The following is a 120,208-nucleotide window of genomic DNA, read 5'->3' as shown; positions in this document are numbered from 1 at the left end:
ACATTTTGCCATGCTTGCTTTATTTACATACAAGTTTTTCCTGAACCACACAAAGTTGAAAACATCATTGAACTTTACCACTAAGTACATCAGCATGCATTGCGTAAAAATACTCTTCCTGTAAAACTATTATATTGTTATCTAATATAATTTTGCATCCTGTCCATTTTCAAGTTTCTCCAATTATTTTGTGTTTAATTTTAAAGAATAGACATTCTTGGATATCAAAGATTCCCTGAAAGAGATGATAAATAATCCATAATTAGGAAGTTTGGATCTTTCCCTGTTCTTGAAAGCAAAGTGAGAACTAAGGGATTTACCTTCTATCAAAGTCGACCGAACAATTTTGTGCAAATCTTTCTGTCTTCCTCCTAAGAAAATGCAGGGCAGTAATCATCCCTAATAAGTTTTTCAAATAAAAGATTTCATGTTTAGATTTTTTTGGCTGGGCCATGAGCCTTGAGGGATCTCAGTTCCCTGATCAGAGATTGCACCCGGATCACGACAGTGAAAGCCAGAATCCTAACCACTAGGCCACCAGGGAATTCCCCGTGTGTAGATTCTTGATATCTACTTCTCTCTTCCAACAAGTGATTAACTGATTTTATATCTTGATGATAAGTTCTGGTTTTTCATGGCTAAATGATTTGGGGTACCTATTCTGCCATATATGGTTTCATTTAATTTTCACAGCAACACTTCAGAATTGATAATTGTACTTACATCTTATAGATGAATGAAGAAGCTCAAAGATTAAATGGCTTAGAAATAAATTACAGGGCTAGAATTTGAAGCACATTTTGCCAGACTACATGTCATAACCTTTCCACTATATTAGGCTTTGGGATTTTCCAAAGTGTCCAGATGCAATAGGTGGAGATTCTGACAAAATAAATGAAACTCAGCACTACTCTTAACAATTACCTTGCCAATCAATTTGTCCTTACTCTTTTATGTATTTGCTTGAGGGGCAGTTCTCTTGCAGTTGGGCAAAAGGTTCTGTCATTCCCCAACTTTAGTAATTCCAGACCTTTAATAACCCCTTCCCACATCCAAACCCTCTCACCAAATTGTATAATTTGTTACTGCTGACTTTGTAATGTCCTTTCCCTCCATAGTCTGGTCTAAGAAGTTGATTTGCTGAGCCACATGTTAGCCCTTCTATTTGTAAATCAATGGTTTCCAAATGATTATTGTTAAATTTCTCTTGCTCTGCAATGTACTTTCTGCAGGGTGCATTCATATGGTTAAAACTCATGTCCTGTACTAAAAGTATAGCAAACAAAAACACAGATTCATATAGTTTAGGTTCAAATCCCAGAGTGTAACCTTGGACAGATTTCTTCTATCTAGATAAATTAGTTTTCCATCTATGAATTGGGGATGATAATATAATCTTCATAGAATTGTTTGTAAGAATTAAATGTGTTAATATACCCAAAGTGCTTGTGCCCGCCTAGGACAAGCTGTTCCCCATCACCTCCCCAGGTTTCACTTCTGTTTACAAGCCTTTAAAGAAAGAACTCCTTTTAGAATCTACACTTAAGTCTTTTTCTCCCAATTTACTAGAATATAGGAAAAGAACCTGGATTTGTATTAAATAATTGTTTTAACTGCCTGTTAATATAAGCTTTATTTCTTCTAATTTTGATCTGGTTCTCTGAGAAGATAGTAGTTGTATGTGAGAATGTATGCACAGGTTCTTCAGATTTCTGGTTCTGACCTGACAGTTTTGTGTTTGTGCATTCGTGTCATACCTTGGCTGACAGTACACATTGGAGATTTGGCTCTAGCCCCTAAGTTACACAGCACTTCTTTTCTCCATTGTGTTGAGGGGTCATTCAAGGGTTGGCGTTATGTTGATGGAAGCACATGTCCTCTGTCTAGCTGAGAATCATCAGAATAATAGCGTAAGCATTTATTCAGTGCTGATCTAGGAGAACCATTCATTTAGTCAAAACAAGCATTCATATTCATTACCCTGAACAAAACCCAGACAAAATGGGAATATTTCTAGCTGCTCAGACACTTTGCTAATTGTTATGTCTGCTATATAAGATGAAATGACATAGTGACTATTTAAAGATAATTTGTAGTGTGAGTATTTGAAGCTCAGTGATTTCACAAAGGGAGTTTTTAACCTTTGCTCTCCATCCTTTTGGTGATTATTTACAGATCCAGACCTATGCCAAGTCTAATAATAGATGAGTAAGACAGGGTCCATACTCTTGAAGAGTTAACAGTAAAGACAGAAACATTAATATAATAAATTCTGTATGAGACCTCATTAAGTTCCACAACAATTTGGTGATTTGTAAAATGAGGCAGTAGAAGGTATTCTACTATTTCCATTTTACAGATAAGAAAATAGAGGCTAAGAAGCATGTGGCTTTCCAAGACCAAATGGCTTGTTAGTGAAAAGAGTAGGTCTTCTGATTCTAATTCTGTATTTTGCAAGTCCTTCTTAATTCCGTATGATGACAGGTGATTACAGTGAGAAACTTCACTTATTTACCAAATGCTGTCCATATAACAAAAGGCCCCAAGTATCTTTTATGTGCCAGACATTGTTCTAAGCAATGTAGATGCATCTCTGAGTGAGTGAGGCAAAGATTGTCTTCACGGAACTTACAATTTCATGGGAGGCAAAGAATAAGCAAATACACGACCGTGGCAACTGTCACAAAGAAAAATTAAGCAAGCTAAGAAAAGTAAAGAGTGACGGCAGTAAGGAGAAGTAGGGGTGCTATTTTAGATAAAGTGGTTGCAGATGGCATCTTGAGGTGGCATTTGAGCAGAGACCTGAAGGAAGCGAAGATCCAGCACTCATGAAGCTCTCTGAGGAGGAGTGTACCTTGCTGCGTGGAGGCCACTGAGATAGGAAAGAGCTTGGCAGGTTTAAAGAACACCAGGAAGGACAGTATAATGGATGGGAGTGTGCGAGGGTGAACCAGAATTGAATGCACAGTATCCAGCAGAACATGAATGCTAGTTGAGAAATACAATTAACATTAGTATTTTTATTGGCCTGTAATAGAATAACTTGTAGCTCTGTTTTTCCTGACTTTTGATCACATGTTAATTTGTAAGGAAGATAAAATATATATAAAAAAACTAAGCAGTATTACAAAGTACTTTCACATGTTATTTTGACACATGAGTATTTTCTTGAATCTATTGTCACAGATGAGAACCCTAAGGCTCAGAATATATGCCCAAGGTCAGAGTTAGTACATAAGATAGAACCAGAACCCACATCTTCCAGAGCTGAAGTTACCGCTCCTCTCTCTGTGCTACTCTTATCATTTAGATGTGGACTCTAGAAGGTAGAAGTTTGGGGAAAAGTTGTCCAATAGAGCATTCACTCATTTAGTAAATTTTTCCTGAATTTATTTTGTTCCATGCTTTGGTCTTGTTCCATGCACTCAGCTAGGCTGGGGGTGTGAGGATGGTTATGACAACGTTCCCCATTTCAGGGAGCTCACAGTGTCTCACAGAGGATGCAGATGGAAAGGTGATTATAATTCAGTGTGACAATGGCAAGAGCAAACACATATAAAGTAATTGGGAGCGCTTCACTAATCCATCCATTGGACAAAGCCAGCACAGAACATGGTGTATATTAGTGTTAAGTTAGTTAAACAAGGAGATCATTTAACTAAGGTTAACTAAAACCTTAGCAGTCTGCATGAGCAAGCTAAAATCTAAGCCTGTAAAGGTTAAGAAGGCCTTAACCTCTCAAACCGAAACCTAAGGAAAGCTAGTTACGGACAGCTAAGTGGGTTTTTCCCAAATAATGCAACACCTTGGAGCTATAGCCAGTCACATAACTTCCTTGCTCTGCTTCTGCTTCTTTCCTGTAAAAGTCTCTCGCCTAGTTCCTGTAGGTAGATTGCTCTTAACCACTTCCAGTTTGATCTGCCCAATTTAAATCAATTTTTGCTCATATAAGCTTAAAAAAATTAATTGTACTGGTTTATCTTTTAGCACTAGGTACTGAGATGTTTGTTACTTACCTGTTTTCCTCCAATACTGAGTACATATTGGGGGCTGTCTTTGAAACTCCCTTGCTTAAATCACCCAGTGATTAAGTATACTTTAGCTTCTCCTTAGCTTAGCTCACAAGACCTTTTATGATGTGGCCCTGGCCTATGACTCCAGCTTCCTCTTGGCCTCAACCCACCCTGCAGTCATACCAAACCACACCATCTCTTCACGCCTCTTCATCTGCCATTTCTTTGGCCAAAACGTTCTTCTCATCCCCTTGTCTCTCTCATCAGCTCCTGTTCAGTTTAACAACGACCTTCATGAAATGTTCTCTGATTCAGTGCCCCTATTATATAGCACAGATAGCATTGTGCAGTAACTTCCCACTTGTGTGTCTGAGCCACCTAGACTGAGTTCCCCAGGGACAGTGATTATTTCTTAGTTACTGATGTTATTTTCCTTGGGTGTTCCCAGGACCAAGAAAAGCCAAACAGGAGTAACACATGTCGTCGAGCTGTTGTGTGTGCCACATAATCTCCTGGGTTTGTTGAATTGAGTTGTACATGAATCTGTCAAGTGGGAACCAGGGATAGTGAGCTTCTTTGCCCAGTGTCAATGGTGGCAGCTGAGAAAAGAAAGGAAGCAGTTTCTGGGTGCCTGTCATTTCTAAATGCCATCTATCCACTTAATTTTCTAAGCTAGAATCTTATAATCACCTCCTATTCCTTCTTCTTCGCTTGCTGCCTGCCTTCCCATCTAATCAGTCACTGAATCCTGTCAGCTCTACCTTTTAATGTCCCTGGAGCCTGCTGGCATCTCGCCATTGTCACTGCCGATTCTACAGTTCAGGTCCTCATTATCTCTCATCTGGAATCGATGGCTCCTGACTGGTCCTCGCGGATCCCATCTCTCCCGCCCTCCATTGCGCCTCTCATTTATCCTCCCGACTGCTGCCAGAGCACGCTTTCCAAAGCAGACTGATCCTGTCACCATCCTGATAAAAGCATCCTAGAGGACTCCGTGCGTGACCGGCAAGAGAAAGTCTAAATTGTGTAGCATCCTCCATCTTGGGCCAATTTCTTCTGCTCAGCCTCTCTCTACCTGCTGAATGATGCAGGATTTTCTGAAATCACCACACTGTTAAGCCTTTGCCCTTGCTCTTTCTCTTCCTTTAACACATGTGCTTCTCCTGTTCTTCAGATGAACTGTCACGCATTTTTTAAGATCCAACTCACAGGCCCCTTTGTCTACCGGGAGGCATGCAAGGTGAGTTTATACAGAGACATTAATTGGTAAGAAAAGAAAGAAGAATAGGACCAGAGTTGTAAGATTTGGTAAACATTATTATTGCACTTGGTCTAGTATAGTATTATACTATTATAATATATGTCCATATGCCCTTTCATGTACATGTAGAAACCTGCAGTATTATCTCCTTTCAGAGTCGGTTACCTCCTGGAGGACAGGAATTGTTCTGTGCTTGTATCCTTAGCATACAGCATACGTTCTCAATAAATATTTGTTAAATAAATGAAGCTGAAACGGGGAGGGAAACAAATGCTTACTAAACACCTGTTGGGAGCTCAATAATAATGATAATATATGCTTTTCACACATTTCATTTCATTCTCAAAGCAGCTTTTTGAGATAAGCATTTGCTGACCTGAAAACTGGCTCAGGGACTTCCCTGGTGGACCAATGGCTAAGGCTCTGTGCTCCCAGTGCAGGGGGCCCTAGTTCAATCCCTAGTCAGGGAACGAGACCCCACATATCACCTCTAAAGACCCCGCATGCTGCAACTAAGACCCAGTGCAGACAAATAAGTAAGTAAAATTTTTTAAAAAGAAAGAAAATAGGCTCAAGTAAATATTATTTTGTTTGTTTGTTTTTTAAGGATGTAAAGGATGGAGCTAGAATTGGAACCTAAATCTGAGTCTGCAACTTTCCTCTGTTGAGTGATTCTCAGCCAGGGGTGATTTTGCTCCCCACTCTGGGGACATTCTTAGTGCCCACACTAGGACTTGTTACTGGCATCTAGAGGGTACAGATCAGGAAAGCAGCTAAACCTCCCACAATGCACAGGACAGCCCTGACAACAAAGACTTTCTGGCCCCAGATGTCAGCAGAGCAGAGGTTGAGAAACCCCACTCCAACGAGTAATCATACAAAGTAAACGCATCTACCAGGAGGCTAACTGGGTGAAGAGACCCCTTAGGGGCTTGAGGCCAATCAGGAGCCACTGGCTTTTATAAGAGAAAAAAAAAGACTCATCTGATCAGCCTCTGATTTTTCCGTTCTTTCTCTAATGCATTCATCCAGTCTTTCCTCTTTCCATCCTCTCCTCTCCACTTTTTCCTGTCCTTAAAGTGAAAGTGAAGTTGCTCAGTCGTGTCTGACTCTCTGCGACGCTGTGGACTCCCCGTGCCCGCCAGACTCCTCCGTCCATGGGATTCTCCAGGCAAGAATACTGGAGTGGGTTGCCATTTCCTTCTCCAGGGGATCTTCTGGACCCAGGGATCGAACCCAGGTCTCCTGCATTGTGGGAAGATGTTTTAACCTCTGAGCCACCAGGGCAGACCCCTAGCAGACTCTAATTTAGTTTGTAGAAGGCAACCCAGAAAACACCAATGTTTTCTAAGCTCTAATTAGAAGGCAGAGTCAGTATATAGGAGGCTGCAGGTTCCAAACTGACAACCTGTCTAGAATCTGGGAACAGGGCCAAAAATGTCACCTTCTGAAACTGACAATGAAAAATGGATGAGATTAATTACTGTGATAATCTACCCAGGAAATAACCCACCTAAGAAACTCCTGATAAGTGTGCTACTGATAAAACTTGTCTGTTTCCTAATCTCAGTCAGAGTCCAAGAGTGCTTCCCCTTGAAGGAAAGCATTTAAAATGTAACTTGTGTGAGATGAACTGTAATCTAGGAAATTTTTAAATGTTTGTCCTGGAGAAGTGTTCTAATGGGGGAAGCTTCTGATGACATAAATTTAACTGCCTATAATTGTTAAGGATGCTTTGGGTGTTTTTTTTTTTTTTTTCCACCAGCAGAATAAACCCTAGAAGGGAGGAACCACATTTAATTTATCAGTATCTTTGACAGCAGAGGTGTGGATGAGTCATTGGTAGAGAAAGGGGGGAATTAGTGGTATGTATGTGTGTGTGTGTGTATGGGGTTGTAGAAGGTCACAGAAGTACTGTTCCTAGTGAAGTGATTCTCAATCAAGAATCCAAGAGCTTTTTGTTGCATGCAAGATTGTGTGTGCTTGTGGGAAGTGTGCATTTATTTGTGAAAAAGTAGGTAGCCTTCATCAATAGTCCTTAAATTCCAAAAAGTGAAGCTCGCTGTCTTGGTGATGAAAATGTAACTACTGGGGAAAATGAAATAGAAAGAAGATTAACTCAGGAAAGGCAAGGGAAGTAAGTCCCTCCTAGGAGAGATTTCCTTCTTAGAGTTTGGATTTATTGCTGTGTTTGCAGGAGGCCCTTTCATGTACATGTACAAACGTGCAGTGCAGAGAGGAGATGAGCTGTGAGCAAACATCAAAGCAGAACATAATTCATCCTCAAGGATGCTGGAGAAAGAGGACCTGGAGAGACTTCAGGAGTGTGTGTGTGTGTATATCAGTCAGAGGGGACAAAATGACTATTAAATTGCCCAAGTATGCCAACATCGGGCTTCCCTTATGGCTCAGCTGGTAAAGAATCCGCCCGCAATTCAGGAGACCTGGGTTCGATCCCTGGGTTGGGAAGATCTCCTGGAGAAGGGAAAGGCTACCCACTCCAGTATTCTGGCCTGGAGAATTCCATGGACTGTTTAGTCCATGCAGTCACAAATAGTTGGACACAACTGAGCGACTTTCACTTATCACTTACGCCAACATCAATGCTGATTTTTGGTTCCAAGGATGCCCTGGGTTAGCCAACCATCTATCCATCCATGCTCAGTTTCTCAGTTGTGTCCAATTCTTTGTGACCCCATGGACTGTAGTCCGCCAGATTCCTTTATCCATGGGATTTTCCAGGCAAGATACTGGAAAGTTGCCATTTCCTACTCCAGGGGATCCTCCTGATCCAGGGATTGAACCCATATCTCTTATGTCTCCTGTATTGGCAGGCAGGTTCTTTACCACTAGCGCCACAGTGGAAGCCCTGGGTTAGCCAGTAGTCATGTGTAAAAGAAGGATTCTGTGAAGCTGAGTTCTAGGAAGCAGTCCAGGCAATCAAGATGGAGTCCTTCATTATTTTAGTCAAAGTTCATTTCAGTTGTACGTTACGGAAACAAAGGTTAGCCAAGGGACTTATTTGAAGAGTACCGAGTAGCTCATAAACTCCAAGGAGAGACCTGAACAAGAGAATCTGGGAACACAAGAAATTGGGTAGTCTGGGGACTTCCACAGGAGGGGACCAGCTCCATCGAGACCTCCAGGCTCTAGATCTCTGTGTCCAGGTTTTAAATTGCCAGGAGAGAAGCTAGCTGTAGGTACCCGTCCTACAGAAGGGGAAGCTGTGAGTCAAAGCATCTCCTCAGTGGTTGCTGGCTGCTAGGATCACTACTGGTTTGGAGCAGGTGTCATACCTTGAAAACAATGGGAGACAAGCACCCAGGTCTTCTGTTTGCCAGTGACACACTGTGACCGCAGTGCTTATTCTTTCTTTCTTGAAGGATAATTGCTTTACAGAATTTTGTTGCTTTCTGTCCGTGCATATTCTTAATTTCTTACTGTTTTAAAAATGAATGAATGGGAATGGGGTGGGAATTGGGTGGGAGAACTTTGAGCCAGAGGAGACAAAAAGTGCAATGGCCCTCGGGTAGGATGAACTTGGAGTCCCAGAAATAGAAAGAAGGCTCTTGTAGCTAAAGAAGAATTTGCAAGGAATGGGGAGTAGAGGAAAGGCATTCACTGAAGTTGTAGGCAGTGGTGGGAAGTTAGGGTTTTTTCTTCCTGGGTGAAATAGAAAGTCACTGGAGGGATTTAAGCGCATATAAATTACATTTAAAAATTCAGTTTGGTGATGGAGAATGAATTCTAGAAAGTTCAACTTGGAGGTTATTGTGGTAATCTAGCTGAGAGGCAATGGTGGCTTTAATCAAGGGGGTAGTACTGGAGAGGGTGAGAAGGGGATATATTCAGCATGTATTTTTGTGTTTTGGAGAGGGAATTGACAGGACTTGCTGATGAAATTGATCCAAATGTTTCTTAAGCTTTTGGCTTGAGCAGCTAAGAGGCCAGTAATGCCCTTTGCGTGTGTGTGAGATAAGTTGCTTCAGTCGTGTCCGACTCTTTGGGACCCTATGGGCTATAGCCTGTCACGCTTGTCTATCCATGGGATTATCTAGGCAAGAATACTGGAGTGGGTTGCCATGCCCTCCTCCAGGGGATCTTCCCAACCCAGGGATCGAACCTGTATCTCTTATGTCTCCTGCATTGGCAGGAAGGTTCTTTACTATTAGCTCCATCTAGGAAGCCCAGTAATACCCTTCACTGAGCTGCAAAGACTGAGAGAAGGAGCAGATTTAGGGAGGAAGATGGAGTTGGGAATTGAACGATATCGTGTCAAGTTTGAGGGGTCAGATGTCTTAGTGGGGAAGCATGTGGGCAGCTGGATGTATGTCTGGGAGCTACCAGATTACAGACTTTACCTAAAACAAGAGGCGGGATGAGGTCACGTGGGAGGCACCTAAGACCGAGCCCTGGGCACTGTCACAGCCGAAAGTCTAGCTGGGCAGCAATGGGCAACAGAGACAGGGAGTGGTTGGTGCGATCAGAGAAATGCCATTTTGGTTTCAAAGTGCAGGTCTTTAGTTTGCAGGTTAACATGTACCACTCAGTTTATTTTGGATACTCTCATTGTTTATGAATACACTCCAGATTCATCTAGTAAATGTCAGACCCTTCACAGCTCCACACTTTTCCTTGCCTAAATCACTGGCAAAATCTTTCTAGCTTCTTTATGTGTGTTTGACGGGTTGGCAGGAATTCACTGCTAGGCCTGGCAGGAAGGCCAAGTCTGCCAATAAACCTCTCTCTGGGCCTGTAAATATTTGTATAGCGCCCATTAAGTTACTGTGGCTAAACCAAGTACTTATAAGCAACTCTAATAAACCACATGTAGAAAATCCATTTTGTGGAGTATTTGCAATAAAATTTTAATTTTTCAGATTAAATTAAATCCTGCCTAAGCTCTCTTATTGCATTTCGCATATTTCTGGGGTGGCTCTCTTTACCAGCGTTTAGCAAATGACTTTATTTTAAAAGCAGTCCAAGCAAAACGTGAGTAGAAAGGTGAGCCTGATTATATCCAGTATACTTGTTTATGCACACATGCAGAGCAAACCAGACTATCTGAACTCTATCTAGTTCCTTCTAATACTTACAGCTGAGTAACTGTAATAATCAATTAGTCCACCTGGTATCCCCAGCTTTCCTTATTTTTTATTTAAAAATAAAGCTTCCCTCCTTGTTATCAAAACAAAATGTTCATCATAGAAAAACAAAAACAAAATGTTAAAAAAGGAGATTTGGAACACAATAATCATATCTCCACAATCCAGAGACGACCACTGTAAGAACTTCTGTTGATATCTTGGGATATATTCTTTCTGATCTTTGTATATACAACTGCGTAGTTTGGAGTCACACTAATTTAAAAATACACTTAATTTTATTTGTTTTAAATGTAATTAAAAATAAATTTTAAAAATCCTCAGCAATGTATTGTGAATGTCTTTCAATAATAATAAATATTTTTCAAGACTTCTTCAGACTTTCAACTGACTGCCAAGAATTTCCCATTATGAATGTACTCATTTAGGTATTTCTCAATTAGTGTTGCATTGTTCTGTTTTTTTGTTTGTTTTTGGGTTCTGCTATTACATCAACCTGAGTAGAGGAGCCTGTCAGAGTACAGTCCATGGGATCGCAAAGAGTTGGACGCAACTGAGCACACACACATTATATCAATAATAACATTCTTGCAACTAAATCCTTGTATATATTCTTGTTTCCTTAGGCTAAACTTCTAGCAATGGACTTGCTGAGTTAAAGCATTCTGACCTATACTGTCAAATTGTTCTATAAGCTGTATTCAAAGATCCTTCTACCAATGATAAATGTCTTTGTCAACACTGGAACTCAAAAACAATTTTAAAAAACACATCTTTGTCAGGGACTTCCCTGGGAGTCCAGTGGCCAAGACTCTGCACTCCCAATGCAAGCGGCCTGGGGGCTCAATCCCTGGTCAGGGAACTGTATCCCACACGCCGCAACTAAGATCTGGTGCAGTCAAATAAATAAAAAAATTAAAATATATATAAAAAAAATCTTTTTCAAGTTGATAGGGGAAAATGGCATTGAGTCACTGGCGTTATTTGTATTTCTTTGATTAGTGACATGGGACGTTACAATATATTCATTGGCTGTTGGCATTCCCTATTTTGCAAATTACTCTTCCACAGCCTATGCTTGATATTTTCTGAAGGTGCTTGTTATTGATTTGTACAATCCGTCTTTCTATGTAAGGGCTATTGATCTTTTTTGTTTTAAGTATTTTTCCTAGTCTGCCATAAGCCTTTTAGTTTTTGAGAACTGAAATGTTTAAAAACTGTATGGTCAGTTTTTTCCTTTTATAATTTCTATATTGTTATTTTTAGAAAGACTTCCCCACCCCAAGATTATATAAATATTCAGTTATATATTTTTTCCAGTACTTGTCTAGCTTCATATTTTACATTTAAATCTTTACCCTCTAGCCTTTATTTGATGTGATGTAAGAAGAAATTTAGTTTTATTTCAAAAGGTGAGCTATTGAAAAATTAATCAATTTTTGTCCCATTTCACATTTCCCTTCATTCTATTTGCAGAGTAGTTATAATAGCAAAATACTGATCAAAAATTGCACACTGGAGCCTCCTGGTTATATCTAGCCTATGGATATATTTCAGTTCATATAATTTTTGAATTAGTTATCTACATATAAAATCAGAAAATTTTCATACAAAAACATAATTTTATGAAACTTCTTAAAAAATCCGAATATCTAGCAACTCTGTGGTCACTTTTTCTCTTGATGAAAACGTATGCATGCTGAGAAGCTGTTGCCTGCTATAGTCCCAGAAGATCCCCACCAGTCTGCATCATTCATTTTTGCTGTCTGCCTGAAGGCCTTTGAGGTTGTGATCATTGCTATTAAGTTTTGTGTATTTATTTTGCAATTAGACACAACACAAGAACTCTCTCATTTGTACTAATCATTTTTTTAAGTTAATTTTCTTGATGTTTTCAAATAATTATATCATCATGCAAAACATTGTAATTGTCTTTTCTTTTCCAACATGTATGCTTCTTTATTGTTTTTACTTACTTGCCTAAAACTTCCTAATAATGTAACAGTCATGATAACAGACATCTTTATATTATACTGAATTTTAATAAGAATGCCCCTAGTGTTTGACTTCAAAGATGTATACTTTTATAGTTCTCTGGCACTTCAATTTTTTATTAATATTTAATTTTAAATTAATTTTTGTTGAATTTAATTGAATGACTTTTTGGCATCTACTGATATTATCCTGAGACTTTTCTCTGAATTTAATATGAGATGTTCCAGTGTCAAACTGTGTGCATATTTTTATTATGAAGTCTAATAATACCTAACAGTACCTGATAAGCCTTAATAATATACCTCTTAGTCTAATATCCTATTTTTAAAAAGACCTATTGGGAATTTTGCATCTGTTTTTCACAAATGAGATTCATCCATTGTAATCTTCCTCTCTCTCTCTTTTTGGTGAGTTTTTTTCTTAAAATATACTTTATATGATATTCCTATTTCTGCCCATGTTTAATTTTTAAAAATTGCATTAACTGGTACATTATTTAAATCTTAAAAAAGTTAATTTTTCCTTTCTGCATTTCATTTTCTATTTGAGATGTCTCTGTCCTAATTTTTATTTGAAACATTATATATATGTGCGTGTGTGCTCAGTCATGTCTGAATCTTTGCAGTCCCATGTAGCCCACCAGGCTCTTCTGTCCATGGAATTTTCCAGGCAAAAGTACTGGAGTGGGTTGCCATTTCCTCCTCCAGGGGATCTTTCCCACCCAGGGATTGAACCTGTGTCTCTGTTGTCTCCTGCATCATCAGACAGATTCTTTACTGCTGAGCCTCCTGGGAAGCCCACTGAATAGTGCATCACATGTATTTGTACAATTTAAAGGATAATAAGAAAGCAAATGCCAGTGTAGCCACCACTGGCCTGAGAAACAGAACTTCACCAACACCTGGCCGTTTCCATTAGCATCTCTCTACTTCTTCCCTAAATGAACTCCTGAGTTTTGAGTTAGTGTAATCTCACTTTTTTGTTTACAGTTTAACCTCTTAGATTTGCATCCCTAATAATACAATGTTTAGACTGACTACTTTTAACCTTTACATATATGGAATCATACTGTTTTTCTGTGAAGTGGCACAGTGGTGAAGAATCCACCTGCCCATGCAGGAGACACAAGAGACTAGGTTTCAATAGCTGAGTCTGGAAGATCCCCTGGAGAAGGAAATGGCAGCCCACTCCAGTACTCTTGCTTGGGAAAACCCATGGACAGAGGAGCCTGGTGGGCTACAGTCCATGGTGTCTCACAGAGTTGGACATGACTGAGCACCCCACCACCAAAAACAACACTGTATTTTTCTGACACCTTTTTGCCCTGTTTTATGAGTGTGATTCCTTGGTGCTGAGGGTATAGCTGAAGCACACTGTATTCTCTCTGTTGTATCATCTTCCATTATACAAATGAATTATCTGTTCTGCTACTGAATGACATTTTTGCATTTAAGCTTCCAAAGCAGAAATCTTCTACTTTTCAGTATAAATAGCCTGTTGGTTTTGCTTTCTACCTGGATGGCTACAGACCCCTTTCCTCTATCTTTGAGATTCAGTCTTTGCTGGAATGTATCCGTATAAACCTTCTTTTGTTAAACTTGCCTGGCACTTCTCATATGGGCCCTTTTATTTCTACATCTGGTAATTTCCCCCTGTGTTCTCATCCTCACAGAGGAAGATCGGTGCTTCTCCAGAAAAGGAGATGATAGATATTCTGTTCGAGGTTATGTGTCCCTATTGAAGTCTTTCAGTCTCAGCAAAGGAAACAAATTTTTATTTCCTTGATCTTATCACCTTAGAAATTCCACCGTGGGTGACCAAGGGCAGCCAGTCTCACCGCTGACTCAAGGGCTCCCTCTGTGGACACCGAGGCCGATGGGACAGCCAAAACTCCCTCCAAGTGACATGGGGGCCCCAGACATCATCAGCATCTCTGCTCCGTTTCTCATGCTTTCTGTGTCTCGAGCAAGCCTTGGGCGTACCTTCGGCTACCTGCCCCTCGTTGGGGACTCCAGTACACTGCCCTTTTCTGAGGCGGCGGTGGGGTTCAAATTTGGCACCACCCTCCAGAAAATGCTAGTCTTACAAGCATTTGTTCCTCTTTGTTCAAAATGCTAGACTCACTCACCTCTGGTCCGTGTCACTCTGAGACGCAGCGGGTTTGTCGTCTTCTGCCCCGGAAGTCACTTCATCTGGGAATTAGGAAGGGACAGTGTTAAGTGTATCGACTTGGACTGTCATTTTTGGACTGGAAACACCACTACGTCACCTGCATCGACTCTCAGATTGAAAGGTGGGCCTGCTGTGCATCTGTGAGGTCTCTCGGAGCCCAGCTGGGACGGCAGAGAGGGATAGGCAGCTTCTGTTTTCTGACCCACACTTTGTGAAAATCATAGCCTATTCAGCAGGTTACTGCCCTGAAGGCTGCCTGCAATTTACAGCCTCCCAGGAGATAAGCATTTGTCTCTAATGTTGAATTAGATGGTCTTTTCCTCTTAGCTTCTGGACAACAAAACGGGGACTGGCCACCTGCCAAGGCTATTGTGGGCGGGAGAAATACACAGGATGGAGGGTGAACAATGTCCTCAATACTCTTCATTTCCAGAAATTCTGTGCCTGGTGTTTTCTTTTGCTGTTAAGGGGAATCCATCTTGCTAATCCTGAAATCCTGAGATACGTGCCTCTTTGTTCAATGTTACCTAATGCTTTTTAGTCAGTGTGTGAAGGATGAGGCTGTCTTGTCATCGCACAGACACTTTTTTATTGTCTTAAGGACCTTCCTTCCCTCTGGGGAGATCTCTGGTTAAATTCCCCTTTATTGGCCTGAAGTCCCCCTAATACTCATCATACAGTTAAGATTTTCCCCTTTCTCCTGAGAAACGAATGGGAGTAGTGAAGGGTGACTTTGTTTATTATTCTTTAGCAAGTTGCATTAAAATTTATATGTACTTTTCCCAAAGAAGATAAATTATACATATTACAAGAAAGGATGAAAACACACAGTGATGCTGACATTCCCGTGAGAAGAGTCTCTTTGTTCTTTGCTTGCTGCATAATATATCTATCAGAGTAGACCTGTCTATTCAGCTGGTCTTCGGACATGACTGAAGCGACTTAGAAGCAGCAGCAGCAGCAGCAGCAGCAAGATGTCAGTGAGTTATGACTGGGAGTTTCCAGCTGATCATTCCTGCTCTTGGGAAGATAATTAAAAGGCGAGAACACTTTCCTTTAAGAGTTATCCCTTTGTGCCCACAGGACTTGCCTACAGTCTGGAGGTCTTTCCTGCAAGACCAGGGGTAGGGTAGAATGGGGAAGGCGGTCTTATGGAGGTCTAAGATACTTGAAAAGAGAACTTCATCTTCAACCGAAATCTGATAACTGCACATGTTATAGTCAAGTACTTCTTGGATTTTCTTGGCTAGAGGAAAAAGGGGAAAGTAAAAGAATTCTTTGATTTTTAAAAAATGCCTGTTGGAATCTTGAAACTCTCATCTTTTTGCCTTTAATATCAATCTGGGGGGCCTGTTTCTGGTTTAAAGGAAGATTAGATTTGATCAATCTAATCTTATCAAATATAGATTTATACAGGGTGCTCTACACAGACAGGCCAGAAGAACTTGACTTTCTCTTTTTAAATGTCCTTTTCCTTACTGAATACAATGCCAAACAATATTTGGGTACTGTCTGTGCCACTGCTGACCCGGGAGAGGAAAGAAGATGGGGTTCTTCATCTGTCCACATAATACTGGAAGCCAGAGCAGCGTGCAGGAGGGGGTCCGCAACAAGGTCTTGAGAGTAGCCCATCAACTGGGGGGTGGAGGGAGCTGGTCTGACTCCCTTTCATAACTTCCTCAAGGGCAGAAAGTCTGGATCAATGGTATCAAACAATGATAACTGCCTTGTTATTTAATGACTCTGAGGCTCAGTTTCTCCCTCTGTAAAATGATAAGAACAAAAATGTACTTTTTAGGGATGTTGGGATAATAAAAGGAGTTAATGCTCTTAGAACAACGCCTGGGCCAATATACTTAATCAATACGAATAATTCACCATAGTAGCATTACTTTCTTTGGATCATTGAGGAATATACTGCTCCCTTTCCCATAACTGTTGTTATCGTTTAGTTGCTAAATCGTGCCAGGCTGTTTTGCGACCCCGTGGACTGTAGCCTGCTGCTCTCCTTTGTCCATGGGATTTCCCAAGCGAGAATACTGGAATGGGTTGCATTTCCTTCTCTAGGAGATCTTCCTGACCCAGGGATCGAATCTGTGTCTCCTGCATTGGAAGGCCACCAGGGAAGCCATTGAGCTACCAGGGAAGTCCATTCCTTAATAGAAATGTTTAAAAAATCAAGCAACTTGATTACTAAATGAAGACGAATGGAAAATTTGAAGATATCTATATGTCTTCCTTTGTTGCAGATATACAGCCTGTTGTCTGGGCTGGGACCCTCAGAGTCTTATGTACTTTGCTTATAGCAGATAATACCTGTAAAGTCTCGTATTCCGATGCACTTCCCATGAGAAGGAACACTGTTACATATAGTGATGACAGTGGGTCTCAACTCCATCAGTTTCTTCCCCAGAGACTCCCGAAACACTGGTTTTATAGCAAAGATGCCTTCCAGCAAGACTGACTATAAAAAGAATTCTCTCTCTCGTTGACTAGTGTTATAAAATCAGAAATATGATCACATGGAAAAAAATATCCCAATTGGTTTGACAAAAATGCTTAGTTAAGGAAGGAGCAGATGATGTGCTTATTTTATTCCTCAATCATATTGTAAGTTCTTCAGGAGAAGGGGGGGTCTCCTATGTTGCACTCGGAAAGAATTATGCAAGACCTTAAATTATGGTGAAGAAATGAAGTGAAGTGAAGTCACTCAGTAGTGTCCGACTCTTTGCGACCCCATTGGACTGTAGCATACCAGGCTCCTCCATCCATGGGATTCTCCAGGCAAGAATACTGGAGTGGGTTGCCATTTCCTTCTCCAGGGGATCTTCCCGACCCAGGGATTGAACCTGGGTCTCCCGCATTGGAGGCAGACACTTTAACCTCTGAGCCACCAGGGAAGCCCAGTAAATTATGGTAGGCCCAGTAAATGCTGACATAGGTCGGCCAGGTCTTTATAGTAGAAAGAGAATTTTGAGAAACTTTTGAAAAGAGCTGTGAAATTCTTTTTGAGGATAGAATATTATTTCTAAAATTAGCATATGAAGAGGTAAAAAGAGAAGGGCCTGCATCATAGAGGAGGAGATAAGCCACATTCTCTAGGCTCTGCCTCTCTGGCACTGTCCTTCAAGTGTCCTTAGTGCTTTGAGGGCAAAATGATAAAGCCCGCATGATCCAAGGCGAGTTCTTGTCCAAGGCACCAAGGGATGTAACCAAGTCTATACAGCTATTGATGGCAAATCCAGGCCCATAACTTGGGATTTTAACCACTGGGAAGTTCTACTATCTCCTCCTTGCTCTCTGTATAGCAGGAATTTCTCCTATTTCAATATATACCTGCAACAGGGTAGAAAGAGGGTAGAATTTAGCCACTGGCTTCTTTTATGTCCTGTCAAGAGGAAGTTGAATGCAATACCATGATGTGCCAGTAGATGGCACTATATTCCATATTATTGTGTATATGGGATTTCGCCCTTGAATTTTAACTTCTATGTCGCAAAGAGTCGGACCCGACTGAGTGACTTGAACTGAACTGAATCTTATCAAAACTTGAATTTCTTTGCTGTTGTTCAGTCGCTAAGTTGTGTCTTTGAGACCCCATGGACAGCAGCACTCCAGGCTTCTCTATCCTTCACTATCTCCTGGAGTTTGCTCAAACTCTCGTTCATTGAGTCAGGGACGTTATCTAACCATCCCATCCTAGGCTGCCACCTTCTCCTCTAGCTCTCAATCTTTCCCAGCATCAGGGTCTTTTCCAATGAGTCAGCTCTTCACATCAGGTGGCCCAAAGTATTGAAGCTTCAGCTTCAGCATCAGTCCTTCCAATGAATATTCAAGGTTGATTTCCTTTAGGAATGACTGGTTGGATCTCCTTGCTGTCCAAGGGGCTCTCAAGCGTCTTCTCCAGCACCACAATTCGAAAACATTGATCGATTCTTAGTGCTCAGCCTTCTTTATGGTCCAACTCTCACTTGAAGGATAATTGCTTTACCATATTGTGTTGGTTTCTGCCGTACATCAGTATGAATCAGCCATAGGTATACATATGTCCCTTTCCTCTTGAACCTCTCTCCCACCTCCCACCCCATCCCACCCCTTAGGTTAATACTTGAATTTCTTAATTGTGGATCTACAGACTCCTGGGAATCTCTGAGTCTATTGAAGAAGGCAGACTGAGACCAGATGACCAAAGAGAATTATGAGAATTTTAAAATGTTTTAATTATCAAAAAAATTTAAATTATTTGACCAGAGATAAAGGCTAAACTTCTAGCTGAAATTCTTTTTTTTTTTTTTTTAAGGAAAAAACCAGATATTTCCTAAACTGAACTCCTAGGATGAGAAGTAGAGTTAGTGAGGCTCTGGGGAGCCCCGCCCCCTTCCTTTCAATCAGCAGAGTCCTCTTCTTTACTTCACAGAGAGGGCTTCAAATGATTAAAGACCATGAGGTCTGAAGCTGACAGAACTGGGTTTGAATTCTGGCTCTGTGGTTAGCTCTGTGATCTTGAGTATGTTGCTTAACCTCTTCTGGCCTCAGTATCTTCAGCTTCTATGTAAGGACACTGATCACACAGTGCTGTGAGGATGCAATGTGAAACCACAAAGATTATCTGTCTTATTAGCTATGATTATTTCACTTGATAAAAGTGTTTTCATAGCTAAAATCATTTGAAAACTACAGACTAGTCCGAGCTTTCATTTTAAAAAATGTGGGAACAAGGACTTAAGAGACTAAGTAGTCTTCTGATTAAGTTCCACAATTTCATAACACAATACAATTATTTATGTAAAACAAGACATGCTGGTCCTAATCTTTTACAGGTGTATCCCTCCCTACTTGGGGAAACTTGATATGTCACCATGTGAATTTATAAAGCTGATGAAATACAAAACAATTCTTCACTTAATAATTTAACATGCCAGATAGTTCAGTTTATTTTAAAATTTAATTTTTATCTTATTTTTTCGGTTTACAAAAGTAATTCTAACAAGTTTGTAAAACTTAAACAAATGATGTGCTTAATTAATGATTCTGTTAATGCAGTTAAAATGCCATTTAATAAATAAATATAAGTGGTTTCATAACTTTTCAGCCACAGATTTAATGCCTTGATTTAATTGATTTGGCAATATTTTGGTTGGGAACTTTCACATTCACTAAAAGCTGTGTAGGCTGCCAAGTGGAGGTTTTAATGAAATGAGAATTCACGGATCTGTGACTTTATGATATTGGTTGCTCTGATAACTATTAGTTGAAAGAATAATTTAAAAAGTGTTCTGGATCTAACTTCACATGTAAAGTAAATTTCATTATATCTTTCTATGTAAACCCACCTTACACTAACACTTAACTTCTGTTTCTCAGAATTCTTAAGTTTTCAAATAGTTATTTTTAAGGAAATGCGATTTTATAATGACAGAATCCCATTGCAACACCACATGCCCCATAGTCCAGATTCAGAGAAACCTCAACAGTTCAAGGACTGGTTTGATTAGAAGCATGATCTTCTGGCTACTTTGAAGGTTGCCGTGGTGTTCAGGGAGAAACAAAGAGGCCACTAGAATCACTGTCTGCTAAGTCGCTTCAGTCGTGTCCAACTCTGTGCGACCCCATAGACGGCAGCCCACCGGGCTCCCCCGGCCTTGGGATTCTCCAGGCAAGAACACTGGAGTGGGTTGCCATTTCCTTCTCCAATGCTTGAAAGTGAAAAGTGAAAGGGAAGTTGCTCAGTCGTGTTCGACTCTTATCGACCCCATGGACTGCGGCCTACCAGGCTCCTCCATCCGTGGGATTTTCCAGGCAAGAGTACCGGAGTGGGGTGCCATTGCCTTCTCCGAGAATCACTGTCACTATCCCCTTAAAAGAAAACTCCTAGGCGTCCCTGAGGTCTGCTGGGGCTGCTGCAGTTGCCGATGCTGACCAAAGGCACAAGCGTGGGCACCTCGGGGGATAGGCCAGTTTGTGCACCTGTGCAGTGGGGGCTTCAGTTCTGCAGGGCATGATTTGCCCACGAGGCATGGGAATCACGTGTCTAGGGGCCACAATATAGAGTGGATCAGGCTCATGAAGACTATTTAAATTTAATTTCTTTTGAAATCAAAATGTAATTATAAGAATGAATAATGAATCCAATGTATATTAATTACATTTGTTTTTATACTGACAATCTTGAAATATCATTTTTTAAAAAAATATTTTTAATTGAGCAAGAGGCTGACAAAGGCCAAAATGCCTATGGCCCACCAAAGTCATAATGTATCCCTGAGTTATATTCCAAATTCCAAGAGTCCTAAATTTACTGTTGTGGGGAGAGGGAGATGAGGGGAAAAGTTGGAAGAAGAGGATTCCTGTCCAGAAGGCAGACACTGGTCTGGGACCCGAGATGGACTTTGGGTGAAGTCTTGGTCCATCTGGGCTCGGGCGAACTATAAAGGAGGTGGCATGGGCATCTACAAATTATTTTAAATGACAAAACTGGCCTGGCCATACAAAGACCTTGACCTCATAGCCACTAGCTTCTAGCCTCTGACCTGCCTCCCAAATCTTCATAAATGGATCATTTTACTCCCCTTGCTGTGGTCTCCAAAACAGCTTGTGATTTGTGCAACATCACAGATCTGGACTGGTGGACTCAGGGTGGGGAGCTGGGTGTTTCCTCTCATACAGATTGGGGGTGGGGGCATGGGGCATTTCAGGAAAACCAATTTCTTGAATCAACTTTTCCCTCCTTGGGCAGTAACCTTTGGAGCAGTTCTGAGATTTCCAGGCAGGTGTCTCTACCTGGACCTCCAGGATACAGGAGATCACCCCCTGGGTGAATTGCAGGCCTTGATGGTTAATGTAGAGAACATATTGCTGTGGGCAAGAGAGGAAGGTTGTTTCCAGCTTTCTGTCCCCAGACAGTGACACTGTGGTCTGGCACCCTACGCCCTATGGCCTGACCTTCTGGGAGTGGCCCCGGTACCCTCTGGGCTGGCAATCCACAGATGGGGTCTTCAAGGGCTTTCCCCCAGGAAGGGTGGGGAGTTGGGGGGCGGGGAGGGGGATGGAGGAGGGTTGCTGTGTTCCTCGGTGGGGAGTGCAGTGGAGATTCTGTCCACCAGGTGGCGCTAGGCCAGCTCCAGCAGCCCCTCCCATCCGAGGAAACACTGAGCCGGATGGTGAAACAGTGTCCATCCATCATGTCAGGGTCCCAGGATTAAGTGGTGGTTATTCGACCACTGGGGTCACCAAGGCAGAGCTCACCCTCTGGCCTCTCCTTGATGCCTTCATTGGGCTGGCTCTGGTGGTATGTAAGGGGAGGTGTTACTACTGCATTCATTTCTATGTTCATTTATGGTTTCATCTTTCAGCCTTTATGGAGCCAGGCCTGGGTACACAGATGAGTAATATATAGTCCCTGCCTTTAAGAGGCTCAAAGGTAGGGGAAAAAGCAAATAGACCATTGGCACACAGTGGCAAATGCTGGGCCAGAAGTATGCCCAGAGGGCTGGCGGGAGCTGTGAGGCACGTGCCGGACAGAGCAGGGCAGGCCTCGCTGGGAAGGTGAGTCTCAAAGGTTGAGAGGGGCCAGCCAGGTGAGAAGGCAGGGAAGGACCTGTGAGGCCCTGTGCCATGGAACACGGAGTGCTGGGGCCGGCCAGCTCCAGGTAAGGCCAGGCTTAGGGTCCCAGGTGGGGAGAATCCCCATCTCTCGTGGAAAGATGCAGGGCTTCAGGTTGATGCCTGAGAGACAGGGTTCCCCTGCTAGCAGGCAGGAAATTATTGCAAGATTTCCTCAAGGGAGAGACACAGTCAGATTTGAATTATACAAAGATTGAGTCTGGGAGAGGTGAGGAGATGGGAGCGGAAGCAGGGGAGCCTGTTAGAAGGCGATTTCAAGTAGGAAATGATAAGTTAAGCCACCGCTCAGTCACCTCAGAGCCCTCCTGCACACATTCACCCTTGTTTCGCTTTTCTGATGCCTATTATATTCAGTCTGGTTCACAAGCACTGGGACCCTAAGTGTTAGTTGCTCAGTCGTGTCCGACTCTTTCCAATCCCATGGACTGTAGCCCACCAGGCTCCTCTGTCCGTGGAATTCCCCAGGCAAGAATACTGGAGTAGGTTGCCATTCCCTTCTCCAGGGGATCTTCCTGGCCCAGGGATCAAACCCAGGTCTCCTGCAAGGCAGGCAGATTCTTTACCATTGGAAGCACCAGAGATCCTCAAATTGTTTCCATTTCTCCCCCAGTGAAATACAAATAGCTGGCCTCCCAGGTGAGGCTGGGCGGGTGAGAGGGCTGGTGGGACCGGTGGTCAGGGAGCCTTTAGCAGTGCAGCCCCCTGTGGAGTCCTGGTGCCCATGGTCCAGCCACTGAGGAAGGGAGGGGCAGGGGCCTGGGAGGCGCAGTGTCAGCCAGATTTGGGGACGAGCAGAAGAGAACAGCAGACCCCAAAGTGATCAGAATCAGGCGTACAAGCTCCCAGGAAGGGCAAGGACACCCTTGTCACGGAGGCCGCAGAGACTCAGAGGCTGGGGTGTGTGACCAGGGAGGGTCGAGCAGCCAGGCAGCGCCTTGCCCTAGTCCTTTGTTCTGTGTGGCGTGTGATCTGGTTAATTACCTGAATCGCCACCCAGCGCCTGCTTTTCCCTTTTCCCAACAAGGTCTGGCCCCCTGGTGTCTGTTTCAGTGGCCCCCAGGAAGGCCCCAGAGGGTGGTAGTGAAAGTCAGCCCTGGGTCCCAGTTCTCCCTACGCCAGACTCACAGGGAGGTAGGTGGTGGTGGTGGTGGGATGTCTTGCACAAGCAGGCCTGAGAGCTGAGGGCCCAGAACAGTTGACTGAGGGGAGGAAGGGATTGAAAGGTTGTTGCTGAACCACGAAAGACACTGGGATTCTTGGTCTCTGGAGAAGAAGAATTCAATCCAGGGCCAGAGATGAGGCTTGCTCACTCAGAGCTTTAGTGCAATAAAGTCTTATTAAGTACAAAAGAGATAGAGAAAGCTTCTGACATAGACATCAGAAGGGGGCAGAAAGAGTGCCCCCCTGCTAGTCTTCAGCTGGATGTTATATAGCTACTAGCAGTCTGCTAATTCAGAGAAGGCAATGGTACCCCACTCCAGTACCCTTGCCTGGAAAATCCCATGGACCGAGGAGCCTGGTAGGCTGCAGTCCATGGGGTCGCTAAGAGTCGGACACGACTGAGCGACTTCACTTTCACTTTTCACTTTCATGCATTGGAGAAGGAAATGGCAACCCACTCTAGTGTTCTTGCCTGGAGAATCCCAGGAATGGGGGAGCCTGGTGGGCTGCCATCTATGGGGCTGCACAGAGTCGGACATGACTGAAGTGACTTAGCAGTCTGCTAATTAAAGAAAGGAAATGTCTCAAAACTCAGAGAATGGCACCAGGCCCCTCACCCACAAGATGCATTTTGAGATGACCTTGGCACCAGGTGAGCCATCCCCGGCCATAAAGCGATTGACACGAATCTTGAAGAAAGTCAGATTTCTGTACAAATACATAGTTTCATTAACATAGTTTAGGATAACAATGTATAACATACTGGTTTGTCAAGTGGGTTCTGAGTCTTTAGGGAACCACTTGAAGACAAAGTCTGGGGTAAATACAGAGCACATTAACATAGCTTAAGACAAACATTTCCATAAGAAAAATGCATTGGTTAGCTCAGGGTTTGAGAAAAGTTAAGTTTAGGTGGAACCAGGCGTCATTATGGCAACACAGAATTTTCAGAGAAGACTCTATTTAAATTTGTATAGAAAAGGGGAAAAAATATATCACGTTTGTTTCCTCCTGCCGCCTAAGAGTGAGAGAAAATGTCTGACACTTGAAGCCTATTTCCTCCGTTTGGAGACCCCTGGCCTTCCTACCTGTTATCCTCTCAGGATCCAAGTTTCTTAGGGACTAGAACCCTGGACTCTGAAGGGCTGGGCCTCATCCTGCCTGTGTTCTCAGCAGAGTGGCCTTGGATAAGTCTATTCAGTTCACTGCTGCTGCTAAGTCACTTCAGTCGTGTCCGACACTGTGCGACCCCATAGACGGCAGCCCACCAGGCTCCGCCGTCCCTGGGATTCTCCAGGCAAGAACAGTGGAGTGGATTGCCATTTCCTTCTCCAATGCATGAAAGTGAAAAGTGAAAGTGAAGTCGTTCAGTCGTGTCCGACCCTCAGCGACCCCATGGACTGCAGCCTTCCAGGCTCCTCCGTCCATGGGATTTTCCAGGCAAGAGTACTGGAGTGGGGTGCCATTTCCTTCTCCGATTCAGTTCGCTAAGGAATTGCTTTTCTCCTCTTCACAGTGAAGGAGTTGGACAAGAAATGGAACCCTTAAGGCCCCTTCAAACATCTACATTCTGTGAAAGAGGTGCAGTTTTCTGCAGTAGGGGCAGCTCATCATCCCTGCGGGCCCTGCTTTGGCCCCTGGGGTTTCTGGGCTGGCAGCTCGCTTCTGGGAGGGGCGTGTCCCGCAGAGCGCCTGCTCCTCCCCCTTTCTGTTCCCGGCTCAGAGGACGCTTTCAGTCTCCGCCCCACTTCCCCCGCCCCAATCCTGGCACTGCTGGGGACTCTGGGGGCCAGAGTCACTGCTGGTTTGCATGTTAAGAAGATTAAGGACTCCTACTTTGTCCACAGCTCTAAAAGCCCAGGAGTCGATTCCTAGTCCTTGCTCAACCCCAGGACAAATATCCCCCGTTCCATCACTGCAGCTTTTCTTCAGAGACCTTTTTCCTGTTTTCCAGTACAGGGTAAGATTCCGGTCCTGTGTGGTCCGTGTAAGCCCCACCTCTGTGCCGAGTGCGATGTCTTCCGAGGAATATTGCAGCTGGCCTTCATCCAGGCTTGGGCGTGAAGATGGAAGTCAGAGTGCATCAAGGCGGAGGACCTCTGCTCCAGGGCAGCAGGGAACGTGGGTGTGGCTCAATCTTGGAGAGACGCCCTTTGGGCAGACAGGAAAGGAGAGACTGGGGGTCACCCCACATGGTCCTGTGTTTTCCCCAAGAGTGAACCTCAGGCCATTTCTCCTGCAGAATTGGCAATGTGGGGTTCATCTGTCTGGGCGGGCAGCCTGGGGTGGGGCTCTCTTCCTGGAGACTCTCTCTAGACTCTCTGTTCTAGTCCTGGCTCTGCCACTTCCCAGCTGTGTGGCCTTGGGGAAGGAATCTGACCTTTCTGGGTTTCCTCCTATGAAATGGAGATATGACCTCTGTGTGGTTGAGAGATCAAAGTGAGACCTTGCTTCCAATCCACACCCTCAACTCCTAGATGGCCAGTTATAAATGTAACTGAGATAATAAACAGAAAGAACGCAATAAGGGAGCTGGGATATGGCAACTGCTCAACAAATGTTAATTCCCTCCCATGTGACTCAAATTTCAAACACAGCTTGTTCCCAACTCCCCAAAAGTCGCTCCTCCACCCCACCCACGACCTCACACTTGCACCATCGGCACTTCCTTTATCAGGGTGTGGTACCAAGGGCTGCCCAGCCCAGAGACTGGAGTCATCTTCTCCTTTTGCCCTATGTCCCCTGGGTTCCCAAGTCCCATCTACTCTGTCTCTAGCTCATATCAGTCTTTCTCAGCATTAGCGCTAACACCATCTCAACCATGGTGGCGGCAAAGACTTAAAGACTTCTAACTGAGCTCCATGACTCCATTCCCTTTCTGGCTGCAATCTGTCTTCCATGCACCTGATTAAAGTACAAAGCTAGGGAATTCCCTGGTGGCCCACTGGCTAAGACCCTGTGCTCCCAATGCAGGGAGGGGGGTTCGATCCCTGGTCAGGGAACTAGATTCCACTGCAACTAAGAGTTTGCATGCCTCTACTAAAGAACTCACGTGCCACGACTAAAAACCTGGTGCAGACAAGTCCATAAATAAATATTAAAAAAAAAAAACACAAAGTTAGCATGTTGTGCCTACTGCAACAGCTGCGCCCCGCCCCCCACCACCTGTGGGTAATACACGAGCACACTAGCCTAAAGGTCTCATGTCAGGCTTGTCCAGGTCCCATAGTGCTTTCATGCCTGAAGTCTTTGCCCATGCTCTTCCTCTGCCTAGCACATTTCCCTCCTCTCATTCTCATGATTAACCCTTATTTTTCCATGAAGGCACAGCTCAAGTGTCACATCCTTCAGAGAGACTTTTGTGACCTATTCCTTCCCCATAGCTTGGGTTAGGAGCTGCACCTCCAAGCAGTGGAGGCATTTGATGCTGGAAGTAACTCCCTGTCATAGAGCACTAAAATTGTCTCATTATTTGCCATCTTTTCCTACTAGACTGTAAGCTACATAAGTGCAGGGTCTGTTCTTACTCATTAGATATTAAATACCTATTTACCAAAGCCTACCTGGTAAGCCAGAAACAGAGTTAGGCCCTTGAGATGCCAGGGTGAGGGGCAAACGAGCCCCAGCAGTGCAGTCATGGATCTTAGTGTTGAAAGTGTTAGTTGCTCAGTCATGTCTGACTCTGAGCGACCCCATGGACTGTAGCCTGCAAGACTCCTCTATCCATGGGATTCTCCAGGCAAGAAAACTAGAATGGGTTGCCATGCCCTCCTCCAGGGGATCTTTCCTGGCCCGGGGCTTGAACCTGGGCCTCCCACATTGCAGGCAGATTCTTTACCATCTGAGCCTCCGGAGAGTTTGTGTTAATTGAAGAATCGCACCATGATGGAGAGGAGCACTGCCCTACGAGAGCTCCTAGGGGGTATCTGTATTAGTTGGGGTTCTCCAGAGAAGCAGAACCAGTAGGGTGGCTAGACAGATGGATGATAGATAGATAATAGAGATGAGTGATATGGTTTTTTAATTTTCTTTTTTTAACTGAAGTATAGTTGACTTGTAATATTGTGTTAGTTTCTAGTGTACAGCAAAGTGATCCAGTCATACATGCACATTATATAATACATATATTAAAGATTATTTTTATCATAGGTTATTACAAGATATTGAACATAATTCCCTGTGCTACATAGTAGGACCTTGTTGTTGTCTATTTTATATATAGCAATGTGTATCTGTTAATCCCAAGCTCCTAATTTATCCCCCTGCCCCTTGATATCATGATTTATAATAAGGAATAGATATTTGGTCTTCATTCCTGTTCCTGGCACAGAGCTCCTAAAACCCTTGGAATTTCCTGTGGTAAGAGACATAAAAGTGTTTTTTGTTAATGAAACAAAGCCCCTAGGTAACCTAAGGATGGGGCTTGATTACCTTCTAGTCCCATTCACTGACCTTCAGGGAGGCAAGAAAGGAGGAAGACTGAGTTTAAAATCAGTGGCCAGTGATTTAATCAATCATGCCTGTGTAATGAATCCTCCATAATTCTCCAAAAGTATTGGGTCTGAGAACTTGTAGCTTGGTGAACACGTGGAGATTTGGGGAGAAGGGTGCCTGCAGAGGGCATGGACACTCCGTGCCGCTTTTCCTGTGCTTTGCCCTACACATCTCATCCATTGGCTGTTCCTGCATTAGATGCTTTGCAATGAACTGTAATTGAGTGAGGAAACTGAGTTCTGTAAACCACACTAACAAATTAATTGAACCTGAAGAAGGTTCAACTGTGGGAACCTAGAATCTGTAGCTGGTTGGTCAGAAGCACAGGTGACGATCTGGACTTGCAATTGGTGTCTGAAGTCTGCTTGTTGAGGGGGGCGAGCAGTCTTATGGGACTGAGGACTTCACCTGTGGGACCTGTCTCTGAGTAGATAATGTCAGAATTAATTGCTTGGAGGTATGGAGAAAACCACACATGTTGGAATTATTAGAATTAAAGTATAAATATGGACATTTAAAGATACATGTAGAAAGAGATTTATTATAAGGAATTGGCTCTTGAGATTATGGAGACCGGCAAGTCCAAAACTCCAGGAGGTGGTGAAGAACAGGGCAACCTGGTGTGTTGCAGTCCATGGGGTGGCAAAGAGTCAGACGCGACTGAGCGACTGAACAACAAATAGAGCCATATTGGAACCTGGAAACCAAAGGAAAAATGGATAATATTGATCATGTCTTCAAATTTTGATATTTTGTTCACAAAGAATTATGGCGGGGCACTGGTTTAAGATATTTAAAATATTGCATCAAAATAGTATTGATCTTGATTGCTGAGTTTTGGGGCAGTTCCTAAATTTGTACCTAAGGTGAGGTCTCACTCACCATACCTAGTCCCAGAGAGTCCCAGAGCCAGAAATATCTACAGCTAGCATGCCTGATAAGGAGCCATGGCACTCTCCCTATTAAATCGAGGTTCCCTAGAAAGACTGCAGGGCTGTTGGGAAGGCAGGGGTGTCTGTAACAGCACTGTTTCTTTACAGAAAGGGAATGAATTCACATTCAAAGCCAGGAGAGAGATAACACACTATACGCCCCACCCTATCTCTGTCTCACAGACTCAGAGACCCAGACTGTAATAGGAGCACACCTGAAGTAGAGTTACTCCACCAAAAGCTGGAATAAACAGAGTAATAGGACTATCATTTTAAACTGCTGCACTCCATTTTTTCTTTTTAGCAGATAGATCCTTTTTTCCCAGGAGATCTTTTTTTCTAACCTCTTGCATTATATTTTTCTTTAGTTATTAATTAAATCATTTTGGGTTTCTTGAACACAGGTATCATTTCACAAATTTCTGCTGGGATGATAGGGACAAATCTGCTTAGAATGAAAAGAAAAAAACCCAAAACTATTCATGATCCATAAAGGGAATAATCCACATTTTCAATTGCAATTAACTGAGATTTGGTTGGAAACATCTTAATCAGGTAACTTCTCTGAATCTAGGAACCTGGGGTAAATCTCTCCCAGGCTGGGTGCTACCAACGTTGGGCACCCAGTCCACCTGGTCCTGTGGCTACTGGCTCTGCCTGCAATGAAGATGAGAAGGTTTTGCATTATCATCATCTATGAATTGAATACTTTCCATGCAGAATGTATTAAATATAAAAACAGCATCTGACCCTGAGTTATTCACAGTCTTTTCTGCAGAGACGGGCAAGGCAGATGGTGATATTGGTGCGTCAGATTCTTGCAGCCTTGGGTTAGTATTTCAAATAGGCGTGTACCATTCTAATTACATTCTAGCTGGACCCTAAAGCTGGGGAGCTTCTGCTTAGACTGTTCCAGTGTCCACATAGCTCTCTCATCACCGACACACCTTTCAGACTTGTTGAACTTTCTCTTCTCTGATGGGAGTTGGTAATCTTCAGTTGCCCATCCATCCTGATCCCTGGGGCCCCAGCCCTTCTCATCCAGCCAGCCAGGGCAGCCAAGGCTGTGCAGTTGTACCCTCTTGTTCTCTTCTTTAAGGGAATATCATATTGTTTGGGACTAAATGGCACCCAGACCAAAGCCCAAGTGCTCATTCCTCCAACTCAATGATATTCACATCCCCTCTCCTCTTTAAGGGTGAGAGCACCCCAATGAGAACCTCCTGCATCTATGGACCTTGGTGTAATCTCTCCTACTAATTAACTACACTTTTTGTCTTAAACTCACTCTCTTTTAAATTCACAACCAATGGAGAAGTTAACTATATCTGTGCATTTTTAGGACACACTTTGAGGTTCCAGGTTGATATGAATTTGGAGGATACTATTCAACTTACCGAGCTTGCCAGGTGGAGTTAGTGGTAAAGAACTCACCTGCAAATGCAGGAGACTTAAGAGATGTGGGTTCCATCCCTGTGTTGGGAAGATCCCCAGGAGGAGGGCATGGCAACCCACTCCAGTATTCTTGCCTGAAAAATCCTATGGACACAGGAGCCTGGAGGGCTCCGGTCCATCCGATTGCAAAAAGTCAGACACAGCCGAAGCGATTTAGTACATCCGCACTCACCTTACTGTGCCCTCCCCCAGATATGATATTATTACATATTTGATTCAGCCTAACAGTCGATTGTTCCTTATGTACTTTACATAGACAAATGGCTGACACAAATATATTTATAAACCTAAAGATCAAGACTGATAGGTTTTACCAAATTTTATCTCTGATTAAAACTCATGGGCCATCTGGCTAAATGCCTGCAAGTCTGATTGAACACTGCTGTGAGGCAACCCGTGGTATAAATCCAGGAAATACTTGGTGTAAATCCAGCCCAGTCTTCATCCACATTTTGAGCCTAAGGATCAAGGTTACAAATCAGTTCATGGTTGCTTTTTATTTCATCTTTTCCTGTTCACGTCTTTGGGATACATATTTTATACTGTAACAATGGAAACTGAAGTTGCTCAGTCGTGTCCGACTCTTTGCGACCCCATTGACTGTAGCCTACCAGGCTCCTCTGTCCATGGGATTTTCCAGGCAATAGTACTGGAGTGGATTGCCATTTCCTTCTCCAGAGGATCTTCCCGACCCAGGGATGGAACCCAGGTCTCCTGAATTGTAGACAGACACTTTACCGTCTGAGCCACCAGGGAAGTCCATCTATAAACCCATTTTCCCCTTAAATGTACTGGTGAGCATTGAGGTTAAAGGGAGCTAAGATAATGTGGAAGGTATTTACCTTTGAAAAGTAAAATTTTGTAACAAAAGAATATTTTTGTTGCTACAGATGATTACTTAAAAACACAAGGTTCATAAATATAAAATGAATTTATACACACATTGCAGAAGACTTAGAAAAATACTTCAACATGAAACTACTGAAGCCCATGTGCCTAGAGCTCATGCTCAGCAGCAAAAGAAGCCACCACGAGAAGCTTGCTCACTGCAGCTGGAGAGCAGCACCCACGCTCGCCACAGCTAGAGAAAGCCCATGAACAGCAATGACGACAACGCAGCCAAAACTTAAAAACAAAAAGCAGATGCTCTTGTAGTTCCAACAATCAGAATGAACTATTGTTAACGTTTTAGAGTATACTTTTTCAGTCTTTCTTTCTAACCATGCTGCTGCTGCTGCTAAGTCACTTCAGTTGTGTCCGACTCTGTGCGACCCCATAGACGGCAGCCCACCAGGCTCCGCCATCCCTGGGATTCTCCAGGCAAGAACACTGGAGTGGGTTGCCATTTCCTTCTCCAATGCATGAAAGTGAAAAGTGAAAGTGAAGTCACTCAGTCGTGTCCGACTCTTCTTGACCCCATGGGCTGCAGCCCACCAGGCTCCTCCATCCATGGGATTCTCCAGGCAAGAGTACTGGAGTGGGGTGCCATGGCCTTCTCCGCTTTCTAACCATATGCACATGTAAATAGGATGTGTCTAGGAAAGGAGACATGCATTTATATATATACATTCACAGGACTGCAGCTGCTTCTGCCTTTAGAAGGATGAAAGAATTCATCTCAAGTAAGATTTTTTTTTCCCCAAACTTAAAAGTTTTAATTTTGTATTAGGGTATAGCCGATTAACAAGGATGTGGTAGCTTCAGGTGAGCAGTGTAGGGACTCAGCCATATATATACATGTATCCATTCTTCCCCAAACCCTCCTCCCATCCCGGCTGGCACATAATATTGAGTAGAGTTCCCTGTGCTATACAATAGGTCCTTGTTGGTTATCTATTTTGAATATAGTCATGCGTACGTGACCCTTCCAGACTCCCTAACTATCCCTTTCCTGTGGCAACCATAAATTCTTTTTCTAAGTCTGTGAGTCTCTTTCTATTTTGCAAGTAAGTTCATTTGCATCATTTCTTTTTAGATTCCACGTATAAGGGATATCATACAATATTTCTCCTTCTCTGCTTGACTTACTTCATTCAGTACGACACGTTCTAGGTCCATCCATGATGCTGCAAATGGTATTATTTCATTCAAGGAAGATTTATTTTAACTTAGAAGCATTCCTAATGGTCTGTATAAAGTGTGAATGGTGGACACCTCTAAAACCCTACTCCCTTCCAGGGCAAGACAAATAAATTACTCCCAACAGGAGGAAAGCTTAAGCTAGCAGCTCAAGAGACTGGGGGTGAGCGTGCAGAATGTGAGGAGGGCAACTGGGGAGGAACAGTGGAGGCATAGAAAGGGTAGGTTCTGTGAAGGAACACTAGAGAGGAATTCCCTGTGGCAGATAGTGTCTGATATTAAATGTGAAGCGATTTCCTGCTTGCCTTGTGCTGTAATTGTACTCCATGACTCAACCCTCCAGTAACAGTATGCTATTAACAACACCCTGGGGTTTGGTTGCTTTGGTTGAAATGAAGCATGGAGGAAAGTGGGGCGGCGAGGGAGCAAAGGAGCTGGGAGTGGAGGCTGGGAGCAGACATTAGGGAGAACCAGGATATACTGAGCTTGAAGAATTTTGCAGTCAGCTTTTTTCGTTGAGCAAAAAACTTCAACAGCATGCCCGCATATCATTACTCTTTCACATCACCAGGTATTCAACCTCATATTTATAGCACCCTTTAGAATTAGCTGCACGGTTGAAAGAAGGACAAGACTCAAGACAACATTTAATAAATCCACAATAATTACGGTACAATCGGGAATGCAGTGAAACAGCACTTACAGTTTATTCCCCCAGGGTCTAGGTAGACACCCTGCTCCTAAGCTATATACATAACCTATAATAAACATCCTTGTACCCACTGCATTACCCACATCTCTAATTATTTCCCTTTGTATCCCAGAAGTGGATTTTACAAGGGCCAGAGAAGTATTTCAGAACATTTGACTGGGATTACTATCTTCCCCAAAAGAGGTAGTGATGTTACTTTATTCTTTTTCTTAATATATATTTTTTCTTGATGTATAGTTGACTTACAATGTTTCAGGTGCACAGCAAGGTGATTCAGTTGTACATATACACATATATTATTTTTGATATTATTTTTAATTATAGATTATTATAAAATATTGACTATAGTTCCCAAAGATTTACTATACAGTAAATCTTTGATGCTTGTTGCATATCTATTTTTTAATTAGAAAATCTAGCTTTCTATTCATGCTAAGTCAAACAATTGGAATCAAAATGTCATAAATTTTTTAGTTAAGCAAAAATTCTTATTTTCTGAAATATATATATTATACATTTATATATGTGTGTATACAGAGGCTTTATACTACACTTGATAAAGGCTTGAGAAATAGCATAAAAAAAGAAGAGGTGGAGAAATTGGAAAATATAAACTAAATGAAATGGGAGCACTGAATATGAAGTAGAAAAAGTGAGACAAACTAGATAAAAGTAAAAGATCCTTATATAATCCAGTTGTTTTTAAACAGGACTTCTCATTAGAAATATATCTGGAGCTCTGGAGAAAAGAAAAAAGCAATACCTGGTCATTTGTATTTTTCAAAAAATTTCAAGATAATTTTGATATCCATCTGGATTTTAAAGTGATTGCAGGTTTTTCTGTTAAATGACAGTTTTGGTGATACAGATTTCTATTATTTTTCTGCTGACCAATCATGATGCAATTGTTCTGAGTAATAGTTACATAATCACAATAGTAAAAGATGTTTATCAGTTTTCACAATCAATAGTCAGACACAAAATAAAAGATAATTATAATTGCAAGCCATAATAGGAAAATGATTAACTTAACAATATAAAATAATTACATATAGTTTGGGGGGTCAAGCAGAGTGATGTGGTCAGTGCACACACGCACACATTTTCATCCTCCCAACCTGTCTATGCCTTTTGATTCTTGCATTTAATCCATTTACATTTAAGGTAATGATTGATATGTATGATCCTATTACAGTTTTCTTAATTGTTCTGGGTCTATTTTCTGTAGGTCTTTTGCTTCTCTAGTGTTTTCTGCCTAGAGAAGTTCCTTTAGCATTTGTGGTGCTGAATTCTCTTAACTTTTGTTTGTCTTGAAAGCTTTTGATTTCTCCATCAAATCCAAATGAGAGTCTTGCTGGGTAGAGTATTTTTGATTGTAGGTTCTTCCCTTTCTTCACTTTACATATATCATGCCATTCCCTTCTGGTTTGTAGAGTTTCTGTTGAGACATCAGCTGATGGCCTGATGGGAGTTCCCTTGTATGTTATTTGTTGTTTTTCCCCTGTTGCTTTTAATATTTTATCTTTACCTTTATTTTTTGTCAGTTTGATTGCCCTCTGTCTCAGTGTGTTCCTCCTTGGGTTTATCTTGTCTGGGACTCTGTGCTTCCTGGACTTCTTTGACTATTTCCTTTCCCATGCTGGGAAGTTTTCAGCTATTGTCTCTTCAAATATTTTCTCAGGTCCTTTCTCTCTCTCTTCTCCTACTGAGGCCCCTATAATGTGACTGTTGGTGTGTTTAATGTTGTCCCAGAGGTCTCTTAGGCGGTCTTCATTTTTTTTCATTCTTTTTTCCATATTCTGTTCTGCAGCAGTGATTTCCACCATTCTGTTCTCCAGCTCATTTATCTGTTCTTCTGCCTCAGTTATTCTGTTACTGATTCCTTCCAGTGTGTTGTTCATCTCTGTTGTTTGTTCTTCAGTTCCTGGAGGTCTTTGGTAAACATTTCTTGCATCTTCTCCATTGTTTTCCTGAGACCCTGGATCATCTTTACTATCATTTTTCTGAATTCTTTTTCTGGAAGGTTGCCTATCTCCACTTCATTTAGTTATTTTTCTGGGGTTTTATCTGGTCCCTTCATCTGGGACACAGCTTTCTGCTTTTTCATCATGATTACCTTTCTGTAATACGGTTTTTATTTTAGCCATGGTGAGGTTGTGCTGCTTCTTGCTTCTTCAGTCTGCCCTCTGATGGATGAGGCTAAGAGGCTTGTGTACGCTTCCTGGTGGGAGGCACTGGTGACGGGACAAACTGGGTCTCGCTCTGGTGGGCAGGCCTTGCTAAGTAAAGCTCTAACCCGATTATCTGCTGATTGGTGGGGTGGCACTCCTTCCCTGGTAGTTGTCTGGTCTGAAGTGACCCGGCTCTGGGGTCCGTGGGCTCTGTGGCAGGGTTAAAGTCAAACTCCAAGAGGGTTTATACCAAGGGGACTGTGCCAGCCTGCTGCCGCCAGTGCTCCCATCCCTGCGGTGAGCCTCTTCCTGTCCAACACGAGCAGGTAGTTCGGGTTCAGTCTCCTGTGGGGTCACTGCGCCTTTCCTCTGGGTCTTGGTACATGCAAGATTTTGTTTGTGACCTCCAAGTTTGGAGTCTCTGTTTCTCCCAGTCCTCTGACCTTTCAGGGCAGGTTCCCTGGGGATTCCCAGTCCCTTTGTCAGATCCCCAGGCTGAGGAAGCCTGACACGGGGTTCAAAACCTTCACAACAGTGGGAGAACTTCTTTGGGATTATTATTTTCCAGTTTGTGGGTCACCCACCCCGTGGGTATTGGATTTGATTTTATCGTGATTGTGTCCCTCCTACTATCTTGCTGCAACCTCTTCTTTGTCTTTGGATGTGGGGTACCTTTTTCTGGTGGGTCCAGTGTCCTCCTGTCGATGGTTGTTCAACAGCTAGTTGCAGTTTTGGTGCTCTCGCAGGAGGAGATGAGTGGACGTCCGATAGTGATGTTACTTTAGAAAACCAACTATCTTTCCTCAGTCTGAGTATCAACATTATTTCATATTTTTTCACAATTTATAGTTTAAAAAAAGAGCACACAACCATTATTATTTTCACTTTTGATCACTACTGGTGAGGTTGTACACTTTTCTGCCCATCTGCTTTTTTCCTTTATGAATTGTCTGTTTCTATCCTTTGCCTATTAGAGGGTTCATCTTTTTCTTATTGATTTTTGTGATCTCATAAAATAAGAATATTAACTCTTTGTTGGTTAATATATTTCAGGCATTTTGTCATAATTTGTCACTTGCTTTTACTTTTGGCTAAAACACTTTTAGTGTTTTGGCACCAAGAGATATTTTAAATTTTCATGCAGTCAAATCTGTCTACTCCTTTACAGATTCTACATTTGATATTATAGTTCTTTTAAACTTTTTCAAAACCCATGATTATAGGTTTTTGTCTAGTCTTTTTATGATTTCATTTTTTTTAAATGTTCAATTCTTTATTCCTTTTGGAATTTAAGGAATGAGGTGAAACTTTAGCTTAACCTTTCTCCTAAAGGCTATCCAAATATGTCAGCACCCTTTATCAAATAATCCATCTTTTTCTACTGATGTAAATGCCATCTCTACATTATGCTGTGTGGTGCCAGGCTTAGTCCTCAGTCGTGTCTGACTCTTTGTGACCCCCTGGACTATAGCCCGCCAGGCTCCTCTGTCCATGGGAATTCTTCAGGCAAGAATACTGGAGTGGGTTGCCATACCCTCCTCCAGGGATTATGTTAAATGTTCATGTGTACGTCAATCTGGGTTTCACTACAAGAGACATCCCAATATCCCTTCTCCCCTTCATCTTTTGTAATAAAACTTTCTAATTTAGCTGGATACCTGATTCCCCTAAATCAAAACTGTGTTTCCCAGCCTCCTTTGCTGATGGGTGTGGTCGTGTGGCTTATTCTGCTCACTGATATACAAGGAGAATGTTATTTGTAAATTTCAAGATATATCCTGAATGAGAAGGGCCACACTCTTCTTAGGTCTTTTCCTCATTTCTGACAACTGGAATGTAAATGTGATGACAAGCACTCTGGCAGCCATTTTGGACCATAAATAGACGCTACATGTTGAGCATTATTGCAAAACAGAAAAAGTCTTGGTGTCTGAGGAGATCTTGATGACTTTCTAACAGCTGTGGATTGCTTACCTTTGCTGCTGCTGCTGCTAAGTCACTTCAGTCGTGTCTGACTCTGTGTGACCCCATAGACAGCAGCCCACCAGGCTTCCCTGTCCCTGGGATTCTCCAGGCAAGAACACCCTAATAAAGGAGAGAAAAATAAATTTATATTGTGTATACATCATTGTTATATTGTTTTTAATTGGTCATTGCAGGTGAACCTAATTCTAACTGATGAGTCTTTCCATGAGGCTCCACTGGTATCTGCGTATTCATGTAACAAGGCTATGAAATTAGATTTTAACATTGTGACATAGTTTAATATGTGACAATGCAGATACTTCTCTTAAAATATTTTGCTAATTATTCTTGTCTGTTATTCTTCTTGGTACATTTTATGATAAGGAAATCAGTTTGAAAACAAAAATTTCCTTTGGAATTTTGATTAAAATTGCATTAAATTTATAAGTTAGTATAAAATTGCTGTTATTTTTATGATTTTACCACACAGGAATACAGTACATCTCTCTGAAAGTTTTTATTATATTCCTCAAATAATTTTTCCTTGTATCAGTTCATACACTTTTTAAAATTAATTAATTTGTTTTTGGCTCTGATGGGTCTTTGTTGGTGTGCACAGGCTTTCTCTAGTTGCAGCGAGGGGGCCTCTCAATGCAGTGGCTTCTCTTGTGGGTTACAGGCTCTAGAGCTTGGGCTCAGTGGTTGTGGCTCATGAGCTGAGTTGCCATGTACTTCTTATATTTATTACTGATTTTTATTTTTACTGTTTATATTGCAAATGGAACTTACCCCATGAATTATTATTCTAAAATGTAGTTGATTTTTGCAAATTTATATTGTGTAGAGAGTAGGAAAAAAACAGACTAAAAAAATTCAACTCAGCTACTTCTGCTTCCTAGGGGAATATCATAACTCATCTTCGGGGTTCATGGTTGTCTGTCTTAAGAAAATGTCTCCATGGGCATTTCTGGTTGAGAAAGTCAATTGTAGCAAACAAAAAAATTTGGGTTTTGTTGTTCAGTCACTGAGTCGTGTCTGACTCTTTGTGACCCCATGGGCTGCAGCACGTCAGGCTTCCCTCTCCTTCACTATCTCCTGGAGTTTGCTCAAACTTATGTCTATTGAGTCAGTGATGCCATCCAATCATTTGGGTTGGCTAGACTCGAAGAGGCCTGAATGCATTCTTATAAAGTGGGAAAAATTTCAAGTGTCTGCAGGGAGGCTGGAAGAAGGGTTGAGGGGCGAAGAACAGAAAGGTAAGAGGACTGTGAAGAATGCCTAGAGACAGATGGGAGTAGAACTGGAGAGAAAGCAGTAGGGATTCGAGCATACTTGGTGCCTAAGAAGAACAGGGCTAGCGGGAACATCTCCACGCTGAGGAATGGAAATGCATTTTTAGGACAATGGAGACTTGCCTTCAATATTTTCACTTAAACTGTTCTGCAATAAAAAATCTATTTTCTCAGTTGCTTTGATGAAAAATCTGTTGTATATAACAGGCTTGGATTACAGTGTTTTGATGAATGAAGGAATAGGGGCAAAGTCCAGTGTGGGACTAAGAGATGATGGGAAAATGATATTGTTATGAGAGACAAGTTAAGAGCAAAGACTAAGAACCTGGTTTAGTCTAGGAATTATAGCAAGACATAACCAGGAGAAATACAATATTGTTTAATTGGAAGGATGCTGGATTTTCCACATGGGATGGAGAATCAAACTGTTTTGTTTGAATTGTAGAAAACATAACCAAGAAGCCTGATGACTTCAAGAGACTCTAGTTGCAGAAATCTAGATTACATCTATACTTCGTTACCTGATTTTGTGGTCAGTTTTCATTTATTTTTTTGGTCGATATTAAGAAACAGGGCTTCCCAGGTGGTAAAGCATCCACCTGATAATGCAGAAGATGCAGGAGATGTGAGTTTGACCCTTGAGTTGGGAAGACCCCCTGGAGGAAGAAATGACCACCCACTCCAGTATTCTTGCCTGGAAAATCCCATGGACAGAGGAGCCTGGTGGGCTACCATAGAGTTGCAAAGAGTTGGACATGCCTGAGCAACTGAACACATTAAGAGACTAAATATACAAATGGAAATGGTCAGACCATATATGATCACAGCACTATGACCCAAAATCTTTGTAGCAAGCAACCTGGGAAGTCAAACCAGACTCTCTGCAACAATCAGAACAGTCAGGATTTGATTAGTGGTGATCAGTTCCTCCAATTTTTGCTCCTGATTCTGAACGGAGCAGGACCCTGTGGGGCTCCTGGATGCAAAAGCCTTTCTGTGTTCCTGTTTCTTGTTTGTGGGAAATAGGCTTCATTCAGCCTCCATGACCTTCCGTGAGTTCCAAAGGGCACGTTCATACAGTTGCTACTCAGGGAAGGAGGGGATGCAGAGACATGGGAGAAGCAGCCAAGAAACAATAGTATGGGATTTCCCTGGTGGTTCAGTGGTTAAGAATCCACCTTCCAGTGCTGGGGATGACGGTTTGATCCTTGGGCTTCCCAGGTGGCTCAGTGGTAAAGAATCTGCCTGCCAAGTAGGAGATCCAGGTTCTAAGCCCTGGGTCGGAAAGATTCCCTGGAGGAGAAAATGGCAACCCACTCCAGCATTCCTGCCTGGGAAATCCCATGGACAGAGGAGCCTGGCAAGCTACAATCCATGGGATTGCAAAGAGTCGAACTCGACTTAGTGACTAAACTACCACCTGCCATCACGGGGAACTAACACCCACATTCTGTGGGGCAACTAAGTCCACACTCAGCAACTAGAAAAGTTCCCACGCACCTGCAATGAAGACCCTGCACAGCCCCCCCAAAAAAGGAAAGGAAAGAAACAATATTGCAACCATGAGCCAGGGTCCTGGTTCCCCCTCAACAGATACTCACAGCAGTATCTTTGAGCTGTTTTGCAGATATTGAACTTAAATGTATGTGACCCACAAGCACACAGACCCTAGACTGGTTGGAACAAGAAGGTTGAAGATGCTGACTCACACTTACCTCATCACCAACCAATCAGAAGAATGTTCATGAGTTGAGCATGCTCTCCTCTTGGAACCATTACTACCTCCTCTAGGCCAGGACGTACATACAGTTTTGAGGGCATAGTCCACTGTGTCCCCCTTTGCCTGGAAAAACAATAAAGCTATTCTTTTCTACTTCATACAAAACTCTGTCTCTGAAATTTAATTTGGTACCAGTGTACAGAGGCCAAATTTCTGCTACAATTCCAGCTCAAGACCAACCAGAGATAGACCAACCAACAAATATGCTCCCCCAAATAATCACATAGGAGGTAGCTAGTTAGCCAACATCCCTGTGCCAACAATCTTCTATCAAGGCATATCTGAAACCTTTCCAAAGCTTTTTGACTATAAACCTTTCCTGCTTGCATTTGAGTTTCACCAAATCGAGTGACTGTGATTGATTCCCCTCCTACAGCAAGTTCCGAGTAAATAGCCTCCTAATTGTTTTCACTTGGGTAGCCTTTGTTCATTTCCACAATATTCTTAGGTTTTATAGGCAGACAACTATGTGAACTGCAATGAAGACTTCTCTTTTTTCAATACTTATACATTGATGCACTTTTTTCTGTCTTGTTGCATAGAGTTGAAACTACCACAACAATGTCTTGTAACAATGGCAATAACAACTATCATTATCTTACTCCTTACTTTATTGGGAAAGTCTAAAGTTTTGCCTTTAAATACAATATTGGCTAATGGTTTGAAACGGATATTCCTTTTTCTATTAAATAAGTCTATTTTCATCTCCCGTTTATTTAGGTTTTTCTCTACTAATATCAGAAAATGATGTTTTTAGTGTCTATTGAGTTGATCTTTTTATTTTTCTCCCTAAGGGTAATAACATATTAATAGATTTTCTAATTTTAGTCCTTGTAGCCTTATAAAAATAAACCTACTTGATCACAGTGCATTATTCTTTTAACACACTGCTGCGTTTAATTGGCTAATATTTTATTCAGAATTTTTGCATCTATATTCATAAGTCAAGCTAGTCTGTAATTTTCTCTTTTGGGTGCTATTTTAGTCAGATTTTTGACTTGAAATCTATTTCATCTACTGTTAATATTGTAGATTTTTTTGGTTAGCATTAACAACCGGCTGTTGGTTTGAAATATATGGTTTTTGTCATGCTGGGGATTACAACTAGACCTACTATATTTGGAGGACGGATTCTTTGGCAATGATTCCCAATTTATTCCCTGTTTGTTAGTCTTTTCAGACCTTCTACATTCTCTTAAGTCAGTTTTGATACTTTTTATTTTCCAATAAATTTACCATTTTGTTTAGATTTGCAAATAAGTTGACATGAGGTTTTACATAAATTAAAAAATTAATCTCTATGTGTTAATTGTGGATTTTTAGTTTTAATCTGTGGCTATAAAATCCCATTTTCAATTTGGTGTAGTTTTTTTCCCTTCATGAAAGGAGAGGTATGAGAGGAGGCGTGGGTCAGTGGTGGCCTGCTGCAGGGTCGGGGGCAGTGAGTGAGGCATGCATGCATGGGACATTTTGAAGTTCAGTTCAGTTCAGTTGCTCAATTGTGTCTGACTCTTTGCAACCCCATGAATCGCAGCATGCCAGGCCTCCCTGTCCATCACCAACTCCCGTAGTTCATGCAGACTCACGTCCATCGAGTCAGTGATGCCATCCAGCCATCTCATCCTCTGTCGTCCCCTTCTCCTCCTGCCCCCAATCCCTCCCAGCATCAGAGTCTTTTCCAATGAGTCAACTCTTCGCATGAGGTGGCCAAAGTATTAGAGTTTCAGTTTCAGCATCAGTCCTTCCAATGAACACCCAGGACTGATCTCCTTTAGAACGGACCGGTTGGATCTTCTTGCAGTCCAAGACTCTCAAGAGTCTTCTCCAACAGCACAGTTCAAAAGCATCAATTCTTCTGCGCTCAGCTTTCTTCACAGTCCAACTCTCACATCCATACATGACCACTGGCTACATACTAGCCTTGACTAGACGGACCTTTGTTGGCAAAGTTATGTCTCTGCTTTTTAACATGCTATCTAGGTTGGTCATAACTTTCCTTCCAAAGAGTAAGCGTCTTTTAATTTCATGGCTGCAGTCACCATCTGCAGTGATTTTGGAACCCCCTAAAATAAAGTCTGACACTCTTTCCACTGTTTCCCCATCTATTTCCCATGAAGTGATGGGACCAGATGCCATGATCTTCATTTTCTGAATGTTGAGCTTTAAGGCAACTTTTTCACTCTCCTCTTTCAATTTCATCAAGAGGCTCTTTAGTCTTCATAGAACCATTCAACTTCAGCTTCTTCAGCGTTACTGGTTGGGGCATAGACTTGGATTACTGTGATATTGAATGGTTTGCCTTGGAAATGAACAGAGATCATTCTGTAGTTTTTGAGATTGCATCCAAGTACTGCATTTCAGACTCTTTTGTTGACCATGATGGCTACTCCATTTCTTCTAAGGGATTCCTGCCTGCAGTAGTAGATATAATGGTCATCTGAGTTAAATTCACCCATTCCAGTTCATTTTAGTCTGCTGATTCCTAGACGTTCACTCTTGCTATCTCCTGTTTGACCACTTCCAATTTGCCTTGATTCATGGACTCGACATTCCATGTTCCTATGCAATATTGCTCTTTACAGCATTGGACCTTGCTTCTATCACCAGTCACATCCACAGCTGGGTATTGTTTTTGCTTTGGGTCCATCCCTTCATTCTTTCTGGAGTTATTTCTCCACTGATCTCCAGTAGCATATTGGGCACCTACCGACCTGGGGAGTTCCTCTTTTAGTATCCTATCAGTTTGCCTTTTCATACTGTTCATGGGGTTCTCAAGGCAAGAATACTGAAGTGGTTTGCCATTCCCTTCTCCAGTGGACCACATTCTGTCAGTCCTCTCCACTGTGACCCACCCGTCTTGGGTGGCCTCACAGACATGGCTTAGTTTCATTGAGTTAGACAAGGCTGTGGTCCATGTGATCAGATTGGCTAGTTTTCTGTGAATATGGTTTCAGTGTGTCTGCCCTCTGATGCCCTCTTGCAACACCTACCATCTTACTTGGGTTTCTCTTACCTTGGATGTGGAGTATCTCATCATGGCTGCTCCAGTAAAGTGCAGCCACTGTTCCTTACCTTGGACGAGGTCACCCCTCCTGACCCTTAACGTGGAGCAGCTCCTCTCCGCCCTCCTGCACCCGTGTAGCTGGTGCTTCTTAGATGTGGGGTAGCTCCTCTCAGCTGCCACCCCTGACCTTGGATGTGGGATAGCTCCTCTCCGCTGCTCCTGTGCTGTCACAACCTGGCACTCTCAGTCGCTACCCCTGACCTTGGGTGTGTGGTAGCTCCTCTAGGCCCCATGGTCCATTGCAGCCACCGTGCTTCTGGGGACGTTTCGAAAGAAGTTGCCATTATGTTCATCACCTCCACCATAGTTTGGCCTCAGGTCAAACAACAAGGAGGGAACACAGCCCACCCATCAACAGAAAATTGGATTAAAGATTTATTGAGCATGGCCTCGCCCATCAGAACAAGACTGTTTCCCCCTCAGTCAGTCTGTCCCATCAGGAAGCTTCCATAAACCTCTTATCCTTATCCATCAGAGGGCAGACAGAATGAAGACCACAATCACAGAAAACTAATCAAACTGATCACATGGACCACAGCCTTGTTTAACTCAATGAAACTATGAGCCATGCCATGTAGGGCCACCTAAGACAGACGGGTCATGGTGAAAAGTTCTGACAAAATGTGGTCCACTGGAGAAGGGAATGGCAAACCACTCACCTAGAGCCAGACATCCTGGAATGTGAAGTCAAGTGAGCCTTGGGAAGCATCACTACAAGCAAAGCTAGTGGAAGTGATGGAATTCCAGTTGAGCTATTGCAAATCCTAAAAGATGATGCTGTGAAAGTGCTGCACTCAGTATGCCAGCAAACTTGGAAAACTCAGCAGTGGCCAGAGGACTGGAAAAGGTCAGTTTTCATTCCAATCCCAAAGAAAGGCAATGCCAAAGAATGTTCAAATTTCTGCACAGTTGCACTCATCTCACACACTAGCAAAGTAATGCTCAAAATTCTGCAAGCCAGGCTTAAACAGTATGTGAACCGTGAACTTCCAGGTGTTCAAGCTGGATTTAGAAAAGGCAGAGGTACAAGAGATCAAATTGCCAAATCTGTTGGATCATCGAAAAAGCAAGAGAATTCCAGAAAAAACATGTACTTCTGCTTTATTGACTATGCCAAAGCCTTTGACTGTGTGGATCAGAAGAAACTGTGGAAAATTCTTCAAGAGATGGAAATACCAGACCACCTTAACTGCCTCCTGAGAAATCTGTATGCTGGTCAAGAAGCAACAGTTAGAGCTGGACATGGAACAACAGACTGGTTCCAAATTGGGAAAGGAGTATGTCAAGGCTGTATATTGTCTCCCTGCTTATTTAACTTTTATGCATAGTACATCATGCGAAATGTCAGGCTGGAAGAAGCACAAGCTGGAATCAAGATTGCCAGGAGAAATATCAATAACCTCAGATATGCAGATGACACCACCCTCACGGCAGAAAGTGAAGAAGAACTAAAGAGCCTCTTGATGAAAGTGAAAGAGGAGAGTGAAATAGTTGGCCTAAAACTCAACGTTCAGAAAACTAAGATCATGGCATCCAGTCCCATCACTTCATGGCAGATAGATGGGGAAACAATGGAAATAGTGAGACTTTATTTTCTTGGGGCTCCAAAATCACTGCAGATGGTGATTGCAGGCATGAAATTAAACGATGCTTGCTCCTTGGAAGAAAAGCTATGACCAACCTAGACAGCATATTAAAAAGCAGAGACATTACTTTACCAACAAAGTTCCGTCTAGCCAAAGCTATGGTTTTTCCAGTAGTCATGTATGGATGTAAGAGTTGGACTATAAAGAAAGCTGAGCACCAAGGAATTGATGCTTTTGAACTGTGGTGTTGGAGAAGACTTTTGAGAGTCCCTTGGACTGCAAGGAGATCAAACCAGTCAGTCCTAAAGGAAATCAGTCCTGAATATTCATTGGAAGGACTGATGCTGAAGCTGAAACTCCAATACTCTGGCCACCTCATGTGAACTGACCCATTGGAAAAGACCCTGATGTTGGGAAAGATTGAAGGCAGGAGGAGAAGGGGACGACAGAGGATGAGATGTTTGGATGGCATCACTGACTCGACGGAGATGAGTTTGAGCAGGCTCCGGGAGTTGGTGATGGACAGGCAAAACTGGCATGCTGCTGAAGGACGGGGCTATGTTCCCTCGCTGTTGTTTGACCTAAGGCCAAACTATTATGGAGGTAATGAAGATAATGGCCACCTCCTTCAAAAGGTTCCGTGTAAACACTGCCTCACTCAGTGCCCCCACCCCTGCGGCAGGCCACCGCCAACCCATGCCTCTGCCTGAGACTCCTGGACCCTCACAGGCATGTCTAGGTCAGTCTCTTTTGGGGTCACTGCTCTTTTCTCCTGGGTCCTGGTGCACACAAGGTTCTGTTTGTGCCCTCCAAGAGTCTGTTTCCCCAGTCCTGTGTAAGTTCTGGCGGCTCTATGGTGGGTTAATGGTGACCTCCTCCAAGAGGGCTTATGCCATACCCATGTCTACTGCACCCAGAGCCCCTGCAGTCCACTGCTGACCCATACCTCCTTAGGAGACACCCAAACACAGTTCTGTCTCAGTGTCTGTGGGATCTCTGGGTCCTGGTGTGCACGAGGTTTTTTTGAGCCCTCTGAGCGTCTCTGGCGGGTATGTGGTTTGATTCTACTATCTTGCTGGGGCTTCTCCTTTACCCTTGGAAGTGGGGTTATCTTTTTTTGGTGATATCCAACATTCTCCTGTCGACAGTTGTTCAGCAGCGAGTTGTAATTTTGGAGTTCTCACAGGAGAAGATGAGCTCATGATACAGAGATATAGCTATGCAATTTATTTATTTTTTATAAAATGTTTTAATTTTTTAAAAATTTCAGCATTTATTATGGCTGTGCTGGGTTTTTGTTGAGGCATGTGGGCTTCTCTAGCTGTGGCACATGGGCTTAATTGTCACGTGTGGGATCTAGTTCCCTGGCCAGGGGTCAAACCTGATCTCTTTGCATTGGGAACGTGGAGTCTTATCCACTGGACCACCAGGAAAACCCCAAGATCAGTTCAGTTCAGTTCAATCGCTCAGTTGTGTCCAACTCTTTGTGACCCCATGGACTGCAGCACGTCTGGCCTCCCTGTCCATCACCAACTCCCAGAGTTAACCCTAACCCATGTCCATTGAGTCAGTGATGCCATCCAACCATCTCATCCTCTGTCATCCCCTTCTCCTCTGCCTACAATCTTTCCCAGCATCAGGGTCTTTTCAAACGAGTCAGTTCTTTGCATCAAAGTATTGGAGTTTCAGCTTTAGCATCAGTCTTTCCAATGAATATTCAGGACTGATTTCCTTTAGGATGGACTGTTTGGATCTCCAAGATATGCAATTAAATAAAAAAATATTAGGATAAGATTGCTGGGTTAGTTCTAGATACAAAACGTTTTAAACTGTAATCTTGGGGTCATCTGTTCCATTATACAGTCAATTATTCACATTATTTTTAGTGGGCCAAAAGCTACAAGTTAACTTCATAAGTACTGTAAAATAACCTCATCAATAGAAAGCACGCTCAGCACTGCACTAAAAGAGCACACGAAAAATCTCTTTTGCCTAGTTCCCAGATACAGATTGTTTTTGTAACAGAGGTGCTGTTTTTCACTTTTTACTGGCATTATTTCTGGACTCAGTAGAGGTACAGGACATTCTCAGTCCTTTTGTGGCCACCTTACACAGAGGACTCAAAGAAATATCTCCTGTTCTACTGCAGCTGCATCTTGAGAGGTTTTTACTTCTCTTAATAATGGGTTATTGGCAGACTCAGTAGACTCTTGGCTAAATGAGGGATCTTAAATTATAAAGGAAGCTTCTCCAAAATTTGACACAAATGTCTTATTAAGTTAAAAATGCAAACACAGAAGCTCAAGTAAAGGAAAATTACATTATATACTTGTTGAACTTAAGTTCAACAATAAACTGAGCCAGAAAACACTTTACATGGTAAGGCAATTTCCACCTGCTCTTTTACTTAATGAATATGTAGCACTGAATGAGGGTGAGAGGGAGACACAAACTGGCTTTATTTTCATAAGTCTCAGTTTCCTTATGTGAGTATCTTAGTATGCTGAGTGTGATTCTCATGCTTAAAAGCATATGTATTTTGGAAGCACATGGTCCCTAAATGAAAGCCACCTACTTCAACTGGTACCATAAGTTCCAACGTAGAAGAAAATATCTAGCTATCAGTGTCAGCTCTCTTAAAAGATTTTCAAGGGTAATTTTAACACTATGCTTAATTTGTCTCATACAAAGTCTGTAGACATGGTATTAGTTTTCTATGGGTTCATAAAGGATTTCCATACTCTGAACAGTTTAAGAAAACATATACATTTATTAGCTCACAGTTTCTGTGGGTCAGGAGTCCAGGTGTGGCTTAGCAGAGTTCTCTGCTCAGGGTTTCCCGAGATTGCAATCAAGGTTTCAGTTGGGCTGCATTTTCATCTGAAGTTTCAACCACAGATAGCTACTTTCTGACCTCATTCTGCTTGTTGGCAGATTTCATTGCCTTGTGGTTGTAAGACTGAGGGCCCCATTCTGAATGGTCCTTTGCCACGTGGGCCTCCTCAAGATAGCTCTGACTTCATCAAGTCAGGGCTTCCCTAGTAGCTCAGCTGGTAAAGAATCCACCTGCAGTGCAGGAGACCCTGGTTCAATTCCCGGGTCAGGAAGATCTTCTGGAGAAGGGATAGGCTACCACTCCAGTATTCTTGGGCTTCCCAGTTGGCTCAGCTGGTAGAGAATCTGCTGTAATGCAGGAGACCTGGGTTCAATCCCTGGGTTGGGAAGATCCCCTGGAGAAAGGAACAGCTACCCACTCCAATATTCTGGCTTGGAGAATTCCATGGACTATATAGTCCATGGGGTCGCAAAGAGTTGGACACGACTAAGAGACTTTCACTTTCATCAAGTCAACCAGGAGAGTCTCTCTGACCTCAGAGAAAGCTTAGTCCTCTCTTAGGTCCTTTCACCTGATTAGGTTAGGCCCATCTCAGATGATCACTCTTTTTATTTACTCAAGTCGACTGTTTGAGGACCTTAATCACCTCTGAAAAATTCCTTCAGTTTGCCATATTCTACGGATTGGAAGCAAGCCATAGGTCTCACCTACATTCAAAAGGATGAGATTATACAGGACCTGGACACCAGGGGGCAGGGGTCATGAGGGTCACCCTAAAGGTCTATCTTCACAGACCCTAACCCCCAAAACAATCAGGAGCCAGTCAGGAAAACAGTAACCACACTAGATATTCTAACAGAAAATATTTAATATAGGAAATTGATCAAATAGTTATTAGACAACTGCTGCTGCTGCTGCTAAGTCGCTTCAGTCGTGTCCGACTCTGTGTGACCCCATAGACGGCAGCCCACCAGGCTCCCCCTGGGATTCTCCAGGCAAGAACACTGGAGTGGGTTGCCATTTCCTTCTCCAATGTATGAAAGTGAAAAGTGAAAGGGAAGTCATTCAGTCGTATCCGACTCATAGCGACCCCATGGACTGCAGCCTACCAGGCTCCTCTGTCTATGGGATTTTCCAGGCAGGAGTGCTGGAGTGGGGTGCCATTGCCTTCTCCGATTAGACAACTAAAAACGTTTTTTAAAAAAAATAGTGAGGGATTCCCTGGTGGCTCAGTGGTAAAGAATTCTTCTGCCAATGCAGGAGACACGGGTTCGATCTCTGATCGGGGAAGATCTCACATGCTGTGAAGCACCTAAGCCCGCGAAGCACCTAAGCCCGTGAACCACAACTATTGAGCCTGTGCTCTAGAGCTCAGGAGTTGCAGACACTGAAGCCTGTGCACCCTAGAGCTCCCGCTCCACAACGAGAGAAGCCACCACAATGAGAAGCCCAAGCACTGCAACTAGAGAGTAGTCGCTGATCGTTACAACTAGAGAAAGTCTGTGTGCAGCCATGGAGACCCGGCACAGCCAAAAATAAATACATAAAATTGAAAAAAAGAAAGAAATAGTGAGGTAAGAAAGAAAACGCGTGCAAGAAGCAGCTACCTCTGTTGCTGGGGGATACGCGATGAGGTCAGGGTCATCAGGACCTGTGAGCCTGGAGGAGAAGCCCACACAGCTGAGCCTTAACCTTGGAGTAAAGCCCCTCCTGTGACTACTCCTGTTTTTCAAGGAGGCAGCAGAGCTAGTTCAGACCTCTGAGGAGGGGCATCGTCTGGCTGGGACTGGTACCTCTGAGGTGCAGAAAGAAGCTGTACCAGGTTGACCTGCTACCAGGATGAGGGGTTGTTGCTGGGCCCACCTGCCAGGAGGAATGAGCAGATCAGAAGAGCATTTTCCTCACCGCTGCCTTCCAGTCTCTCTCTAGCATCCTTCCTGGCAGAACCTAACAGCTGCAAGCCAGCAAAGGGGAACGTAATTTCCAAAGTCCTGTATCCACCATCACAACACAGTATGAAAGGGTAGATTTGGAGCCTAGAGACAATACCTTGATAACCAGCATACACCTTCCTTAGCTAAGACTGCTGAAATCTAGGTCCAGTAGAAAACCCTGCCCTTGGCCTCCTGTCTAATCCCGGCAGTGCTGGGATTTTAGGTGGTCAGTGAGTAACATTACTCTCTTTCTTGTTTGAGTTCTGAACCAACAAGTCAGAGTGTCAGCGGCTAGAAGATGAAGATTAAAAAATCAGCTTTGGATCTATCTATCTCTATATCTATAGATATCTCTATCTCCATCTCCATATCTAATCTAGATCTAGATCTACGCAGGCTTCCCTGGTGGCTCCGTGGTAAAGAATCTGCCTACAATGCAGGAGAGGTGGGTGTGATCCCTGGGTCAGGAAGATCCCCAGAGAAGGAAATGGCAAGTCACTCCAGTATGCTTGCCTGGGAAATCACATGGACAGAGGAGCCTGGCAGGCTACAGTCCATGGGGACACAACTTAGTAACTAGACAACAGCAACTATGCATACTTCGGCTGCGCCCTGTGGCATGTGGGATCTTAGTTCCCTCACTAGGGATTGAACCCATGCTCCTGGAATTGGGGACACAAAGTCTTAACCACTGGACCACCGAGGAAGACCCCAAAATACCAGCTTTATTACTAATAAAGTCTCTGTTGTCAACTATGCAGTCAAATGTGTTTGCAAACATCCCCGGACCCAGACTTCCTGCCTCAAGCTTCAGGCTTCCCCTGTGGATTCATGAAAATCTGTGTTCTCAAGCAGCCCACAAGTTCCAGTGAGAGACAGAGAAAACATCTGAGTGAAGCCCACCCTTGGGCTCCGTGCCTGGGAGTGCTGAGAGGGGCCTGGGGGCCCCCTGGTGGAGGTTTCTTCACCAGAGAGGGTGAGGAAATTTGGGGGCATGTTTGATCACAACCCGGCTCTGGTTAGAGATGTAGAAACACAGTCTATTTTTTCTCTTAGTTGGAGGTATTATTTTTAGATTGTAGCAAGATATCTATAACTTAAAATTTATGAATTTAATAATTTTTAAAGTGTAGAGTTCAGTGACATTAAGTACATTCACATTGTTGTACAGGCATATCCATCTCCATCATCCAGAACTTTTTCACCTTCCCACATTAAACCTCTGCACCCATTAAACAAAAGGTTCCAGTTACCCCTTCCCCTGCCCCAATCCCAAAGAAAGGCAATGCCAAAGAATGCTCAAACTACTGCACAATTGCGCTCATCTCACACACTAGTAAAGTAATACTTCAAAATTCTCCAAGCCAGGTTTCAGCAATACATGAACTGTGAACTTCCAGATGTTCAAGCTGGTTTTAGAAAAGGCAGAGGAACCAGAGATCAAATTGCTAACATCCGCTGGATCATGGAAAAAGCAAGAGAGTTCCAGAAAAACATCTATTTCTGCTTTATTGACTATGCCAAAGCCTTTGACTGTGTGGATCACAATAAACTGTGGAAAATTCTTCAAGAGATGGGAATACCAGACCACCTGACCTGCTTCTTGAGAAACCTGTATGCAGGTCAGGAAGCAACAGTTAGAACTGGACATGGAACAACAGACTGGTTCCAAATAGGAAAAGGAGTATGTCAAGGCTGTATATTGTCACCCTGCTTATTTAACTTCTATGCAGAGTACATCATGAGAAATGCTGGGCTGGAAGAAGCACAAGCTGGAATCAAGATTGCTGGGAGAAATATCAATAACCTCAGATATGCAGATGACACCACCCTTATGGCAGAAAGTGAAGAGGACCTAAAGAGCCTCTTGATGAAAGTGAAAGAGGAGAGTGAAAAAGTTGGCTTAAAGCTCAACATTCAGAAAACGAAGATCATGGCATCTGGTCCCATCACTTCATGGGAAATAGATGCGGAAACGGTGGAAACAGTGTCAGACTTTATTTTTTTGGGCTCCAAAATCACTGAAGATGGTGACTGCAGCCATGAAATTAAAGGGCGCTTACTCCTTGGTAGGAAAGTTATGACCAACCTAGAGAGCATAGTCAAAAGCAGAGACATTACTTTGCCAACAAAGGTCAGTCTAGTCAAGGCTATGGTTTTTCCAGTGGTCATGTATGGATGTGAGAGTTGAACTGTGAAGAAAGCTGAGCCCAGAAGAATTGATGCTTTTGAACTGTGGTATTGGAGAAGACTCTTGAGAGTCCCTTGGACTGCAAAGAGATCCAATCAATCCATCCTAAAGGAGATCAGTCCTGGGTGTTCATTGGAAGGACTGATGCTAAAGCTGAAGCTCCAGTATTTTGGCCACCTCATGTGAAGAGCTGACTCATTGGAAAAGACTCTGATGCTGGGAGGGATTGGGGGCAGGAGGAGAAGGGGACAACAGAGGATGAGATGGCTGGATGGCATCACTGACTCGATAGACATAAGTTTGAGTGAACTCCGGGAGTTGGTGGTGGACAAGGAGGCCTGGTGTGCTGCAATTCATGGGGTTGCGAAGAGTCAGACACGACTGAGCGACTGAACTGAACTGAACTTAACTGTACCCTGAAAACCTGTAATCTACTTTCTGTCTTGGAAGCTGACTACTTTAGCCATATAAGTGGAATCACAGTCTCTGTCATCTTATAATCAGCTTTTTTCATTTAGCATGATGTCCTCAAGTTTCATTCATGTTGCGGAAAGTATCAGAATATGCTTCCTTTTTAAAGACTGAGTAATAATATTCCATTATGTGTACAGACCACATTTTGCTTAGCTATTCATCATTGGTGGACATTTAAGTTTCTTTTACCTTTTGGCTATTGTGAACAATGCCACAATTTCTCTGAACGTGGGTGAACAAAGATCCATTTGAGTCCCTGCTTTCAATTCTTTGAGATGTATACCCAAAAGGAGAATTGCTAGATATATGGTCATTCTGTTTGAGAAGGATTGTGAGGAGCATCCCGAGGTGTGGGCAGAGAACACGTGAGGCGTGCATCACCCAGTCTGGAGACCTCTTAGGGGCAAATTGTCCTCTTAGCCCTGTGTATCTGCCCTTGCAGCCTCTGCAGGCCCACAAAGTGGGCTCGGGGCTTCTTGAGGAAAGGAGCCTGTGTACTCCTTAGGTGTGGAGTGGTAGTGAGCTCCGTGCTCAGGAATAACGGCAGGGCCTGGAGTCTACCTGAGTCCCCATCATCCAGGGCCTGGCTGTGGGACCTGAGTAAAATTCTGGAGCCCTTGCAGCTTGCTAAGTTTTGCTATTTTTGCCATCCTTTCCCCAATGGCTCAGTGGGCAAAGAATCTGCCTGCAATGCAGGAGGCACAAAAGCTGCAGGTTTGATCCCTGGGTCAGGAAGATCACCTGGAGGAGGAAAATGGCAACCCACTCCAGTATTCTTGCCTGAAAAATCCCATGGACAGAGAAGCTGGGCAGGCTACAAGTCGAAAGAGTTGCAAAGAGTTGGATACGACTGAGCAACTAAGCTCAGTTGCTTAATTGCAACTATAAGGTCATCAGCATCACTGTAATGATGTGATGTCGAGCCTTTAAGGTGGGAGCCAGCTGTGTGCGTGTTTTGGGGGACAGTTGAAGAAGGGAGCTAGAAGGTCTTTTTCTGGTCTAGGGCCACTCTTGGGGAGAGGGTGAGGAGAGGAAAGCAAGCTGAATTCCTGATGGTTGCTGAGGTGTAATAGCTGTAAGACCCACGCACCATTTCTAGACAGAGTTGAACTTTCTATCCAAAAGAGGCACCTAAATGATGACCCCTTGAAACTTTGTGGAACAGATGGCAGGGATTAAAAAATAGAGTATAGTATGCGGGGAGCAGACTCCTGCTAAGCCACTTGGGAAGATGGTGCTCTGAGCCCATTGGATGCCTCAAAGAGAAAGTGATGGCTATATTTTTCTGCCCTGGGGCAGGGACCTGAGCCATCTGAGGTCAAGTGAACTTACTCTGTTGGCTTAGCTGGACCTGACAGTCAAGAATTAAAGATGATCCCAGGAATGTCTCTTGGGGAGCATCCTAAAGATACAAAAGAGAAGGAACAGATGAATGCCAGGGGCATTCATAAAGAAGTCAGCATGTTTGACTGGCTTCCCTGAGTGCTCCGGGCTTGCTTTTGTGTGTTCCATTCAGCAAGGTTCAGAGAATCAGAGAGCTCTGTTTGGTAGAAACATAATGCAAGCCACACACAGAAATTTAGTTTCAAAGAGCCACTTTGATAAAGGGAATATAAAGGGAAAGGGAAATGGGTGAATTTAATTTTAATAAAACACTATATTTATCCACTATATCCATAATATTATCATTTTAAATCTGTAATCAATATCAAAATTATTTAATTATTTTACATTCTCTTTTTTTTTTTTGGTACTATGTGTTTGAAATTTGGGTATGTTTTACACTTGTGTCATAACTCAATTCAGACCAGCCACACTCCAAGTTCTTAATTGTCACATGTGGTTTTTGGCTTCCCTGGAGGCTCAGATGGTAAAGAAACTGCTTGCCATGCAGGAGACACGGGTTCCATCCCCTGATCAGTAAGAACCCCTGGAGAAGGGGTTCCAGTATTCCAACTACCCATTCCAGTATTCTTGCCTGGAGAATTCCATGGACAGAGGAGCCTGGCGGGTTACAGTCCATGGGGTCACAAAGAGTTGGACATGACTGAGCAACTTTCATTTTTACATCTTCTGTCTCCGATTAGCTTCTCTCATCACACCATCAGATGGACTTCTTCTGATGCTGACTTCTCCCGAGGCCCTTCAAGGACCCTAGTGATTATTTCAGGTCTATCCGGTCATCTAGGATAACTCCCCATCTCAGTTCACTTCAGTTCAGTTCAGTTCAGTTCAGTCGCTCAGTCGTGTCCGACTCTTTGCAACCCCATGAATCGCAGCACACCAGGCCTCCCTGTCTACCACTAACTCCCAGAGTTCACTCAGACTCACATCCATTGAGTCAGTGATGCCATCCAGCCATCTCATTCTCTGTCGTCCCCTTCTCCTCCTGCCCCCAATCCCTCCCAGCATTAGAGTCTTTTCCAATGAGTCAACTCTTTGCATTCTTAATTTAATCATGTCTGTAAAGTCTCTTTTGCCATATAAGGTAACACAGGTTCCAGGATTCGGGTTTGGGCATCTTGGGGAACACCCTTCAGCCCACACAGAGGGAAGTTTGTTTTCCTAGTCACGTAGGGAAAACACTGCACCAAGACCACACACCTTCTACTCCCTCTTCGCATCATCTGTGTAGTCGGCCCACTCTGCTCCTGGAGGAGACCACCTCCTTCACTCCATCAAGCCTGAAGCACTGGCTGCTGCTGGGACAAGGGTAGGCGTCCTTCTCCGGCTCCCGGGCAGCTTGCTGCTGTGAATGACCCTGCTGGGACTTCCATGCGTCTCTTCCTCTGAGGGAGTTGGTGATCTGTGAGCCCTTCTTACTGCAAAGCTTCTCGTTTGGGGGAGTGGAGGGAGGAGACCGACCAAAATCACTGACCAGAGGAGGCACCTCTGTCCTTTTCCAAGGGCTCTGAAAGCTCTTCAAGCTTTGCTACCCCACCTCCGCCCTCCCACCACCCTGCTCCACTAGCCAACACTGACTTTCCACCCAAACTCAACCTCTCAAGCCAGACATTTCCTTCCCAACAATGCTTTTCAAGTGAATTCATGAAATTCCTTTGTTTGCAAGTCATAGAAACTGACTTGAATGAACTAAAGGGAATAAAGAAAAAGTGGCCAGAAAAATCTTTTCTTGAGATGATCTTGTTTTTCTTGGCACCCTGAGGGTTCCTTCTCCAGGAAAGGGAACTTTCCCCTGTCCACCTCTGACTCCCAGCACATATGCAGTGATTGCGATATTCAGCCCATGGCTCCTCCAACACCCACATGCACCTCACTCCACCAGAGATGAAGAATCACAGACCTGTGATGGCACTGCGATGAAGACCCTTGGTGGGAGGGTAAGTCAATAAGAGAGGAGCCTTGCCAAGGTGCAGATGACTGACGAAGACGTTTGCTTTTGTGTGTTATATTTAATATTGTGCTTATGTACACATATAGATTTACTTAGCATCACATAAAGTTAGGGCACCTACTATGTGTTAGGTATTGTGCTGGTACTGAGGATACAGAATGACTTTATTCTACCTTAAACTTTTTCCTAAGGGACAAGGAATTGCAGGACAGTTTGATAAATGCCATAAGAGATGCTGGTATTGGGTATAAAAGCAGTTCAAAGAGAGGCATGATTTCCTCTGCTTGGGTGTGTCCAGGACATTTGAAGAGGGTCTTGATAGGAATTCAAAAATCACTATGTAGGGTGTGTTTGTATGCCGAAGGTGGTGGTGCTGGTATGCTGGGAATGGAGGAGAAGGTTCCAGGAGGAAGGAATTTTATGACCCAAAGTCTTGATGTTAAATGAACTGGAGTTCAGAAAAGTGCAGAGAGTTACTATGGCTGTCAGGAGCGGGACTTGAAGTAGGGAGTCTGAGAATGGATAGTCAAGTGTGCAGGCTGAATCTAGAGAGGCTTAAATCTTTTCATTTCGTCTTGTAAGTGATCAAGCATCCAGGAAAGGATGAAAGCAGAGAACAGGGCAAGATTTGAATTTGAAGCGAAGGAGTCTAGAAGTGTGGAGGATGGATGGAGGGAAGGGAAACCAGGGGCAAGGAGATTGGTTAACAGAAGCAGAGACCACGACAAAAGTCCCCGTACAGGAGAGTCACTGGGGGGAAATGCCACGTCTGTGATGGATAAAGAGGAGGGAGCAGGAGTAGAGGAGAGCCTTTGTAATGTAGTTGTGACACCTGTGAAAGGAGGTGAGGGGCAAGGCTGATGGGGCGCCCAACAGCAACGCTCCACATCAGGCACAACCAGCCTGTCTCTGGCACTTTGCTGAGCTCCTCACTGGCTGGGAGCCGCGTGGTGGGTGTGGCCTCGGTATGAAGACCTGTCACCCAGGCTCCTCGCGGCACACCTGAGGGTACCTCTCCCAGCACAGAGGTGACTGTAACAGCCCTATTTGAATCACGGCAGTCGCAGGGAAACAGAAGAAAGACGTGAAAGAGGAGCTGACCTCATTAGCACCTCTGGTCTGGGTGGGCTGTTTTCTGCCGGCCTCCTGGAAGGGCGTAGGCTGTTCTCTCCTGGGTGTGTGCTTGCGGCGCCCTCCCTCTGTCCAGCGGGTGCGTGAAGTCTTCCTCTTCTTGAGCACACCACAGCCTTGGGAGGTGTATGAGTCAACTTGAGCTGCCATAATAAATATCATAGACTGGGGGCCCAAAGAACAGAAACGTGTTTTCTCAAGTTCTGAAGGGTATGAGTCCAAGATCGAGGTGTCAGCAGAGGGGTTTCTTCAGAGGCCTTCCTCCTTGGCTTGCGGCTGGCTGCCTTCTCACTGCGTCCTCACATGGTCTTTCTTCCAGATGTGTCTGTGCTCTAACCTCCTCTTATAAAAACGCCAGTCTCATTGGACTAGGGTCCACCCTAGTGACCTCATTTTAACTTAATCACCTCCTTTCAAGACCGTATCTCCAAATATAGTTACATTCTGGAGTGCTGAGGGTTAGGATGTCTACATATGAATCTGCAGGGGACATAATTCAGCCCCCAACAGTGGAATATATCACTTTTATTTTGCTGAGACTGAGGTCATTTGTCAGGAGGTTTTCCAGTTTTCTTTCCTATTCCTCAGGACTTTTTTACATGCCCAGTTTCTGTTTTTCTTTTTCTTTCTTGTGCTGCTTGATCAGTTTCACATTTAATTTCATTCTTTTCCCTTTAATTAAGGGTTCTGTCCTATCAATTACTGAGCATCGCTCACCCTGCCCCATCCCCATTCACCAATGTGCTCAGGGAGACTCCATCATTTAAAGAGTTTCTTTCAAGCTTGTTACCTCCCCTCAACATTCTCCTTCCTTTACAGCCTGATTGAGATGTTCATGCCCTCTTCTGTATTTCCTTATCACCTGGTTTATTCTCTGTGCACTTACATTATTTTACATGCACATACAAAGGCCTTCCCTGGTAGCTCAGATTGGTAAAGAATCCACCTGCAATACTGGAGACCTGGGTTCACCCCCTGGGTTGGGAAGATCCTCTGAAGGAGAGCATGGCAACCCATTCCAGTATTCTTGCCTGGAGAATCCCCATGGACAGAGGAGCCTGGTGGGCCATAGGGTTGCAGAGTCAGACATGACTGAGCAGCTAAGCACGGCACATACAGCATACAAAACACACAGGTTTGTTTTTAAGCATAAATGTGCTTATGCTGACCAGATTGTTTTCCAACTTGTTTGCTCACTTAAAATTGTCTTTCAGATCCTTTTATATCAGTGTACACAGACTATTTGCTTTATTTTGTTTGTGCTTATGGGTTGGAGGTAGGTAGGTACATCAGTATTCCTCTCTGGAAAAGCATTAAACATTGGGCCTCAGGGGCAGCTTGGTCAGTGAGCAGGGCCATCACCCCAGAATGGCTGCTTGTTTGGGGGAAAGTCAAGGGAGGAAAGCTGACTGGCTGGGAGGAAGTCTGCTGGAAGTGCCTTGGTTTTAGATAAAGACCTACTTGCTATTAACTATAGCCACCATGCTGTGCACTTGATCCTCTAAACTTATAACTGAAAGATATGTTTCCTTTTTAAAAAATTAGCTAATAACGGTATTGTATACTTGAGATTTGCTAAAATGAAAGTGGTAGTAGCTCAATCGTGTTTGACTCTTTGCCACCCCATGGACTACAGCCCGTCCATGGAATTCTCCTGGCAAGAATACTGGAGTGGGTTGCCATTTTCTCCTCCAGGGGATCTTCCCAACCCAGGGATCTAACTCGGGTCTCCAACACTGGGGGCAGATTCTTTACTATCTGAGTCACCAAATTTGCTACAAGTATATCTTAAACATTCTTACAGAAGAAATGGTAACATTGTGAAGTGATTGATGTATTAATTTGATTGTGGGAATCATTTCATCATGTGAAACATTACCTACATATACTCAATCATCACACTGTACACTTAAATATAGTACAATTTTATCTGTCAATTATATCTCAATAAAGCAGAAAAAAATTTAAAAAATTAAAAACCTGTTTGTTATTGGCTGAACTGTCCACACCCTCCCAACTCTCGTATATATGTTGAAGTCTTAACTCCCTGCACCTCAGAATGTGACCATATTAAGGTATAAAATCTTTTAAGAGGCAATTACATTAAAATTAGGTCATTAGGGTGGGTCCTAATCCAACATGACTGATACCTTTATAAGAAAGGGAAATTTGGACAGACATGTACAAAGGGAAGACATGGGGAGAAGACTGCCATTTACAAGCCGAGAGAGGCATGTATCCTTCCCTCAGGGCCCTTAGAAGGAACCAACTCTGCCGACACCTTGATCTTGGACTTCCAGCCTCTAAAGGTGTAAGATGGAACATTTTGGTTATATAAACCACTCAGTTTGTGGCACTTGTCACAGTGGTGCTAGCAAACCAAAACACTATCATAATGGGCAGGTTCTTTTAGGTTGCAAGAAAAAGAGAGGCTCAGGCTTAAAGAGCTTGAATGGCAGTCAGTTCAGTCACTCAATCATGTCCGACTCTTTGTGATCCCATGGACCACAGCATGCCAGGCTTCCCTGTCCAACACCAACTCCCGGAGCCTGCTCAAACTCATGTCCATCGAGTAGGTGATGCCATCCAACCATCTCATCCTCTGTCGTCCCCTTCTTCTCCTGCCTTCAATCTTTTCCAGCATTGGGGTCTTTTCCAATGAGTCAGTTCTTCACATCAGGTGGCCAAAGTGTTGGAGTTTTAGCTTCAGTGTCAATCCTTCCAATGAATATTCAGGACTGATTTCCTTTGGGATTGACTGGTTGGATTTCCTTGCAGTCCAAGAAATTCTCAAGAGTCTTCTCCAACACCATAGTTCAAAAGCATCAATTCTTTGGCACTCAACTTTCTTTACAGTCCAACTCTCACATCTGTACATGACTACTGGGAAAACCATAGCTTTGACTAGATGGACCTTTGTTGGCAAAGTAATATCTCTGCTTTTTAACATGCTATCTATGTTGGTCATAGCTTTTCTTCCAAGGAGCAAGCGTCCTTTAATTTCATGGCTGCAATCACCCTCTGCAGTGATTTTGGAGCCCAAAAATAAAGTCTGTCACTGTTTCCCCATCTGTTTGCATGAAGTGATGGGACCAGAGATGCCATAATCTTAGTTTTCTGAATGTTGAGCTTTAAGCCACCTATTTCACTCTCCTCTTTCACTTCCATCAAGAGGCTCTTTAGTTCTTCTTTGCTTTCTGCCATGAGCGTGGTGTCATCTGCATATCTGAGGTTATTGATATTTTTCCCGGCAATCTTGATTCCAGCTTGTGCTTCATCCAACCTGGCATTTTGCATGATGTACTCTGCATATAAGTTAAATAAGCTGAATGGCAGGGATCCACTTAAAGGATGCAAGGACAAGTAAGGAAACTGTCTCAACAGTCTCATGGTCAGGCCTCACAGGATAGTGGGAATTACTCAGCAGCAGCTCTCTCAGAAGCCAGCTTCTGCTCTAGACATAGCTGTTCTCCTTACTCAGTCTCTCTCTCTCTTCTGTCTTTTCTCCTCCCATTCCTATTTCTATCACCTCTGCCTTCCCTGCTCTTTTACTGTTTCCTGTTTACAACCTAGAGGGGTGGGGTGGGCGGGGAGTTTGGAGGGAGGTTTAAGAGGGAGGGGATATATGTATATCTATGGCTGATCCATGTTGATGTATGGCAGAAACCAACACAATATTGTAATTATCTTTAATTAAAAGAAAAAAAAAAAAAAACCCTCCTAGAGTATCTAACTGGGAAACCTAGTAACTCTATGATAGAAGCTCTCCCATAAACACATGGGTCTAAAGAGACCTTGATCCTTGGTCCAGTCAGTTGTGCCCAGGGTATCAGGACAGCAAGTCTCAGGGCGTGGCAAATTTTGCTGGTGTTCCAGGAGAGAACTAACTTCTTTCTTTGTTTTTGGCTGTGGTGGGTCTCCACTGCAGGGCAAGGCTTTCTCTTTTTATGGTGAAAGGGCTTTAGAGCTTTAGGGCTCAGGGGCTGTGACACATGGACTTAGTTGCTCTGCAGCATGTGGGATCTTAGTTCCCTGACCAGGGATCAGACCTGTGTCCCCTGCACTGGAAAGCAAATTCTTAAGCACTGGACCAGCAGGGAAGTCCTCAGAGCTGATTTCATCTGAAGAATGCTATGGATTTTTGTAGGCACTGATAATGTAAAAAATCTTTCCAGTCATCCACTCCAACATGGTCTTGGGAGGGTCTATTGGTTTGGTAGGGCTTCCATAACAAAATGCCACAGACTAGGTGGCTTAAACAACAGAAATTTATTTTCTCACAATTCTGGAGGCTGGAAGTCTAAAATCAAGGTTCTGGCACAGTTTCCTCTGACCTTCTGTCCTTGGCTTGCAGATGGCCAAACTTTTGTTGCTTCTTTATAGGGTCATCCCTTCATGCACAAGCAGCCTTGGGGTCCTAACCTTTTTGTCTTATAAGGACACCAGTCATATTGGATTAGAGCCCACCCTAAGAGCCTCATTTTGCCTTAATTACCTCTTCAAAAATGCTACCTCCAAATACAGTCACATTCGGAGATATTGCTAAGTCACTTCAGTCGTGTCCCACTCTGTGCGACCCCAGAGATGGCAGCCCACCAGGCTCCCCCCTCTCTGGGATTCTCCAGGCAAGAACACTGGAGTGGGTTGCCATTTCCCTCCCCAGTGTATGAAAGTGAAAAGTGAGAATGAAGTCGCTCAGTTGGGTCCGACTCCTAGCGACCCCAAGGACTGCAGCCTACCAGGCTCCTCCATCCATGGGATTTTCCAGGCAAGAGTACTGGAGTGGGATGCCATTGCCTTCTCCAGAGATATTAGGGGTTAAGAATTCAATTATGAATGGAGTAGTGGGGAGGGTGGGCACAATTCTGCACATAACAGAGGGTATCTCATCCTTGCAACTCTCTCACACATTAAGAGGCCCTAGTCCTTTGGTGTATGTGTTGCTGCTCCTTCCTGTGATTCCTACTTCTGCCATCTGACAAGAAAAAGGAGAATCAGATGGGTCCAGGAGACGTGGACACAGACAGTGATAGAGAAAGACGTAAGAGTTGGAGAGTGAGAAGTATACATATTAAATAGGGCTGGATCTCCAATTAGCACTTAATCCTCAGGAGACTCTGTTGGCTGTCAAAGGAGAGCCTGGCACATGGGCAATGTCTATCACTAGTCACTATAAAGAGAGGACAAAGGTAGTCACGGCTGAAAGGACAAGAGGCTGAGAGGTATCTAGGCTTGTGGAAAGGTTTGGGATATGGTAAACAGGAAGAGGCTGGGAAGAGTGGCCAAAGGACAAACACTGAGCTATGTGAGGTGAGTCTTTCTAAGGGTAGAACCAAAGACTCAGCTCATTGTGGAGAGATGCCCCAGAAGCCTGTCCTGGAAGTGTGCTAGGATTTATTGTTCCAGTGGGTGGTTAGGGCCGAGCTCTTGAAAGTAGACATGGGAAAGAACAGAAGACTTACTGTAAATTGGCCCTAAACTTCCTTTGCCTCGGTCTTGCTCAGAGGTTTCTAATCTTCTCTCCCATCTTCATTTTCCGCTAACTTCCCACTGTTATTCTATGTTCCATCCAGACCTGACCATCTGATATGGCCTAAAATATTCCTGTGATTTCCTATCTCTGTGTCTTCCTTAATGACAACTCTTTCACATACAATCTATCTTCCTGATAACTGCCTCTAAATCCCTTCTTGATACCAGCTGAATCCTGCAACTGGGCAGGCTCTCTCCCCTCACTGAGCTCTCCCAGTACTCTGACGCTTTGCTTTGTGTCTCCGTTTGTATTTTGTCTTGCGTGGTAGACTGCCTGGGAAAGAGGACTGTTATCTGCAATCCTGTGTCCCAAGTCACACCCACCATAGTGTGCTACATATAGTAGAATGAAGTAGATCTTTGCTGAGTTAAACTGAGGTAGAAAATATATTGCCTTATGTTATTTTCTCTAGGTCATTCATGATAAAGAGTCCCATGAGAGTCTCTTCTAGTTAATAAAATATTTTTTGGCTACCATACTTTGATGCTTAACTCCTGGCCTTGGAAGTTTAGATTGATGTAAATCTCTTTGCTTTAAATGCCTAAGCTTGCACATTTACCAAAATGAGCTCATAGCTTCATCTAAGCCTGCTTACCCAAGGAGATTTACATTTTTTTCCCCCTGAACATTTACAAACATATTAGAACAGTTTTTAAACAGAGCTATGTTGAGATTTCCTCTTATCTTCCTAGCAGTATTTGCATATTAAAGAAGAACTTGGAGGAAAGTAGTGGCAATCAAAAAAGGAATCAGTGGACTTTCATGTTGGGGGTGGGGTCTGAGAGACAGGGTTCTCTAAAACAACTCAAACTTTACCACCTAGGTAGCCTTCTACTTCTCCTGATTTGTAACCAATATGACAGCTTCCTCCTACCACATTGATTTTTCAAGGATTTCTACCTAACAGTCACACCAAGTAACAGCCAAAAACTTGGAAAACCAAACAAGACCAAACAGAAGTTAATAAAAGGAAACAATACTGCCAGCATTGATGAGATGTATTTAATGACATTCAAGGCTCAGGTAGTAGCCTCGTGATAAATAAGCATAAGTGAATCCTCTATTCCTTAAAACCGAAAGTTATCTGTATTTTCACATAGTCAAATGAAGTCTTCTCTGGGGTCAGCTTGGAAAAAAGATGGATTGGAGTAAGAGAAACTCCCTTTCCTACAAGAGGAGAGAGCCAGTCACTGCTTGATCTACACCTTCACAATCGCTGAAGTTGGGTCTGCAACAAGAATCTTACGGTGCAGAGGTTGGGCCGGGGGGCAGGCGGGGGAGCAACTGGGCCACAGCCTCTGCTTTTGAGGTTCACCTTCTCTTGGGGCCTCTCTTTGACTACCACTCCCGGTGTCCACCACACTGAGTTTTAGAGAGCTCTGCTTCCTCTTCAACACATGGCTGAGCTGGGCTGAAACCTTTAGACAAGAATTTACTAGAAACTAGGGTAAGTAAATGGCAACCCACTCCAGTGTTCTTGCCTGGAGAATCTCAGGGACGGGGGAGTCTAGTGGGCTACCGTCTGTGGGGTCTCACAGAGCTGGACACGACTGAAGCGACTTAGCAGCAGCAGCAGCAGCAGGGTAAGTAAAGGGCTTCCCTGATAGCTTAGACAGTAAAGAATCCACCTGCACTGCAGGAGACCTGGGTTCGATCCCTGGATTGGGAAGATCCCCTGGAAAAGGTGATGGCTACCCATTCCAGTATTCTTGCCTGCAAAATCCCATGGACAGAGGAACCTGGTGGGCTACAGTCCATGGAGTGGCAAAGAGTCAGACACAACAGGCAACTAGCACTTCCACTTTCTTTTCAGGGTAAGTAAAAGGGAAACTTAAAAAGTACCACGAATCTGTCTTGTAAGATATAATTTAGGCATTTTTAGCTGCCTCCCTTCTTAGTTCCTGGCCTGTGTGGATGCCATCCTAGCATCTGTCACCTGCTAAGTAGCTTCAGTCGTGTCTGACTCTGTGCAACCCCAGAGACAGCAGCCCACCAGGCTCCGCTGTCCCTGGGATTCTCCAGGCAAGTACACTGGAGTGGGTTGCCATTTCCTTCTCCAATGTGTCACCTAGGTGACTACAAACATCCATTGATCTCCTTCGAGTTGAAACCAGGCTCCTAAGAGATGAGAAGTCCTTTCTGCCTGCTGAGATCCACCTCATCAGGTCTGATGTCCTGTATGAATATCCACATTTACTCTCATAACAGACCCTAAATCACTTCTCCTTTCTAAAGTCTCCACCGCTACCTCAAGTCTTATCCTGCTCGCCACTTCTGAGAGGACTGGTTGTCAAGTCTCGTCTGACTTCCTTGCCTCATTCCTTCTGAAGCAGGAAAGACGGGGAGCAGGAAAGACCCTTGCTCCTTGGAGACCCTAAAGACAGGACAACCAGGTGCTGTATGGAAATGTTCCTACGAAGCATCTCAGGATACAGTTGCATGCATGCTCAGATGCTTAGTTGTGTCTGACTCTTTGTGACCCTATGGACTGTAGTCCGCCACCTGGGAAGCCATAACCAGTTAGGGATGGTGCAGTAGTGGGAGCTGGCACTTTCCAAATCTGTGTAGGAAGAGGGAGTAAGGGGGCTCACTCATCCTTCAGGACTCACCCATGTTCAGTCTCTTTTGTCAGGAAATCCTTATTGTCAAGTCTAACGCCCATCACTTTTCTCCACTGCAGAGCCCTGTGATGGAAAGTTTGGTGCATCCTTAGCTTCACATCCCTGTTGTTTTTGTTTTTATGGCGGTGTTCGCATCCCCTTCTGATAACCCTGGGTGGAAATGTCTGAGGGAAAGCCGTCTGACTGAGGCCTCTACGGCCACCGACTCTGATCAGTCGGTAAGGCTGGCTCTACAGTGCTGAGCTGGTGCTTGTGTGCTGTATGTCAAGGCAGGGAGGTCTCAGGGTCTCTTCCCTTCTGCGAATGGCCTTGAACCCCCGCCTCCTCTGACAGCCCAGTGACAAACATCTGTGCCTAGGCACATTCAGCTTTTCCCTCTCAGCCATTCTATCCCATTCACTCCAGGCCTCTCCAACTGAAGTCCCAGTCCTGCCAGCTGGAGCTGTGAGTGGTTCTGCTGGGAGCTCAGCGGACAGGACACAATGAATGTTTCCCATAACTGAAGAGAGAAAGATGCCAGAACCAAATTCTGGCAATAAACCCTTGTTTGTGTCTCTGAGGGAAGACTGCGTCTGCTGACCTTGCGTGTCCCCCAGCTTCACGTGGGACCTCGGCCTGTAACTCCAGGGACACAGGCCCACCTCTGCTTTGTGTCTCTCCTGTCTTCTGCCACCAGCAAGAACGCAAGCCTATCATCAGCTGTCAGTCTGCTCATCTACTCATCCTGCTCTGCCTAAGCTGGGGTTGCCCAGATTCTTAATTTCACAGTCTGTTCCTTGCCTCTTTCCCAGCATCCTCCCTATTCATCTAGTGACTCAGCTCCCAGGATCTTCAGCTGCAGGAAGTAGATCTCTGCTCAGGCAATTCAGGTGGCAGGGATTTATGGGAGGATGGAAAATCGGAAATAAAGGTTAGAATCTTTTGTTTTACTTAGCCTTTTGTTAAAACAAGTTGGGACTTCGTAGGCAGTCCAATGGTTAAGACTCTGCACTTCCACTGCAGGGGGTTCTGGTTCAATCCCTGGTTTGGGAACTAACATCCCGTATGCCTCGCAGCTATAAATAAATAAAATAAGTCTTTAAAAAATGTGAACGTGATAAAAGCATTAGAAAATGTTTATAAAGAACAAAGAAGCACATTGTGAAAACTGTTTTTTCCCAAGCCTAGTCCATGAGTTACCCAGTCTACCCCCCTGTATTCTAAAGATCTAATATGCCTACACAAACTTATAGATGTGTGAATACGTACATGCATGTCTTTTTATATCTAAATCTATACAAGTAGAGGTATATTGTGCACAAGGATCCACACGTTGTTTTTAATTTTCTTTCACTAAGACTTTATCCTGGGGCTCATTCCATTTGGTATTTATGGACCTACCTCTTCCTCATGGCTACATTGTATTTCACTATACGGCTGGGCCATAATTGTTTAACTGGGGTCTCCATTAATAAACCATTTAGTTGTTTTTCACTCTTTTGCTGTGTTATATACACACACATATGTGTGTGTGTATACATATTTAGCTTTCTAGATTCCACCTCCTTAACATAACTCTGCCTCCTAGCAGCCAAGGAGGGAGACTCCAGGCTTTGCTGGTATGAGGTGGCCCTTGAGGGTGGCAGGGTCCAGAAACAGAGCCTTCAGCTGGAGATCAGGGAGTGGCATAACTGGGGGAGGGAGAGACACTACTCAGAAGCCTGGGCAGAGGGCAGTGGGCAGTGGGGCCCCTGGGAGTGCTGGGGTGGGGGAGTCCCTAAGGGAGGAGCCTGGGTAGTCACTGTCCTTCCCAACTGTGGGCTCCCCAGCTCTGGTGTCCCGTCCGTTCCCTGCTCACCCTGAGAACCACCAGCCTAGTTGTGGGGGATGAGGCGGAGCTCCTTTGTGAGGTCCAGAGGGGCTCCCCTCCGATCCGGTACTCATTTCACCTCAGTGGGGACATCCTGTGGAACCATGCGGCTCCCCATGGTGGAGCTACCTCCTTCCTCTTCCTGGTGATGTCATAGCAGGATGCTGGGAACTACTCCTGTGAGGCTGGGAACAGTGTCTCCAGAGAGACGAGTGAGCCTGAGACACTCGCGTGGATGGTAGGTCTTGTCCCTCAGCTGGGCTCTGAGCCTCAGCAAGCTGACTAGGGTCAGACTTCACTCCTCTGTGTTCCTCTCACCAAGCCCCATGCTGGGCCCAGAGTATGGGGAGCTTGGACGAGAGAGATGTGTAGAAGGAGAAGAACCTCAGGTCACGTGAAAATGAGCAGTAAGATGGGCCCTCTTTTTACAGTTGCAGATGCTATGGACCCTCTAGAGAACCATTTTCCTGAGATCTCAGTAAATCTGAGGCATGTGGATTTTGGTGTGAGACACAGACAACTTGTCTCCTGTGGATAGGCCATAGAGTGTGTGTTATAAACTGAATGTTTGTGTAACTTTCAAATTCATAGGTTGAAGGCTTAACCTCCAATATGGTGATATTTGGAGATGTGGCTTTTGGAAGGTAATTAGGGTTGGATGAGATCATAGGGGTGGGGCCCTCATGATGTGATTGGTGCCTTTGTAAGAAGAGACACCAGAAAGCCTCCTCCCTCTCCCTCTCTCCCATCCCCTCCTCTTCCCCTTTCTCACCCTTTCCCTCCCCTCCTCCCTCTTTCTCCCCAGACTTGCAGAAAGAAAATGTCATGTGAAGATACACTGAGATGGCTGCTGCTGCTGCTGCTGCTAAGTCGCTTCAGTCGTGTCCGACTCTGTGCAACCCCATAGACGACAGCCCACCAGGCTTCCCCCGTCCCTGGGATTCTCCAGGCAAGAACACGGAGTGGGTTGCCATTTTCTTCTCCAGTGCATGAAAGTGAAAAGTGAAAGGGAAGTCTCTCAGTCATGTCTGACTCTTCGTGATCCCATGGACTGCAGCCTACCAGGCTCCTCCGTCCATGGGATTTTCCAGGCAAGAGTACTGGACACCGAGATGGCAGCCACCCACAAGTCAAGAGAAGAGGCCTCAGCATGAAGCTACCTTGCTGGCATCCTGATCTTGGACTTCTTGCCAGCAGAACTTTAAGAAATTACATTTCTGATCTTTAAGCCTCCCAGTCTGTGGCATTTTGTTATGGGAGCCTGAGCTGACTAAGACAGCATGTGTTAGAGGGAGAGCAGAGGGTGGAGAGTTCAACTGAAGCGCACACAGGGATGTGACAAGAGAGGCAGGAGCTGGAGTCCCAGGTGCAGATGGGCTCTAGAGATCCACAGGAGGCCCCCCAACCGCAGCTTGGCCCCATTCTCCTCGGGCCTGCTGATGCCCTCTCCCCAGGACTGGCTGCGCTGCCTTCTCCCCTTTGCTGCTGGGGTGGACTGTCACACTGTCTGAATGTCTCCCTGCAAAGGGGGCCTTGTGGCCATATGGCCTGGATGTACTTCAGGAAACACAGGTCTCCTCTTCCTGGGACTCCCCAGAGTAGCAGGGGAGAAATGGCAGCTGCTTTGCCCAGGTGCTGCCTGAAGGCTTGTGAGAGTGGCTTTGAGACCCTGGACTCTCAATGCCAACTGTGACCTTGATTCGGTATCCTTCCCAAACAGTTCTGCAAAGCTGCCAGAACCCCTACATTTTACTGCATATGTGCTTATCTTAGTCTGCTCCGTCTGGAGAAGATGGCACCTGTCTAAACCCACCTCCATCTCATCAGCATTCCCTTGCCTTCTCTGGCCTCAGAGGGCATTGTCTCTCCTCCCCTCACTCAGGGTAGAGCAGCAACCCTGGCTCCCTCTTCCAGTCCTGGGTACCACGAGGAGCATGATCAGCCCTGGGTACCACGAGGAGCATGACCAGCCCTGGGAAGGGCTCAGGCTGTGGGCTCCAGTCCCTGCTGGAGACCCTCACCTTGATTTGTTCCTGTGGCATTATTGTCAGTCGGGGACTGTACTCAGGAGTCTGGTCATGTTTGGACCGATTCAATTTGATTGGTTGATTCATTCCTTCTTTCCTTGCTGGAAAAAATGAATTTAACACACTGTGTCATGAAGAATTAACTTTCCCAAAGAGATGTCCGGCCTTTGCTATTGGCTACTGGGAAACAATCTTTGGACCTTTAGAATATGAGGTCTGATAAGCATGTCTTTGTTTGCATGGGGACCTTGGCCACCAGACTGTCTAACAGTGTGATCTATGATGAGGGCTTTGGGCCATGCAGTATCATTTCTCTCCCCTAACTTTTGTAAGGACTAGAAACTAAAGGTCAGCCATGAGGGCTGTATGTCATCAAGACACCAGAAAAATGGCACCAAGGTTTGGGTGAGCTTCTCTGTGAGTAATGTCACATACTGATGCCAAGAGCATAACACTGTCCTAGGATTCCACAGGGAGAGGACGTGTTTGGTACTTTTCCTGGGCCTCTGCATGTCCTTGCTAGGCTGATTTTAACCTATGAGTGGCACCCCACTCTAGTACTCTTGCCTGGCAAATCCCATGGATGGAGGAGCCTGGTAGGCCGCAGTCCATGGGGTCACGAAGAGTCAGACACGACTGAGCGACTTCACTTTCACTTTTCACTTTCATGCATTGGGGAAGGAAATGGCAACCCACTCCGGTGTCCTTGCCTGGAGAATCCCAGGGACGGGGGAACCTGGTGGGCTGCCATCTATGGGGTCACACAGAGTCGGACATGACTGAAGTGACTTAGCAGCAGCATAAAAGCTCTCAGTGTGTGAAACTGAGAGTGGTTTGGGGGAACCTCTGAAATTTGCAATTGGTGTGAGAAGGGAGGATGGTCTTGGTCTTGTGTTCTCTCTAACTGTATGCTTGACTAAACTCTCACACATGTTTTACAAAATGCATTCAACGTGGCAAGATGAGACATTAATCAATTAGGAGAATGAGATTAGAAGAAAGCAGGGTAGGAAGATAAGCTGGTGCCAGGAACAAAGACGGTATCCAAATTGCATGCTTTATATTCTATCCTGGCCATGAGAGGCCACCCAAGTGTCTCTCTACTCTCATAGCAGCAACTCCAAGCGGATAGTGAGGTCAGCTCTACGGTTACAAGACCATTCAGGGAAACGGCCCTGGGCCCTGCCATTCCCGACACTGGGAGACATTTTTCTCAAGATGACACCGTGTGCTAATAGTGAGCAGTGTCTTTAGCAACAGATAGCCCCGTATTCCAGGGCTTCCCCAGTAGCTCAGCAGTAAAGAATCTGCCTGCAGTGCAGACTTGGGTTTGATCCCTGGGTGGGGAAGATCCCCTGGAGAAGGAAAGGGCAATCTACTCCAGTATTCTTGGCCTGGGAAATCTCGTGGACAAAGGAGCCTGGATGGCTACAGTCCATAGGGTTGCAAAAGAGTCAGATACAACTGAGCAACTAATCAACAAGCCCCATTTGCCATAGCCCCATTGAATATTCCTACTTTATAACAAATGTCCACACAGGCTACTGGCCTGCAGTGGGTTCATATATAATGTGGCTTGGGGTTCAGTTTTCTGATCATCCCATTTAACTGGGGTTAGTAATTCTCAGTGGGGACAAAATCCATTTAGCCCAACTTTGAGGACCTTTGTCAAAGCAAATCATGCCTATTTATAGGAGCATAAGGTATCCTTTTGTGTTTTCAAGGCTCCAAGTTGGGTGATAAACACTATTTTAAAGGATTTTGAGTAGCAGACACTTTTTTTAAAAAGGAAAGTCTTTCGTCCAATAGATAAGTAAGTAGGTGAAATTCCAACCATTCTGTTTGAACTGTGTTAGAAGTTCTGAGGGCTTCCCTGGTGGCTCAGATGGTAAAGAATCTGCCTGTAATGCAGGAGACTGGGATTCAATCCCTGAGTCAGGAAGACACCCTGGAGAAGGGAATGGCTATTCCACCTGCTCACTCTGTCCCATTTATTTGCCCGTCTGCCACCCCTGAGCAGAGGAACTCCACAGAACCCTCAGGGCTCCAAGGAGTGGCCTTGGGGTTTAAAGTGAGAGAGGCTCCATCCTCCAACTTCCACCAGAGCAGTGCACCTTTACCCGTTTCCTGTATTGGGTTTCTCGGAATATTTCCTCTGAGGAAGGGGTTGTGTGGATATTTCTAAAGTTCACAAACCACTGTTCTAAAGGAAGGGCTGGATTGCATAGCTGTTAGGGAACACCTCATCAGATGAGCTTTAGAAAAGCAAAGAGTTAGGGGCAGTACTCCTTGTCACTGCGCTGGGAGCCACCAGTCTGGCTATCCCAGTGTCGGAACCATCAGTCCAGGACAATTCTCCTCTCCACTGCTTCTTCCCCCACCCGCAGAGCAGCTGCTAGCAGTGCCTACTCCTAATTCTCTAGTTCCCTTTCTCTGTCACTATTTCCTCTTCTCGCGCATTGAGGGGATCCCCGAGGCCTTCCCCAACTCCTTAGCCATTTCCACAGGTTGGGAGAAAATGTCTCCATTCTTGGTGTTCCGTCACCAGGCTGTTCTCCCCTCAGAGGAAGGAAAGCTCTCAGATCACAGAGATCCTGTGGCCGCAATCCCGTGGCTGAAATTCAAGCCACCTTCACTGCTGTGAGGTCAAGACTTCAGACAGCCCCTCTCTCCCCTGGGAAGAAAGATTCAACCCTGACAGGGGATTTGACTGTGGGGTGTCAAGAAACAGTTATAAGAGAGAAACTCTTTGAGGGAATTTGATAGGGAAACGGAGGTTTTCCTGTTGAAAGTATTTTATATCTGATAAAGGAAGACCTGCAGCCTTCATCAAGAAAAACATCTTGGCTTTCCTGGTGTTCTAGTGGTTAAGAATCTGCCTGTCAATGCAGGGGACACGGGTTTGATCCCAGGTCAGGGAAGATTCCACATGCCAGTGGGCAACGAAGCCTATGTGCCACAACTACAGAAGCTCAAGTGCCCGAGAGCCCGTGCTGTGCAACAAGAGGAGCCACCACAGTGAGCAGCCCTTGCACTCCCGCTCGCCACAATGAGAGAAAGCCCGAGCCACAGCAGAGAAAGACCCTGCACAGCCAAAAATAAATAAATAAAAATGTAAAAAGAAAAAGTATCTAATGTGTATGTGGTGGGAGGTGGTGTTGGTAGCCACGGAAAAGGAGAAAACGAGACTGCTTTCTGAGTTTCAAAAGTGTTGTCACTAAGTCACTGCTTAGTGGATCAGAGATGAGATGTGCAAATCCAAAGAAACAAATGATCAAATGAAAGTATTTACCTTCTTAGAAAAATGAGATGCATTTTTCTAAGAAAAATGTGGTATGGAGGACTCTCCTTGTGACTCACTGCAAGGAGAGTCTTGAAAGTAAGCCCTGACAGGACCACCTGAGTTTTGCTTAGAAAATGTCAGCTAGACAGCAGTGGAGGAGGAGCTCACTACAGAAATGGATGCAACAGGCTGTCACCAAACATTTTATTTTTAGGCTTTAAAAAAACTTTTTATTTTGAGGTATCCTGTTAGACTTACAGATTTACAGAGTGCTTGTATAGCCTTCATCCAGCTTCCCCTAACTAACCTTAGTCCTTCACGTGAGTGATGGACATTTGTCACCAAATTCTTGCATCATGGCTCATCTCCTATATTCTTTTCTTTTTGCTGTGTTCTTTAAAAAAAAAAATCAATTGATTAATTAATTTGGCTCTTCTGGATCTTAGATGTGGCACACAGGATCTTTCATTGTGGCATATGAGATCTAGTTCCCTGACTCAAGGATCAAACCTGGGCCCCCTGCATTAGGAGCAGGGGGTCTTAACCACTGGACCACCAGGGACCACCATCTCTTGTCTTCTAACACCTTGCTCCCCGGGGCTGCCTCCTGCTCACAGCTCCTCAGACTGACCTTGTACAGGGAAGAAATGTCAGGGCAGTGCAACTGAAACTGATCTATTTGATCAGAACCCCTTCAATGAGGTATATTTCTTGCCTTCCCCCACCCCTGGGGGCTCCTTCTGTGTCGCTTCATCCTGTTTTGCTTTCCCTTGCGGTACTTTATCCCTTGACGTTGTTGTGTATTCGTGTGCTGTGCACTGCCTATCTCCCTGCAGCCCACCCGGAACTGGGATGTGAACTCCATGTTTCCTGCTCACTGCTGTGGTGCACATCTAGTGCCTGGTACTTTGTTGGAAATTCCTAAATATTTGTAGGATGAGTGGCTGATTTTATATATCAGTTGATGACTGTCCTGATAAGATGAGGCAGCCTCGCAGATTCTGATCATCCCTGGCACATCGATGAACTGGCGGTCTGCAGAGCCGGCCCCTGATCAGTGCTGAATTTGCTGAGAAGAGTATCACTCATTCTGTGCAGAGCTGCCTGGGCGTCCAGCTGGCATCGCTCAGGGCATCCCCCTCTGTTCCCCTCGGGCTCTCTTTGAGCGCCTCCAGTCTCAAATACAAGTTAACAACAACAAATGAATACAAATACAAATTAATAATGACACCAGCAATACTAACATTCACTGAGGGTTTTCTGTGTTGGGACATCACAGACAGAGTTCTGTTACATCCAAAATTAGTTTCGTCAGGTAAAGTCCTGCCCCCAAGGCTCTAGGAGACCTGAGTTTCAGCCTCAATCATGTGGCCTTGCAGAAGTTCCTCCACCACTCATTCTGTTTGTTTTTTAAATAAGAGGTTGGACAAGATTAGTAGATTGTGAACTTTTTTCTTTCCTGTTTTCAAGCAAGTTCTGCATCAGCACGCCCACATGTCAAGGACTAAATATAGGTGGACGTCTTGGGTTGAAGCTCTGGCCTGGGCCTGCTTTCCTTTTCCGTCCTGGACACAGGGCTTCCCAATTCCCAGGGAGACTTCTGGGAGGACAGGTCCCAAGCCCCCAGAGTTGTCTTATGTTCTAGGCAGCCCAGCCCCAGAGAGCAGCATTTAATGGCTCTACTCAGGGGGAAAGAAACCTTTTGTAATTGGAGACAAAGGCAGCTCTGGCTGGGGAACTTCCTCTCTGTTTCAGTGAAACAGAAGAGCAGGCAGCGTGGGGCATTCTCAGACTGTAGCACACAGCGGAATCCCCTGAGGACCTGAAAGGGCAGGTGGGTTTGCAGCCATCACTCCCTCCCGACCCCACCCTGAGTCCCTGGATCTGGAGTGGGGGCCCTAGGCATCCGCATTGTAAACAGCCCTCTGCATGATTCTGATGCAGAAGATGCAAAACCTACACGTTGAGAATGATAAGCATGAGGGGAAGCAGAACATATGGCAGGGAGTCGATTTTAAGAAAGGCAGACGCATGGTGCTGAAAAGGCAAGTTGAGGGAAGGGTGTGTGTACATAGGAACCACTCAGGGATTTGGAGTTCAAGGGACTCAGCCCAGCATGCTGCGTCTCTCTGTACATGATGCGCAGGAAGGGGTATGGAAAACACCAAGCTGGGCTGAACCTGCCGGCAGCAACGCCCTCTGTGTCCTCAGACCAGGGGCTGATTTACGCTGCTGGGGAAAAGTCTATTCACGTGTCTTATGCTAGAAACTTCCTCTGTAGTATTCTCTTCAATAGACACAGACCCTGGCCCAGTACGAAGAGGCTGCAGTTCTTCACAATTCCCAAGTCCACCTTCTCAACACTTAACCTTTAGTCGTAACTGCAACGCACATTCTTTGAGCTCTTGCTGTGTGCCCATCTGTGCTAAGGGCTTTCCAGGCATCATCTCACCTCATTTTCACAACTGCCCCACAAAGATGTTGTGTGGATCCCATTCTGCAGATGAAGTTTTCAGCACAAGCAGCTTGGTTCCAGATGTGTTCTCATTTCGCCCTGCCCACCCCACTACCTTCCCCTAGAACTTGAGGGACACGTGGTGACCAGAAAAGCTAAGGGTGGCCTTGAGCTCTTAAAGGTTAGCTATTTGACTATGATTCTTTTTTTAAAGTTTTGCTCCTGTTTTAGAGTAATCACATAATTTACCCTACAAACCAGGATACTTTCTAAGAGTGAAAAGGGACATGATTAATAATTAGCCCAGGACAGCAGACTTAAACTCGGGCTGTCCCAAGAAGCCTGGACACAGAGTCACTGCATCTGTTTCAAACTTTGTCCTGCCCTTGACACAGACACTTCAGCCTTCAGTTTCAGCAGAGAACTTGGCCTCTGTCAACCAGGAACTGGTGCTGGTCAAGGGCATTTACCTCTGCGGAGACTGACCCTTATGCTGCTACAGCTGCTGAACTTCGACACTCCCCGAAGGGAGTTCACAGTGGGGAACGAGGCACTCTGTGCTCCAGGGAAACTGGTGGACCAGGCCTTTAGACAGATGTTTTCAGGAACTGATTTCATGCATCTCCTTATAGGTAGGAAAGCACTAAATCCCTTCATGATGACATCAGCTCCTCGTGACTAGCAGAAAACCTTTTGTAAAATGAGTGCTTGATTGCACTGAACTCCCCCTTCACCAAAATCCTGTATATTGACCTTCCCCCAGTACCTCTTTGGAGGGTTTCTCAGAGCAATCTGAGGTGCTGTTTCCCGGGCTACAGCCCTCATGGGTGCGTGCTAAGTTGCTTCAGTTGTGCGACTCTTTTCAACCCTATGGACTGTAAACTGCCAGGCTCCTCTGTCCATGGGATTCTCCAGGCAAGAATACTGGGTTGCTGTGCCCTCCTCCAGGGGATCTCTCCGACCCAGGGATTGAACCTGCTTCTCATGTCTCCTGCATTGGCAGGCAGGCTCTTTACGACTGGTGCCACCTGGGAAGCCCTCAGCACTCATTTTGCCCCAAGTAAAACTTAACTCTCAACTTTCACGTGATGCATCTTTTTTAGTTGACACCTTCACTTTACAGAGAAAATTGAAACTGCCAGACAGGACTCCCCTTCACTCCTTGCCACAGACAAATCTGCCTGCATCTCTGATCATCTTTTCTTGTGTAAAGAAGGACCATTTTGCAGTCTAAGGCTGGTTCTTTTTTCTGGGTCCTGAATCCCAGTTCCCTGGGATTCTGATATTCTGATATTCTGAGGACGATGGGGGCAGCCTAGCTCCACTGACCATCTCCTTTCTTTTCTGCAGCTCTACTCCCCACTTTCTTCTCTTCTCAGCATTTAAATATGTTCATATCTCCCCCATTAAAAAAAAGAAAAGTCAATAGCATAAACACCAAGGTCCTACTGTACAGCACAGGAAACACTCAATATCCTTGGTGAACCATAATGGAAAAGAATATGAAAAAGAATGCATGTATAGGTATAACTGAATCACTTTGCTGTACAGCAGAAAATAACACAACACTGCAAGTCAACGACAGCAATAAAGTTTCCCTCTACCCCCTTTTCTCTTCACCTCTAGCCTTTATTTCTCCTGCCTGTCAAAGTAAGCTTTTTAAGAGACTATGATTTCTAAGCTCTTGAGCAGGTCTCTGAAGCTCTAAGGTGAGCTGTCTCCAGGGTGCCTCCGGAGCCCCCTCTCTGCTCTTCGCCACCTCCCCCTTGGCCCCACCTGGTCAGGACGCTCAGTGTACTCTGCTCTCTCCCACCCCAGGGATCCTGCCCAGGCTGGTCCCTCACAAGGGACACGCCTTTCTCCTCTGCGTCACAATGGCTCCTCTGGCTGCCCTTCAACAATTTTCGGACTGTTGTAGTTCTCTCCAGCCACCTTCAATTGAATAATCACTCTTTTAACCCTGACATTTAAAACCATCACTGACTCAATGGACGTGAGTCTGAGCAAACTCTGGGAGACAGTGAAGGACAGGGAAGCCTGGAGTGCTGCAGTTCATGGGGTCGCAAAGAGTCAGACATGACTTAGTGACTGAACAGCAACAACAACAAATTTTAAAAGGTAAATATTGTATCAAGCATACAGGCAGCTCCCTTGATGGAATGGAAGACACATGTAGGTCTCAATGTGCTTTGCTGTGAGAGGAAATTTACCCATACAGCTAATTACCCACACAGCCATTACCCACACAGCTAATGGCTCTGCTGTGTGGGTCCTAGTCTTTCCAGATCTGATGAGAAGCTAAGACAAAGCCTGATCAAAGGTTTGACCCTTTATTATCTCCCCATCCTTTCATCAGAGCAGGACCAGCTTTTCACCAGCCCATGGTTTCCCAAGGCTGTTACATCAAGAGAATTGGAATGGGAGGCTTATATCTCATTAACTTATTTCCTCTAAAGACCCAGGCAGAGGAGACAGTGGATCTAAGTTTGAATGGCTCAACTACTTTATCATATATAATAGTACAACAACCTAGGTTCAACCAAAACGGGACCTTTGGCAAGAACTTGGGTGGAGGTAGTCTTTCTGGGAGACCATCCAGGAAGCCAATATGAAAGAATGAGGAGCATGAGATGGAGAAGGGAGAAAAGCCCATAAAAGTTGTGTTCATGGTTGGTTATTGCTGTGGGCTGAAAAACCCTGAAGAAGAAGCCTCAGGATTATCCCTGGGCAGGGAATAAAGAAAGGGCAGGGAGGAAGGGCAGAGAGGCTGGGGCATTTATCCATCAACTCAGTGTTCCACTGACTCCAGGGGTTACCTCTGGGGTCTGTGCACTCCCCTGCACTTCTTGGCTGCATTGCACCTGGGCTGATGCAATTCCACTGCTGCAGAGAAAACCCTGAAACAGAAAAGCAAAGGTACTAACTTCAGGGTGGAGGTCACAGTCCTGGAACTGTCCACCGCTGTGCTGCAGAAACCAGCTGGGTCAAAGACTGCGGTAAGGGGATCCTCTGTGTTAGCTGGAACTCTCCCTGCGATGGTTCACTGAGGTGTCCCTGGGACAGGAATGGAGAGATGAAAGGCAACGTGGGGGACCTCCCTCTGTGAAATTTACAACCAGAATGAAGGAGAACCTGAGTCATCACTCTCGGAATCTCCCTCATCTATGGAGAGAGGGAGCTCAGAAAGAGGTTTCCTTTTTTTCTATTTTATTATTATTATTGGCTGCACCACATGGCTGGTGGGATCTTAGATCCCCAACCAGGGATGGAACCTCTGCCCTCTGCATTGGAAGTGCAGAGTCCTAATTACTGGACTGCCGGGGAGTGCCAGAAAGAGATTTCTTTGAAAGAACTTTTCATTGTCATTCCCCGTCTCATGGGCTTCTCAGCAGTAAAGAATCCACCTGCCAGTTTAGGAGCTGCAGGAGACACGGGTTTGATCCCTGGGTGGGAAATATTCTCTGGTGGAGGAAATGGCAACTCACTCCAGTGTTCTTGCTGGGATAATCCCATGGACAGAGGAACCTGGTGGCTTACTGTCCATGGGTTGCAAAGAATCAGACACAACTGAGTGGCTGAGCACACACACATCCCACCTTATCCCCCAAAGGATAAACGATGTTATGTCTGACCAGCAGCCAAAGGAGGGGTCTTCAGGGAAAGGACACTGTGAGCTTTGACATGCTTGCCTGCAGGTGAGAGTCCAAGGGGACCGGAGTGTCAGTCAGGCTTTGGAGAATTAAAACCAACTGTGGAGTAAGATGGGACTCCCATGAGGCAGCCAGGAAGGTGGTGCTATGCTATAGATCTCAGAATCTGTCAAAGCTAGGAATGTTTTGGTGGGCAACTGAGGACCACCTGTGAGACACAGCCTGCTGCTTGGTTGGCCTGAGTGCCATACAATAGGGACAGTTGAAGGGGCGACGGGTGGAGATGAGATGTACAACCAGATGTCCAGGGGCTGAGGAAAGACTTTCAAAGGATGATTCAGAATAGAGACGCATCCTTCCTGGGTCAAGAATAGAGAGAAGGAACCAGCAGAAACATGTAAAAACCCACAAAACTGATCCTCAATGGAGTCCTTCTTAACCATCTGCCAGACTCACAGAGCGCAAAGACACTCAGCTGGGTGAGAACGATTCCACCCTCTCCCCTCCCTGCCCACCCTCCTGGAGATGGGGAACATGAATTGGGGTGGGGGCAAGTTGAAGAAAGCAGAGGGAGAGTGAAGCTGAGCAGAGAGCAGGGCTTCTCCCACTCTCCTGTGTAAGCTTTTAGCCTGAAACAGACATAAGCCAGGGCAAGGGGGAGACTGCTCAATTCTATGTAAGTTTAGAATTTTGTATATTACATGGGAAAGAAGTTCTCATTTCTGAACTGAGAGCAGAAAACCAAAGCCGAGGTTCTCATCTGTCACAGGGGAAGATCACCCCACTGAGTAAGATTGAAGAGGCAGTGAGAGATGGAAATGGAGCTGCATTTGGGTCGCAATCCATGAGCCAGAATGAAAAATCAGACTTCCGGGGCACTTGAAAATCATACTTGGAGAAGGGCTTTCTCCACACTGAACTTGGAGGGCTTAGTGAGGGTGGGCTGGGGGCGGGAGGAAGTGATGGAAATTATTTCTCTCTGCTCAATAAGTATAATGTACCATTTATGGAGACAGGTGTTTAATCAATCTGCCCATAATCACCTTTTGTCTGATCAGCATATTCACTGCAGTGGCCCTGAAGGTGCCCCTGAATCTCTTTTGAAGAGAGAACTTGTCTTCAGCTTCAAGGGGTGCAGTCAGCTGGCAGCCGCCAGCTGCAGCACGTGCAGGACCCACGAGAGACCCATGCACTTCCTGGGCAGCCCCAGCCAATGGCTGTGCATGGTGAGGATGCGGGAGCTCCACGCCAGGGCTCGCTGCTGAGTTAGTGAGACTGTCTGCTCAGCATCACGGTCCCAGGCTCTCCTTGCTCATTTCTGCTCCCTTCCACTTTTATCTTTTATGTTCCCCTCACCCTCCCTCGCCCACACAGATTAAACCTCTTTTACTCCTAACTCCATCATCTGCTTCTCAGAGAACCTAACTCATGCTCATCTTTTCAACTGAATTTTTTTTCTTCTTTGCTTTAATACTACTTTTATTTTATTTTTTCCCCTTTTTATTTATTTATTATTATTATTTTACTTTACAATATTGTATTGGTTTTGCCATACATCAACATACATCTGCCACGGGTGTACACGTGTTCCCCATCCTGAACCCCCCTCCCCCCTCCTTCCCCATACCATCCCTCTGGGTCATCCCAGTGCACCAGCCCCAAGCTTCCTGTATCCTGCATCGAACCTATTTTTAAATGAGATTATGTTAAAAAAGTTTTCATACTCAGACTGAGACCTGATCTACATTTTCAAAAAACCCCAACCCCCAAGATTTGATAATTATATAAATTGAACTTTAAGAACTGTCTACTTCATTCTTGTCTTCCCTTAGCATATCTTACTCATCCTTGAGGTCTTAGCTTAAATATCATTTCTCCTCGAAAGCTTTTCCCCAACCCTCCTGACTTCAGCTTTGGTAAATCCCTCTGTCACAGGTCCCCCCAGTTTCCCTTTGGTAAGACTCATCAAACTTGCGGTTACTTGGCTGTGGTCAGTTGTTGGCCTCTGCTATCCATAAAGCCATGATCTAAAATTCTTGGTCACTGCTAATCACCCAGCACTTAGGACAGTGCCTGGGCCAAGGAAGCTACTCAATAAATACCTAACTGAGTGTCAAATCTGATCATCTAAGGTATGGGATATTGGCACATATCTGCCTCTAATTGTGCCCTTCATCTTAAGGGCATCACTCTTGCTCCTGATTACAGCAAGACTCATAGAATTGAGTACTAGAAGAAACTTAAAGATTATCCCATCTGAGCACCCATGGGTATCAGACATGCTGTAGAACATTCAACAATCCAAGATTGTCCAATCTTAGTTTGAATACGAAGGACAGAAAGTACTTTCAAAGGCTACCCATTGTGTCCTGGACAGCTCTGATTGTCAGATTTCCTAGAGCTTAGTTCATTTCATATTCTCACAGAATGATTTAATATTTTTTGATAATATTGACAACATAGATAGGCTTTCTGGTCTAAACTGAGTGTTAGTCACTCAGTCGTGTTTGACCCTTTGCAACCCCATGGAACTTGGGGTTGGGGGAAGAAGTCAAAATTTCTCTTCCTATGAATAGTCTCTCAAATGGGAACCTAGCTAACTTGAAGTAGAAAAACTTCCTTCATTCATACATGCCAAAAATATCAGTTGGGTGCTAAATGTGTCTAGCATGGGAACCAGCATCAGTAGGACATAGAGAGATGTCCCAAAATATGGAGTCTGCCTGGGGAGATAAAGATGTTTATAAGATCAAAAGATCACAGCAACATAGGAACTGCCAAGGGAGATCTGAGGCAGAGTATCCTGAGAGCCAAATCACAGGGTGGATAGAAAGTGTTTGAAGAGCTTGGGGGAGGTGGTAGTCTGGGAAGCCTGGGAATACAGGGGGCAGGGATCTAGGAAGGGTTCATTTAGGAAGTGAGATTTCAGTTGTGTACTATGGACAGGAACCATGAGGCAGTGGGTAAACCACCTTGCCAGTCAGGCTGGAGAGATGTCTTCCCAAGATGGACAGGGAGGGGCTTGGTGAGATGGGGAAGTTAGAGGACAGCTAGCTGGGGGAACCACTTCCCTCTCCCCAGGACTGTGAGTCTGCCTCCAGCAGCATCTTGTCAGCCTGTCTTCCTTAGAGCCTCCAGGGCTGACCAGGCCACACTCCCAGGACACAGGCTACTGGCATGGGAGCACTTCTGTGGCTGCTCCTCCTCGTGCTGTCCCAGGAAGGTGAGACAGACTGCCAGCTTCAGAACAGGAGTGTCTCATTTCCTCTCTGTGCTCCTGTTCTGCTGGGCATTGGGTTAGCAAGTCGCTGCCTTTGGGACTGAGTCCTTCAGCTTCTCTGGAGTACAGAGGACTAGGGTGTGACTTTAGTGCAGTAAAAAGAGATAAGGATACCTGTGGATACAGAAGGGGAGCGACCCCAAGGACAGCAAATGGAGAAGAGAGAACTTGGAGGGTGAGGTACAGATGGAAACCAAACCGTGGTAGATGCTCGAGTCAGGTGCAGCGAAGAGCTAGAGCCAGAAGAGGCAGTTGGAGGATGAGATTGATTGTGAGTCACAGAAACTACTCAGGTGAGACTGAGACCACGCCCCACCGCCAGTCTCAGCAGCCCAGAGACACCACTTGCGTTGTTTCCATCTTTCTGAAGTTTTATTTATTTATTTACTTACTTGGCTGTATGGGGTCTTAGTTGCAGCACATGGGATCTTCATTGCGAGTCATGCAGATCTTTTGTCGAGGTGCACGAATTATCTCTCGTTGTGGCGTATGGGCTCCGTAGTTGTGGTGCTCAGGCTTAGTTGTTCCCCAGCATGTGGGATCTCAGTTCCCTGACCAGGGATTGAACCTGCATCCCCCGCATTGCAAGGCAGATCCTTAACCGCTGGACCACCAAGGAGGTCCTAATCTTTTCTTTCTTTATCTGCAGCTGAAGGGTACTCTGGAGATGGTGTGGATCCTGAGGAAGTGGTTGGGATCCTTCACGAGTCCATCAGCCTGCCCCTGGAAATGCCATTTGATGAGGAGGTTGAGAACATCATCTGGTCCTCCCACAAAAGGCTTGCCACTGTGGTGCCAGAGAAAGAGGGACATCCGGCTACCATCATGGTGACCGACCCTCGCTATGACGGCCGAGTAAGCTTCCTGGAGCCCACCTACTCCCTCCACATCCAAAATCTGAGCTGGGAGGACTCAGGATCTTACCAAGCTCAAGTCAACCTGAGAACGTCCCAGGTCTCCACCATGCAGCAGTACAATCTACGCGTCTATCGTGAGTTTATTGGGAACCATAGCGCTGCCTTTTCTGACTCTCCTGAGATTCCTACACAAAGGCCCAAGGGTCTTAGGACTCGGGGTTTCGGCTTGAGGGCCTGGGACTGGAAAGCATTCTGTCTCCAGTGTGTCTGACCTCACCTGCAGGCAAAGTGACCTGGAGTAGCAAGACCCTGGGCTCTGAGCAGTGTCTGTGGATTGTTGTGAAAGGAGTCAGGGGCTTTGTGCACAGACCTCTTAGGGAGCCTTTCTGTTCCTATGAGATTTTGCGTCCTGGGCATGAATGCCACCTCCATATATATATATATGTTTTTATTGGCTGTACTGGGTCTTCACGGCGGTGAGCAGGGGCTTCTCCTGTTGCAGAACAGGGGCTCTAAAACACGGGCTCAGGAGCTGTGGTGCACTGGCTTAGTTGCCACGTGTCATGTGGGATCTTACTTCCCCAATCAGGGATCAAACTCAAGTCCCCGGCACTGGAAGGTGGATTCTTAACCGCTGGACCACCAGGGAAGTCCTGCCACCTCCATTCCTAAGCCTTTTATCCTCGTCTTTGATTTGAGGGCTACTAATCAGGGTCTCCTGTCTACCTGAACCCAAATTCCCTCTTAATGCTTGTGACATTGACTGATATTCTACCTTGAATCGTGCATACACTAATTAAATTATAAGTGCCCTCAGGAGGGTGATAATATTTTCTAGGATCAAAGAGGCAGGAGAGTTTGAAGGAAAGTGGGGTGCAAAGGTAAGAGAGAGAAGGCAAGGCGTAAAGCAGAGGTAGAAGATGCCAACAGCAGCTCCGTCATCTTGGCAGCTGCCCTGGGAACCACAGGTTGGATGGTGGCTGGGTGCTGTTAGTTTGGCTCCTTCCTCGTTTAGGTGAAGCAGGTCTCAGTGGGCAGCATCAGTACCCCAGTGTCGAAGAATTTAGGAAAACAGAGCCAGTCCCTGATTACTTAGAGGGCCTTTGTGTTTCTCCTTCATCTAGAACGCCTGTCACAGCCTCACATGACAGTGAAGTTTGAGATCCCTGGGGAAGAAGGTGCCTGTAATATATCCCTGATATGCTCTGTAGAGAATGCGGGCCTGGACGTGACCTACACCTGGATATCCTGGGAAGATGGCGCTGACACAGCCCATGAAGGCGCCATCCTCAGAGCATTCTGGAGGCCTGGGGACAAGGCTGTCTCTTACACCTGCAGGGCCAGCAACCCTGTCAGCAACATTACTTCCCGTCCCATCCAAGCTGGGTCCTTCTGTGCAGGTACCAGGGTCCCAGAGACAGTCCCCGAGTCACTGCAGGGTCTCAGGGTGACCACACCCTTCTCCTCAGGAGAGAACATGGAGTCTAGAACCTAACCCCTCCCGTACAGACTTGACCCCTGGATTGGGGAGGGGCTTCCCTTTTCCTTCCTTTGGAAGCTGGGAAGGTCCCTTCTAGTCCCTTCTAGGTTGAGATTACTCCCCAGATCACAACCTCCGAGATTCTGTGAAAAGAATATACATCCCTGAGATACTTGCCAAGGAATCAGCTGACAGTGAACCTGAGACCTCCTCGGTGGAATTTGGGGTGGGTGTCTTCCCCTAAATCCAGACCTTCCCTCTGGTAAGCCCCTCTCTCCTTGCCTTCTCTGCCCCAGATCCTGGCTACCCTTTGGAGAAGGCCTCCACTTCCTTCTGTCTTTTGGCCAAGGGACTGCTCATCCTCTTGCTTTTTGGAACTCTGGCCGTGGGCTTCTGGTTCATCCGAGTCCAGACAAGAGGCAAAGTGCTGAGAATGAAGAAACTCAAGAGAGACAGAATGAGACTGAGAAGGAAGGGGCGGCCTGGCCCCAGCCTGAGCTGATGGCCCCTGGGGGCCCCTGTCCTGAGCATTGCTTCTTCTCAGCCCCAGCGGAAACTTCCTCCTCCCCAGGCTCATCTATTCCCAGGGGATCAAAGGGTGGGCATCTCAAGGGCCATGCTCCCAGAGGGAAGATTGTCTGGCAATAAAGTCAAACCGGGTGACTCCACTCTGGAGGAGCTGTGTAGTCTTTCACTGGGTAACTCTGGCAAAACCTGCTTTCTTGCCTTTCCTTCCCTTCTAGGTGACCCCCTCCATGCCGCCTGCTTTCCACAACTGCCTTTGGAGAAGAAAGTGAGTCTAAAAGACCTCCTCACAATGCGGTGTTGGTACGTTATTATTCACGCCTAACCCATTCCCCACCAACACACATAACATTTACACTTCAATAAGAAGAGTGAGAGATTCCTTTTAATCTAAATGAAGCTGTGACTCCTGAATGGGAAATTTCAGGCACCAAGAACTCTGCATGAATGTGGTATTATTCCTACTATTCCTACCAATTCTTCTGCTTTCATACCCTCCTTACACCCTGGCCAATGAGTTCACTAAGCGACTCACCCACCCGATGTTAATCTACCGACTGTCCTGCACAGGGAGCTATGAAGCACCCCAGTGCAATCCTACTCTGGGTCTCAGTTGAGCCTGGTGACCTTTCCATCATCTCCCTGATGCCAGTTGCTCTGGGCCTCTGGTGCCTGCCCCATAGAGATGGCAACTCAGTTGGATTAATAGCGTAGGTCTGGATACTTCCCTGGTGATCCAGTGGCTAAGACTCCATGTTCCCAGTGCAGGCACCCAGGTTGGATCCCTGGTCAGGGAACTTAGATCCCATGTGCTGCAACTAAGAGTTTGCAAGCTGCAACTAGAGAGTTGGCATCCTTCAATGAAGATCAAAGATCTCGTGTGCGGCAGCTAAGACCTGGTGCAACCAAATAATTCAATAAAGTAAAAATAAATATTTTTAAAAAACAGCAGAGGTTGAGACTCTTGACCCCTGTTTGTATTTGGGATTAGAGTCCTGTCTATCCCTTACCCATAGATTTCCATGTCTCACACCTTCTCTCTGGACTGTTGTCCTGGGCTGCTGCCCCCTACACATATATTACCCTCCCCTCCTCCTGTTCTCCTGGCAAAGACCTTTAATTTTATGTTCTTGCTCTTTCCCAAGCCCAGTGATCAATATGAATTCCTCACCCTCTGCTTAAGTCTTGGTCATCCTCCCCAAATCAGATCTTGTGAATGCTACTTAATGTAGCTGCCGTGGCAGGGTGCAGAGTTGGGGGTGAAATGGGGAGGGGACTGAAAGCCACTCATGCCACAGGACGTGCTGAGGGAGTGAGTGACCTGGAGGAGGGTGGTGTGGGATACTGTAGTGTCACGGTCTTCGTAGACCGGGACCTGGGGACTGGAGTCAACAAGAAGAAGGATGCAGGATCCCAAGTCTCGAGTGAAACAAGGGTCCTTTGCAGAAATGCATGCTTATATATCTTCAGTAAAATGATTACTCAGCCATTAAAAAGAATGAAATTCCACCAATTGCAAAAAATGAATAGTCCTAAAAGGGCACTGAAGAGTCACTGAAGGGAGTCACTGAAGGGAGTCACTGAAGGGAGTCACTGAAGGGGATCCAAGCAGGTGCTCTTTCCCATGATCTCAGTCCTGAGAACTGCGTGCAGCTCTGCTCGTTCCTGTTTCCCAGGAACTGATAAGGAATAGAGAGTCCTTGAGAAACGGCACACAAAGGAAGAAAACAACATATTGGATCCCTTAAAGTTGAGCGTCCCCTGACACTGTATGGAGAGCCCTGGGTGGGATCCCAGGAGATCTGGGCTGTGCTCTGCCACTGGCCTCTGGCTTGGGACACGTGGTCCAGCAGATGTCCACAGAGGCGCCGTCCCTTTCGACTAGAAACACACCCTTTGAAGACAGCAGGCACAGGTACAGCTGACTGGTGCTCCAAGGCTAAGGGAACGCCTTGGCTCCGACAGGGGCGGGATGGGCTGGTAACCCCAGCGAATTTTAGAGGAGGGACTGAGGGGTAAAGACAGGGCTGTGTGGCAGAAGCCACGCCAGACACCTCTCTGCATTTCTCTTTCCCCTCTTAGTGAGGAGAAGGATACTGACCTCCAAAGTGTGTCCCAAGAAAAAGAACACTGAGACTGTGGAGGGGCAGATGGACTCACTTGGGACTGTAGGGACCAAGGATGTCTTTGGGGAAACAAGACACAGGGGACTTCCCTGGTGGTTTGATGGCTAAGGCTCCATGCTCCCAAGGCAGGGGGCCTGGGCTCCATCCCTGGTCGGGGAAGTAGATCCTACATGCCTCAACAGTGCACATGGACCAGGCACTGGGACGCCCCAAGAGGAAGCCTCCAGCAAGGGGCATGGAGGAAACCAAGAGCCAGGGCTTCCAGGGACGGAAGGAAGCAGAGCCAGGAGGCAAGCGGGGGCTTCCTGTCTCGATTATTGGGCGGGAGATGGAGCCCTGTAGGGCTTGGGGAGGAGGTGGTGAGGTTGGGAAAAGAAAAAGAAAAAAGGGAAGTTTAGTTTCTAAGTCCACTCCCCAAAGAGTTCCTAAGACTAGCAAAGGATCCACTCTATTCCCTGAGGGTCTGACTCATTGTCCCGCTGGAAGGCAGTCCCTGGCCCGAGGCTGGTTCTCTGTGCCTCCCTTTGGGCTGAGTAGTTCCACCTCCAAAAAGGCATGAAGATCTAGGACCAAACCTGCAGCTCCCAACTCCTCTAATTTCTTTAATAGCTTTCTGGAAACTGAGTGGAAAAGGCCACTGGCCATCTTGCATACATGGGGGCAGGTCTTTTCTTGTGAATTTCAGAGTCTGGCACAGGAGATCAATAAGGGAAGGAATGGTCTCTGTACAGTCAGCTGATGGCCCTCCCTAAAATACAAGGGAGCACCTCTCACACCCAGTCTGAACGGAGAAAGGCTGAGGTCTCCAACCAGCCCAGAGCACCTGGATGCGGAACATTCAGACTTTGAAGAAGGTGGAATACAAGCTCAGAAAGACTCGGGCCTCTTCCTCTACAGAAAACCGGGATAATAATCAGCTGGTAACACTTTGCTTTTTGCAAAGTTTGCTCTGTTGAATGGAGAAGGCAATGGCACCCCACTCCAGTACTCTTGCCTGGAAAATCCCATGGACGGAGGAGCCTGGGCTGCAGTCCATGGGGTGTCGAAGAGTCAGACACGACTGAGCGACTTCACTTTCACTTTTCACTTTCATGCATTGGAGAAGGAAATGGCAACCCACTCCAGTGTTCTTGCCTGGAGAATCCCAGGGACGGGGGAGCCTGATGGGCTGCCGTCTATGGGGTCGCACAGAGTCGGACACGACTGAAGCGACTTAGCAGCAGCAGCAGCAGCTCTGTTGAAACAGGTGAAAAGCAAACTGAGGGGAGGAGGATAACACTTAAGCGCCGAAGTGTCAGGCACTGGGCTTGCACTGGAGAGGCGGAAAAGATACTCTCTGCCCTTGGAACTCTTTGTGGGGTGTGTTAGATGTAATTACAGTGAGGTGTGACAAGGGCTTCGGGTGAAGGTGAGGATGTGGTGAGAGTTCAGTGATGATGTCCTGGAGGGAAGAGGTAACAGAACTTTGACCTCTGACTACCAGTGAGTTCCCAGGGAAGGGAGAAAAAGGACTTTGTAGCCAGACAGAAGATAAGAAGAAAGCCATTGATAAGTGAACAAGCACCATGAATTCAAGGGACTATGAGGCCATGCGCTGCGCCCTGTGATGAATGGGTAGTCTGGAGAGGCAGGCAGGTCTTCTCTGATAGGCTAAGGGCTGAGGTGGGGGTGGCGGGGATTTAAGGATGAAACAAGACCAGCTCTACACCCTCATGGAGCTTTGGTCTCACTGGCTTAGAAAACAGGCATGCCAACAGCCACGAAACAATCAATGATGAATGGTAACTCTTTTCTGATCGGGTGACAGGACCAGTGCTCGTAGCAATCAGCAAAGTCTCTGGAATTGACAACATTGTCTAGTCTTCCTGTCAACAAATTGAAAATATGTGGGCTGGTTTAAGCTTTGGCAGGATGATGCTAGGTAGAATCCTAGCAGATTGAACAAATTTTTCCAGAAAATAATATTTATGGATAGGATTTTTTTTTTTTTTTTTTTTTTACCAATTTTCACTTCCAGCATGGTGAGGGAGCAAGTTAGGGTCAGGTTCCTTTTCTTACCAGAAAGCTGACAAGATGCACCTGAATCAGAGCAAAATGATGATAATAATAAAATACAAAATTAGCATCTCCCCCCCTCAAAAGAGAAAAGACTGTATCTTAAACTTAAAAAAATAGAAAACCATTTCAAATCCCAATTTTACAAAAAGTTATTTTAATGTCCAAACGAAATTAACTTATCCTCAAGAAAATACTGGAGACAGTGGAATTGAAACCTTTGAACCAGAGATGGAGCCCATTCTCACACAGGGGAAGGAGATCTTTTGTATTGGTTGGTGAGGGCCCAAGATATAACAACCGTCACACTCTTCCGCCACCTTCCCCAGGCATTCTGCTTGGCCTTGCTTTCCTCTTGTGTTCACTAACACGTTTTCATTGGAGTCTTAGCACTGTTAGGTCAGTTTGTCACATTGTAACATTTGAAGGGCCACTTTGAGAGACTTTGCTGGAGGGATAGTGAGAGACATCATTCCATTGCTCTTGCCTGCTCCCCTCCTTCACTCCCCACACTTTCATCTCAGGTGGTGAAAAACACCCAGATCTTTACACCTTTAGAACTTTCCAGCAGTCAAGTCCCTGAAGATGGAATGAATTACTACAAGGGGTGGTAAGCTTCTTGGCCCAGAATTTAGTCAGAAAGGGCTGGATGACCACCCGGAAGGGAGGATGTGGACGGGATACTGGTGTGAGCTGTGGTCAGACCCATCCTGTTGGGTCTTCTGGGTGCCAAGGGTATGACTGGGAATCAAATGCCTGGTGAGTGGCAGGAGTTCAGACTGGGGTGAGATTAGCATGCTGCTTTTAGGGAAGGCTTCCAGGGGAGCACCAGGACAGGTTTTTTTTGTTGTTTAGTTGCTCAGTCCTGTCCGACTCTTTGCAACCCCATGGACTGCAGCACACCAGGCTTCCCTGTCCTTCACCATCTCCCAGAGATTGCTCAAACTCATGTCCATTGAGACAGTGACTCCATCCAACCATCTCATCCTCTGTTACCCCCTTCTCCTCTTGCCTTCAATTTTTCCCAGCATCAGGGTCTTTTCCAGTGAATCAGCTCTTTATACCAGGTGGCCAAAAGACTGGAGCTTCAGCTTCAGCATCAGTCCTTCCAGTGAATATTCAGGACTGATTTCCTTTACGATTGACAGGTTTGATCTCTTTGCAGTCCAAGGGACTCTCAAGAGTCTTCTCCAATACAGCAGTTAGAAAGCATCAATTCTTTGGCACTCAATCTTCTTTATGGTCCAACTCTCACATCCATAGATGACTACTGGAAAAACCATAACTTTGACTATCCATACCTTTGTCGGCAAAGTGATGTCCCAGCTTTTACGCTATCTAGGTTGGTCATAGCTTTTCTTCCAAGGAGCAAGCATCTTCAAATTTCAGATTTCTGGTAGGGAAGGAGTCATGACCCTGCATCCCTAAGACAGCACCAAGTTGAGGAAGCAGAGAAGGCTGCAGGGCTGACATGCAAGATGTGTTTCTGCCTGAGTCTGAAGTCCCCAAGGTGGGTGGGTTTGATGGAGTCTAGGCTGGGTTTCACTCCAGCTCTGCCCTGTGCTCTTGGGCAGGTTACTTCACCCTGTAGAACCTCAGTTTTCTTATTTGTCACACGGAGCTTTACCTACTTCACAGAGTTTCCGTACAGGTCACATAGGAGTCCTGAAGCAGGTAGTCCAGGATCTGGCTCCCTGCAGGGGCTCAATAAGTGATCATTCCTTTCATTCCTCCTCTCCCAATCTCCCGTGCCAGGATGTCTCTCTCTAGTTTCTTCCCTCTGGACTCGTTTCTTTGGGTGGTTGGTGCTGGGAGCTGACTTGGCAACCTCAGGCTGGGAGCGCTGCCTTCCCCTCCGCACACAGTGGGAGGCGCCTGGGCAAGATTTGGGAGCTCGCCAGTGCAGACAGGTATTTCCAGTCCGGCCAGAGAAGAATATGTGGAGGTGGAGGTGGCGATGGGGATGGGGGAGGAGATCAGAGGGGCGGGGTGGATCCCCTGGGAGGAGGGCGGGGAGTCCTGCTCCCTGCCTGGTGCTTCTGCCCTCCAGGCTCGGGTTTCAACCCTAGCTGCCGCATCTGCGGTTAAGCCCGTTAGGCGAAGGGAGGACGTCTAAGGTGGCTTACCCAGGAAGGAGGGAGTGCAAGGAACCAGCTACGGGTCAGCTCCTGCGACCCCGGGAGCCCGGGCCTTGACCCGCTTAGCCTCGCAAGCTTGCAGCGGGAAGCGGCCGACCGATCCGTCTTTCCACGCTTCGTTGTATCGAGCTCCACCAGGGGGCGACCCGGGCCCACGTGCCACGGAGCCCTGCTTTCCCGAAACTACAACTCCCAGGCCGCTCGGGGGTCGCGCCCGCCTCGCCTCGCCTTCTGCTAGCTCCAATTGGCCGCCGCGGGAGGGGGATTGGCGGTCTCCAGGGCGACGGGAGGCGCTCGGGGCATCCGAGGCGGGGAGGCGGGTCCGCCCCCTATTGTGTAGCTGGAAGAGTGAGGCCGAGCGGTGCGGAGCAGGTGAGGGCGGGGGTGTTCTGGGGGCAATGGAATGGGGTGCCAGCGAGGGGATGAACAGTGCGGGAGTTATGGGGGACAGGAGAAAGCGGGGGAATTGTGGAATTCTTTGGGGGAGCAGAACTAGGGGAGTTCTGGGGAGTGAAGTAGAATTCTTGGTGGGTGGATGGGGACTCCGGAGAACTGGGGGAGTTCGGAAGTAGTGTGTGTGAGTGTGTGTGTGTGTGTAGGTGGGGTGGGGTGGGGGTTCGTTCTTGGTGGGTTCCAGACACAAGGAGGAGTTCCAGGGGTCCGGAGACGGCAAGGGAGAAGAGAATTGAGGGCGGGGTATCAGAAGTGTATTGTGGGCTGAGGCAGGAGCATTCCAGGGAGGAGAGGATGGGAGAAGTGAGTGGGTGGCGATTCTGGGGGAGCCCGGGAGTTCCTTGAAGCACCGAGGATCTGGTGCAATTGGAGATCAGGTGCGAAGAATGGGAATTGTGGGGGGTGGGGAAGGTTGTGAGAAGTGGGGATAACTGGGATGGGAGAATGAGAGAGCGCTGTGTGGGGAGATCAGGTGAAGACATAGTGGCGGCAGAAGAGTTGGAAAGCTCTTAGGAAAAACAGAGGAATTCTGGGCAAACCTGGGTTTACTAGGGTTTTCAGAACAATGAGCCAGGAGGGAACTGGGAGTTCTTATGCATTTAGAAAAAGATATGTCTGTGACATATGGGAGAACTGGGGGCAGTGGAAAGCCAGGGGGGTGCTTGCTGGTGAGTTATCCGGAGTTAGATGTGCAGGGCCACTCAGTGGAGGCAGGGATCAGGCTGGGGGACATGGGGAGGTTTTATAGCCGGTCTTGACCTGTGAGGCCAGGCGCGGGGTGGAGGCCCATAGAGCAGAGTCCACTTGGGTCTGCCAGGTCCAAGGCAGCACCACTCCACTGTGACTTCCCTAGATGCTTAGGCCCTTGGGCTATCAGGACCTCCTCCCCTCCAGGTCCCAGGGCTCACTTTGTACACCCTAGGGACTCTTGGGCTTTTTAAGCTTCATATGGGCCATGCCTCTGGGGCTGGGGAAGCGGTGGCAAACCTTGGGCCCTGAGGATGCTGGAGGGAGAGAAAAATGGGAGGAACTTGGATCATGGTGTCTGGCAAGACAGAGGGCTGTCTTGGCAGCATCAGGAGGAGAAAGTGGCACCAGCTGCCAGCCCACAAGCCCTGGGACCTGCCCAGACCTGGAGAATGCTGCCTGGGCCCCTCCATACCAGCAGATGGAAAGGGAGCTCCTCTCCCAAGTGTCTGACGCATTCATGGCTAAAGCAGTATTGGGAGGTTGGGTGGAGAAAGGGGTTCACAGAGGCTGCAGAAATGAGGCAAGGATCTGTGTGGGCACTTTCTGGGGGTTTTCATCCCAACTTTGCCTTTGACTGACTGTGTACACCTGAGCAAGTTTCTCTGAGATCCTCACTGTCCTTGTATGTCACTGAGGGGTGGAGGTGATAATACCGGTTCTACCTTGCTCTCTGCTACCTTGTTATTAGCATCAGGACTAAGGACAGGACAGAGAGCAGGCTGGACCATGGGGGCTCTGTATCTCCCATACTTAACTGACTAGTCCTTTTCCAAGTATAGAGGAACCCCAGTTCCCTCATGGTGCAAATTTCTAAGAGCTTGAGTAAAGAGGATATCCCCAGAATTCCTCAGCTTTTCCTAAGATCTTTCCAGCCCTCTGCTTCCCACATGTCCTTACCTGTCTGGTCTCCCCACCCCAGCACTCCCTCACCCTTCCGCCACTCATCTGCGCGCCTCTTCCCTTTCTCTACCTTTGCTCACCAACATTGGCCCACTTTGCATGTTGCCTTGCATTTTGCATCTAGATCTGGTGGTGCTCCAGAGAACGGCTTTCTCAGGTGTGACGTGAGCCAAGCCCTAACTGTCCAGAAGAGTGAGCGCTGATCCCTGTGACCTGATCAGAAGGATTGAGGGGCTTGCTGGGCTCTGCACGTCCCCGGGCCCCTCCATCTGGGCCCCTGTGGAGAGGAGGGGCCGGGCAAGCAGGCAGCTGGGCTATGGTTTGGTGCCTCAGTCTGGCCATCCTCAGCCTGATCATCAGCCAGGGGGCTGACGGTGAGCTGGACTCCCTGGGCTCCAGAACTCCCTGTTGGCTTTGGGGTAGGGGTGGACCCCTGGGGTTCTCTGTGAGCAGGTCCGAGGACGGGAGGAGCAGCTCTGGTTCTGCCAGCATCAAAGATTCCTTTAACTCCATCACCAAGGCCTGGGGAACCCACCGAGATAGGGTATCTCCCCTCCCAGTCCTGGCTCTGGGTCCCTGCTGGGTCCTCATGCCACCGGCCTGCCCGCCCTGCAGGTCGAGGGAAGCCTGAGGTGGTGTCGGTGGTGGGCCGGGCCGGGGAGAGTGCGGTGCTGGGCTGCGACCTGCTGCCCCCGGCTGGCCGGCCCCCTCTGCATGTCATCGAGTGGCTTCGCTTTGGATTCCTGCTTCCCATCTTCATCCAGTTTGGCCTCTACTCTCCCCGCATCGACCCTGATTACGTGGGTAAGACTTGTCCTCAGCTGAGAGGTTGGGAGATGTCTCCAACAAAGGTGGGCTGGGTAGAGTGGGAACAAGGCCTCTTCTTAACAGCTCTGTCCCTGCCCCAGCCTCATCTCCAGCTCCACTGCCTGAACTCTGCATAACAAGCATGGCTCTGCTCCCAAGCAGTGTTCATTCACTGAAGGATTCATTCATTTACACACACACACACACACACACACACACACACATGCACGGTCTGTTTGGAACTCCACTTGGCCTGTTCCAAAGGAGATCCTGCAGCCCTCTTCCAAGTGTCCATCCTTATTCCCTAATCCCTCTTTCTAGAGCTCATCACGAACCTCCCAGACTCCTCCTGATCCTCCCTGGTCTCCCCTACTTGGCCCTCTCCTGTCCCCTGGCTCTGCTATCTTCTCACTCCCTTGCCCTCCTCCCCTCCTATTTTCTTAAATGCTGATTTGGGGGGTTCTAGGCTTCTAGGGAGTAGACTGATGGGGCAGCAGGGTCGGGGGGTTTCTGATTTATCTGATTCTGAGTACAGCAGAGCTCATGCACGGCAGGGCTGGAGGGAACCAGGCTCCCCGAAAGATCAGCAAACAGATGGGGCTGGGCTGGGTTCCTGCTTCAGCTAGCTCCAACATGGACTTAAAATAGTGTATAGGCCTCCCTGGGGGCCTTCTCCTGTGCCCCAGCTGCTCCCTGAAAAGGCTCAGCTTCCTCCTAATCTCTGGGGAGCCTTAATCTGAGTGGTTTAGTGCAGGTCTCTGAGGGCAGAGGGTGGGAGAACCCAGGGCTGGGGCTGGGGTGGCTGTTGAGAGTCTGGCTGCCTCCTCATAGGGGAAGCCCAGGAAAGGCCACCTGGGAGGCTGTCGATGGGGGCAGGGGGACCCCCTCCCTTTTCCCTCTTTAGTTTGAATCCTGGGAGATGCCACAGGATTGGCTGAGCTGTCACTGCGGGGCAGGCTGAGCAGAGAGAGGGGAGGAGGCTCAGGCAGGTGGTGCAGAGGGAAGGGTTTATTTTCAAACTGGGGGCAGTTGTTGGCAAACAGCCTAGTGGGATTGTATGTGTCTGCACAAACCTGGGGAGAACCGCTTGGGAGAACTGATGAAAGCGGGGGCCCCACTTAGGACAAATGGAGAGACAATGGCGGGGCCCAGCCCCCGCTCCCAGCCTCTGCCCGCCGGCTGGGGAGCAGCTGGGCTGAGGCTCGTGGATGTAGAACGTTGCCCCACTGAGGGCAGGGTAGAGGGATGCTTTTCCTGGGCTGCCTCTGGGCGGGGGTGGGAGTCGGGGAGTTGGGGCTGGTGATGTGCAACTCTCCTTCCTGCCCTCCCTCCACCCCCTTGTCTGGAAGGTAGCAACTTTGCTACCTGTGGGTTTTCTTTTTGTCTCTGTGGTGTTCCTTTGAGCTGCACGGGCTGTGAGCAGTAACCTCGGGGGCTTTCTTCCTACCCCTGCCCTTCATGCCCACCCCTCCCCTGGGTCTGAAGCTTCTGGTCAGGCAGAGCTAGTTTGGGGAGTTAGGGCCCTGGGGAGAGGACCCTGTACCCATTAACCCTTTTACTGCCTCCCAGTGTGGAATGGGCCTCTCAGCCTTTGTGCAGGGAACTCTGAACTGTGGTTGCTAGGCAACGGGAGGTGGAGGTTGCTAAGGACAATGCTGTCCTGTCATAAACCCTCTGGGCAAACGAAGGGGAGATGGCCTGGGACTGTGTGTGAGGCCCATGGCCTAGAATGTGGGAGGAACCACGGGAGAGACTGTTTGGAGCCTTCAGGGATTACACAGGGAGGGAAGGCTACCTATCTTTGATGACTTTAGAATCCATCTAGCAGAGGAGACTGGATTTGTGGACTAGTGCAAAAGTAGTAAAAGCAGTGTAAAACAAACCAGGACTAAATCCTAGAATGAAAGCAGCTGCTGTGTGTAAAGAACCCCGAACAGCGCCTGCATGGTGTGAAATCCTAGGTGTGAAGAGAAAAGAGAGTCCACTTGCTCTATACCAGCTTCCCTGGGGTGGATCTTAGATTAGCTCTTCCAATTCATGGGACCAGCTTTTGGTCTTTGACTTTCATGCTATATTTCTTGAGAGTTTCAAGATACCCCCTGTGGCAGAAGGGACATGAGTTTTCTCTCTGTCCTGAGTTGTCTGATAAAAATCAGTTATCTCAAGGACTTCCCTAGTGGCCCAGTGGTTGAGACTCCATGCTTCCAATGCAGGGAGCACAGGTTAGATCTCTGGTCAGGGAACTAAGATCTCACATGATGAGCAGCCAAAAAAGAAATCAGTTTTCTCGTCCTCCATTTAGAAGAGCCCCGCTTCCTTGAGTCATCTCCCCTCACCACCTTTTATTCTTGCATCCCCTGGGCTTCCCTGGTGGCTCAGACGGTAAAGAATCCGCCTGCAATGCAGGAGACTTGGGTTTGATCCCCGGGTCCGGAAGATCCCCTGGAGAAGGGCATGGCTACCCATTCCAGTATTCTGACCTGGAGAATCCCATGGACAGAGGAGCCTGGCGGGCTGCGGTCCATAGGGTCGCGAAGAGTCGGACAGGACTGAATGATTAACACTAACTCTCACTCTCCGCAGCGTCACCTCTTGCTGGAAACCTCCTGTACGCCTCTCGCTTCTTAGTTTCTTGGAGTATCTGGGCACAGTTAGGCCTATTTCTTGGACTTCTGTGTGTACATGAACTTGCACTTGTACATGAGTGTGGTTTCCGTGCTTTTGGAGAGCTTTGCAAGAGTGGGGACTGTGTCTCTTCCTTCCTCTACACACCCCTGCATGTCGAGAGGTCTGAAGACACTCGCTTTGGCTCTGTACGTAGAGAGTGGGCCTCCAGAAGGGGGACCCAGGACTCGGGAGGGCACAGGAAGTTCCTGGCCAACTTCCTGTTCTTCTGTAACACTTCCAGGCTAGCCATCCATACCTCACAGAGAAGTTAGGACATACGGTGTGCTTTATTGGATATTCTGATCAACAGACATTTGGAGCTGTTACCCCCTGGCTACCAACACACCCCGAGTGAGAATATACTGGCTAAACTCAGGGATGAGTGCCCTGAGCATCACTGGGTCCTCACACCAGTGAGCAGTGGACAGTGAACTGCATCATGAGAAAGCAGGCCTGCCTGTATTGCTGAATAGACACGTGATTTTGGAAAGAAGCTTAACATCAGTTCCTTTGATGGAATTCTTGAGAGGATTAAGTACGGTGACATTGCCTGATATTACGTGGCCCATATCCCAAACTCGATTTCCCTTCTTCCTTCTTTGTAGCACTTGAAGATCACTGTAACGAAAAGTTACCATCACATGGGACTTAGAAGAGGGCGCAGTGGGGTCTGTGGGGTTCCATGGCCTGGCAGTTTAGGGTTACCGAGGAATCCCACTGGTGGGAGAAAGGGTGGGGTCATGTTCAATGTTTACCTGAGAGATCCAGGCTTACCTAGGTGGGGATTTAAGCACCCAGCCCTTTAAGCAGCTCCACCCTTTCTGGAAAATCCCCCCCCCCACCCCCCCCCCACCCCCCGCACCTTGTTCTTAGAAGAAAAAGGATCCTTGCCTAAGATCCCAGAGCCAGCCTTAGCCTGATACTTCACTTGTTCCCTGGTGGCATCAGGGCCCCCACAGGTTGACTCTATTTTAGAAAGATGACCCTAGAGGTAGACAGGAAGCAGACTGGCGGGGGTGAGTGCGCCAACGGCTTCAGATTGTCTGGTACTAGGAAGGGCTAAGTAAAGGCATAGTCTGGTTTCATCTGTTTTGCATAACCCAGAATATTTAGAAAATGTCATTTGTCCCTATCAAAAGTCAAGGTGGGGTGGGCAGCTGATGAGCATGGAGGCAGTGGGACCTCTTTGTGGGTTGTTGGCATAACCCAGGTGAGAGATGCAATCAGTTCAGTTCAGTTCATTCACTCAGTCGTGTCCGACTCTTTGTGACCCCATGGACTGCAGCACGCCAGGTCTCCCTGTCCATCACCAACTCCCGGAGTTTACCCAAACTCATGTCCATTGAGTCGGTGATGCCATCCAACCATCTCATTCTCTGCGTCCCATTCTCCTCCTGCCTTCAGTCTTTCCAACATCAGGGTCTTTTCAAATGAGTCAGCTTTTGGCATCAGGTGGCCAAAATATTGGAGTTTCAGCTTCAGCATCAGTCCCTCCAATGAACACCCAGGACTGATCTCCTTTAGGATGGACTGGTTGGATCTCCTTGCAGTCCAAGGGACTCTCAAGAGTCTTCTCCAACATCACAGTTCAAAAGCATCAATTCTTCTGTGCTCAGCTTTCTTTATAGTCCAACTCTCACATCCATACATGACTACTGGAAAAATCATAGCTTTGACTAGACGGATCTTTGTTGGCAAAGTGATGTCTCTGCTTTTTAATATGCTGTCTAGGTTGGTCGTAACTTTCCTTCCAAGGAGTAAGTGTCTTAATTTCATGGCTGCAATCACCATCTGCAGTGATTTTGGAGCCCCCCAAAATAAAGTCAGCCACTGTTTCCACTGTTTTCCCATCTATTTGCCATGAAGTGATGGGATTGGATGCCATGATCTTAGTTTTCTGAATGTTGAGCTTTAAGCCAACTTTTTCACTCTCCTCTTTCACTTTCATCAGGAGGCTCTTTAGTTCCTCTTCACTTTCTGCCATAAGGGTGGTGTCATCTGCATATCTGAGGTTATTGATATTTCTCCCGGCAATCTTGATTCCAGCTTGTGCTTCATCCAGCCCAGCGTTTCTCATGATGTACTCTGCATATGCGACTAAACTAAAGTGAAGGTGATAGAGAGGGAAACAGGATTTAGAATCTGAAAGGTTTACTGAACAAACTAATGTGAGAGTAAAAGAGAGATCACCAAAGGTTTACTGAACAGCTGATGTGAGAGTAAAGGAGATGACACCAGGTTTCTGGATACGCGTGATGGCGCTATTGACTGACACAGGGGAGAAGGGGTAGACTGCGTGTCATCAGGTGAAGGATGGAGCCGAGGTTGAGTGCAGTCTGCCTATTTCAAATCTTAAGCTCATTCATTTGTTCAACCATTTTATTTAAGCCTTGTGTTGCCTGCCTTCCATCTACCCCACTTGGATTTTTTCTCTCTCTCTCATTTTATAGATGAAGAAGCAGATGTTGAGAGAGAGGTTTAAGTGGTGTAGCCAAGAGGGTATATAGCAGAGCTGGACGCTAGGTCTCTCTGGCTGCAGTGTGTGCCTTGCTCAGTGGGTCGCACAGCCAGGGACCCATGAAGCTGTCTGTGGTGCAGGATTCTGCCAGGAGAGGATGTTGAGGGTGGGAGGTGCTGTCTACTTGCCCCGGGGGTGGGTGCATTGTGGAGCTCTATGAAGTCTGTCAGCCACAGCCTGGATGCCCTGGAGCGTGAGGGGATGGGGTGAGGAGGCTGCTGACCTTGCTGCCTGGCTGGGCTGGACTCTGGCCACCCTAAGGCGCTTAGGCCACTGATAATAACCCTGGTGGATTAGGGGCTTTGGTAGGCGAGGTCTGGATCCCTGCTCGGGCCCCAAACACTGCTGTGGTTTCTGGGGACAGAGTCCTCTGGCAGGAGTACTCCCCAAAACTCCCTTACAAAAAGAGTTCAAGGATGGGTAGGTTCTGTACGAATCCAGAGGAGACACAGAGCTGGTTCTCTAAGCCCCTTTCCCTACAGTCCTGGAAGCTGGCTGTCATTCAGCGCCGTGCCTAGTCCTCCTGCTGCCACTCTGGTTTCTCTTTGTTAAGCTGGGTCCCAGCTGCTGAAAGGCAGGAATGACCCGAGGGGCTGAAGGGAGAGATCTGCCCTCAGTGACCCCAACCCCATCTGTGCCTCTCTGGACCCCACTCTAGCAGGGTCACTGGGAAAGACTGAGCCTGTTCTTCACATCTGAGAATGACCAGTGTGGTCAGGGGCTTGGGGCTCCCATGCGGTCCCTTCAGCACCCTTGATCCAGGGCTGTTTCCCCAGGGCGTGTCCGGCTTCAGAAGGGGGCATCTCTCCAGATCGAAGGGCTCCGGGTTGAAGACCAGGGCTGGTACGAGTGCCGCGTGCTCTTCCTAGACCAGCACACCCCTGAGGAAGACTCTGCTAACGGCTCCTGGGTGCATCTCACCGTCAACTGTAGGAAGCTGGGGGCCGTGGTGAAGAAGGGGGGCGTGTGGAAGTGGGGAGGGCGGAAGGACAGTCCCGAAGCCCCACTCTGCTGACGCCCCTTGTTTACATCTCACCCCGTCCACCTCCACTCCTGTCCTTTCCATTCTTCACACCTAAAACCAATCAGCCTTCTTGGCTCTGTGTTGGGAACTTCCTCTCTCTTCCCTGCTCCTGCTTCCCTGACCAGGATAGCATAATGGATAGCGGATAAGGGGTTATTGAACCCCGAGTGAAACATTGCTCACATATATACAATACTTTGTTTTTATCAAAACCCCTTTTAACAGTACTTCATGAATTCTATCTCAACCCTAAGAAGGAAGGAGGTCACAAGTATTCCCATGTCATAGATGAGGAAACTGGGTTGTGCCACTGATTAGTGGCAACGCCTAGAACCCAAGCCTCCTGACTCTAGAGGGCACCTAGGTCTCTTCCCAGCTCTGAACGCCCATCCTGTGCTCCGCTCCCTTGCCAGCTCTGCAGGCTGATGCGGGGATGGGCCGGTGCATCGTCACTGGGCCCTGGGTGCCGCAGACAGGGTGGCCCAGGGCTGGGGATTCCCTTGAAGGTGGTCAGGCTGATGAGCTGAGGGCTGCAGCCCTGATCTGCCTCTCTGGTCCTGGGATGCAACTCTTTGGGCTGGTGGCCCCTCTGGCACCCCCTGATGCCTCTCTCCTCACAGCGCCCCCCCAGTTCCTGGAGACGCCTCCCCAAGTGCTCGAAGTGTGGGAACGGGAGCCGGTCACCCTGCGGTGTGTGGCCCAAGGCAACCCCCAACCTCGGGTGACTTGGAAGCTCCGAGGACAGGACCTCGGCCAGGGCCAGAGTCAAGTGCAGGTGAGTCCTGCGGCTGGACAGTGTGGGAACAGGCTGCAGGACAGAGAGGGTGAGGCCAGGCTGGGAGACCCGCCAGAGCAAGGGCTTGGCCCCAGCTTCTCCGAGCCTGGCCTGCTACCTCCCTCTGCTGGCTGGCCTCGGAAGTGCAGGGGGGTCTGAGGCCCGCTGTGGGCGAGGAGATGCCTGGGTCCCCGCTTGCTGACTCCTACTGTAGGTGCTGAACGGAACGCTGCGGATCCGGAGGGTGGAGCGAAGCAGCGCCGGGGTCTACACCTGCCAAGCCTCCAGCACTGAGGGCAGTGCCACCCACGCCACCCAGCTGCTGGTGCTAGGTGCTGTCTCGGGGGAGGGCCGGGAAGCTGGACATAACGCATGAGAGGACTGACCTGTGGCTGGGGGTGCACACAGCTTGGGGGCCAGACTTGGGCCTGAGGCAGGGGCCCCTGGAGAGGGAGGGAGCTCCCAATGCCTCTAAAACCAGCATCTTGCCTGTAAAAGGATCAGTGAATGGAGATATTTAGTGCCTAGCAGTGTGGTACAGTGGGAAGGGCATGGGGTGGTGGTGTCAGACTATGAGCCATGGAACCCCCTTGACCCCTAGCTTCCTCATCTATACAAAGAAGTTCCTGTCTGCCTCTCATGATTGTTAAAAGACTTAGGTTCAGCCGAGCACAGTAATTTGTGGTCAAGCCCTTCCCTTCAGAAGGAAAGCTGAAAAGTAGACTCTGCCTTCATAGAGCCCCCTGTTGACCTGGAGAATAAGATGCAGAGGTGAAGCCCTGCTCTCCTGGGTGCTGTAGGGAAGGCAGCGCTGAGCAGTGGTGCAGGGTGAAGTCTGTCGTCGGGAAGCCTTGATGTGAATTTGCCTTCCCACTGATCTGGGGCAAGTCGCCTTGCAATCTGTCTGCCTCTGAGCCTTCATGTCTTCATCTATGAAGTGGAGACAATAATTTCTAGTACAAAAGGCTCTCTTAAGAGGATTAAGTGAGATGGTGCAGGTCAGGTCAGTCACACCTGGTGCGCCTGGAGGTGTTCCGCACTCCAGCTTGTATTGCCACCTCTTATTACTGACCACTCATGCAGCTGGAGCCTGGAGAAGGGAGACAGCACTGGGGTTAAGAGATGGTTTGGCAGGGTCTCTGCGGCCTAGTCAGGCTCTTGGGGAAGAGCATTCAAGGCTGCCTGGCAAGGGCCCAGTGAGCTCCCATACTGACCTGAAAGAGTATGGAAGGCTTGATGTATGAAAAGATGGTTGGCCAGGTGGGGTCACAAGAAGTTTGGGTCAAGAAGTTTGAGCTTAATGTGCTGGGAGCCAGGAGCTGCTGTGGATTCTTGAGCAGAAGTGTTCTGTGGCCAAAGTGGATGGGTGGAGACATTTTTGCATGAATGGAGTCAGGGATTGTTGCAGCCTTCTGGGTTAAGGTATTGGTACCTGGATTAGGAGAGGAGACACAGAGGTGATATAGATGGTGTAGATAGATGAGGGATAGAAAAGGTGATGGTGTAGGGTGAGCAGAGGATTAAACTGGGTGAATGTGGCTGTCCCTGGTAGGAAAGCGAGCTAGCTGGAGCAGAGGAGGAACTTGTGTTCAATAAAAGGGTTAGGGCCTGTTTCCGTTCCTGAGGCCCTGTAGCAACCAGCCCTGTATTCTAGAGGGCAGACTGGGGAGAAAGGCAGCAGTGACCTCAGAGTTCCTGGGAAACTGGGCTGAGGCCCCGCCTTCCCCTGTGCTTCCCCCTTCCCAGGACCCCCAGTCATCGTGGTACCCCCCAAGAACAGCACGGTCAACGCCTCCCAGGATGTTTCTCTGGCCTGCCGGGCTGAGGCATACCCTGCTAACCTCACCTACAGCTGGTTCCAGGACAGCACCAATGTCTTCCACATTAGGTGGGGCTCCGGGTGCGGTTAGGTGGGGTGCGGTGAGGTGGGGTGTGGTGAGGTGGCGTGGGGTGGGGGTGGGGAACTGGTAGGCAGTCTGAGGAGCCCCTTGGGTGAGCAAGGCCTGGACCCCTCTGCCCTGGTGCCGTACCGCAGCCGCCTGCAGCCCCGAGTGCGGATCCTGGTGGATGGCAGCTTGCGGCTGCAGGCCGCCCAGCCTGATGATGCCGGCCGCTACACCTGTGTGCCCAGCAACGGCCTCCCGCGCCCGCCCTCGGCCTCTGCCTACCTCACTGTGCTCTGTAAGCCCCACCCCAGCTCCCTCGACAGACGGCTTCACTTCCTTGGGCCAGGCTCAGCTCCTCCCCTACAACTTGCCACTGCTTCCCCCAGACCCAGCGCAGGTGACTGCCATGCCTCCTGAGACGCCCTTGCCTGTGGGCATGCGGGGGGTGATCCGATGCCCTGTTCGTGCCAACCCCCCACTGCTCTTTGTCAGCTGGACCAAGGACGGGCAGGCCCTGCAGCTGGACAAGGTACAGCCCTGGGGCAGGGGAGAGAGTGCTTAGCTTGGTGTTATTCTAGTCAGGACGGCTGGGGTGGCCTTTGATCAATTCAGTGACTGGAGAACATACACCTTTTTTTAAAATTGGAGTATAATCACATTGTAATGTGTTAGTTTCTGCCATACAACAAATTGAATCAGCTCTATGTATACATATATCCCCTCACAGTGGAGCTTCCCTTGCACCCCATTCTCCCCCCACCATCCTACCCTTCTAGGTCATTATAGAGCAGCGAGCTGAGTTCCCCGTGCTTTATCACAGGTTCCTTCTAGCCATCTGTTTGAGAGAAAAACAAATATTGTATATTCATACATATATATGGAATCTAGAGAAATGGGACAGATGAACCTGTTTGCAGGGCAAGAATAGAGATGTAGTCATGGACTTGAGACATAGGGGAAGAAGGGGAGGGTGGGACAAATGGGAAGGCAGTAATGACATCAGTTGTATCGGGTGCTGTGCAGGGTGTCTGGTAGGGAACAGGAGCAAAGAGACATCTGTGCCTCGAGGAGGTAGCACAGCCTCAGACACTCTGCTGGAAGGCTAGCGAGGCAGGAGACAGCGAGCACCTTCCTCTTAGGGCTGGTTGAGGACAGATCAGCAATGACTTCTGGGATACTAATGACGGCCTTGAAGGGCAGAGAGACATTCCATGCAGAAACCAGGGCCCAAAGGCAGGAAACAGTATCGTGCGTTTATGGCATAATGAGTCATCCAGCTGGGTGGGAGCTACAATTCCTGTGGGGACATGACTGATGCAGAGAATCTGGGAAGACAGGTTGGGGCCAAAGGGAAGAATATGGATGCCCAGTTAATATCACCTCATTCCAAGGTGATTGAGATTTTTTTGTTTGTCTGCAAAGACAATAAATTCCTTGTGGGTTACTATTGCATCTTTTAATCCTAGTCACCTCAGGGCTTCTGCAACTGTAGTAGTACTCAATACATTTTTTCAAAGGTTAAAAAAAAAGTCAAAAGGCATTTGGAACCAGTGAAATTGCGTGAGCAATGGTGTGATAGCATCAGTGTGTCCATGTGAGCGTGCTCAGTTGCTTCAATCATGTCCAACTCTATAGACTGAAGCCCGCCAGGCTCCTCTGTCCATGGAATTCTCCAGGCAAGAATTCTGGAGTGGGTTGCCATGCTCTCCTCCAGGGGATCTTCCCCACCCAGGGATCAAACCCGCATCTCCTGCACTGAGGCAGATTTTTTACCGCTGAGCCACCAGGGAAGCTTATATGATAGCGTCAGGGCTGTGAGCAGTTGAGTTTGTCAGAGAAATGAAGGGGAAGAGAGTGGACATTTGTGGTGCAGAGGCTGCTGAAATGAGAGTGTGGGTGAGAGGTTACGAGGCCTGAGTTAGAGAGGAAGACGTGAAGATGGATGGAACAAAAGGCCTTCCCAGGAGGACAGATGTGGGGTGTGAGACAAGAGTAAGGAGTCAGATGTTAGCCTTTAGTTAGTACAGAATTAGGGAAGCCAGGAAGAAGAGCTGATGTGGGGTGTAAGATAGGGAATGTAATCGTGGAGGGCTAGGAAGACAGCAGGCAGAGAACCTCACACGGCTCAACCCCACGTGGTGCCAGTCACCAGACTCCCTGGGAGTGGCTCCCCTGGAGTTTGTCAGACGCCATTCCTCTGACAAACTCCACTGCTCACAGCCCCAGTGCTATCACACAGGCTGCCTTCACACTCACTGGTAGTGGCCCCTCTGTAGGAAAGAGAGTGGAAGGGCGGAATTCAGAGAGAGGCCAGGCTAGGGGTAGGTTTTGGCGGCCTCTGTGTAGACGTGGGTCTCTCCCGTGCACTGCTTCTCTCCATCTCTGGTCTGGCCTCTGCTGAGTGTCTCTTTCTGGCTGTCATCTCCTCTTGCTTCCAGTTCCCTGGCTGGTCCCAGGGCCCAGAAGGCTCCCTGATCATTGCCCTGGGGAACGAGGATGCGCTGGGAGAATACTCCTGCACCCCCTACAACAGTCTGGGCACTGCAGGGCCCTCCCCAGTCACCCGTGTTCTGCTCAAGGTGCGGCTTGGGGTGGGGTTTGGGGGCAGGGGTAGTGGCAGCAGGTCAGGGGGCTGAAGATGCAAGGCTGGTACTGACACCAGGCTGGCAGAGGCGGGTGGGACAGACACATGGGGAACAGGGCTTCCACGTCTGTTTGCCATAGTGGCAGCAGCCATCAGATGCCACAGCGGAGGAAGGTCCCCTGCCCGCCCCATCCCTTTAACAGGCTGCCTCCCTCTCTGGAGTGAAGAGAGTAGGAAACAAAAGGGAGGGTGAAGGGTATTCTCTAGAGGTTTGTACATCTTCAGAGAGGCCTCTGCCCATCAGCCCTGGTCTCTCCCACAATGTCCCTCCAGCCCCCTGGCTGGGGACAGATGAGCTAGAGAGACCCTGAGAGATGGAGACAGACGGGGGCCCCAGAGAAGGGGAGGAATGGCCCTTAGACGGCAGTGTGAGAGAGCCCCACCCAATGCCAGATCTGGGTTGCAGGCTCCCCCAGCTTTTCTAGAACGTCCCAAAGAAGAATATTTCCAAGAAGTAGGGCGAGAACTCCTTATCCCCTGCTCTGCCCGGGGAGACCCTTCACCTACTATCTCTTGGGCCAAGGTAAGGCTCCTGCCCCCACTCCACCTGCATTCACACCTGTTTTCACACTCGCCGCACCCCTGCCTCTCTGTGCCCCTGGATGTTTGGGGGGAGAGGGGAGACGGGGAGGAAACTGGAGCTGCCCCGAGAGCTGAGTGGCGCCCTTGGTGAGGGGTGGCTGCGTGTGTCCTCAGGGCTGACCAGTGGTTCTGTAGGTGGGCCGGGGGCCGCAGGGCCAGGCCCAGGTGGACAGCAACAGTAGCCTCATCCTGCGACCATTGACCAAGGAGGCCCATGGACGCTGGGAGTGCACGGCCAGCAATGCTGTGGCCCGAGTGGCCGCCTCCACGAATGTCTACGTGCTGGGTTAGTGGCTGCAGAGCAGGCTTGAGGCAGCCATGTGGGGAGGACACAGGGGAAAGAATTGTTTGGGGGGCCCCAGATGGGGATCTTAGGTGGGAAGCCCCTGGGATGATGGGTGGTGAGCGGAAGGCTTGGATCCCCTGAACTCTTCGCCCTCCCTCAGGACCCTGACCATCATCCCTCCATTGCCCCCACCCAGGCACCAGCCCCCACGTTGTCACCAATGTGTCCGTGGTACCTTTGCCCAAGGGTGCCAATGTCTCCTGGGAGCCGGGCTTTGATGGTGGCTATCTGCAGAGATTCAGTGTCTGGTATACCCCCTTGTGAGTGACCTGCCCCTGCCATCCCTCTTCCCCCTCTCCCTGAGTCCCTCTGGCTCTCTGCCCTCTCTCCTACCTCTCTGCCAGCCCTGCCCTGACTCTGCTGTCCGATTTTCAGAGAATCTCAGGGGTTCAAGGCCCAAGTCCGGAGACCTGGGGTGGTTGAGGGGACAGGAGAGGTGAGCTCTCTGGACTTCAATGTTCCTCCTCTTCCTAGTTCATGAAATGCCCCCCATTTCCTGCTGTCCTCCAGGGCAAAGCGTCCTGATCGAGCCCACCATGACTGGGTGTCCCTGGCAGTGCCCGTGGGCACTGCTTTCCTCCTAGTGCCAGGCCTGCAGCCCCACACCCAGTACCAGTTCAGTGTCCTCGCTCAGAACAAGCTGGGGAGCGGGCCCTTCAGTGAGATTGTCTTGTCTGCCCCTGAAGGTGAGTGATCTCTTACCCAGAGCAGCAGACAAGGATGGGGAAGGGCTGCAGGGAAAGTCCAGATATGGGCGGTCTGGATGGGAGTGGCCAGAAGGGTTTGTGGAAGATGATCGAGGCTTGACTTTAGGGGCTCTGGGAGAATAGTTGGGCCCCAGGGCTTGTGGAAGGACTTCCCTGGTGGCTCAGATGGTCAAGAATCCGCCTGCAGTGTGAAAGACTGGGGTTCGATCCCTGGGTTGGGAGGATACCCTGGAGAAGGCAATGGCAACCCACTCCAGTATTCTTGCCTAGAGAATTCCATGGACAGAGGAGCCTGGTGAGCGGCAGTCCATGGGGAACACTTCCATTTCCAGGGGATGTGGAGGAGCAGCCGAGGGGCACTGGGAATGCAATCTTTACATGCCTCTGTGTCCCCTTCAGGGCTTCCTACCACACCAGCTGCCCCCAGTCCTCCCCCGACAGAGATGTCGCCTCCCCTGTCCCCTCCACGAGGTCTGGTGGCAGTGAGGACGCCCCGGGGGGTACTCCTGCACTGGGATCCCCCGGAACTGGTCCCTAAGAGGCTGGATGGCTACATCCTGGAGGGCCGGCAGGGCTCCCAGGGCTGGGAGGTGTTGGATCGGGCCGTGGCAGGCACAGAAATGCAGCTGTTGGTGCCAGGACTTATCAAGGTAGGTGTGGTGGGTGGGCACGGAGGGGGCGGGTCCTGCCAATGGCCCCCCAGCCCCCTGCTGCACTCCCCAAACCTGGGCTCACCCTGATTTGACCATCCTCACCTCCTCTTGGCTTTCTACTTCACCCGTACCTTCCAACTGCAAAGTCTTTCCTTTGGCTTGGGGTGGGCAGTGCTGAGCTTTGACCCCCTTCTTGGACCCCCATCCCCAGGACGTTCTCTACGAATTCCGCCTCGTGGCCTTCTCTGGTAGCTATGTCAGTGATCCCAGCAACACAGCCAACGTCTCCACTTCTGGTAAGAACCCGGCAGGAGGGCAGAGCCCTGGGGATTGGGGGGCTCGGAGCCGCCTGTGTGATAGACACCGACCCTCCCTCGTGTCCCGTTGCCCAGGCCTGGAGGTTTACCCCTCGCGCACACAGCTGCCAGGCCTCCTGCCCCAGCCAGTGCTGGCCGGCGTGGTGGGCGGGGTCTGCTTCCTGGGCGTGGCTGTGCTCGTGAGCATCTTGGCCGCCTGCCTCATGAACCGGCGCCGAGCTGCCCGTCGCCGCCGCAAACGCCTCCGTCAAGGTAGGTCACTTGGGGCCCCGCCCTCTCTAAGCACCTCCTACTTGGAGAAACTCCAACCCCCTGCAAGGGCCAGGTGTGTTCCCCCTGCTTCCCTCTTGTTCCACTTTCCCCAGGCAGATGGGGCTGGCGTCTGGCGCGGAGTGAGGTCTGCGCCCTGGGCCCTGGTGGGGCTTGGTTTTTCCTATGGCACCTCTTGTCCTCTTACCCTTACAGATCCACCTCTTATCTTCTCTCCCGCCGGAAAGTCGGCTCCCCAGTAAGTGCCCCCGCTTCCTTGGCTTCCTTCTGCAGTCTGTGAGCACCTTCCTTTTCTGCACCTTGGGGAGGGTTAGGAGGGGTGGAACAGAAGTGAGAGGGAGGTGAGGATGGAAGTGCAGAGGCCCCAGCCTGGGGGCCGGCCCCGTGTCGCCTGTGCCTTCCCTCCACCCCTCCACCATGTGGGTCCTTCTCTCCCTTGCTCTCCCTAGCTCTGCTCTGTTCTGCATCAAACCTCTCAAGGCCTGACGCTGGCTCCTGGGAGGGGGACTGGCCCCCTACCACAGACCCTGATCTCCTGTCCTTCCCCAGCTCTGCTCCGGGCTCGGGCAGTCCTGACAGCGTGGCGAAGCTGAAGCTCCAGGGTTCCCCAGTCCCCAGCCTGCGCCAGAGTCTGCTCTGGGGGGACCCCGCTGGACCCCCCAGCCCCCCTCCGGATCCTCCACCTAGCCGGGGGCCCTTACCCCTGGAGCCCATTTGCCGGGGACCAGATGGGCGCTTTGTGATGGGACCCCAGGTGGGGACCTCCCGAGAAAAGTCAGGCCCTGAGCAGTCCGAGCCTCGGACCCCAGCTCGGCGTCAGGCCAGGTCCTATGATTGCAGCAGCAGCAGCCCCAGTGGGATGCCCCAGCCCCTCTGCATTGCAGACATCAGCCCTGTGGGGCCCCCTCGACCGGCCCCACCCAGTCCTCTGCCAGGTCCAGGACCCCTGCTCCAGTACCTGAGCCTGCCCTTCTTCAGGGAGATGAATGTAGATGGGGACTGGCTCCCTGTGGAGGAACCCGGGCCTGCTCCACCCCCAGATTACATGGATACCCGTCCCTGCCCCACCTCATCTAACCTCCAGCCCCTGGACTGCAGCTCTGAGTCCCCCAGGGCAGCACTTCCTGGGGTCATGGTCGGGGTTGGGGCCGCACCAGAGCCCCCGTACACAGCACTGGTTGACTGGACAATGAGGGAACGGCTGCTGCCAAGCCTTCTCCCTGCTGCCCCTCGCGGCAGCCTCACAAGCCAGAGCAGTGGGCGGGGCAGCGCCTCCTTCCTCAGGCCCCCCTCCACAGCCCCCTCTGCAGGAGGCAGCTACCTCAGCCCTGCTCCAGGAGACACCAGCAGCTGGGCCAGTGGCCCTGAGAGGTGGCCCCGGAGGGAGCATGTGGTGACAGTCAGCAAGAGGTGAGGGCAGTCCCTGCCCAGCCCTGCCCTGCCCTGACCTGCCCAGCCCAGCCCAGCCCAGCCCTGCCCTGCCTTGTACAGATTCTCCCCACCCCTCTCCTGTATCCTCTGCCTTCCCTGCTCCATCCCCACCTTGGGACCAGGAGAGCTTGTCTCCTTTTGGAAGCTTTTGCTGAGGTCCAGGGATCTTCAGAGGAAAGCCATGGCCCACCCTCAGCTTGGGGTCACCAGTTCAGGCTTTTCTGGCTACCCTCTATTCCTCCACCCACACCACACATCTGTCTCATTTCACAGGAGGAACACATCTGTGGATGAGAACTATGAGTGGGACTCAGAATTCCCAGGGGACATGGAGTTGCTGGAGACTCTGCACTTGGGCTTGGCTGGCCCTCGATCCCGACTTGAAGCTGAGCCAGAGCTAGGTGTGAGAGCCTTCCAGAAAGCCAGGCACCCCTGGCCTCACTGTCCTACACCCCCAGCCTTAGGACTCAGCCTGTTGCCAGCCAGGCCCGCTCCTCTGACTGCCTTGGCTCCTCTGCACTGGCAGGCCCTAGAGAGCTTCGTGGTACTGCTGAATCCCAAGAGTTCACCCAGGGGACCTTAAGACATCTTCCTTTTGTCTTTCCTTTTGCAGGTGTGAAGACTCCAGAGGAGGGCTGCCTCCTGAGTGCTGCCCATGCTCCTGGCCCTGAGGCCCGCTGCGCTGCCCTTCGGGAGGAATTCCTGGCCTTCCGCCGGCGCCGAGATGCCGCTAGGTCCCGGCTACCAGCCTATCGACAGCCCGTCTTCCACCCTGAGCAGGCCACTCTGCTGTGAATGCCCTAACGTGAGACAGGGTGAAGGCGCACAGACCATGCAGGGGAAGCCCCCAGCAAGATCTTTCTCCAGCCGGGGATGCTGCCCCTGCCCCTTTGGTGCTCAGTCAGAGACCCTGACAGTTGGCTTGCTGAGGGGTGTACGGACTGAGGCCCTCGAGTCTGAGGACTACAACGGTGATCTTAGGTCTGCCTGTGTGTGTGTGTGTGTGTGTGTGTGTGTGGTGTTTGTGGTGTGGATGAGGCTTTTTTTTACAGGTAAATAAAGTGAAAAATCTTTCTGTGTGTCATCTGCTTTGAATCTGAGAGGGAAGTAGGAAAAAAATCCCTAAACCCTAAACAGTGAGGGGACTCTGTGAAAGAATGGAGATACATTCAAGATCCATTCCAAAAGCATTTATTAAGTGCCTACTGAGGTCAGCTGCTGAAGACCAGCCATTGAGCTAGGTGCTGAAAAAGTACAAAGTTCACAAGACATCTTTGCTCTTGGGGGAATTCTTTCTAGTCAGTGAAGCAGGAAAGTAAAGAAATAGTTACAGTGTGCTGTGATAAGTTCTGTGATAAAGCTGTCTGTTGGTTATTACGGTAGCATGAAGGAAGGAGTCTGCAAACAGTGAATGCTTACAGCTTGTGCTGGGACAGGCATGTCACAGGAAGTGAGAACAATAGCCAGGCACTGCTCTAAATTTTGTACATGTACCGTTGAATTCTCTACCACTCTGCGGTAGGTAGTACTATTAGCTCTATTTTATAGACTAGGTGACTGAGATGTTCAGTGAGTTAGTAATCTGCCCCAAAGCCACCAAGTTGGTGATGGGTAGGGCAGTGAGAAGTCAGTCATGGGAGGGAGAGCATCCCAGGCGGGGGAACAGCCTGTGTGAAGGTAGGGAGGAGTAAAAACACTTGGCATCCCAGGGAATCACTGGAATATAGAGGTAGGGAGGGCCGGGCAAGAGAGAATGGAAACGTGAGAAGGCACAGGTTGTTGATGTGCTTGAAAACAAGTTTCACTGGGGGCTTCTGTCATATATGAAGAACTCCGCTGATGGGTATAAGCAGTGACTCCACCCCAGAGGGACTGCTCAACTGAAGTCTGAAAACAGGTGGGGGCATTCTTTTAATCCCCAATGGATGCTCTCCTCCATCCTCAGAGACAGAAGAACTGCTAGTCTCCTCCACTGAAGGTTCTTCTGATCCCTCCAGGATAAAGCAGAGGTGCCAGGTCATAGGGGAGGGAATGAAGGAGAAAGAAGTCAAGTCTGAACCCTGGGTCCCAAAGCTGATCACGCCCCTTGGGCCCTGGGCGAGGAATGACCTCACTGTTAGTTTCTGCCCAGGCTTGAAGAAGGTGGGGAGCAAGACCACATGCGGGAGCTGTCCTGGCCTGCTAGTTCCAGTCTTGCCACACCCTAGTCACTTGTGTCTAGGGGAATGTTTTCTTGTGCCTCTGTTTACCTAACCACCCTATTTGAGCCAAAAGCATTCTTTCCACATAAAAACCCCCAGAGTCTTGCGCTAACCTAGGCAGATAGTTTCCCACTGGGGCACATGTTTAAGGGCTCTGGGGTAGAGGTGGAAGTTCTCAAGGGTTGAGGCCATTGCCTCCATGTCTTTTAACTCAGGGTCTGGTCACCGCCCCGCTCTTTCTTAAGCACTGCCCTCCGCAGCTGCACTGCGGCGCCTTTAAACCCTCTCGGCCCTTGCCCCGCCCCTGGTCCGCCCCGTCCGAGGCGGGAGCAGGCTGAAAACCCCCGGCCCCGCCCGGGCGATCCACTCGCGCTGCGGCCCCCGCCTCGAGTGCGCAACTCTCCGACCCACGTGAACCGTAAGCTGGAGGGAAGGGTCCTTGAGGGCGTGGGATGTGCGCGGTCTCTAGAAAGCAAGAATCCCGAGCCTGCGGCTCGCTCCAGTAGGCTTGCGGATCGAGGGCTGGCAGGCAAGGGTCCGTTGACTGCCCTGCCCCGCCCTGGGCTGTCAGGTTCGTCCCCAGGCTCTGACCCCCGCATTGTTGAGCGATGAGGTCAGGCGGTGTTGCTAGTGCATAGACGGGGCGTTCGTCGGGATCGGAGACTCTGGGACTGCGCTCCGCCCGCCGGCTCCAGTCCCGGGTCTCGCTGGGGCGAGAAAAGGAGGGGGTCACGGATTATACGGCTGGCCCGGAGTGATGCAGGGTACAGGGTTCCGGCGCCCACCCTTGGCCAGCTCCGCGCCGCCGGGTCTTCCCAGGCGACCCTTCACTTCCTGGTTCCAGGAGCACGTGTGGGTGCTGCCTGCCCTCTTCGTTTCTGAAGCTCGTTTTTCTGAGGACTGGCTGTCGCGAGTTGGGGCGAGGGGCCGCCGTGCTCGGGTCCTGCAGTGGCCTCGCCTTCTCGGGTTTGGGCGGGGACTTGAAGTTCCAGTCCTCTCCAGGAGGGTCCCTCGACCTCAAGCATCTGGGAGGTTGCAGCCCAGACAGCGCCTCGGGGTGCCCTGCCTGTAGGAGGCGGTATTGGGGGAGGATGGCTGCTTTCCAGGCTTCCAGCCTCTACGGGAGCCGACGCCCCCACCCCTTGCCCCCTGCTGCTGGGAAAGTCGGTGGTGGCCGCGGGCGGGCAGGCGGGCTGCCCAGACCGCTGCGTCACCCCAGCGGCGGGCGGGGGGTGATTCATCCCAGTAACGGCCTAGGGCGTGGTGACTGGGGGCGACTGTTGGGGGGCGGACCAGCAGGACCGGAAATCGACTGCCGCAGACCTCTCCCACCCCCCTGCCCCGCGCGCTCTGCTGGAGCCCCTTCAGGTGATGTTCTGGGGAAGCTTGGTATCCGCGAGCAGAAAGAAGCAGGGTAGAGGTGAAATGGGGTAGAGGACTAGTATGGGGATCCGGGGTAGGAGGAGACCCGTGGTTCTCCTAGTTTTCTGACTCCAGAGCACCAGAGGGACAGCTCCGGGTCTGTAACCCCACTTTCAATTTCTCCTTCCTAGTCCACAGGGAAGACTTCAAACTGCAGAGGAGGCCAAGGTAGGGTGAGGCCAGTGGGCCCCTACCCTTCCAGAATCAACAAATAAGTCCAAGTGCAATTCTTCCCCCACGCCCCACCCCAGCCCCTCTGGGGATTGGCCTCTAATCCTCCCCCCTCCACCCTACCCCATCCCTTCTCCCCCTAGAATTTTCAGCTATGGGGCTCTCTAGCTCCGAATGGACCTTCTGTTGCCAGGATATTTCTTCTGAACTATTTCCTTGAATCTACATGGAATCTACCCCAACACTTGTAACTTCCTTCTCCACATGCTTCTATTCCCTCCACAGCTGCTTCCTTGAGGAATCTCTTGCACCTGTCTGTACCTGTGAAGCTACCCCTTTCCAAGGATCCCACTTCTGCTCCCCCTGCCGTGCCTCTGATCCCGCTTGGCATCTCCTGACCACTTCTGCACAGAGTGGCTGTTTCTGCCTGGTGCCCCCACCCTGCCCCATTCCTGTGTTTGGTACACAGAAGCCATGGCAACGGCCCCCCCCCATACCCCTCCTCCCATGCAAGCTTTGTGGCTTCCTGTTTGTGCAGCTTCAGCTTTCTCTGCTGCTCCCTGACTCGATAGCAAGGGGGCTGCCCCACGGTGGCCCCTCAGGCGTAGGTCTCCCACCGCCCCTGCTCCCTGTGGCACTTCACTTTGGAGGCAAGGGTTCCCACTTCGCTTTTTCAGGATAGTCTAAATGGCACCTCTGGGTTGGGAAGTTCCCCTGTGTCCTCTCTGCACAATGAATGGAGAGTCCCTTTGTCTTCACAATTCAACACCCCTGCCCGGAGCCCTGGAATCCTCCCACCCCACCCCCATGTCCGCCTTTTCTTTGGCATCAGCTCCTCGGCTCGGTGGGGTGAGGTAAGCGTCCCTGGTCCAGCCAGGGTCTGGGTGCGGCTGAGGGCTGGAGTGCCTTTTGCAGCCCTCCCCTCTCCCAGCTGTTGTAACCTCGTGGGTGGGGGTGAGGGCTGTTCCCACTGCTGTCTGGAGTACCTCTGGAGTTCACCTTACTCACTGCCAGCCCATCCCCAAGCTGTGCAGCTGTCTTCCATTTGGACCCCCAGCTCTGAGCATTTCCCACACAGCTTCTCCCCACTCCAGTAGGCAAGTGGCTACCTTCCCTCCTTTAGGGGCGAGCCCCGGGTTCGCCACTGCAGCCCCAGCAGCCACGGCTTCACAGAGGTTGTCTGCTCGTGGGGGTGGGGAGAACAGCTGTGGGCAGGCTGCCTCATGGCTCTCCCTCCTGCCAGAGCTCTGCCTCATGGCTCTGGCACCGCAGGGTCTAGGGCAGTGGCCCCGAGTGGAGCTGAGACATTGCAGCTGGAGCCTGTGACCTTGCCAGCTGTGTCCAGGCTCCAGAGTTTAGGAGGGCTCTCAACATCCATCCCAGAGGTGGGCCTGGGGGGCCCTCCATAGGCAACACTGGAGGGGTCAGGCTTCGGCCCTGCTCTCCCTTCGTAACCCTGGTGTCCGGGTTAATCATTCTCCTGTCCTTTTCTGGCTGTAGTGATCCCTGGGCCTCAGGCCAGTTGGCTCCATGGAGACACAGCCCTGAGGCCCAGGTGACTGCAGTGAAGCTGCTCCCAGAAGTGAGGTCTAGACAAGGGGCTGGGACAAGGTGACTTCTTGGTGGCAGCAGCCTCTGGCCCCCTCTCCTTCCTCCCAAGCCTCCCAAGCCTATGCGGCAGGGTCACAGGCTCACAGAGACTGAGTGGTGGCTGAGCCGTTGGGGCTGGGCTGGGGGCAGGGAATCTTGTCTGCTCTCTCTGCAGACCTCAGCCACTCAACTGGCCTGCCCAACCGGCCTGCCCGCCCCCGGCTAAGTGTGTGTGGGGCTGGTGTGTGGGTCAAGGTCCAGACTGACATTTGTCTGGCCGGGCTTTCAGGCTGGGTGAAGTGGGGGTGGGTTGCTCTTAATGAGGTTTAAAAATAGCTGATTTATGGGGAGGATCTCTGCAGGAAATGTGCAGCCCCATAAGCTGGAGTCAGAAAGAGCAGCCCTTTTGGAGTGTGGGGAGGGGCTGCCTGAACCCAGCGCCGGCAGGGACTGAGGTATGAGGGGGGTTGAGGCAGCTGCTGTCCCTGTGACCTGCCCCGAGGGTCAGGGAGGAGGCGGTAGGAAGACTCATCCTGCTGTGTGCCAGACGTCGTCCCTCAAGCCTGACCTGGCCTGGGGCCAGATTGGGGAGGGGGAGTGTCTCCCTTCCCTCCCCTCCAACTTAGGTGCCTGGTCTGGGGCATCCTCTTTTATGTGCAATCAGGCAGCTCTATTTCAGAGCAGAAAGAAGAGCCCATGGGGAGGAGACGGAGGCAGGAAATGGAGTCCCATCCCATCTCTGGTCCTGGCTCCCCCTTGATGTGTGGCGTTCCAGGACTTAGGCAGGACTTAGGCAGCGAGACGGCGGGTGGGGACAGACTTCCCACTGCGAGGTGTGGTCCTGTCAACTCAGGCCAGCGGTCAGGAAGCCATCCCCCTCCCCGTTCTTCCTGACTGAGGTCCTCAAACTAATATCACCCAAGGCTCCTGAATTAGGCCTTATTCCTGCTATAACAAATTATCACAAATTTTGTGACTTAAAGCAACATACATTTAATATCTTGAGGTGCTAGGTCTCTCTGGCTAAAATCAAGGTGTCTGCAGGGCTGCATTCTTTCTGGGGGTGCCTAGGGGAGATTCCACGCCTTGCATTTCCTAGCTTCTTGCTACTGCTGCTGCTAAGTTGCTTCAGTTGTGTCAGACTCTGTGCGACCCCGTGGACTGCAGCCTACCATGCTCCTCTGCCCATGGGATTTTCCAGGCAAGAGTACTGGAGTGGGTTGCCATTGCCTTCTCCATCCTAGCTTCTTGAGGCCACTTGCATTGCTTGGTCCACGGCCCTGTGAAACTCAATCATTGACTTCCCTCTCATTCTCCCACTTTGACTCAACTGCCTTCCTCTTTCACTTATAATGACCCTTGTTGTGAGTACATTGGGCCCCGCTGGATGACCCAGGGTACTTTCCCTATCTCAAGATCCTTAATTCAGTCACACACGAAAAATCCCTTACGCAATATAAGGTAACATTTGCAGGTTCTGGGAAGTAGGACATAGGCACCTTTGCAGGAGCCATTCTGCCTCCCATTCCTTTTAGAAAGGAAAGTAGAATTAAGTAATACGTGATTTCTCATGGAAAGTCCCATTGCCTAGTGAAATCTGTTAAGGGCCTACCTAGACCTACCTCTCCAGGAAGCCCTCCAGGCGGCTTCTGTGCATATTCCTCCCTTAATTCCTGCGGCAAATGGGCTTCCCTGCTGGCTCAGCAGTAAAGAATCCGCCTGCAAGGCAGGAGGTGTGGGTTCCATCCTTAGGTCGGGAAGATCCGCTGGAGGAGGACATGGCAACTCACTCTGATATTCTTCCCTGGGGAATCCCATGGACAGAGGAACCTGGCGGGCTACAGTCCATGTTGTTTGAAAAGAGTTGAGTTGGCTTAGCAACTAAATAACAACAACATGATCTGTGTAGTTTAATATTCATCCTGTACAACTCTTGTACTTTCGCATGTGCTGTCTTTGTCTCTCTGATGGCATTATGTGCAACTTTAGAATCAAGGATTTCTGTCTCTTCTGCAAGCCCCAGCGCAAATAGTGGGTGCTCAGTGAAAGTGTTAGTTGCTCAGTCGTGTCTGACTTTTTGCGACCCCCTGGGCTGTAGCCTGCCAGGCTCCTCTGTCCATGGGATTTTCCAGGCAAGAATACTGGAGTGGGGTGCCATTTCCTACTCCAGGGGATCTTCCCAACGCAGAGATCAAACCCACATCTCTTGCATCTCCTGCATTGGCAGGTGTATTCTATACCATTAGTGCCACCTGGGAAGCTCAATAAAAACCCGGTGGCTACCTGGCATGGGTTCCCAAGCCACTGCATATTCTTTCTAAATCATTCTCCTTCCCAGACTGGAAAAGGCACAGCTGGGGTTAGGATGACCAGTTTGCCTTTGCTAAAGCTGACCACCCCTAATCAGGAGCTGAACCGCCAATCCTGACCTCATTTACCCTATGTTCTATTCCAGTGGGTTTTATACTTCATTATAGGAGTGGAACCATTCAAATGAAATCTAATGGGAAGCCTCAATATAGTAGACAGGCTCCTGTCATAAGGGTGGGAGAACCCGCAGGGGCCAAGGGGAGATGCTCTCATTTGGCAGCTGTTCTCCCCTCTGGGGCCCATCCGAGGGATTCGGTGTGTGTCCCCGTGGGCAGTGCCCCACTCCACAGGCTGTAGAGTGCTGACCGCGGGCCTGGCTGTGTCCTCTCCCCAGTCCCCCACAGCCACTGCCGCCAGCCTCTGGAATGGCCAACAGGGGACCTGCCTACGGCCTGAGCCGGGAGGTACAGCAGAAGATTGAGAAACAGTACGATGCGGACCTGGAGCAAATCCTGATCCAGTGGATCACCACCCAGTGCCGCAAGGATGTGGGCCGGCCCCAGCCTGGGCGCGAGAACTTCCAGAACTGGCTCAAGGATGGCACGGTGAGCGCAGGGCGCCTCCGACCAGAGGTACCGGGGAGGCGAGCATGGTCTCAGCTGAAGAGAGGAGTGCAACCCTGTCCCTAGCTTTCCTGAGCCCAGGGATCTCCATCGAGCAGAGGCCCTCCTGTTTTTCCTCCCTCCCACCAAGGGAACTGGAAGCCTTAGGTAACAGGAAGGAGGAGGAGCGCCAGGGGAAGAGCTGGGGGAGGTGTGCTCTAGTCAGTGATCCTTGAATAGCATGGCTCACTTTCTGGGCTCAGAGGCAGGGGCTGGGCAGGAAGGAGCCCGAGGCTTTCTCCAGGTGGAGTCAGAACTGTCCTCAGGTAGGAGAGGTACCTGTGTCGTTCTCTGGAGCTGAGGGTGGTGCCCTGTGATCTGTGTGGGCATGGCCTCACCTCTGCTGTCCTCCCCCAGGTGCTGTGTGAGCTCATTAATGGGCTGTACCCTGAGGGGCAGGCCCCGGTGAAGAAGATCCAGGCCTCCACCATGGCCTTCAAGCAGATGGAGCAGATCTCCCAGTTCCTGCAAGCAGCCGAGCGCTATGGCATCAACACCACTGACATCTTCCAGACTGTGGACCTCTGGGAAGGTGGGCCAAGGCCAGGGTCAGGGCACTGTTGTCCAGAAGACCAGAGGTTGGCCTGAGCCATCTCCTCCAGGGAGAAGGGGCAGGTTTCTGGCAGCCTGAGGACAGAGTGGAGTGTGTATGTGTGTGCGTGCTCATTTGTTTGTGTTTTGGTAGAGCAGTTGACCATGTTGGAGGTTGGAATGGAGAACAGGGAGATCAAGAGTAAAGGAATTTGGGGACTGGGCCTGCTGACTTAGTGATAGAGGTGGAAGCCTGCCATTCAGGACCCTAGCCCCGCGGAGGCTACTACAACCCCTCCTTCTTCCCAGGAAAGAACATGGCCTGTGTGCAGCGGACACTGATGAATCTGGGCGGGCTGGCGGTAGCCCGGGATGATGGGCTCTTCTCTGGGGATCCTAACTGGTTTCCCAAGTGAGTATGTTGGGCAGCCCAGGCTCTGGGCCAGCGTGGTGATCGTGCTTACTCCTGTCCCTGGGAAATGCCTTCTACAAAGCACTTCCGCATCCCTTATCTCTATCCTCACGCCTTTCCTGGGATGGCAAGGGACAGTCCCTTTTGCGAGATGAGGGGTGGTGAGCTCAGTGCTCTCTGGGGCAGAGCCGGCACCAGCACTTAGGCCAGAGAAGCCTGTACTCTGCCCTGGGAGGACATTTACCGGGGCAGCCTCCACCCTCCTCCTAACCAGCATTCACTTTCCACCCAGGAAATCCAAGGAGAACCCTCGGTACTTCTCGGACAACCAACTGCAGGAGGGCAAGAATGTGATTGGCTTACAGATGGGGACCAACCGCGGGGCTTCTCAGGCAGGCATGACCGGCTACGGGATGCCGCGCCAGATCCTCTGATCTGCTGTGCAGCCCTGCCCCTGCCCTCCGTGAATGGTTAATATATATGGTTTTTTTTTTTTTTTTTTTTTAGCATTGACATTCCCTGAGAGCCCCTGGGAGCTCTCGCACTCCCTTCTGCCAGGGTTGGGGCCTGGCCTGTCTCTTCCGGGGGTGCCCGACGGTGGCCTCTCCCTTGTGCTTACTAATACATTCCCTTCTCCAAACCCACAAAACTGGACCAACTGGCCTCTTTTCCCCTGGGACCAAGACTGGGGGGGACCTTACCCCCTCTCCGCACCATACCTCTTCTTTTTCCTCTGGCCTCTTCCCTCTGAGCCCTGTGCCCTAATCCATTCCTTAGCTGGGCATCAAGGATGCTGCCTGACGGCCTTCTCCCCCCACAAGTATGCCTTGCCCACAGCTGTGGCTGCAGGGACTTAATTTATAGGGAGGGGCCTGTGGCCGCCGCCACCCCAGCCCCAGCTGGACTGCACTCACCACACTTCGGAGGCAGCCTGCCCTGGCAGAGGCCCCCAGGCTTCTCATTTTCCATCCTTTCTGTGGCTAAGGGGTGGGGGTGAGGGGGCCTGGGAGGGTAGGCTGCTCACCATGGGCTGGGGCTTGAAGAATCTGAGTTTGCTGATTTAAATAAAGAATCTCTGTCTTTTTTTTTTTTGGATGGATTCTGGCTGTGTCTGGGGGGAACCCACTGTGGGGAAGGGAGGGATGTGGGGGAAGTATGGGCACTGGCTCCAGGGAAGAGGGTTTTGAGATGGAAGGTCACAAGTGTCCCCCCATCTTTGACTTCCTTCCCATTCTTTTTCTCACTTGTTTAGGTGAGGGGTTGAGAAGGGACAGGCCTTCCCTGCTGCCTTCAGGTTAAGAGTCATGATGACAGGATATGTGGGTAGCGTCCAGAAGAAGGGGGGCCCTCACCTAGCTGGGCCCTTCCCACAACCAGAACGGCTGTCAGTCACTGCAGGAAGGTGGGGCTGGCCGTCCCCCGAGTCCTGAGTCCTGACAAGTGTCTGGGTTGGAGGCGTCTCCCACAGGCTTGATGCCAGGTGGCTTCTGTTGGAGCTGGCCAGACCAGCTTGGGGGTT

At 47.9% G+C, this 120,208-nt stretch overlaps 3 protein-coding genes and 1 long non-coding RNA gene across 12 annotated transcripts; 3 read left to right on the top strand and 1 right to left on the bottom strand.

Moving 5' to 3' along the window:
* The first annotated feature begins 55,497 nt into the window (after positions 1-55,497).
* Positions 55,498-84,484, top strand: SLAMF9 (SLAM family member 9). Of its 2 annotated transcripts, none has more exons than XM_086394544.1 (4): positions 55,498-55,636; positions 82,129-82,470; positions 83,461-83,736; positions 84,113-84,484. In XM_086394544.1, the coding sequence occupies exons 2-4, from the start codon at positions 82,209-82,211 to the stop codon at positions 84,316-84,318; spliced, it is 744 nt and encodes a 247-aa protein (XP_086250670.1). In that variant the 5' UTR covers positions 55,498-55,636; positions 82,129-82,208; the 3' UTR covers positions 84,319-84,484. The 2 variants fall into 2 exon arrangements, with proteins under 2 accessions (XP_086250670.1, XP_086250669.1); XM_086394543.1 differs by lacking the exon at positions 55,498-55,636 and adding an exon at positions 81,266-81,422.
* Positions 84,485-90,888: 6,404 nt separating this feature from the next.
* Positions 90,889-110,463, top strand: IGSF9 (immunoglobulin superfamily member 9). Of its 6 annotated transcripts, none has more exons than XR_015161240.1 (21): positions 90,889-91,032; positions 92,888-93,137; positions 93,379-93,567; positions 99,532-99,684; positions 100,400-100,554; positions 100,769-100,886; positions 102,301-102,442; positions 102,590-102,735; positions 102,827-102,969; positions 104,879-105,019; positions 105,491-105,607; positions 105,802-105,952; positions 106,149-106,272; positions 106,523-106,698; positions 107,119-107,369; positions 107,584-107,668; positions 107,765-107,941; positions 108,155-108,197; positions 108,409-109,369; positions 109,664-109,791; positions 110,004-110,463. XR_015161240.1 is itself a non-coding variant. In XM_086393542.1 (21 exons), exons 2-21 carry the CDS (start codon positions 93,080-93,082, stop codon positions 110,183-110,185), a joined length of 3,540 nt encoding a protein of 1,179 aa, XP_086249668.1. In that variant the 5' UTR covers positions 90,889-91,032; positions 92,888-93,079; the 3' UTR covers positions 110,186-110,463. The 6 variants fall into 6 exon arrangements, 5 of the variants coding, with proteins under 5 accessions (XP_086249668.1, XP_086249670.1, XP_086249669.1 ...); XM_086393542.1 differs by having other exon boundaries at positions 108,509-109,369; XM_086393544.1 differs by lacking the exon at positions 108,409-109,369.
* On the bottom strand, positions 98,599-101,986 carry LOC147376838 (uncharacterized). The gene is made up of 2 exons (XR_015161241.1): positions 101,769-101,986; positions 98,599-101,644 (listed from the first exon to the last, which is right to left on the bottom strand). It is a non-coding gene; the product is annotated as an uncharacterized LOC147376838 (long non-coding RNA).
* A 1,493-nt stretch (positions 110,464-111,956) lies between the features above and the next one.
* On the top strand, positions 111,957-119,774 carry TAGLN2 (transgelin 2). 3 transcript variants are annotated; one of them, XM_086393548.1, is made up of 5 exons: positions 111,957-112,009; positions 117,479-117,689; positions 118,104-118,278; positions 118,587-118,689; positions 118,982-119,774. In XM_086393548.1, the coding sequence occupies exons 2-5, from the start codon at positions 117,510-117,512 to the stop codon at positions 119,121-119,123; spliced, it is 600 nt and encodes a 199-aa protein (XP_086249674.1). In that variant the 5' UTR covers positions 111,957-112,009; positions 117,479-117,509; the 3' UTR covers positions 119,124-119,774. The 3 variants fall into 3 exon arrangements, with proteins under 3 accessions (XP_086249674.1, XP_086249675.1, XP_086249673.1); XM_086393549.1 differs by having other exon boundaries at positions 111,957-112,162; XM_086393547.1 differs by lacking the exon at positions 111,957-112,009 and adding an exon at positions 112,140-112,443.
* The last annotated feature ends 434 nt before the right edge of the window (positions 119,775-120,208 follow it).

The sequence above is a fragment of the Bos grunniens genome, chromosome 3 (assembly GCF_055505025.1).
Source record: "Bos grunniens cultivar Pamir isolate PY7600 chromosome 3, Bosgru_T2T1.0, whole genome shotgun sequence".
Lineage (NCBI taxonomy): Eukaryota > Metazoa > Chordata > Mammalia > Artiodactyla > Bovidae > Bos > Bos grunniens.
This window is presented reverse-complemented; position numbering and strand designations above follow the sequence as displayed.

What these genes read in the sequence shown, in the direction of transcription:
- IGSF9 (XM_086393542.1), top strand. Translation starts at nt 93,080, where the DNA reads ATGGTTTGGTGCCTCAGTCTGGCCATCCTCAGCCTGATCATCAGCCAG. An exon ending in TGGTGCCAGGACTTATCAAG is followed by an intron (nt 107,370 to 107,583) that starts GTAGGTGTGGTG and finishes CCCCATCCCCAG; the next exon opens with GACGTTCTCTACGAATTCCG. An exon ending in GCCGGAAAGTCGGCTCCCCA is followed by an intron (nt 108,198 to 108,508) that starts GTAAGTGCCCCC and finishes GTCCTTCCCCAG; the next exon opens with CTCTGCTCCGGGCTCGGGCA.
- SLAMF9 (XM_086394543.1), top strand. Translation starts at nt 81,377, where the DNA reads ATGGGAGCACTTCTGTGGCTGCTCCTCCTCGTGCTGTCCCAGGAAG. An exon ending in GTACAATCTACGCGTCTATC is followed by an intron (nt 82,471 to 83,460) that starts GTGAGTTTATTG and finishes TCCTTCATCTAG; the next exon opens with AACGCCTGTCACAGCCTCAC. An exon ending in AGCTGGGTCCTTCTGTGCAG is followed by an intron (nt 83,737 to 84,112) that starts GTACCAGGGTCC and finishes TCTCTGCCCCAG; the next exon opens with ATCCTGGCTACCCTTTGGAG.
- TAGLN2 (XM_086393547.1), top strand. Translation starts at nt 112,349, where the DNA reads ATGCAGGGTACAGGGTTCCGGCGCCCACCCTTGGCCAGCTCCGCGCCG. An exon ending in GACTGTGGACCTCTGGGAAG is followed by an intron (nt 118,279 to 118,586) that starts GTGGGCCAAGGC and finishes CCTTCTTCCCAG; the next exon opens with GAAAGAACATGGCCTGTGTG. An exon ending in GATCCTAACTGGTTTCCCAA is followed by an intron (nt 118,690 to 118,981) that starts GTGAGTATGTTG and finishes CTTTCCACCCAG; the next exon opens with GAAATCCAAGGAGAACCCTC.